The sequence below is a fragment of the Balearica regulorum genome, chromosome 16 (genome assembly GCF_011004875.1).
Source record: "Balearica regulorum gibbericeps isolate bBalReg1 chromosome 16, bBalReg1.pri, whole genome shotgun sequence".
In the NCBI taxonomy this organism is placed as follows: domain Eukaryota; kingdom Metazoa; phylum Chordata; class Aves; order Gruiformes; family Gruidae; genus Balearica; species Balearica regulorum.
Window position 1 is genome coordinate 13,094,000 of NC_046199.1, and position 121,896 is coordinate 13,215,895.

Sequence of the window (121,896 nt, forward strand, 5' to 3'; positions counted from 1 at the left end):
TGTATCTCTTCCTGTTCCATGATATGTTTCTTTCTTGGTAAGATGAGACCACAACTTTATTACATCAGGGTTAATCATCCAGGTCTAAAGACCCTCTTTGAGAATCTCAAAGAGGAAATGTTCATTTAGGGATGGAAGCTTTTTTGAAATGTTGTGCATTTTGTCATTTGTCACAAACAAAATATTATATCAAATAGATGTTTACAACTAATGCAGGTTGACACTGTAACACTTTTCCCCACTGAAAATTTGATTTTCAGATATGTAAAAGGTCTTATTTTCTTTAAATGTTTGGTTTATTTTTTTTTTTCTTTCCTGGTGGAAAACTATTACAAATGAAAATGCAATCAGATTTTGACTCACGCTTAAGTTTTTTAATTGTAGGTATTTTTTTCAAAGGAGAACAGTAATTTTCCAGAAGAGTCTGTAGAAAACCTTTGAACTGCATCAGTGGTTTGTCTGACATGGAGTTCAGACGGATACTTAGAATTTTAAATGGACTGTAGATGTAGCCTACCAAAACAGTATGCTGGCTATAGCTTTTTTCTCATTCTAAATGTTTTATGCATGATATATAATGGAGTTTACTGATTAAATGCATTTGTCAAATATAATAGGTCACTTGCCTTGTTTGTTTCTATGATTGCCTAGGTCATCTTAATTTAAAAATCCATGTATATCCTCAGAAAAGGAGGAGGGGAAGATGAAGTTAAAGGGACTGACAATTTATATAGCGCGCTCAGAAATTAAGTAAGTAGAAACCCTGGATAGATTGTTCATTAAACACTACTAACAGAGATATTTTTATCAACCTATTTAAGATCTTATATCTAATCAACTGTGAATTAATTGTCTCAAAGGCACTTGGTTGACAGTGACCATGTGTGAAATAGTTTCTGTGAGGAATTTAGTACAAACTATTTCCCTAAGTATTGTTGGCTGAAAAAAACTGTGCAAAAGTATAAAGGAAATGTACTTCTGGGAGAAAATTCTGGTTTCTGTTCCTACTCCAGACTATTTCACCCTTCTGTATATGTAGGGTCCCACATGGTGTAACTGTTCTATCCTCTTGAAGCTTAGAATCAGGGAATTGTTCCAGGTAGGTTATTTCCTTTCTGGCATAATTTGGTACTTTTTCTCTTTTTCATTTCTTAAGCTGAAGCAAAGTTATTGTGCCACTTACAGGAACAGGCTGAGTAAAATAAGCGTGTGCATGCTTTAAAGAGGTTCTAATGGGAATCTAGTAAAAATATAGAGGTAAAAGTAGTTTGGGTAACCACAGCCATCTCTAAGAACAGCCTAAATTACTTCACTATTTTTTAAAATGTCTCATTTCCTGTGCAGTGATTCTAGTGGAGGAAATGGAGCCCAAATATTTTGGTTCTGAGATTTTTTTTCTTCCTTTGGAAATTTTGTAACTCATATAACACGTGTACTTTTATTCCCATTGTTACACAACAAAAAGGGAATGGTTACTGATTTCCTGTTTTGTTACCAGTAGGTTTTTGTCCAGAACCATATACTATTAATTATGTATAGGGTTGGTAGAGATTCACTTTTCTTGTATGGAAGACTTAAATTCTTTTTCTTTCCCCAACCATTAGATTTCTAAGTCTTCTTTTAGCTAAAGTGCATAGTGAATATCCAAGTAATTAATCTTTAGCCTGTGCTGGGATAAACCTCCTTACTCTAGTGGTATTTAAGAGCTCTTTCTTGGTTGGTGGGGGTTTTTTTTGTTGTTGTTCCATGCACATCCCCCACCCGCCCCACTTAGTCTTACTTTTGCCTTTGCTTCAGATAATAGGGTCATTTTGTGTTAAGCAAAGGATGGTGCAATCTTAATATGATTCTGAATAAGTGCATGTGTGGTCAAGATGAGGTCAAGCATTTAATGGAAAGTACCACATGAGAATGAAGTAGACCCCAAGTAATACCACAGTCTAAATATACCAGTAGCGATCTATCTTCAGAATTACTGGTTGCTTATTTACCTGTACCTATATGAGAAATTCTTTGAGTGGGTAACCATGTGTTTCCAAAACTGCAAGGTACCACTAGTTAATAACGACCTTCCTGTTAGTTGTGTTTCTATTAATAACATATGACTAGACTGAGAAATTTAGATAGCGTTAATCAATAATGACTTATCTGTTTTAAAAATACAACTTTTGTATTTTAGAAAATGAAGGAATCCTAGAAGCTTGAGATTTTCCATCTTAGCTCTCAGTAAGACTTGATTCTAGGATAGCATGTGTAACTTAAGGTTTTTATACTAAACTATGCTACAGTTGATATCATCCCTATTGCACATGTAGAAGAATGTAAGAATTCACATAGAGGCAGTGTGCAAAATGTTCTTTTCCTGTACAACACTCAGATCTCTGACCCGTTCATACAGCTCCAAACGGCTTCTGTGGGAATTGCATGCTCGTATCTGAAGCTAAAACTAGGCTTTCTTTATCCGGCGTAATTAGCTCACGGAAATCGCCGATGTCCGTTTCCCGACTCTTTTTTTTAGCCCGTAAAACTGTACCGCCAGTTGTGCCGACGCGTTCCTGGCTCCGCGGCCGCGGTGGGGGCAGGCGGGGCCGCGCCAGTCCCGCGCCGCCAGGTGGCGGTGTTGGGCCGTGACTGGAGCCGCCTCCAATGCCGGGGGGTGATGAGCAACTTGGGCAGGCTGGGTGTCTTAAACAGAGTTTTCTTTAATAAGCAGAATTTTAGACTTTTTTTTTTTTTTGCCACTCCATTACTGACAGCTTTCCATCTTTTCTTGAGAGTCTGTTAAGTCACCCCAAATATTTTGATTTGGCAGCTCCAGAAGGGTTGCCTCACTGTTTGAGGTCATGTCACTTAAGAATTTAAAACAAGAATGTAGTTAGACAGTAATTTCTCTATATTAAAATAAATGTTAAAACCTCTTAAAAAGAAAATAATATCATAGAGCTAAGAACTACTGTGTGATAAGGTCTCAGGGAGAGACTGTATTGCTCTCTACAACTACATGAAAGGAGGTTGTAGCCAGGTGGGGGTCAGTCTCTTCTCCCAATTAACAAGTGATAGGACAAGAGGAAATGGCCTCAAGTTGCACCAGGGGAGGTTTAGATTGAATGTTAGGAAAAAATTCTTTATCTAAAAGGTTGTCAAGCATTGGAACAGGCTGCCCAGGGAAGTGGCAGAGTCACCATCCCTGGAGGTATTGACAAGACATGTAGATGTGGTGCTTAGGGACATGGTTTAGTGGTGGACTTGGCAGTGCTAGGTTAACAGTTGGAGTCAATGATATTAAAGGTCTCTTCCAACCTAAATGATTCTATGAGTCTTAGGTCTAACTTTTTTTATTGTGTTCTATATTTTCTATCAAAGTTGACTTCTGCCTTTGTGCACCTACATGGCAAGAAGTAGCTCTCTTTCAAGAGAGACACTGATAGCTTAGTACCAAGTTCTTCCCACAGCCACAGAGCAGTAGTTGAAGACTGCTTTGTTTCAGAGCACCGGAGGTAATTGCTTGGTGACAGGCAGAGCTTAACATGTTTGAACAGCCTGAAGGGATGAGCTGACTCAAAAGAACTGCAAAAATTACAAAACTCAATAAGCAAACAGGGCCTGGCCTCAAGCCTACATTTCAAAGAGACTGTGTGACCTATCAGCTAATGGTAGGATGCGGCATGGGAATTCCTATATTTTACAAAGAGACAGAATTAGGAAGGCACTTTCAGATCCAGTGAGGATACCCAGAGGGCACACATATATTGCAGAAAGTATATGTAATATGTCATGAAAAGGGGGGGGGGGGGGGGACACGGACACGACACACCAAACAACTGGCTACTTTCCTGGATGCCTGACAGTTAGGTATTCAGAAAGGTGGGCACTCCTCTAACGAATAATGTATTCTCTGTGTGCGTTAAAAGTACTAAGTACAAGTCATATGTTTGGTCAGTGCCTCTGTTGCATACATGCAGCGTCTGTCCAGACGGACACAATGCATGTGAGGGTGATGAAGAGCCATTCGCCACTAGCGGGTTTTATTTGCTGGGTGCCACAGAGGCTGCTACTCAGTACTCTATACCAGGCATCCAGACTTTGTGAAATGGCCACATTCAGTCATTGTAGAAATCCATCCAAGGGAGAAGAAGAATATTTCAGGAAGGAATTGGGCCTGAAGAAGAGTAGTCATTGAAATCAAGGGAGGAGGATTTAAAAATAAATATCAGAATGCTCTGAAAATGCATTTCCCAGAGCAACAAGCTTTGTAGGCCAACTTACACAAGCCCCTGCCCCCAGCTACTGTTTCTGCGAAGCATGCCAAATCTTCTCTAGGTAGATTTCTTACAGCTATAGATTGCCAAAGGTATAACACCAGGAATGTTCCCAGCACTGGCATAATTTAGATCATTTACTTTCAAAGAAAATACTTTATTCAGGTGTCAGAAAGCTCCGATCTGAGGGGAAGGAAAAACGTTCAGGCTAATAAGCTGTGAATATTTCATTAATGATGAAGCATTTTTTCTTATGAGTGGACTTTTTAAAGAAAAAAGTGAGGAAAAACTGGAATCTAAACCTGAACAAAGATAATGCAATTAACAGGCTTGGTAAAAAGAAGGCTGAATAAAGATCTTAAGCATGTAGAAAATCCCTTTTCCAGACCTGTCCCACCACAAAGAAAGAGAGTATTTCTCTAAAAGCCAGGTATGAGACCCAAGAATGGAGAAGCAACTCTTAGGACTTGGTTGGAATGATAGCTTTTTTTTTTTTTTAATTTTGTATCTGCTATCCTCACAAAAGATTGAAGCCAAGATTTAAAAAAAAAAAGTTGATTTCAGCTAAACACAACTAAAACCAACTAATTGCCCCCCTCCTCTCTACCACTAAATCCTACTGGAGAATTGTTTGGGCAAGGCACTTCATCCAATTTCATATTCTGAAAACCAAACAATTTTTTTGATTCTCCAATTTTTGGGTTGTGGTCCAGATGATAGAGAAAATTCTGATTACTATGTTTCTGATTAAGGTGAGGTGAATCTGTATCAAGGCTTTTCAGGATATTGATGAGCTAAATGAATTATGTACCACTGATTCTGACTTTTCAGTTTTAATCAAATTTCTCTGGTAAGTTCTTTCTCCTTGAATCAGTATGCCAAATATTAGCCTGCATTGTGTCCATCATTCATTACTATTCCCACAGCATGAAACAAACCTATTTTGTTTAAATGCAAATAAGTCATTATTTCATTACTGGATTTCATTCCATAACAAATTTTGCCTTAGGTTATGTGTAGACTTTGAAAGTGACTGTAATGTATTCCAAGCTTTTAATATTCCTGTCTAGTGTTTCTTTTTTATTATTATACTCTTTTTTGTTTGTCTGAAGTGGAAGAGATTATCTGTACTCTAACGTAAGCCTTCAGAATATCCCACTATACAAAGGTTATGGGACTGAGCTCTATTTTTTTTCCACAGGATAAATAACTTTTGAACAAAAGGCTTCACTAAATTCTTAGTCAGATTCTCTTACTTTCCTTGCACTGCTGTTAAGCTGAAAAGGATAATATTACCTTCAGTAGTCGGAGAGAAGGCAGGTTGAGGTTTAGCCAAAAATATCGGAATTAAGAAAATAAGATATCTGCAGTTAGCCAAGGAAATTATTTTCTTGTAGCAGTGGGAACAGCAGCTCTCACAGAGAAACTAGTCCCAAACCTTTGGCAAAATTAGGATTCTGAAAGCAGTTACAGGACAGTCTTCAACAGCAATGTGACTCAGGATCCCTGTAAGGATGGAAGGTCTGTTTAAATAGCAGCCTGATAAAAGGTCCTTTTGGTTTTGATCCCCCGATAAATTTAGTGATAAACTCCTTGAGTGTTTGTTTAGGTCTATCTGTAAAAATAACTTAGTTGGGATGGAGTCTACAGTACAGCATTCTTTTTTTTTCTTGTTCTATTATAATTTTCTGACCCTAATTTCCTGCTTTCTCATTTGTTTTGAATTGGACCGGTTCATGAGAAGAGCCTTCGCCATAAGGCATAAATACTGTGTGGGGGAGAATTCTTTGTAGATATGTTATGTGAATTGGAATAATAAACTATTATAAGGCTACTATGGATTTGAAAGCTGCTTTGGCCAATGGCAGCAAGTCTGAAACTTTTATTTCATTATTATTTATTTTTCAGTTAATCCCACTGTGCAATTTGAGATAACCTATTTGGTCTGTTGTTTGGAATTTTTTTCCTTTGACAAAAATGCAAAAACCTTCTTGTCCACCAAATGCATGCACATACAATAGACTTGTGTTACTGACATGTCTGTATTTTAATTGAAGCTCTGAATGAATGTTTTTAATAACACACCATAAGTGGTTTTTACAGACTATTTTATAAGTGTATTTAGAAATTACAACACAGATTATTCTCAGTCTTGAATCAGTGATGTGAAGTGCAGTATGTTCTTCACATGAAAGACCCAGTAGTACTGAATTCAGTTCAGCTATTCTCTGGCTGCATCCATGCAGGCTATTGCTGATATTGTTGGCTGCAGATGCTAATATTCTGTAAGATTTTATTCTGAGGGTTTGTATTTACTTTTGACATTTTTCCTTTTCTGATCAATTCAGAGTTTGACATTTCTAGCACAAGGGCATGTTCTTTCCAAACTTTAATTTTGTTTGTTAAACTTTCTGAAATCCTTTGCAACATTTAAAAAATTTTTCAATTTACAGCTTTTCTTAAGGTTATGACTAAATAACATAATTTAATCACCTTAAATTGTCTTTGGTGATTTGAATCTCTTGTAAACAAACAGGTAGTAATTGTGTTGGACAATATATGTCCATGTTTTTTGACACTCCTAGTTACATAAGTTGTGTTTGAGCAAACAGGTATTGTATACATTAGAAAAATAAGTCTAACTGCAGCTGTTCTTGTAACACAGCAGGTTTTTAAGGCTCCCTTCAAAAGTACTGCTGGGGAGCTTCTAGACACTGCCTTATTTATGATGTTAATGTTGTGGTAACATTGGCTTCACGGGAGGGATTTTTCAAAGTTTCTAGCTGCTTAATAGCACAAGGAATTTGTGCTCCCAAATCCCTTAGCTACTTTTGAAGATCACATTGCATGTATGAACATAACTGTAAGGATAGATATTTGCTAGGACCATCATTTGGATTAGATGGACCCTTTTAGTGCAGAAGGAAAAAATATAGAAAATCTCTTAAAAACTTTTACTAAGATGTGCAAATATAGGTGGGTATCTCCACAGGAAAAATCTTTGTGGATTTGGGTGAAGATCACATGTCAAAATACCTAAAAATAGTTACTATGCCGTGAATTTTCCAGAAGAGAATAATTTAGTTTTCATGTTCTGATCTGGGGCCCATTGTAAAATAAAAGGAACTTTGACTCTGCGGAGTATAATGCTTGGTGTGGTTTTTGAGATCCTTCTTTTCATTGAATAGTACAAGAAGTCTCAATGAAGTCTGTAAGTATTAGTCATTTAGTGCCTCTAGGGATACAGTAGTGAAAAACATCCTGGTAAAGTAAACTAAATAAAATAATAATTGTATCTTGAGTGATTAACAGAGTGTATGTTTGGATATAATCTTCTGGAGGGAATTTTCTAAAACATTGAGTGTCTGTTCCTGCAAAATTAGTCGTAGCCAGTAAAACACTTCAGTACCAAGTACTGGAAAATTATATTTTATTTTGCATTCATCCACACAAAGCTAGCTTTTCTCATGTGCTCATGCTTGTTAGCGATTCTCAGTAGACTAATCCAAAATCAGTTCATAAGTATGAAAGAGCAAGACCTTGCATTTTACATACTCTACAACATCAAGCATTGGAAAAATAACAAAACACTTCAACAGACTTGTTAGATTGTTACATAAATCAGTACTTTTTCATCATTGTACTAGATTACATCTAATCTTCTGTAAGTGTTCTTGCTTATTGCTTTTTTAATGAATGCATTTCTCAGCTCTGAGTTACAGCTAGTCTTATGGTTTTAGGAGGGGCAGGTATTGTTACCAACACAGATGGGTTTGGTTCATTTCCAAAGTAAAAATTATTAACTAAGTGTTGGCAGTTGCATCTACCACTTCATATATATTTAAATCTATTTTATGGTAACAGTTGTTTGTTCTAGATATAAGGGTGGGAAGTGCATCTGTATCCAGTAACCTAATCAACCTTTCAGAGTTCACAATGGCAATCAGCTCCTGGAAAAAACACTTTGATTAGAGCAAAGCTGCTGAGGAATTCTCCTGAGTCCTGTTAGAATGATGGCTTGGAATTATATAATGCCAGTACCTCTGACAAGTCTGTAAAACTCAGAATTTGTCTTACTGATTTGGTTATAGTGCTTCATAGATTTTCCATGAAACTGCTTTTTGTGGACCATATAGCAGATCATGCAGGGCAGTCTCTTGTCATGCTTTTGCACTGACAGCATGCTGATCACAAGGTGGAAGAGTGTTTAGAATTGTTGTTATACTTGAGAGACTTAGACTCGCCACTAGTTTGGCAGTTCAACTCTACCCCCTGACAAACACTGGTCAATAGTGTGACAATTCCTAAATACATTGCCTTACTGACCTTACTCGTGGTCGTCTTCAGGTCACCACATTTAAGCCTCCAGCCATCACCTTTCCCGGTATAGAGTTCCATACGTGCTCATTCCAATCTGAGGCCTTAGGCTCTAAACCTCTGTTGTTCATTGCAATGTCCTTCAACAGGTCAGGTCAACACCTGCAGTTCCATTCTCTGCAGCATTATAGTACACAACTTGCTTCTGAAAAGCAGTATGTTATTTAAAATGAAACACTTGAGAGAAAGCAAATTTTTAAAAGAGTAATCAGTCTGACGTATGTTCACATCCACCTATCTCAAGTCAGTGTTCTCCCTCTGTAAATTTAAAATACTGTGCTACGTCAGATGTTTTGAACAAAGTGAAATCCCTCTTTCAACTCTCCTGATTGGGAGTGAAATACTGAAAGACTCATCTTCTCTTTTATTGTTATCACCATGCCTTAAATATCTCAAATGTCTTAATTTCCTGAAAGATTCTTTTTTTAAGTATTTGGAAAAAAAAATATAATGTTGCTGTAATGTTCTCAGAAACTTCTTGTCGCTGAGGGGAGGGATGTATCTCTAAGGACTTCCTATGCCCTCAAATTTAATTTTATGCAGATATCAGGAAGATAGTTCTTTATTCAAGATCCTAATACACTTGTATGTTTATAAAAATAAAGAGAGAATGTAATAGCAAAAAATCAGTAGACTCCATGTCACTAATTTCTTTAAAGTTGTATGGGTTTTATCACTCTTTATTACAAATTTTGAATGCGTGTCTTCCAATCCATAGAAATCAGCAGATAATATGACCTGTTGATTTGTTCTAAAACAGTCTTGACCCATCTCATAAATATTTTCTGTTTACCTTCAAGCTTGTTCTGAATACTATTACTTCTGCTATCCATTTTTAAAAGCTTGCAATTTTTTAAGTGATTCTTTGCTTTATAATAAAGACATGTTACAGAACTGTTCTTAACTGCCCTTTGTTATGCCTTTGTGGTGGGTTGACCCTGGCTGAGGGCCAGGTGCCCACCAGAGCCGCTCTATCACTCCCCTCTTTCATTAGACAGGGGAGAAAAGGTAAAACTTACGGGTCGAGATAAGGACAGGGAGAGATCATTCTCTAATTATCATCACGAGCAAACCAGACCGAACTTAGAGAGGGAATTCATCTTATTTATTACTAAGCAAAACAGAGCAGAGGAATGAGAAATAAAACCAAAATCTTAAAACACCTCCCCCCACCCCTCCCATCTTCCCGGGCTCAACTTCACTCCCGGCTTCAACCTCCGCCCCCCCCAGCGGCACAGGGGGACGGGGAGTGGGGGTTACGGTCAGTTCATCACGCGGTGTTTCTGCTGCTTCTTCCTCCTCAGGGGGAGGACTCATCGTTCCCCCGCTCCAGCGTGTGGTCCCTCTCACGGGAGACAGTCCTTCACGGCCTTCTCCAACGTGAGTCTCCTCCACGGGGTGCAGACCTTCAGGAGCAAACTGCTCCAGCGTGGGTCCCCCACGGGGTCACAAGTCCTGTCAGCAAACCTGCTCTGGCGTGGGCTCCTCTCTCCACGGATCCACAGGTCCTGCCAGGAGCTTGCTCCAGCGCGGGCTTCCCACGGGGCCACAGCCTCCTTCAGGTGCCTCCACCTGCTCCGGCGTGGGGTCCTCCACGGGCTGCAGGTGGAATCGCTACACCCCCTCATCCTCCCTCCATGGGCTGCAGGGGGACAGCCTGCTTCACCATGGTCTTCACCACGGGCTGCAGGGGAATCTTGCTCCGGCGCCTGGAGCACCTCCTCCCCCTCCTTCTACACTGACCTTGGTGTCTGCAGATGTTCTTACATCTTCTCCCTCCTCTCTCTGGCTGCAAAAGCGCTCTCTAACTGTTTTTGTCTTTCTTAAATATGTTATCACAGAGGCGCTGATTGGCTTGGCCTTGGCCAGCGGTGGGTCCGTCTTGGAGCCGGCTGGCATTGGCTCTGTCAGACACAGGGGAAGCTTCTAGCAGCTTCTCACAGAAGCCACCCCTGTAGCCCCCCCGCTACCAAAACCTTGCCACGCAAAACCAACACAGCCTTTAAAAATTGACAAGAATGCTATTGTGAGTTAATGTATTTGATTCCTTCTAGTTAAAAAAAGGGAAAAAAAGTCCCTATGTGACATGAAAGACTGCAATGTTTGCAAGGTTCCATGTAGAATGCCAGGGAAAAACCTATGAAGTGCAGTTGCATGGAAAAACTGGAGACAATTTCTTTGAGGGGGAGTTCCCCTACGTGCAAAAAGATTCAGCTTTTGAACAGTAACTCCACACTTCTCTTATTTTTATTGGTATAAAATTAATTTCAAACTTTCAAAAAATTGGTTTTGCAGATGTAGTCTCAGATGAATGATCATGTGACTATGAAATACAGTGTAGAGATCACCAAATTAGTTTTAAATCCATCAGCTTGTTTTAGACACAGTAGCATGCAACAGCAGGGAAGCAAATTCACTGTTCCAAAAAGTAGTTTTACCTGTCTGTGTGTGTATGCAAGGTAAATTGGCTGATGTGGAGTTGCTGTGGCTAAACCACTTTCAGTACTTGAGCTAGTTAACTTCAATTTAATTTTAAGGTTAATTCATCCATCCCTTGGCTGAAGAGCAGACAGCATTTTAAGCAAAGAGTAAGTACAGAACTTAAAAGCAAAGATAAAATACTGAATCATTAAATGTCTACTTGCCAAGAGAATCTGACCCGCTGCTGGTTACTGACAGTGATCGTTACTACACATCAACCATCTGGGACTGGGGTCATCTCTGGACATCTCTGTGTGTGTTTGCTTATCTTGTTTCAGTTTCTGAAACAATTTATTTTATGACTATAAAATTACTTGTGATCCTTGGCTCTGCTGATAAATATGCTGTGGCAGATCCTTGCTGCACTCAAGCCCTCCATGGGTGCTTAGTAGATACTGTGATGTTCTCCTGTGAAATTTCTGTGGGCAGAACAAAGAGATGGCATGAGGCTTTCTTAAGTCCTTCCCTCAGTTCCAACTGTCTCTACTGTGGAATATTCTGTAGAGCTAGAGGTGATGAGATGGATGACTGACTCAGGTTCTGGTGCAGGTAATATATATTTAATTTTCAATAAAACTTAGCAACAGAGAAAGAGACTGCATGGTATAAGAGCCAACTGCCATCACTATAACTGGAATTCTTTTCTTTAAACAACTTGTGAAGTGTCTGTCACTTTAAGATCTTCATGTACCGTTTCCTTTTTTCCTCAAAAGGTACATGACGATGCTTCCAAAAATAAGCAACCTTCCAGTGGCTTTAGAGAAAAGAAAAAATCACAAATATCTCCTTCAGCAGATTACATTTATCAGCTTTTCAATCTCTTTTTCAAGATGAAAGCTGAAACAGTCTGACTTGAAACAAAGAAATAAACCCTATCTTTGTCTTTGAACTGTTTGCCAAGGATGTAATGGGCTTATGGGGTTTACCTGTGCAATGCTGAAGTTCACTGAGAACAGCAGATTTTAATGAGGCATACAAAAATATTTGAAATTTAGATATATTTTGGTATGGAGGGAGGGAAAGGATTTTTGTTTGAACAAACTTATTCTGAAATGCTTGTAAGTATTCACCTAATAATTCCATTAATATCCCAGATCTGTTTTCTATATATCTGTGTACCTTTATGTACTTCAACTGAGCCTTGTATTCTAGAAGTCCTTGCTTATATCTTGAAAATTAAAATAATTAGCCCCAAAATATTGATTTTAATTTCTTCAAAGAGGACATCTGTGCATTTTAACTTCTTGCTTCTGGGCAGCTTGAATCTGTCAACGTTCATTTTCCAAATCATAGGTTGGTGCATATGAATACATGAAGCTATTCCTGTTGATTTCAACAAGACTATTCATATAAAGAAAGTACGTGTGTGGATGTTTGTAGGATCAAAGCACTATGAAAAATAAAACAGGAAGGTCAGACAAATTGGGAGCACAAGTAGATCGTAAACGTTATGAGAAGCACTAAAGTTAACATTCTTACCAAGGAAGATTTCTAAGCAGTGTAAAATTCTGCTAGGTCTCATACTGAAGGAGAAATGTAGGGAAGTGTTTGAAGTGGATTACTAATATCACGACAGGCATTCATATAGCCAAGCTCCATAAAGTGAACTTACTTAAGAATTATGAAAAAAGATTTTCCTTGTCCCCCTCCCTTTTTCCTTCTCTTTTCCTACTCTATTCCAAAAGTAACATTTTAAACCACACAGTAGTACTTAACTTTTAAGAAAACATCTATACATACTACAGCAAACCACACGTCCATCATGGAGAAAGCCCTAAATACTTCTGAGTTCTGCTGTGCTTAAACAACCAGATGACCAAAGAGCATGCAGAATTAACATGATGCAGCCGGAAACCTATGTGTGCTCCACCAAAAAAGACCCTTTTAAGGGGAAAACATGGCATTTGGGATACTTGAAAGCCTCCACACATGGCATTTAAGATACTTGAAAGCTGCTGTCTCCTCTTCAGTGAGGTGCTGTTCTTTATTCTTGCAAATGTTCTGCAAACACATTGTTGTAATCCATAGCAGATACTGACCCGTTATTCAGGTGTTCCATTAGGCACCCTGTTTCTCCATTTTAGTCCCCTACAGTGACACTTGAGATGCCCTGCAGCTGATTTGAAGCAGAAGTATAGACAAAGGCTTTTTTAATCATGGCATTTTTAATTAGTACTTCACTTTACAATCAAATCTGCTTACAACAGGTAATTTTAGTACTGTATAGCTCATTGCTAAGCCATCTGACTTTCTTTTTATGGAAGACTATTGAGATTTCTCAACCATTCTAGTAGTGTAAATGTTCCTAGACTAAGCTGCTTTGTAATTAACAGACCTACTGTGATGAGCCAAAGTCTGAAATCCTTGCTCTATTTCTATTTATGAACTCTCAGGCTTCGTGCAAGAGGGAAGCACAACAATATGAATTCAGTTTCCTTAATACAGTTCAGAAATTTTGTGAATTAAAAACTGCTTGTAATCTCATGGGATGTGACAAGCATTTTTAACATATGGTGGCCACACTAGTTTTTCAGACCCAGAAGCAGCACAGCGCAGAATGGAGCTGTACCAAAAAAAGAGTATTTCTTTAAAGCATCATTGTTATTCTGTTGTCTTCATCCTCTGAAGACTCATTTGTCTTGCTCGCTTGCTTATTGGCGTCCAGGCTCATGAGAAGAGAGAAGCCTCAAAATAACATTCCACATGAATAACATTTCTTGTAATTTAAGACCATTCTAGTAACCAACACAGAAAACAATTACTGCCTTTCTTTTTGCAGTAGCTTAAACAATGCTGAGGACTGTTTCTGTGTGTGTCCTCCCACAGTTGTCTAGTCTTTACCCTAAACCAGCTTATCTCTGCCTGTGGACAGTTTGTGAAGTTATTGTGTAGACAGTATTTTTTTTTTAAACCAGGTATGCACATATTCATGTGCATGCAAGCAAAGCAGAGAGGAACAAACAGTATTAATTAAGCTTAAATTTATTAGAGACTAGTCTAACTTTTATTTGATTGAAAGTGGAGACTAGCATGGAAACATTGCACAACAAACCCAAGAAATTCTGCGTAAGGATTAGCTGATTCTTGTACTGGAAAATGTGGAAAAGCATGGGCAGAACACCTCCAAATTTTCACTTTGCTTTCACAAGCAGGTTTGCAAAGATGTTTGACCATCTTCATTGTTCTTCTGGGCTCTTTCTTTCCTTGATGAGTGTTCTTTTTAGACCAAGTACTGCAGAAGAGGAGGGATTACTTTATGCATCTTTCAAGCAATACTATTATCCAAACCTATCAACACTATTGTTGTTTTGGTACAAGTGTGATGTTGTCTATTCCAGGTTCATTTTGTGACCAGGTACAGTCCCAGACTCTCCTTTATAGTATGTCAATGTGCCCAAGTATTTTGTGCCTTATGAGGTGGTAGCAACACAACTGTAGAAATCCCTTCTACAGTGCTTTCATGTCCCTAGGGGAAAATCCACTCCCTTTTGGGGAAGTAGGATTTGTGGTAAAGTGAAGACTGATGGTTCGTTTTGACACATTTTGATCAAAGCAGTTAAAAAGTACTTTTTTGGTTTGATGGCATCTTGTTCCGCGTTAAATGAATTCATGCAATAAGCCCTAGGGCGTGCAGGATTTGGCCCTAGTGAGGATTTGAATGAACACTGGGTAAAGTCAGGAAAGATTCTGTTATTTTTCAATAAGTTTTGAATTAAGTCTCAGTGGAAACTTATATTCTAGGCATCCCTACACATCTGAATTTTACTGCTCCTTCACTTCTGTCAGTGCAGCTGGAGGTTATATGCATGCAGAAAGCTGCCAGAGGGCTGAGGAAGTGGTTAATCCCCTGTATTCCCCACTTGTGAGATCACATTTCAAGGCTTGAGTGGGATCTCAAGCTCAAGAAAGGTACTGATGAACTCCTACAGAGGGCCAGCTACTGCTTGGGGCCCTAAAGCACTTAGCATACAAGAAGAGCCTGAGGGAGCTGGGTTTGTTCAGCCTGGAGCTGAGGCTGTGGGGGGTGTCTTAGTGACCTCATGGGTGGTCATGCAGAAAACAGACTATGGTTCTTCTTGGAGGCACACAGACAATCAGCGACAGACACGGGTTACAGCAAAGAAAATTCTGACTAGATAGAAGGAGAAAATTCTTCCAAGTAAGGATGTTCAGTCATGGAAATAGAGCCTGGGAGAAGTTGTGGAAGATTGGACATTTTCAAAATTCTGCTGGACAGGGTTCTGAACAACCTGATCTGAACTTGAAATTTTCTCTAACTCTGAAGCTAGCCATGAAATTGGACCAGATGATCTTCAGAGGTTTCCTCTAAAATATGTATTATTTTATAATTATAATGTGAGCAATGCATGATAAAACATCTTTAGAAAGATTTTTCTTCTACCAGTCTGGTTCACTGTGTGATCCCACAAATGGCCACGTAAGCACAGCTGTAGGGGCAGTAAACTGTGACATGGATTACAAAAAAAAAAGGTCAGGATGGAAAGGGAGAATAGTAGTAGTCAAAGGAAGCTGCCTAGATAGGCTCCAATGCTGGGCACGTTGAAAGTGGGAGTGCATCACCAGGCACTCCTGGCATTTGTCCTTGACTTTTGCTTTATGCCACGAGCCCCACCACACCACTAACAGCTTGTGGATCACTTTCTTAATGGACACCATATGGGAACAAGAGATCAGACAAAGATCATCCTGTGCAGTACTAATTGCTTAAATCTGGATGGCATCTAGGCACTGAGAACTCTACATGTAAAGTCAAGAATGGTATGATAGATCAGAGCCATCTACAGAGGCCAAGTTGATCAGCATCAAAAGTCTATGTCCCAGCTGTGGTACAAAAAATCAAAATCTTAATCTTGGCTTCTGATGAATGTTTCCTTGTCATGGTTCTATCAATCACATCAGTACCTACGTCCTAATTAAAAGTGAGGTAATATGTAATCCTATAGCTCTGTATTTGAAAGACAGACAGAAAAAATACTGCAGTAATCACATTTGAGAAGGGAAGAAAGCACATATGGAATGCACATGTAGGTAAGTGTGTGGGGAGGCTTTATTGAGATTCTTGCAGAAATAAGGAAATAACTGAAAAAACTGTTGTAACTACTAAAAGCTAGCCATTCCTAATATGAATGCTAATTTTTTTTTTTAAAAAAGGTAATAAATCAAAGAGTGTCTGACCTCTAGGTCATTCTTGGGCTTTAATAAGCTAGGGTTCAATGCAGGACATATAGAGTCATCTTGTAAGTAATAACAGAACTCACTAAAAAGCCTACACTGTGACTCAATTATAATTTCTGAACTGTTATGCTCTAGATGTCTTTACTGGTATGCCCATGAACATAGTCTACGATTAGCTGATGCTGGGATGTGGTCTGCCTGTGCTTTTGTCCTTTATAGTAACAAATATTTACTTCTGGACAAAAGTCTGCTCTACTGCTGTACCTTATGGAGGAAAGCAGAATTTCTCCTAGTTTGTGCCCTTACTTGGGATGAATTAAAAAAAGTAGTCACATGATGTCAGATCCTCATAGAGATGAAATGCTAGTTGAAAGTTGTTGCAACTAAATGCAGTGAGGTGAAAGCCATCTTCAGAAGTCCATTACATGGCTATCTTTCCTCAGTGTAGGAGGGTATTCATTTTAACAGTTTGCAGAAATGCACGCTCAGAAACAGAGTTTTGATCATAAGCTTATTATCAAATAAATTCGTCATTAAAGAGGGTAGCAGTAGTCACTGCTACTTTTAAGAGAGGTTTTCAAAGGTACAAATGAAGTAAGTTACAGGATCCAAATACAATTTGGCTTTAGTAATTTTATTTCGGGTAGTCCATGCTGTGGACTATTTGGTCAGGCCCATCCCTCTGTGCATCCCTCTACACATCTCTCCTGCTAGACTGTCTTGTTTACTAGATAGTAAACACCAAATATTTTCTCAGAATGTGTGTGTGTTGGGGACAATCTGAATGCTCTTGTAAGCACAATTACATATCAAATGATGCACCCTTTTCCCCTTTCACACTTCCATGTTATTAACTAAGCCATCACTTTTTTTTTTTACCTAAAGCTGGAATAGAAATGCTTGCTTCTTTCACATTCCTAAAAAAACAAACAAACAAAAAAACCCCCAAAAAACCACAAAAAAACCCTTGCAAAAAATTACTACACAAAAAGAAATCTTCCATTCTCCTAGCTTCCTAGATAGAGAAAGAGGGGGAAACTGAAGAATTTGAGCTTTGGTAATCTATTTTTTGGGAAATGCACAATTTCCAGACATTCACAGGTTATGGGAGTGGGTTTTTTCCTGATTTGACTTGAATTCCCATTTTGGCTAGTAATTCCCAGGTCTAGACCAAACCTGAACTTCAAGTTTGGTACTCAATGTGTAAGGAGTGTACTTCATTTTAGAATTCTTCCAGAAAGGTCACTTCACTCCCACCAAATGAGAGATGCATTTGTTTTATCAAGAGTGTTTATAAACACAGGTCCTCCCCTCCATTTAAGGTTTCTCAGGAGATCAGTTTTAGTGATGTCTAAATCTTACTATGTTTAATTGAAAACACTTAGAAGGTTCTGTGTCTGGCCTTAGAAATTACATCATTGTTATTGAAGATGTAGGGAACTACTTATGGTACATATAGATTGGTATTTCCTCTATTTGGAAAGATTATTCCATGGAAATCACTAGTAAGGAAAAACTGCCTGAACAAGAGGAGTACAGGGTATTGATGACACTGACACAGCTATTCTCTTTGTCTCTTGCACCTTTGCAGTACCTTCCTTTCTTCTGTAGTCTCTAAAGTTATTTCTTGAATATATTTGCCCTCAGAACTTCTTACAGTGTGCAAAGTTGACATCACCAGGCTTTGACTAAAGGTTTTCATAAGCAAAGTGTACATGCATATTTTTCCACTTAATACTGGAGTTTTTCTCTATAAACATGTTTTTAGTCTGTTTTCTACTATTTATGCCAAGGTACCATGACTATGTTAGCAGCATTTATAATTGTTAATCATTTAAATCAATAACTACCTCTATCCCATTAGTGCATTGCTTTGATCACTGTGAATAAACAAATAGCTATTTTATTCCTGGTTTAACACAACATAGAATGCTGTATTTCAATTCAAAATCTGGACAAGGGTTATATGAAAACTAAGAACTTTCAATTTTCTTACCTAAGCAAACATTTAAATTTGACACACTCTTGTTATTCAAGTGTCACTTCATATATGAGCATTAGTGGGTTTTTTTAATAAGCGATACTCTTTTCTGCTTTATTTTTTGTTGCTTAAAAATTATTTTATGATTTGGAAATTGGTTTAAGTAAGACAGCAAGAATCAACAAAAACTGCTAAAAACAATGTCTGAACAGGAATATATACCAGTACAATTTCAGTAGGTAACACCAGTTCAAAAACTATCAATGTACATAGCTTTGAATTGCATAAACAACTCGGAATTGCTGCAGAGCCTGTGGCTGAGGAGAAAAATTAATTCTAGTCTCATGAAGCACACCGGTCCAGCCATTTGACCACTTCTCTCAGGTTTCTTAAGGTAGAAATGTGTAGCTCTTGCAGTTCATACTTACCCTTTTGTGACAGCAGCATGATGTAAGAATTATAGATAATCTGTTCAAGTTTAGTGCAATTTTGGGATTTCAGAGCCAAGCTCCAGTGACTAGAGATTATTCAGAATAAATGAAAAGTATTTAGGAAATCTGAAAAGGACTTAAAAACCTGACCTTAAATCTGAATTCCAAAATCCTTGATTATGTCAGGGATTACATTGCAGCTATGAAATTATATTAAAATTCATACCCCTCCACATTACAAAACTCTTGTGGTAACAAAGACTCCTGTTAAGTGGAATAGTATAATTAAGTCTTGGTTATTCTTCTCAACATCTTTTGCAATATTAATGTGAAATAGAGCTCTCTTTACTATTAAGTTTTCTTTCTAAAGTTTCTGTCCAAGACTGATTACTGTTTTGCTAATGTTCGCTCTTTCTTCTGAGGTCCTCTGTAATCCCAGTCCATGTGGAAGTGCTGAAGGTACAGTACCACACTATTGCATGTCTGAGAAACATTTGCAGGCATAATGTTCTGCTCTGCAAGCTAACAAAACTGTTCAGGACAGCAACTTCCCTTTTGTCCACTGCTTTTGCAGATGAGTAATTACATGCTATTGTTTATTCTTCTGAAAATGCACTTCTCAAGAGCAGCATTTTTCCCATGCTTTAGTAGTACTTGTGGAGTATGCGTTCTTCTAGCTGCATTCAAGAGAGGCTATATAAATACAGGAGTGTTTGCAAAGCAAACTTGAATTCTGCAAGATATTACATAGTCAAAAAATGGAAAGATGGATCTGATCCCTAGAAGACTGGGATAGCCTCACAGATTGAGGTGTGAACAGTTTTATGGGGGAAGGGTTTTACTTCCAGTTGGCGAATTTGGAAAAGGCACTGCCCATTTTACAGCCTCAGTTTGTTGTTGGTGAAACAGAAAATAAGATATTGACTTCTATAAATTGCTTTGAGAGCTGTGGATAAATTATAGCATGTAAGAATGGGCTAGTACTGTTCTCGTAGGCTGTATGGTAGAATCTCTGCAGTCCTCAAGGAAGCTGAGTAGGTTCACTTCTGGCAATGTTTCAAAAGTAAGCAGCCATTTCTGCTTTTGTCGGTGTATCTTTGTCTGCTAGAAAAGATACTTAACACTAAGTACTGGAGTGGTGCCATTGTTTCCAATGGATGTTATGATTAGTAACGAGTATTTTGAGGATAAAGGTGTGTTACAAAAATAATGAGTGAAGCCTTAAGGGTTGGATAGACTATACAACTCCAATTGAAAATAATCGCCCTTAACAGAAAAATAGAATATAATCATCATCTTTGTTCTGTTCTAGAGACTAATCTCAAATGGAACAAAAACTGTATCTTGACAAAAACATTTTAATTGCACATTGGTCATAAAGGTAATTTTAGTATTTAACATCCCCTTCGCACTCTTCAAATTTGCATGTAAAACTTCAAGAATTACTGCAAAAGTTGGATTTTCAAAACAATGTCACAAATTTTAAATTAACTTCCTTAGATTAAAAAGATGTAGATGTGGAAGGTAATGCAGCTAGTAACTTCGGCGTACCCAAACTTTGTGATATAAAATCAAGGCTTAAAAGTACTGAGAAGCTATTATTACCAGACAGCTACAGACCATGACACGCCTACCCTCAGGTATTATAGTCTTAAATCTAACTGAATTTTTATTATCTTCAGTGCCTTTTCTCTTTTTTTTTTTCTTTTTTTAATGCAAAAAAAACAACAATGTGTGAAATGGTATGTGTGAAAGTAACTCACACAAGCATTTGGATAGTTGTGCAGATACTCTTGGACTAACCACTAAATCAATTAAGTCCAGATAAGATCATTCATGACAGCAAATCATTCCCATATGAGGACGACTTCATGCATATGACAAATAAATCTCCATAATCAAAACTAGGACTGCCACTAGCCTGCAGTGGTGGTGTCAGAGGAGAGGCACAGTGGAGTAAAGAAATTAAACTATATTTATCTGAACTGTTCTTTCAAATGAAACGCTTTGGAACAGCAAAGACACCCTGCGACATTTCTGCTATTGCTGCCACATAGAGGAATTTTTGTTGTCAGTGAGGCATCTCTCATAGGAACTTCATTTAACTGTGCTGGGGGACATTGCCTGTCTTGTGATAGGGAAAATGCCAGAGTGCAGATTCTTCACCTGCGGGAAGGTGTAAAGTGAGAATGCCAAGACATAATGGTCAAACTTTGACAGTGACATGTCATATTTATGGGCAATTACAAGAGTGAAATCTCTAGGTAACTGCTGCTTCAATAGCGCTACAGAAAAAACATCTATCTTGGATTATTATTTTTTTGACAGTGTCTCTCAACCATAAATTTCTTCCTTTATGTTGATTGAGCTGCTATTTTCCATGAAATTGCAACTAAAATAAATTATTTTATTATGGTTTTGAGATGCACTTGTGATTTTTTTAGGAGGGGAAGGACTGTGTAAAAAGCTATTTAGTTAGATAATATTTTATATATACTGATATTTGGCACAATTCTTAAATTCAAGCATTTTAGCTTGCTTCCTATAGAAAGCAAACATTTGCCTTTCAGTTAAATGCTGTGAGTGAACCTTTCAGACTTTCTGCTGCTTACAACGACTTCTGACAGATGGCTGGATGAGTTAATAATCTTAGATATACTGAAATGCCTAGAAGTTCAATATAAGCAGGTCGTCGGGTCATGGAAAGTTCATTCACAAGTTTGTCCTTAATGACCCATCCACCAATGTTTGCAATCATTCAAGGCAGCCTGCCTATTTCTACCAAAACCCTCTGGAGAACCAGGGGCTTTTAGAGGAGAGAAAAAAGGACAGAGTTGTATAGAAATGTGAGGAACAAAAAATTGTCTACAATTAAATTTAAAAGTCTAATAAAAAAAAATGCAAATCCATAAAATATCAGAGTTCTTTTGATAAGTTTTTATAGAATTATTAGTGTTCATATTGCTGCAATACATAAACTTTGTGTGATGTCACTTAGTATTTCTTCCCCACCTTAATTATATTTAGATGTTAGAAAGAAATTCTTTACTGTTAGAGTGGTGAGGTACTGGAACAGGTTGCCCGGAGAGGTTGTGGAGGCCCCTGGATCCCTGGCAGTGTTCAAGGCCAGGTTGGATGAGGCTTTGGGCAACGTGGTCTAGTGGAGGGTGTCCCTGCCCGCAGCAGGAGGTTGGAACTAGATGATCTTTGAGGTCCCTTCCAACCCAAACCATTCTATGATTCTAAGTCATTTTTTAGTAATACTTAGCCTGTATTTGAACAAGGTCTCATCTCTCTTTGCCTGTATAGAAGTGGGCATGATACAGCAGTGGACAGTTAGGGGAATTGGTTTTGTCTGTATAGTTTAGAAAATAATGTTTTATATTTCAGAAACTGGAACAATAACTGGCTTGCAATACCATTCATATGATGCTGGTAACAGAAAACATGAATAAATAATATGAATAGTGTCTTATGGATCTACATCTACAACAGTTGATTATTTAAAAGTACATTTCAAGTGCTAACAATGTATCAAGGGAGGTTCCTCAGTAAGGTAATTGTTTAATCATGAGAGATTAAGCTAATATGCAAGCTGTATAAAATATGAAGCAGTGTGAGGACAATGGCAAAGTCTGAGATGGAAACAAGATTTTAAGAGGAACCTTTGGTGGATGCATGCAGATTAGTAAATATGCATGTTTGACAGAGAAATGAAGAACTTCCAGAGGAATTTTTCAAGAAAGTGATGTGATGTTTTGTACAGCATACAATGTTCCTATGGCTTTTATGTTGAAACGAAGCTTGATAAACATCTTAAGGCTGTTTTCCATAAATCAAATTTGCAAACAGTGGAATCTGCAGTAGGAGAAACAGATGAAGTACAAAAAGTAGTGTGAGAACTATTTTGTGTACAAACAGAACACCACTTGAAAAATAAAAGTTGACTAACTTAGGAACTTTCTGGATTGCTAATGTTCCGATTCGTACTATTAGACAACCCCCCTATAAAAATTCTATTAAAGAAACTGGCTTAAAACAAAAAGTGTCATACTTTATTCAGGCCAGATGAGAAAAAAAACGTGCTTATCAAAAATGTTGGCAGTTGTGCAAAAAAAAAAAAAAAAAAAAGTTGTTGAAAGATGGTATTGAACTGACTGTTGCTGCAGCAGAGACAACAGATCCTGTAGCTGTGCTGTGCCAAATTCTTTCTTTACCAGCATTTCTTGAAAATTAGGAAAGGGGAATTTGGAACTTATGTTTCTTCCAATAGACAGTGTTTTTGAAATTGATCTTTTTCACACAGTGAAGAAGACATAGTAGAAGTGGTTTGGAAACAGGCACTGCCTTTTGAAAAAAGAAAAAAATTAGTGATAGTGCTGCATAGGTGGAAATAGGGGCTTTGAGAATGATTTATGAAGACAATGCATGTGACTGGCAAAACATGTTTACTCAGTTTGCTCTGTGATATTTGGGAGAATGCATTTGCAACATCAATGAAATAAATAATTGTTGCAGTAAAACGTCCTCCTTTGCTTGGGTGGTATAGTTCTGTATGTCAAGGCAGGGAGCCCAGTGCCCACATTGTCATGTTCTCCAGTGAACGCATGGTGGAACAGCTTGCTCGATGCTACATTGCATGCTGCCCTTATGAATATGTGCAAGATCATACACAAAATTATACCTCAGGGACTGGATGCAGGCAACTAGGATGTGCATTTTAGTATTACTGGTACTAGTAACAGATGTTGCAATATTGAGACGTTTCTGAGCACATTGGCATGGTGAACACTATGTACATTAGCGTTTACTTTCTGGGACTGTTTTTCCCCAAGATTCTTGCATGGAATGTACATTGCCAATCAAATACTTCATGCCCCTTGCTTAGTTTTCTTTATGTTTCTACCTAATATTACAGTTCATCAATTAAGATAATGTTAATAACATGTCAACTTTCCTTTAAAAATATTTCTAACTCTTCTGGTTGAAAGCATGCAGGGGGACTGGAACTGATCAGCCAAAGCAATACCAACATTGTTTCAGGACAACCAATATAGACCTGAATGCACAGGCAGCCATAACCAAAGCAAACAGCTATTCAAACCTTCTATGTGCCTTAGTTATGCTCTGGATCACCACCAGAACCAAACAGTTTCATGTGTGCATGTTACTCTAGGTACAGTAGACTCTTTTTTTTTTTTTTTCTCTTTCTTTTTCTGGTAGGCAACAGGTGGCCAATTTCTTGAAAATATTCAAAAAGGTACAGTGACAGTTCCACCAAAAGGCATTGATCCTTCACGTGTTTTCTAAGATGACCAGAGCACTTAGAAGTAAAATTGTTATTTGGAGAGAGACATGGCTTAGGGCTGGGCTGTAGGGATCTTAACATGGATTTTGCCTTTGGTCTTGCGCTTGTGTTAGTGTATGTAATAAGAACCTAAGTAATTTCCCAAGATCCCATAATGAGACAGTAGCAGAATTAGAATTATGATTCAGGGGTTACTGAACTCTAATGCAGGAGGGCCATGAAGCTGATCAGAGGGCTGGAGCACCTCTGCTATGAGGACAGGCTGAGAGAGTTGGGATTGTTCAGCCTGGAGAAAAGGCAGCACCAGGGAGATCTAATTGCGGCTTACCAGTACCTGAAGGGGCCTGCAGGAAAGATGGGGAGGGACTGTTTATGAGGGAGTGTAGTGACAGGACAAGGGGGAATGGGTTTAAGCTGAAGGAGGGTCGATTTAGATGAGATGTTAGAAAGAAATTCTTTACTGTTAGAGTGGTGAGGCACTGGAACAGGTTGCCCAGAGAGGTTGTGGAGGCCCCTGGATCCCTGGCAGTGTTCAAGGCCAGGTTGGATGAGGCTTTGGGCAACATGGTCTAGTGGAGGGTGTCCCTGCCCATGGCAGGGGGGTTGGAACTAGATGATCTTTGAGGTCCCTTCCAACCCAAACCATTCTATGATTCTATGATTTCCACTCCTTAAACTTTCTTTTTTCTTCTGTGCACCTCCAAATAGAGAGTTAAATTACCTAATCTCTTTGGAACTCTGCTTAAAGAATGGTAATCAGAGACAAATCTCAGGATCTGGCACAGGTGTTTTGAATGTTTTAATTCATGATCTGATTTGTAGAAAGAAAGGTTTTACGTTTCACAATTCAAATGCTTAGGTTCAATCTGGTTCTTAATTGTGGTGTCAAAAACATTGGAAACGTGACCCTTAGCTGACCCATGACTATCCAAATTGACACCAGAAGGAGCTGTAAACTGACTTCATTGTGAAATTAATGGAATTCTCTTCTGTGATAGATACAGGGAAACAAAGTACAGGTTTAAAAAACATCTGGTTTTGGAACTGCATCTTAATGGTATCAGAATTGCATAAATATATGCATAGTTCCAGGAATCTTCTAAAAGACCTTCTGGGCTTTGATTTTTACATCTGCTTTATTCTGGTTATGTAGTTCACCTAATGCACTAGCCATTTGATATATTTTTTTATATTACTACAATAGTTTGCACACTTTTTTAATGAGAAAAGGCTCCAACCCTCTTCATATCTGTATTGAAAGTATTTGCATAGCTAACAGCCCACACTGGTAAGCGAAGGCAGCTCACCTCGTGAGCAATATAGATTGCCAGGCCTGGAATGCCAGGGAGAAACACAGTGAGACACTGAAGCATTTCCAAATTGCTTAGTCAATTCTTTGGGGGGATGAGGAGGGTAGTTATAAAAATAAGACAGCTAAATCAAAATGAACTATGAAAATTAAAATTATTTAACTGATTGCAATAGAACAAATTATTTCTGGACAAGTACAGCAAAATTACCATTTATGAAATGCATAAACACTCACTAACTTAAGGGAGAGCTGGTTCACACTCTAAGAAACAGCTTTAACAGAAATGATTACTTAATAAATGTGATTTGTTGTCTAATGGAATATCCATTATAACCAGTAAAATTGAAATTCTCATCTTCTCCGATTATTTCATTGTTTAACATCCTGACTCTTTTGTGTCTAAACGATCTTGTCCATATAGGATTTTAAAATATTCATAGGAAAAATGAAGTTTGAATGTCAAAGACTTCTAATCAACTTATTGTTAAGGGGCTAGAACTTTGGCTCTTGCAAGTCAATACAATTCTGTTTATGTTGATGGAGACATCTGCTGGAAGTTTGAGTCAAGGTATCCCATTTACTGATGACCAAATGACAGCACATAGTAGAGATCTTTAGATGCCTAAAGAAACATAGAGGTGCAGAGGGAGTTTTTAAATGGGCTTACATATCTACCTGATTTCTAAAAGTGGTACATACAGGACATAACCAGCAACCTGGTCTGCTATAAAATGGATAAGGGTCATAATGAAATAAAATGAGAGAACTAAGCTAGAAGACCTAGATATGGGGAGGGGTGTTCCATGTAGATACTGATGTGACTCTAGGCTAAAACCCAGTAAGGATTTATCCGTAAGGATTCAGTGAGGTGTTTCCCAGGGTGGAACAAGAGCTGAGACTTGAACTTCATCTCAAATTTCTGTTGAAGCTCAACTGTGCTACTATCACTCTACTACAGAGACACCTTCAGAGTGCAAATCAAGGCATACCTGACTTCCAAGGCACTTCTGACAATCTTGGAAGTCAAAATACTTTTTAAAATGTGTTTTTAAACAAATTTTGGCAAGATACTACTGCAAGGTAAACAAAAAGTTCAATATGCTTTGTTTAACTTGCTTAATGTATTTTAAGTGTCTCAATCCTGACATTTCTTTGTAGCATAAAGCTCTCCAGATCAGGTTTTAAGTATATCTTTTCCATTGTAAAACTCCAGTAGTGAAAACAGACATTGTTTCCAATCTCATCTGTTTATAATTTTGTTTGATTACTATTCCAACAGATTTCAAGCTGTGGATTTAAAGATTGAATGTTCATGTGGCTAGAATTTGTTCCTTTTCTAACAATAACTTTTAGCCACATTATTCAGTCTTATGTTAGCCTGAATTTTACTTTTATCAAGACACAATTTTGTCATCTTAACTTTGAACCAAATTGTCACGATTGTCCTCAGCACTCTTTCACATCAGAGTTATTTTTGCCTAGCTGTTCTGAAAACCAACTCCTAAAAGCAACATCTTGAGCATGTGTGAAAGATGCCAGATGCTGCCAATGGGAATATCTTTCAGACTTGAGTGCTAGGTATCTAAAAGTATGCAGGATAGATCTGGTAAGAACACATCCCAGAACTGTGGCCACCATTTCTCTTGGTCATTATAAAAGAAGTATTATAGTGAGTGTAACACATTCTTGTCTTGTAGCAAGAGAAATTCTTAAAAGCTCTTTTTGCTCAGCTGTGTTTTGTGAGAGAGAAAGGCTTAGATGACAAACTTGGGGATTTTAAAACTATCAAAAGCATTTCATTCAGTCCTTGCTGGCACATCATGCCAGCAGTTTCATGTTTTATTATGCAGAAAAAACAATTCTGTTCTGATGTACTTAATAAATAGTTGGAGGATCTAGTAAATACCATTTAGCACACTTTTTAAAGCAGATGAGGAATGATTTAAGTCATTACAGTTTAGCTAAGAGAAAATTACTTCTGCTTGTATGACAAAATAACGCCAAAATGTATCACCTTCTCCCACTTATGTATCTGGTAGACCTCAGTGGGTCACACAAAAAAAAATCCCTTAGGGTGAGGATAATTAAATGAATAAATCAAGGGTCTATTTTAATTTGTGTAGATTTCTTTTATAAAAAGTGAAACAACTTTCCTGGTGAAATCAACTAAAAATCAGTTTCTCTTCCTCCTATATGTCTTATTTTGTCATCCCTATATTGAGATAACAGGAGAAGAATCTACAGAAGAATTTGACTCCCAGGTTTTACAAGCATTTTATAATATATGGGAAGAATTAGAAGCAGAAGAATGGTATCCTCGAAAGCTAGCACAGCAAGCAAGGAGCCATTTATTGTAATGTAATTTTTATGCATAATTATTATCAAAGAATTTATTATGTTTTCATACTCAATTCTCAAACCCTTAGGAGAACTGTCAATTCTCTTGAAGAAGACAACACTTTGTATGACCTGGGCATATGCATTCGGGGGGGGAAAGATTCCAGTTGGTGGCTATAAATGAACATTAAGCATTCTTCATAACAATTGATTATTTTTTTCAAAAAAAAACCCCAAACTATACAGTGGCTTTTTAAAATTATGGGAAAATAGTATGTGAAGTGTTTTTATACAATAAATAATCTATTTTCTATAAATGTACAATATCATTTGTACAGCAAGTAAGAAACTGATACAAATGCAATAACTGAAAGATATATTTAATTTTATAACTACAATAATTTATTTATGAAATATATCCACATATATATAAAATATATCATATATATTTTGGCAAAGACCTCCCTTTCTTGTTTCAAACAAAGTCTATTACCACTGGTTTAAGCCTATATAACCATTTTTACTGTTGATTTCTTTTCATTTTTCTTTTGTTCTCCATCTTTCTTCTGATAAAATATAATTTAATGTCATCGAGTTATAGCTTAACCTATGTGTCCTGGGGAAAGTCTGTGTGAAGGTCAGTCAAAGAAAAAAAAATCTGTAATGTCACAAGTAAGGGATTTCCTCTCTCTTTAAATAATATAGAACAGGATTTGCAAAAGTTACTCTTTTTTTTTTTTTTTTCCTAGCTTACTCTTGCATTCTCCTATCAAAAATGTCCATAATTTCTGAAGAAATCATTTACCCTGAAAAATGTCCATGGTTGGATATAATCCTTATTGCTAAGTGTCCAAGTTATTCAGTGATGATGTTTCAATGAAGAGATAAAAATGTGATTTATAGTACTAGCAAAGACGAATGTATGTACTGTGGATGATAACGTGTGTTGGGGCTTAGAATAGCAAATGGTCTAGTACAGTAAGTTACTCTAATTGTGTGAAGTTTCATTTGAAGTTCCACAGTCCTACTCTTTTATCTTTAGGAAATTCTTTGGGCTGAATGATTGGAATTCTGTTCATCAACTACAGTGCATCCTTAAATAATCACTGTAAATGTATTTGAATGGACCTTTGAGGTGCAGGAGTAGTTTGTGCCTAAATTAGGTAATCTATTGAATACTCAATGTATACTCTTAACTTGCTATAGTTTATAATAATATTTATATTAGCCATTCATATTTATTCTGCATAGATACTGTCATTTAAACATCTGCCACAGTTACAATATGATGATTCAGGCTTGCATACATTAACAAGAGAAATACTTCTCTATCTGTTTATTCTTAATGAGAACTCATGTATAGGCAATCTTTCTCTAACTCATTACATTCTCCAATTACAGTTGCCTGCATAAAGCTGTGGATGGATTCTTCTGACATATAGCAAGCAGTAAGTGGAACAGTATGTTTCCATTGTACTTTTTAAAATCACATAGAAAAACGTTTCCTGAAACTTTGTTGCTGAAGCTTGGATCTGCCTTTGAATTTTTCTTCAATAGTGATGCATTCCCTGCCAGGTGACATGATAAAGATTATCCTTTACTGAGACTCTCACGTGGGGAGCATGGGAGAAAGCTTCTTCGTACAGGTTCACATGCCCTCAAAGCGGCATTGTTGAAATGAAAGTCTTGCATACTGCTGAATTCTCCACTGGCATCAGACTGAAGCATCAAGTTTGTCCATCTCAAGGGAGTGTTGTAGTTAAAGTTCTTGCTTCTGAGCTTCAGCAAAATAAATATTAAAGCTTTAAAATAACAAACAAAAACCAAACCAACCAAACTGCTTAGTTATTCAGGGCTAACTCCCTATTGCCTGATAAAACTATGGTTCATCTCCTTGATTATGTGTAAACAAAGTAAATGCTACCCAGTTGTCTAATTAGCACTGATCAAATAATCATAGCAATAAATTCAGCTTGGAGACTTCTAATGCAAGTGCTTCCCTTCATAGTAAAAAATAGTGGGCTTTTTAACTTTCCTAGTTCTAATGGCTGTTTCATTTTACCTAGAAATACAAGTATTTGCTTATCCTGACATCGTTTTGCATTTTGTATGTAGCAATAGTATTAAGGGTAGATTTGGAACTGGAACTTTATGAAACTGGCTACTAGGTCACAGTAACCTCTTTATATCTGACATCTAAAGTAGATATATTTTTCCCTCCAAATACTTTTTCCACAAAACTACTTCTGTTTCTTTACCTTGAAAATTCAAGTTTTACTGAAGCACTGCACTGGGACATATAGCTTAAGTTGTTGCAGTGCTAAATGAGCAAAAAGATGATAGACAGGAACAGCCCTTGCCCTGTTAAACAAAAAAAAAAAAAAAAAAAAAAAGATGGGGGACTGTTGCCAAAATATGTATTGGCTTATAGCCAAAGAATCCAACTTTTGAAGGAGCTGTATCAGTATGAGGAAGGTTGTAATAGTTCTGTGTATACTAAAGGTTATTTTAAAAAATAAATTTAAAACCCCAAACAAACAACTCATGGGTCAAATCCTGTCCTTATTTAGCAAGAAGTGACAATATTCAGTTGAAAGAACTTAGAGTTCTGCAAATGCAAAGAAAACTTATGGAAAACTAATATTTCTTTTCAACACTGAACATCTGTAGCATACCTGACCGTTCAGAATCCTCCAAACTCTCTGTGCTACTGAATGAAAGTGTTTTCTTCCCTGCATTCATCTTTCTCCTCTGTCTTTTTCATTGATCCATGATTTCTGGGGAAGAGAGATTTTTCTGTTTGTTACTGTGTTCTCATCAATTACATAAAATGACAATGTCATACTCTTCATTGGACTAGATAAAACATAAAACACTCTAAAATAGTGTAATATTAAGCATGCCCCTAACTAGACAGGAGATCTGCTGTTTCAAAAATATCACATCATAAAAAGAAACAGCAAAAAGAAAATTCAAGGCAGTACTGTACTGGGTCTGGCCTCTTTCCTTCACCTATAAACTCTCTTGAGTGTGACACATGAGTTTTCTCGCTTTTGTTCTTCCTGTTCAGTCCCCAGTCTCACTTAAGGGGGAAGTGAACAAATGGTTGTGTAAGTGCTTGGCTGCTGGCCAGGGTTAACCCACCACAACTGGAGATGAGAATATTATTTAAAATCAATATATTTGTTCATTGGTTTTGTTTGACACATGCAACTCAATTTATCGCCATGAAATAGTAAAATCATGTAGACAGTTTGCAATATGAAGAAAAGATACGCACCTTCTTCTGTTTTGCATTCTTCTGCAAAACTGCATACACTGTTTGTCATGAGCATCCCAACAAGAACACCGAAATGAAGACTGGAAAGTATTTTGAATCTGGCCTGTAGACCTTTTGCCTCTAAAACTGCCTCTGTAGTTAGACAGCCCGTATGGCACGGTCCTCCTGTTGTGAAAATTACAAACATTATATGTTTTAGGAGCCAATTAAAATTATATTCCATATCTTTTTTCCTAAAATGGAATAGATCTATTGATGCAAAGCAATAAATAGCAACACAAAAATCAAACCCTGTGCTTATGTAAGAAGTTCTCCCTGTAACAGGTCACAACATCTGCTCAATCAACTCAGGCTTTCACAAAGTTATAAAGTAGCAGACAATCATCTCAACTGCCAGAATTATTTGGCAACTATACTGGCTATCTAAAAAATTTTGATTACCTGATCAAACGCATCCCCAGGTTATTGCTTATTTTACTGCTTATTCCTTTATTGTGTTGGTTACCCCCCCACAAATGCACAAAATTTGCATTCAGTGCTGTGGCTGGTACAAAGTTACGAAGGAGCTGTGCTGACTTCCACCAGATGCATACCATCGTGATGTTGTTATCCTCACAATTCAGAGCCTGATTTGCCGTTAATTTTATTATTGAGAAATGGAGAAAACTATCAGCATGATTCGTTTACTGTATCATGTTTGGAACTTGACCCGTAGAGTTACAACTGTGAGAAACAGCTAGATAATCTTCCTCGTATGTATATACTAGTACTTTTCTACCAGAGATCATACTCTGTACTGCAGCACACCAACAAATACTAAGAGATAGTTCTCTTTATTTCCCTGCAGTCTGGCTTGTTTTGTTCTTTAATGGGTTATAGTCAATATTATTATCAGGAAAGAACATGCTTCATCACTGCCTGCTAACACCCCCAAAAAGCATTGGATGGTTTAGACTGATATCATAAATTATTCTCCTACAAGTTGTTAAAGACTCTCAATCGATAGCAGGTGTACACCACATGGAGCTTCTGGACACCCATAAAAGTTTCTGTGTACTTGAGGGATGGGCTAAGCAACCCACAAATCCTCAAACACTAAAAATCTGAAAAGAATCTCATGTTCAAAAGTGAGAAAGAGGAATGGAGACAAAAAAAGAAAACAAAGGCAGGGGAGAAGAAGTAAGAATAGATCTAGAGGGATTAGAGAACAAAGTCTGAATAATCAGTGTGGAACCACCAACTTCACATAGTTGTACTTCTTTCATTTGCTTTCATAAAAACATCGTTAGGCTATTAATTGGAAAACTGCAAATTTTCCATTTTCCCACACTCATGGTGGGATGAAAGGTTCAGAAATATTATTTTCTTAATCATTGCAATAATTTTTTATTTAACATGGTACAGTTGATGCAAATCACTTATTCAAACCTCTGCACTTACAGTGCATACGAGCTTCTAACAGTGCATCTCTCACAGCCTGAACCAGACCATACCTATCATATATAGATTTATCATAAAGTCATACAGAAAGATAGAAAATCACAAGCAGTATATCTGTGTGTCAGAGACTATGAGATGGTCTTTCTCCAGCTGATGCTGTTCTGCCTTGCTGATATGCAGAAACTGTTGCATACTTTCACTACTTACTTCATTCTATGTCCATGCCTAGACACTGGGAGAGACCAAGAATATGCACATTAGTCTTTTAAGACTTTAGGACTTGATTTTTGCCGCGCCCCCCCCCCCCCCCCCCCTTCTTCTCACAGTCATTTAAAAAGCATTTTGTTGTCTTCAGGATTAGGGGTGAGTCCCATTTTTATATTCGAAGAGTATTAATAATTCTATGTTGTTATCTGCTTTAGAATAATGTATGGTAAATGGCTAACATAGGTAACATCTGACATAAATAGTTGCTGCATGGTCATACTTTTTGATACATTTGTGTTTTTATGAAGTAAAGGCTGGTATTAAGAGACAGGAACAGGAGGAAGTTCCTGTCTTTTTAAGAGTGGTGAACCCTCTATGAAAACTGGTAAAATTCTGTTATTCAACTTCTTGCTCAGATTTAGGCTGAAATGAAAAGATGAATTTTAGTCAAATGTGAAACCCCTATTTCATGGCAAATAGCTTGCCAGGGTATAAGGAAGCTTTTTACAGCTTTTGCAGATGTCATCCCACGTTGTGCTAACAAGACATAAAATACTGTAGTATGTTATTCTCATTACTTAATGATTTCTTGTTAAAAAGTCCACTTTTCCAAAATACAGTACTGGTTTTTTTGTCTTACTCTAATTTTCTAAATCAGAATCTCTGTGGGACTGAGCTGTGGTTTGCCCTGTTTCAGAGGTTCTGCCTGAATAGCCAGAAAGGAAGAAGGGCACGTGTTTTATTCGTTAGTTGCTGCAATTTGCAAATTAATGGACCAACTAGAGTTGTCATCAACTTAAATTTTATCTTAATACATCAGTATGTGAACTACAGTGATTGAGGAACAGGCCTATTACCAGTCTGCTGTCTTACCTCAGAGACAGTAAATTTCAGCAAACAGGCAGGGGTGGAGAATATAGTGTAATTACAAGTGATAAGAACCATGAATCACAGCCCTAAGCAAAGGAGGATACTAATATTTTAGATACTGCTTCTGAACTTTCTAATGAAGGGCCTCGTGTTCTATGAAACTTATAATACTTACAAGAGTATGCTTCATAGCTTGGAAAATATATTCAAGACCACTTCATTCTCAGTGATCTAGAAATACATGCCAATGCAATGACATTTTTCAAGTGTATGAATTTTAACTAGAACGCCCAAGCAAAAATTTTTATGTAAGCTAATGTGCAGATTTGCCAATCAGAGATGGAATTAAAATAATTCTCCCAATATACGTGGTTTTGATTTCTAATCCAGCAATTCAAACCCCAAACAGATAAGCTTTAATAGCAACCCAGAGTCTTTCCAACAGTATTCAGCTAAAATATATAGATGTTTTCTTGCCTGTCAGTTATTCTGATGCAACTCATACACACACTAGCATTTGCTTAAATGTTGTGATTTATGGTTAGCATTCCAGCAGCTGAAAATGTTAGTATTTCAAGTTAGTTCATGCCTCTTCTCAGCACTTCAGAAGCGAGAGGAGATGCCGAAGAGATTCAGCTGAACAAGTATCAGAAGCATTTGCCTAGCAGCATGCTTAATCTTAGATCGTTACATGTGATTAACAAATGCTGCCTGTTTGGGGTTGGTTGGTTGGTTGTTTGTTTTTATGGTGCTGCAATGCTCAGGCTCAAAATGAGGTAAATAGAATCACGATTTCTACATGTTAAATGGGAATTATTGTCAATGTGTAATTGTCACCAAGCATTTGTGTTGCTAAAAAGTCTCTTTGCTTTCCATTTCAGGTGAGGCATCTGTTTCCTTTAGTCAAAGCTTGCTAACTTTAGTGTACACAGGGCAGTGTGTGCCTCCCCAGTAGAGAGAGGAACAGCTGAACTAGGCAGAGGCAGATTTGTTGGCTAGCCATCTGCTAGGCTTCTGGAGATCCTGAGCAACCAGTTCCCTTATGCTGTATTCCTTGCGGTTATGACCGGGTCCCTGGCCAAAGTTCTGGCTAAGAGCCATTTACAAACTTTTTGGAAATTTTAATGCAAAATCCACAGATTTATTTTTTTTTTAATTTTTAGCATTTACATTTCACAAGAAATTTTTAATTTCTGACTGTTAACTCAGTATGCATCATTTCTTCCTTTAGGAGAACAAAATTCTCCTGAAGCAATGAAATGGGTTTCCACATATTTAAGAGCTAACGCGTACTGTGTGTCCTTTATGCATTTCTTCTCTACAAGCAACCCTATTCAATTCTGGATCAGCCTTTCCAAGGTATTGCTTTGAGCCAGTATTTATGTGGCAACATATAAATCTGAGGTTTATGCGGAAGGGACCCTCTTTTGTAGAGTTGTTACCAGTATGATTACTGCAGCCAGGGAGTGGGTGCATAAAAGTCTGCATGTTCAGTTTTAAAGCACTTTCTAAATTATGGAAGGTCTGAGTTTAAGGAAATAGTTTCTTCTTCAGTATAAACTATTTGTTCTGTATGAAAAAAAAGCTAATGCAACTCTCCAGTACTTGGAATTATTCCATATGATGAAATTATGATTAGTCAGTGCAACAGGTCTGTTATCTGAACATAATTCCATGTATAATATAGAGCAGCACAAAACTAATCAAAGCAGTGTGTGCTCTTGTCACTTGAAACATACTTTTGATTTCTGCAATGGAAGGAACACACAGCAATCTTTAGGTCAGCCACTGTTTCTCCTAGAATTTTAAAAGAAGAAAAAAAAAAAAAAGCCTAGATCTGCAGATTGGATACTCAGATGCTGAAATAACTTAGATTATTTCTGTACTTTGTGTCCACAAAACAATTATAAAAGCTCTCCCCCTAGAAGTCAGCTAGCTCTTGAAGCAAGCTTTTACCATTAAATTAACAGATAGTCATTTGTTTGTTGAAAAAGACAAGTAGTACTGAGTAATAGTGAAACAGCCATTCTAAACCAGTGATATTAGTGAGAATTTCCCACAGAAAAAAACCTGCCCATTGAATGAATGGCTATTACCTTCAAGTCTAGTTGGGAAGTATGATTTGCTGAGGTCCTGCTGTCCCTCACTTATACTATAGTGATTGTTCAGAATTCAGGCAGACAAATCCAATTGGTTTATTTTAATTTTTATAACATGTGGCTGAGTTTCTCATGCTATGTTATAATTGACCTATGAGCAGCTATTATTTTCTACTTTCCCAGCCACTTAAACACAGTAGATACCTTCAGGGCACTTGAGAGTTTCAGCCAAAACAAAATCATGAGGGGGGTTGCAGCAATTATCTTAGATGCTGTGATTTCAGTATTCAGCAATATATTTTCTGGCATGCATCCAGGCCAGCAAGGCTCCCAGCAGTCTCCAGTGTTTTCAGACAATCTTAAAATGTATGAGAAGCCTGTAAGGACCACTGAGAACAAAGAACATGGAAGGGAAGCAAAATTTAACATCCTCCAAGTGAAACAAAATGTCTCCAGAATGAAAGATGCTTGGGGGAACTAACAGATATTTCTGTGTATACTTTCATATAAAGCTACTGCAGTAATACTGTGTAGCTCTGTAGATGAAGAGATCATTGGCTGCTCTGAAAGTTGGCTCCAACTCTTTCTGCAACAGACATATTTTTTTAGGAGTAGTTCACAATAGGTGTACCTCCCATATTATCCCTTCCTTCTCATTGTCATTTAAGAAGTAAAACACTTTCTTCAAAGTGCCTGACTTGTTGGTCATGTCATCCTAACCACATACGTCATTCACAGAAGCTGTACTTTTTCTGAGTAGCTTTTTGCAGTTGAAATTATTTTCAGAGGAGACAAACTTTTACCCTTTATAGACACACCTTTATTTCCCACATACTCAATTTAGTAGTAGTGTTCCTAGATACTGTTATCAAAAAAGATGTACTTCTACCATCTTGCTAGATCTGGTTTAACCTTCACTTTTTTTTGTAGTCTTATTCTTTAAGTAATACATGCTAGTTTGTGAAGACCCCAGTTTAGTTATAGTTAATTAGGTGTATAACTAGTGTGCAGTCCTCAGCTTATTAACTATCTGCTTCATCATCCAGTTTCACTGACCACATGAGCTCTTTGATTTCTCTCCTACTGGGACTTCAAGTTAAGTACTGTGAGAGAATCTGAAGGCTTTGTATCACTAGTCATCCTCCTCCAGTAGATGTCAAAAGGATGTTACATGTTTTCTGTTTCAAATATGATCAGAAAAATGTCTGAGTTGTTGAGTGAAAAGCTAGGGTATACTTCCTGAGGTAAGCAATATGAAGCAAGTGGGGTGTGGGGGGATACATTTCCATTAACACCCAAAATACCTAGAGAGGCTGGGTAGAGCTCACCCACCTTAATAAACTGAGCCCTTGTTTCACAGAAATAACGCTCTCAAAACAACACTGCTCATATCCTTCAGTACCTCATACCAATCCTAATCTGCTACCAGTTTTGTGGCAAGCTATGAAATTGTTAATTTACATAAATAAAACCCCATGCAGCATTTTCTGTCTGTCAGGCCCACACTCCCATAATTCCTTTTCCTTCCTCTGTCTGGCAGGGAGTATGATTAGTAAGTGGGCTGGTTCAAACGCAGATACACTGAGGTAAATCTCAAAAGGCAGAGCAGCTGGAAAGCATGGATGAAAGGAATCAACTGTCAAATGTTAGCTTTTTCGAGCTAAACTTCAGAGTACTTATTGCTAGCTTCTGAAGCCACCATACAAGTGCATGTGAAGAACACACGCTCCAATGCATGTTCCTACTACTCTCTACAGTGTGTGTAGGTCAAAATCCACTGCTGGTTTAAAAACAAATAAAACAAAAACCTGGGAGAAAATAAACACATGGTGTTAAAATTTAAGACTGATGAAAGTGACTGTGGTTTGACAGCACTCAGGACTGTTTATTCTTAAAATCAGACCAACATGAGCAGTAGTGAAATTTCAAGGCACTAGCTACTAGTGCCTCGTCCCTGACCCCATCTTCTGCAGGGCAAGCTCCTGCAGTGACATGGGATTTTAGTCTGCAGAGCCAAATCATTTCCAGTCTGAGAATACCATTCATGTTAAAACATGAATACTGTGAGTACTGTAAATAAGCTTTACAGGAAGACTAAGAGAATATATTCTACTTTTAGACTGTGGAGGGCATGCAAGCTGTGCATGTTTTGGACATTAAGACACTGAAAGTGTGAAGTCAGTACACAATTTAAATATGCAAGAAGAATAACTATGTTTGAATAGTAGGCCTAAAAATAAAATCAATTGTCCATGATAAAACATGACAATAACAGCAGAAGCCTGTTATTATGTTTAATAAATCTATTTGAAATACTCTCCATTTGATGTGAAGACTTGTGCAGCTTTTTAACATGAAAGATACTCCAGTTTTTAAGCTTAGAGATATTTACAATCTGTCACAAAAACATGTAACTAAAAAAAAAAGTTAAATTGATGGAGATAAGGGAGATTATTTTCTTTATACTTGGTATTTTTTCTACCAGTGAATATGACTATAGATTCCATAGCTTTAGTTATTTCAATTGTTACTAGCTTGTTAAGATTTTTCTTTGTATCCTTCAATGTTCAGGCTACGTTAGGACATACAGTGCATATACATAGTCTAATCTTGGTAGCATCCACACATGTAAGACACAGATTTCAGTGAATGTGGATAGTAGAGAATGCAAAACGCAGGGCAAACTTTATTCAGAAAAATAAGATCAACTCAACGGAAGATTCATCACTTCACTTTTGGCACTTAGTTCTGATGGTTAACCATACACACTGTTTAACCGACAGATCAGCTTCCTTATTTGAAGTGCCTGGCTTGCAGCCACTGTTTTATCATCATGCCTTTGGCTAGCAGGCATTTTCAGTCTCATCTATTAAGATGACAAAGATTATAAGCACATGCTTAATTGTTTTGCTGAACAAGAGATCTTTAGCTGTATACTTTTATTTCCAGTAATATATGGGACATCATTTATACATATCTAATGATGAAGATAATTCTCAAAAAATGGGGTAACTGTAATACTTTCTAATACCACTTAATATCCATAGAGATGAAAAGCATTTTAAATTCCATTCAACAAAATTCAACCATCAATGAGACGCAAGTAACAAAGAGACATTACAAAGTTGTTAGTCGGCAGTGCATACAATTGGAATAAGAGTATCCAACTGGTTGCCTTAAGTCTTCTCTTTTGTAACAGCATCCCAAGACATCACTTCCTCTCTATAGATGAGCAAAACTATGAGTGAAGTGATGATAGGGTACAAATTGTTTCCATTCTAAGCTGACTTTCTGATGGTAACCTAAGCCAGTAGGGAGCAAAGATCATTAATTGATGACTGTTAGAGAGCTGATGGTATGCGGAATTAGTTACTGTTGTCTGTTTAGCTTCTGACAAATCCTAGACCCCTAACAGACCCATTTGTCAGCACTTTCAAGAAAGACCAGAAAAAATTTAAAGTGTATGAAAAGTCTTTCTCATCCCAACAGGTAGTCACGGTAAGTCAGGAAAACAGATTTATACAGGGGAACTATCTGGAGCTAACCTAGTGCTAAATTTTGATGGCTATTTAGGAATGTCTGAGTTGCACGTGTTACAGAAACAAATTTCTTTATTAAAGTGTTTACACCGCATCCTTGTAGTGTTACTATGTAATCACAAGCTGTGAAACACTCACCATATCCTCTACTATTATATCGTACAGAGCAAAGCAACAGACTAGAAGTTAGTGCATGCCCTCATCCTTTGGCTGAGGAAATAGAATGCGTGTAAGTACAGAGGATCAGAGCTGCGAACACAAAGATGTTAGGTCAGATTCTTCCTTTCACTCTGTCTATCCAATTCTGCTGATTCAGAAATTCATGCACTTGGCAGACAGAACTTTAGATCATCATGTAAGCTGGTCTTTATGACATGGTCACAGAATTTCATTCAGTTACTCCTCTTTTAAGCATAATAGCAAACACTGAAATAAGACATGTCATCTAGAAAAAAAGCACTTTGGCTTTGATTTAGACATTTGAAGAAATGATTATTTTTGGGGCTTAGTTTGAGTGATGAAATAACTTTACCATTGCGGATCTATGCTAATTCTCCTTTGAAAGTGTCTGGATTATTGCCATAAATTCTTGATGTACTTTTCTTTCAAAATTGAAACCATGTGAGTATCTGATATTGTGTCATATAATTACAGAATGGTTTGGGTTGGAAGAGACCTCAAAGATCATCTAGTTCCAACCCGGCCCTGCTGCGGGCAGGGACACCCTCCACTAGACCACGTTGCCCGAAGCCCCATCCAACCTGGTCTTAAACACTTCCAGGGATCCAGGGGCCTCCACAACCTCTCTGGGTAACCTGTTCCAGTGCCTCACCACTCTAACAGTAAAGAATTTCTTTCTAACATCTCATCTAAATCAACCCTCCTTCAGCTTAAACCCATTCCCCCTTGTCCTGTCACTACACTCCCTCATAAACAGTCCCTCCCCATCTTTCCTGCAGGCCCCTTCAGGTACTGGTAAGCTGCAATTAGATCTCCCTGGAGCCGCCTTTTCTCCAGGCTGAACAACCCCAATTCTCTCAGCCTGTCCTCATAGCAGAGGTGCTCCAGCCCTCTGATCAGCTTCATGGCCCTCCTCCGGACTCGCTCCAACAGCTCCATGTCTCTCCTGTACTGGGGTCCCCAGAGCTGGACACAGTGCTCCAGGTGGGGTCTCACAAGAGCAGAGTAGAGGGGCAGGATCACCTCCCTCGACCTGCTGGTCACGCCTCTTTTGATGCAGCCCGGGACAGGGTTGGCTTTATGGGCTGCAAGTGCACACTGCCGGCTCATGTTGAGCTTCTCATCAATCAGTACCCCAAAGTCCTTCTCCTCGGGGCTGCTTTCAATCCATTCCTCACCCAGCCTATATTCGTGCTTGGGATCACGCTGACCCACGTGCAGGACCTTGCACTTGGCCTTGTTGAACTTCATGCGGTTTGCACGGGCCCACCTCTCCAGCCTGTCAGGGTCCCTCTGGATGGCATCCCTTCCCTCCAGCGTGTTGACCACACCACACAGCTTGGTGTCGTTGGCAAACTTGCTGAGGGTGCGCTATGAGGGCCCATGAGGGTGTCCTAATGATAGTATTACTTTCTTATAGTTGTCACCTTTTAATCTTTTACTAATCATTCTGAGCATCTCTAAAGCTTCACACAGCAATGTTTGTGTCATTAATTGAATGACATTTTGCTGTCGGATGCACAAGCTCAGTTCATATTGAAATATAGGACCCCTTTGAAGAAGTGCAGATCTAAAGTAAGTCTTGCCCGTATTTTGTTCTTTAAATTACAGAATTAAGCATCAAGTTGTGGCTGTATTACCTCAGTGGGTACTGTTTAAAAGAAAATTCATTCTTTCTTCTTTAAAATGCATCTGTAGCTATAGATCAAGATAAGCATAATTAATCACTTGACAAAAAAATACATTGCAAACTAATTCCTGAGTAATCAATCTTATCAGTAAGAACAATTTACCAGCTTTTAATTATCTTTGTTATGCAATCTTTGTCTACGCCACGTAATAGCACTATTCTTCTCTGACTTACCTGACTTTCTTTAGGTTGCCATCTTTTCCACTTAAGGCTCTCACTGTTCCCAGCATAAAAGATTCACCATGTCAAAATAACACTGGTGGCTTAGTGGTCTGGAGTAACAGTAGTGGTTCATGCACAAGTATAAAGCAATACTCAAACATGCATGCAGATTTAATTTCTCATTTAATTGGCAATAGCTGCAGAGAGTCAGAGGCTGCATATTCTGCAATTTTGTGCTTTTCTATAACTGTCACCCTGCCGATCTCAGTCATTTCTCAGCAAGGATAGGAATAGACCTTCTGTCATCGCTCTGCCTCCAACAGTTTCAATAAAAACTTTAACCATTTTTCCAGAAAAGAAAGAGAGACCATGACCAAAAATTGTTTTTTATTTTATATTACAGCAATGCTTAACAGCATCTTCTGTTGGGAAAAGCAGGGGCAAGTAGAGTTTGTCTTTGAAGTATGGAGGAGAAAGTAACCTGGAAACAGAAAATATTAAGGAATTTGTGACGGGAATAAGAAATGATAAAGTGAAAGACATAAGTCAGGGGAAATAAGAAAGAGAAAAAAATAGTAAAAAGCAATTGTACTGTTTGATGTAGGAAATAAAACAAAAAAAGATGTGATAAAGAAATAAACAGGAAAAATCAGCAGATGTCAGGGAAACTTCTCCAATTTTTAACACCATCTTTCTGGCCTACTATTGTGTGTATGGTTCTCAAAGTTGCATTTGAGCCAAATTTTTAGTAAATACAAAAACTTTCAACAACACGCATACAAGGGCAACATAAAAGCCCCGTTTACAAACAGCCAGTCTGTACAAATCCAGTGGTTACTTCCATTTAAAAGTAGTCATCTAACTTTCTCAAGATATTAAATTGTATAAGCAAGTCTGATTTTTCTCATTTGCATCCAGAAGTACCTTTTGACTTACTGAGATGCTGTTCCAGGTAGGGCACCAGGCCAGAATTAGTGCCTGTTAATTCAGATGTGTGACATGAAATCTTAATCCTGCTTCTGTTGCACTGAACATGGTCCAAAATGTCTAATATCTCCATACATGCTTATTTCAGTGACTAGTCCTGCCCTCATATACAGAAGCACTCCTAGGAAGAATCCTAGGATTTCTGAAAATCGAGACACTGCTCTTTTAGCTTAGAGGGAGATTTGTACATCTACCTCACCTGTAAACAGAGCTTTTCCTTTCAGTGCTCACCTTGCTGGCTCAGACCAGGCAAGTCTCAGGAAAAAGCAAGGCAGCCCGGTTCAGACACCTGGCTTGTCCAGCCAAAGTTCACCACTCTCTAGACACCGCAGCCAGCCAACCTCGAGAGGATGTCCTTTCTCCAATTTTAATGAGCATTTACAGATTCCAGAAAATTCAGTTCCTACTGGACTAATTCCCCTACTTCCCACCATTATCTGCTCACTGTTTGTCAACCCCAGAGGGCCCCCAGCATCCTGATTAACCCATTCCAACAGTGTTACTAGGTTATACAGGTTCATGACTTTGGCTCACAGTAGCTAAAATGTTTCATTCTATGTCAATATTTAATATTCAAATTGAATACTGAAATTGAATATATTCATTCTATAGCTTGCATAGAAATTCCCAGAAATCAAATGGCATAAAAATTATGTGTGTCGAATTGTCACAGGCTAACCTATACACTGGACAGTGGGGATAGACTTTACATATATGAGAGATTTGCTGTAACTTTATGTACAACTGACTTCAGTCAAGAAAGCAGACACTTAAAGCCCTAACTGTTTAATATTTGGATTATTATATGTACTTCATTGCTAATGCTATAGGTAACATGAAAATGTTATATATCTCTAGTCTCTATTCTTTGTTCTTTCTTTGGTGATGTTTGGACAAAACTTTCAGGTAGGAAAAAAATTTTCCACATCACTGAATTAATGCACACTAAATACTTTTCCCACTGGAATGAAAATTATAATTCCTGTAGACTTAAAACAGGATATCCTAAAAAAAAAAAAAAGAAGAAAAAAAAAGTGTGTGTTTAAAATTAGCAGAAGTCTATTTATTCAGTGTATAGAGGGAAAGGAATGTCATTCCCCCGTTTTCACTGGTAAGCTCTGACTTAAATATACTGAGTCATAAATATTTGGCTAAAATAATTCTAAGTAATGCTGGGGTGGATTAGTGCAGGTATGGAACTCAAAGAATTGAATGACTTGTGTGAATACATGATACAGGTTGGTTGAAGTTCAAAACACTCGTCATCAGATATGGCCTCTAGCCAGGACACACACGTGAATTTACAAATTAAGTGCCCTAAACCCCATTTGACTTAACCTATTTTACTGCTACTTTCTATTTTTCTATTCCTTTTGTTATTTTAATCTGATTAAAAGCTCTGCGATTCAAAGGCAGATCCGAGTTAGTACAAATGGTCCCAAGCTGTAGTCAGTGGAATACTTGATGGTGCATGTTCAAGTTCACAGTCATATAGTCCCAAGATCTTTAATTCTTGAAGTTCATCAAAAGACATCTGGTTTTAGAATCATCTGATCTCCTGACTATTTTTTAATGAACTGATTGCTGTGGTTGCTACAGGATTGAAACCTATTAGCCTACAACAATCTTTACAAATCCTTAAGACTGTTTTAATTACTCAGAGAGACAGGATGTATGTAGTGGTCTAGGAAAAGGAGGCCTCTAACCTTTAGGATGTAGGCAAAGTGTCCCTCTTCCTGCATGATTTCATTAAGAACTGTTAGTACCAGACCCTGCTTTTCTGCAGACATGCTCCACCCCCAATGATCTGTATGAAACTCAGAATTTCCAATTCATGGGAGAGGTTATGTTTTCAAAAATTGTTTCAAGTCACAATTGAAACAAAAACTTAAGTTTGCCATTCCCATAAAACGTAATCGTAAAGGATGTTCTTTTGTAACATCTTAAATCTGGAATATTGAGGTTTTCAAAGTTATTATTTTACTCTCAAAGTATTTTCCACATGAATTTTTATCAAAACCAGTACAGTTGCACTCACACAACTCTTCTTCCTTTCACAATGAGTGGTTTATTAGGAACAGATTTCCCCTACAAAGTAACTCCTTTTTTTCCCCGTGACTAATTTCACCCAGGCTGTGCCCAGCACACACATGCTGCGCACAGCAAGGTACACACGTACAGCCGTGCCCTGTGTGGGGAGTTCACCGCGCCGAGGCGAGCGGGGCTGCAGGATTTCCCCGGGGCTCCCGCTGGCTCATGGGCATCCCCGTGTCCCTCCCGCCGGGCCACCCAGCGAAGCCGGGCAGGTGTCAGGGCAGCGGGGGAGCGGCACGTCCCGCCACGGCGCCGGGCTCGCTCCGCTCCCCGGGGGCTCGGGAGGCCCCGCCAGCAGAGCCGCCCCCAGGTGCGCTCCGCTCCGGCCGTAGAGCCCGGGCTACCTGGGCAGCACGGCGACCTCCTCTCGTCCCTCCCTGACCCCAGCGGAGGACGGCTCCGCCTTCAGCGGGGCCCGCGGCGCCTCCGCCCGGGCTCCCCCTCGGGGGGGGGGGGGTCTTCCGGGGGGCCAGGCAGGGACCCCCTGCCCGTTACTGCCCAGCCGCCACACAGCCCCTTCCCCTCCCGGCGACCCGAGCCGGGCCGCTGCTCGCCCCCCCCCCCCCCCCCCCGCGCCGCGCCCGCAAGGGTCGAACCCTTCGCAGCCCGGCCCGCCATTTCGCGTCCCGCCGCCCGCCCGCACTCACTCGGGGGTGTTGATCCAGATGATGTCGAGGTGGCAGTAGTAGACGCACTCCTTGTCCTTGTAGGTGTAGCAAGTGCAGCGCCGGGCTCGGCGCCGCAGCGCCCCGCCGTCCACCTTGGCCCTGCCGCCGGCCGGCAGCGCCGCCGCTTCGCTCTCCTCTCGCTCCTTCTGCCCCAGCGCCGCCGAGCGCGGCTCGCCGCCGGCCGGCAGCGGCAGGGAGCGAGGCCGGGGCAGCGCGGACCCTGCACCGCGGGAAGGCAAGAGGCAGCGCTCAGCTCCCGCTGCGCCACCCCAGCGCCCCTGCCCCCGCGCACCCCCCGCCCGAGGAGCACCCCGCTCCCCAGCGCCTTACAGCCCCTTTTGTAACAGGACCCGAACCATCACTAGTCCCCGAGAACTTTCAGGGCTGTTAAAAGCACCGTTATATTTACTGCAGCGTGGTGGGGTGCACCCGTAGCCCCCACAGGTTTGGGGTGCATCGCTAGACAGTGTTCCTGTTTTAAACCTACGTACGGCCAAATGATGTCTTTGGCGTCTAGTTATTTACCACGCATCGGAGTGGGCTATTGCTTACAGCCTTTTGGAAGACGGGGGAAGAAAAAAAAACCACCCAAAGCCCCACCAAACTCAGCCTTTCTTTGTGTGCGTGCGTGGAGGTGGCAAAGAAAGAAAGAAATTCATGTTACCTGCAGTCGATGTAACTGTAAGTCCAAAGAGGAACAATAAACCCAGCTCCATTAAACCCAAATTGCACGCTAGTTAACTGCAGGCAAAGGTGAACTGCAGGGCCGACTGAACCCTTCCAGGAGGAATCACTTCAGGTTGGAGGCAGGGAATATCCTGGGGCTGGCGGCACACGCTGCTCCCCGGAGTTAGTTCCCACACGGAGGTGTGATTAGTAGATCTCCCGTGCAGTTATCTTCCCCCAGTGCAGACTTAGTCCTGAAGGGGAGAGTGTTGTCAAAAGAAGGGAAGATGCATCGCTTGGCTTTTCCCACACACACCTCCCACCCCCAAATCCGATGAGAAACCGGAGCTGCTGTTTTCCAGCTGCAGACGCCTCCCACCCGTGGACAGCTGCCTGCCTCCCCCGAGGCGCGGGGCGGGCACGGCCCACGCTCCCGCCCCCGGCCGCCCCCCCGCTTCCCACCCCGGCAGGTAAAAGGCAGGGATAAAGCAGCACATCCTCCCCAGGAACGGGAGGCGCAGCCCTCGTTGCTAATGCTGGTCTTAGTTCACCACTTGTAAATGATCTGATCCCGTTGTTCTGTGTGTAATTTCAGGAGGAGAGGACAGAGGATTGCTTGTGCGATAAAACTGCAAAGCTTCGGCTCAAATCTGGGCTACAGATTTGGGAATTGTTTGGGGCTTTTTTACTAGGGCTCTACCAGTTATTTTCCAGGTGAAATTAAGTCACCATTTTTCACTACTTCCTTTTCCCCCAGTTAATTATGAACACCTCTTTGTGGACAAACCTACCTAGAGTACAAAATTTAAGGTAAAAGGGGATTTTATATTGTGTGTAATACCTGACACTTGTACCTAGAAAAAAACTCCTGCATGTGGCCCCATTTGCTATCGTAATATCAGCTATTAAGTGATAATAGGTAAGGGTTTGGTGGCTAAGGGAATTGGCTGTATCTTTTCTTACAGTAGTATGTGTTATGGGAATATACATGTCTACTACTACACAGTAGTATCCTGTTATAGGAAACATATGTCATAGCACACGGAGAAAGGTTAGCAAGTTTAATTGTGGATATTTTAAATCAAAACGTTATGTTTTATTTAAGAATGTTTCAGTACAAACAGAAAGAGCTGCAGCCAAAATTGCTTTTATGTAACATGCTGATTTGATGTATTCACTAAAATCTGTTTTGTGAGTAGAAATCTAGTTGCAGGATCACTCGGGTTCTGTTATCCACAAGAGGAACACTGTTCTCTACCACATCACATTCTTCCCCAGCCCTGCCCCCAATTCCAACTTCTAGTGTGGACTATTCAGCAACAACACTTACTGAAAAATCTGATTAAGATGTCATGTTTTGTCAGTTTGTCAAACCTTGCCTTTGGTCAGTTTCTAAAGATTGAGAGTTTCATGGGAGAACTTCAGTTGACCATATTCCCAGCTGTTAACAAAAGCACGATGGTCACCAAAGACAGGCTAATAGCTAGAAAGTTCCTTTTTCTCAGGTTTTGCTCAGACCATGGCTCTCTGTGGAAACTTAAATTGCTTTTGTCTCGCACAATTTGTGCAAACGACAAGACTTTGCAATGTAGAATTGAAATGGCCGAAGCATTAATCATGCCTTGTCTCCAAAACCCAGTTAGAAAAGACAAGATTTCAGTAAATTTCTAAGGTTTGTACCCATTGCAGTGAGTGCAGTTCATGAGGACATAGCTACAAGTAGTTTGCTCAGGTGTTGACAACATTAAAGTACTGAAACAGAACTGTGAAAGTACCTTGTTGATTTTAGTTCTGCTAATTTTAAATAATTTCAACTGCAGTCACTGATGTTCTCATAACTAATACAGTGGGGGGAAAACAGATCCCATGTGAATTACTGAACTTAGCGTTACATTGAAGTTCACGCTCAGTCTAGGAAAGTACGTGCTTACTTACCTTTAAGGATGAGTAGCTGCAGTGACCTGAATGTTCATATAGTTTGCTTTGCTGGATTGTGGGTTTGTGTGTATTAAAGTTATGCTCTTCAAGCATCAGCAGAGTTACAGTTAGGCGTCACAGCTGTATAGCCACTGTGATGGTGAAAAATATCGTGACAAAACATCTCTGAGAAAAGAATGGGTTTGAAGTTATTGCCATTTCGTACATGAGTAGAGAAATGAATTGCTTCAAATCAGCAAGTTCTATATATTGTATTCTGATACTGTTGGATACAGGACTGATTTTGACAAATGCTTATGATTGCATTTTAACTTATCTGGAAAAGGAAAAAATAGAGATTTGTTGTGCAGTTACTGTTTAACAGAACTGTTCACTGCAGTGAGTAGTAAGTACTGGTTATATGTTGCTGATGTGATAAGTAACAATGATATGAATCTAAATTCTGATTTATTAATTTCATTCTCTTCATTGCAACATATTTTTTTGTTAATAATGATATAAAATTATCATAGTAACAAAAAGTTTAAAATGAGTAATATATAACTATCATATGTATGGGTTTGTTATGGCAAAAAAGATCATGTGTTGTGCTGTGAATCGATTTAACCACATTTTCTAGAAAATATTGTTCTATTTTTTAAATGATATTTTGAAGACCTCTTCTACATTGCTCTACTTTTTCTTCCATGTGCTGTTTAATCACAGAGAAGCCAGAGGAGGCCATATCAGCACTGATACTGAGTGCTGTGTAAACAAAAGAAGTAATAAAATATATTCTGAAATTAGCTATCAGGGTTCAGAAATTAAGAAGGGCAAGGTTTTGGTCAAATGACTTCATGTCAGCTTTAAAAGAAGATAAGACAGGAAGAAAGAGACTCTCATCAAAGGAATTAATACTTCTGGACATTGAGGCCTGATTCTCATTTACACTGATTATCAAGTTATTTGTGTCACATATTACCTAATGACCTGAGACCTTTTTATTTAATAAATATAGCAGTCAGAAAACAAGAATGCTGGTTAAGCAAATAGTGACAAATAAATTTTAAAAATTCAGGGTCAAAACGTCAGTGATACTAACATGTGATGCAAAATGGTTTTGTGATTCTATTTAAGGACTATATTTTCATTTGGTTAAAAAAAAAGAATAGCAGTTATTGAGGTACCTGGCATAGATTAGAAGCCAAGAGATCCAATTCATTATTTTACAGTTTTTCCTTTAAAATTGTTTTAACTTTGTAGGTTCCTTTTTCTATTTCAATTTCAAGATACTTTGGGGTGGATGGGCACTTTGCAAAAATCTTGAGAGCCCTGGACAAAATGTGTGGAGGTAATTCTTCTCTTTACACCTTTTATCTTCCCACCTCCACCATACTCCTTCCCGTCCTGGTGCAGGACAGCAGAGCAGTGCCGTTAAGAGCCAGCTATACTCTCTACACACAATGGGAATTCCCCTGTGCTAGGACACTTCCTCATTCCTAGGGCCACCCAAGCAGCTAAAGGAAGACAATCAGCAGATCTACCCTGTTGCAGGGTGTAAATACTGTATATTTGAGAACTTCTAATTGACTGAAGGGAGAATATATCTTAGCGATGAGGTCAAGGCTGAAGGAGTCCTGGAATGTGGAGCAGCTGAAACAGATATGTTAAGAAAAGTGAGCTCAGATTCCAGATTTTATATTTGAAAACCTTGGACTGCCATTTCAATTAGGAACATAATCGTGGTTTTGTTTAGTACTTCCCTGCCCCTTGTATCCCTGCTTTATAAATACACTCATGCGATTGTGAAGCAATCAGAGACCCCAGCAGTAATTCCACAGCATTTAACCTTCATCATACAGGTGACTACACAAAATAGTTATGAGTTATAAAGAAGTTCCAGATGTGTTTAAAGTTGGTTACTGAGAGAAACCACTTAAAAAGCTAACCTTCTAGGATATATTTACACTAGTAATAAAGCCTGTATCAAAAGGTACGGTAGGGTTTTGGCAGCAGTGGAGAATTTTTTGGCACTGATACCTATTCTTACAGCAGACAAGAAGGAAAGCCTGATCAATACAGACATGATACTAAATAAAGGTAAACAATCTATTTATTACATTTATAAATGATTCATATCTCTCTTTCCACTTTCTTGCTTCCTTCTTAATCACAATGTTCTTTGCTGTTATTGAAAGAAAAGATCACATTAAGCTATAAATACTGTGTATTTAATAGCACACTCACAAAGCTCTCACAAAGCAACTTCATAGATGGTAGCCGCTGTTTGAAAAAATGTGTTGAAATCAGTAGGTTCTCAAGAAAACCTTATCTTCTGATTATTATTTGTTACTTTTTGCTTGGGTTCTATAGCCAGAAAGCTGAAGTTAATCTTGTCTCCCCTCCTGTTACAGACAGCCCTGTTCAGAGCCCTTTGATGTCAGTGCAAAGAATCCCATTTTTAGTGGCCTTTGAACCAGATGTAGTAAAAGGGCAACTGAGCATTTTGTAGGGGTTGCAGTTGGGTAACTTGAAGGAGGAGAGTTCTGTTACCTATTTCTGTTTTCCCATTCTTTTTATTATTTTTAATATTTATATACAATTAAAAGTCACATAGATACTTGTTAAACAACGAAGAGAACAAAGGCCTCTGCTCTGACCATATTACAGTTTAGATAAAGCAAAGAAGGAACTGTATGGCTGTTTTTCAGCCTTTGTAGCAGTAGAGCAATAGCACACAAATTTAATGATTCCTGCTTGTTTTCAGCTATTGTGAAATTTAGGAAGGAGTTTGCACAAGATAACATATCCTGCTGTTGTAATGTACTGGAGACAGGGCTTAGATCTCTGGATAAGGAATGCTGCAAAAATCCTAAGTGTTATTATCACTACACACCACTCTCCCCAGGATCTGAACCTGACCTCACTTCCTGGATCCAAACAATCTCTGTCTTTGTGAAAATAACAGTATTTTACAGGAAAATATTTTCTATAATTATTCCACAAAACAGTTCTTTTCCTCGACATTTATTCAGATTTGGGCATGTTACTGAACAGAGATAATTCCATATCAAAATATGATCAATCTGAACACCTCTTGTGTTTGTAAGGAATGAACGGAGAGCTGCCAGCAAATTAGAAGCTAGAGGCGGAAGACTGAGGTGGCTGTCTTGCCAAAAGAACTTAGCACATTTAAAAATGAGTAAGGCAGAGAGGCAGACCACTTGGGAGGGACAGCTTGTTTCTGGAGGTGCAGTGGCAGGAGGAAGAAAACATGAGTACCAAAGCAAATCAGTTTGGGCGGAAGCCAGCCTGGAGCGTGATGAGGGGAGGGGTGTGCACATATAAGGATTTGGGTTCTGGCCTGGCTTTCCTTCCTCCGCAGCCTGGTAGGAAACCTGTGGTCAGTTGTTTGTAGTGTGAGTGACTAGGGAAGTCTGTAGTCCTGGAGGAGAGGGAGGTGCAAAGATAAGCTGGAGGAAGGTGGCTAGAGACTAGGTATGTCCTGAAAACTGTGGTTGGCCCTTAGGCTATTATACAAAAAGTGAAATCCATGTGCTTCTCTAATAGCACTTGCCTGAGAGCTCCCCTTCTTGGAGGACACTGAGCTGAAGCCTGCCTGGATGCCTTTGAAGAGGGCATTTTTTGCATTTGTTGGAAAGCCAAAGGAGCAAAAATCCTGAATCAACGGTCCTGTCTGGAGCAGAATGTGCAGGGAGGGATACACAGGACTACTGGAAAGGTGAGTGTCTGCCATTGCTATTGCCATTGCTGTACTCCTAGGAGATGAATGGAACAACAAAATGAAGTGCACTGAGGCACTGCAATGATGCTATTCTTTACAGCTCCTTTGTCCAGAGATATAGCAGTTTGGGGGGGATAAAAGCATAGAGCTTGTGTTGCAATTTGCATGGTTTGTAGCTCTTCTGGCTATGAAGGGAGCTTTACAACATCTGCTGGATTTTAATTAAGAGCATGGATTTTGCAGAAATGGTTGGCCTCTTTGTTGGTGACAATTCCTGTTTGCCTAGTTAAGCAGTTTTGGGGCCTTTTTCTTAGTGTGGCTTCATGATTCTGTGGGTGATTGTAGAAATTTAAAAAATGCTGTGTCAGACCACTGATATGCAGGAACATCTTTTTACAAACCTGTAGATGAGATGGGTGTCTTCTAACAGCCAGTCTTGTTATATGATAAGAGGAGTCTGGAACAAAGCTTAATAAAATGTGCAGTAGCAAAAAATGTGCACTTCAATAACAAAAACCTAATTTATTTGATATGATGTGCCGAGGTGGACAAGACTGTTCATGTACATGCAGCAGTCAGTATACCATGTGATAATAATTTATTCACCTACATGAAAACTAAACAGGTTGGTCAGAACTACCTCTATTCTGTGGCAAATCTCCTCTTCAAATTTGTACTTAACAACAATGGTAAGAGATTAATATTTCTGGTGCTGCCTTGTAGGATAGTATAAATAAAGGTTCTGCTGCAGTTACCAGCTACTAATGAAGTTAGTGTCTCCTTATTGCAACTTCTTGGTAAATCCAATTTTAAATACAAATACAGGTCTGACCATTTCTTTTTCTGGAGGATCCACAGCTGAGACTCATCAGTCTAGCAACAACCATGACACCATGTTTGAATATATAACCTTTCCTCTCCCCAAGTAACTTATCTCTCACTAAGAAAAGAGTTTCAGAGAGAAATAAACAAGTGTCTGCCTGTATGAACTAGTAAAGGGAAAATAAAATGAAAAATGAACCTGTATTATTTAAACAGTGTGACATGACAAACTGCAAGTGCTGCTCACACCTAGCCCTCTGAGAGCAGCTCTCTTTGTTGATAAGCTTTGATTGAACCTGAACCTTTAGTTACTGAACCTTGCCTTGTGAATATGTTACATTTTGCAATGGCACGATATTATAATCCTCCAGATTTTCTTCAGACCATTTGTTGAACAGACCAATGTCTGAACACAAAGACAAGGCGAAGCTGGGCATCAGTGCTGTGGGTGATCTGACTCTCCGTCCTCTGGGAGCCTTCAAGTTTGGTGCAGAGGCTGAGTATGTTAAATCGTTCTAGTACCTAGAAAGGCTGTGTGTACGAGGATCAGGGGGCTGCAGCATGAAATGTGAGGTAACAACTGCGGACCATCTGTGCAGGTTGTGTGCCCTTAGGGCTGGTGCAGGTTTAACTAAATGAGGTTAAGGAAGCTCATGCATTGCCAAAGTGTATGTGCTATGCTCTAACCCCTTCTGCAATCCATATAGAGTGCACAGCTGGTTTTGTGCATTCTAAGAAGCCATTTAGGTGTGTGTTTACATCCTATGGCAAAGAGATAGTTGCCATTCAGATCCCGATTACCAGGTTGTTTTCAGCTTGAGATGCTGTTGGTAAATAACAGATGGCACAGACTGACACCAAGGTAGTCATAGTTATGAAATTCATGTCTATGGCTATATTATGTTTAGTCTGATTTGTTGGAAGAACAAGAGTTGGCAGCATCCTTCTTGATGGTTCAAAAGGAACAGCTCTTTCTAGAAAAGGCAGAAGTCTGCAAAATAAACATACAGAGTTGCAAGACGAACATCAGCCTAACGTAACATGGGAATTCTGAATCTATTTAGTTGTTCCGATTGACGTGATTGTACTTAATCTGGAGCGTCTCGACCTCACATTCAGTTAGTAACATAAGGCTGGGAATAATAGCAATGCAGTACTTTAGACATGGCAGGAGTTTTGTGCATTTAAGTACATATACTGTCTTCTCTGTGGTTGAAACATCAGCATAGGAAGAGAGGTAGAGGAAGAGGAAGTGCACTGTACAACCTGCATGTAAGTTTTGAATGCAGCTCATGTAGCTTTTCCCTTTCTCACATTTTCCACAACTGCATTTTCCCCTACCGTATCAGGGTTGGTAAACCAAGTCCTAGTAAATCAGATTATAAGGAAAGAGTGGGTCCCAAAGGAATGTTCTTCCCTAGCTGCTAGGGAAGAATACTGGGGCATTAACCAAAATAGGACAGGGAAGGTAGCAGTGTTTTGTGGGAAAATAGGAAAGATAATGGGGGAAAACAATAGACAAAGGAAGGGGAAAATAAAAAGTCAATTAACTCACTTTTCACAGGAGTAACTTTATATAGAAAAGACAACAAAAGGACAAAGGAGGAGGAATAAACAAAAAGTAAAAAAAAAAAACAATAGGAGACTTAATGGGGGAAGTAGAGAAAAAGAAATAAAGAAACAGGGTAGAGGAAGAAAATGAGATGCTAATCTCTTTCCAGGGGTCAAGTATATCCCTCTAACAGTTAGTATGGCTAGGATTTTGCTTCTGCTTTTTGCCTCTGAGTGCTTCTTTAAAGCAAATAGCTAACCAGGCACCAGGCTGTTTAGATTAGTTGATTGTCATTTGAGCTTCCTAGGTATTTTGCTATTTCCCTGGTGAAAATTCTTCAGCTACAAATATTTTCAGGCCATGGTTGTGTTGTTAAGGGCATGGAGAAAAGAGACAATCTGAGATAATTTCTTAGTACATTCTTACTTTTCATATATTTTAGAAGATACATTGTGATAAGCATTGAAAAGGATCAAGGCAAACTAGAACAAAAGGCAAGTTCAAAAAGCTATTTTATTGACTGAAGGACTTGATGAGGGAGGGAATGAAGGACTGGAATTTGTACAACTCAGCTAACAGTCTGGCTGCATTCCTTTGTCAGTATTTTTATTGACTTTCACTTCCAAAGAAACAATGATGCTTCAAGCTGTTCTCTGAAGTCGATATACCTTGCTGAACTAATGAGACAGAATGCATCACAGCTGTTAGCAAGGGTTACATGTGTGTACATATGTTTGTACTAGAAGAACAAAAGAGTTGTGATCATACTTTTCTCACTCTGAAGTGCAATTGTTTTCATGCCTTTTGAGTTTTGAATAACAGTGCTTCACATGTTAGAAGGGCCATAATGAAATTTATTATCCCTGGCTCTGAAATAATTTATTGTTGTTTTGACATTTTTCTCTTTTACTTCTTTATCTTTTCTCAGACTAGGAATAGACAACTAGGAGTCTGCTTTTGATATTTGCAATTTTGCAAGTAAGATTGACCTAATGTCTATACCAGTTAAAGTTAGACTGGTAATGATATATAGCTGAAGAGGACACAGTACTCATATTCATTTTGTGACGAAACAGTCTAGGGGTAAGAATTCTATATGTCCATCATCATCATAATAGCATAATAACGATGGGCAGAAATTCACTGTCTTACAATAAGGCAGCTGCAAAAAGGATGATGAGGATTATTATAGGTTCCAGCTAAATAGCATAAAATATTAATTAATGACTGTCAGTTTTTCGCTGAATCATTTTTCACTGAATCTAATAGGTGTCTGATCGGATAGAGATTCATTCAGATAGCTTTATTTGCTTTTAGTTACTCGGTTTAAAGATGCATGAGTTATTAATAAATTGTAACTAGCTATTGCTTTAAAGTGTTTGCTTCAAATCGTTTATATTTGGGGTTCTGAAAATGCACCAGCACCTTAAAATTTGCAGAATATAATAAAAATGCTAAAAAGGATTGGCATTGAGAATAAGGAGATGTGAGCAAGTAAAAATAGTTATATTGCTAGAAACTGGCCACCCAGGAAGATTTGGCAGAGAAACTAAAGTATTAATAGCATTATTAATCAACTGAGTTTTACTGCCAGTAAAATAAGTAGAGAAAGCAAGATCAAGGAGGAGAAGTTATGAGACAGCAACACAAATAATGTAACAAATTTACAGTTGTCAGAGGTATTATGTTTGTGGTTCCTGTTACCAAATTGTGAGTGTACACAAGGACAGCAGCGATGCCATGTGTCCAGATATTGCAGTTTGCAGTGGGATAAAGGGCATAACAATATTTAAACTTAGTATGCTTCTCATATGTAGTAAACCCCCCACGATTATTTATTACAACAATCAGAAGCCAATTTTTGTGAGTTTGGGGGGGGAGGGGTTTGAATGCTGAGTTAATTGAATGCATTTCTTCTACTCTTACTCTTTGCAGAGTTCCAGTACCATGGCACTGTGCCATTGTTATTTCTTGTGTATTGTTCCAAAAATTAAAAGGTTTTTTTCCTGATGTTCTGGATGGATTTTTTTTCAGACAAACAGTTCCTGTAATTTCAGAATGTCTCAACTCATTGAGACTGTTATTCATGAAAAGTTTTGGTCACAGTTCAAATTGTTTCTAAAAAACAATTTTTTTCCAATCCGGCACCACTCAAGGCAATGGCACATCAGGCACTGGAAATCTCTATTGTACTTTTTGCATGTATGTACATCAATGCTTTGGTAGAAACGTGTTAAGCTTTGATTAAGGGGTATGTTTTATTTCTAATGCATAAAGAAAATTCTGCTCTAAGTCTGTGGTTTTCTATTAGGGTTCAGATTTAGTTGCCAGTTTTCAGCAAACGCTTTGCTTTTATTCACTATTTTATTTTGTTGCTCTTGCCTACCTGACACTCACCATGACTTCACAGCTAAATAACGATCAGAATAAATTTTTCAGTATACGCTCTTCAGAGTTAAAGAACAGACTGTAAGAGCATTCAGGTATAGAGGCCTCCCTGAAAATGACATGAAGCTGTTTTATTTCTTATTTTATTTTAATGTTTGATTTGTAGCGTCAACTTAAAGGGCCAAAACAGAAGAAGAAAGCGATTGCTAGATACACTGTGTGTGCATGAGAAGCTGTTCCTGCCTCCTCTATTCTCATTGTTCCTGGTCAAGACAGTAGGTTTGCACAGTTGGAAAACTGAAGGCAGTGGTAGGTCAGATGATTTAGAAAAGGTTGACTAAAAACCAAAAATACTGTGAAACACCTTTGCCTGACATCAGATGGAATAAATGACAGTAACATTTTTTTATACAGAACATGTTCAATATTAGCAGTCTCTCTTTATTACACAAGGCATGATGAAGCCAAGTGCAATTAAATCCAGAAACTGATCTATCCACTAGAAAATCTAGTCTTTCCAGGATATGCCCCAGGCTATTCTACGTTACGTGGTCTAGGAGAGGAGGGAGAAAAAAACTAAGACATTGGTGATTTCAGATCCTGCTATAGGTAGATTAGGGCTCCTATAGATGGGTTAAGAAAGGATGAAGATTCCAGGCAAAAGGCCCAAGTAAATATAATGTCTGAGACAGTAACTTCAACGCAGAAGAGTGTAATAAAAAAATCGTATCGGGGGGGGGGGGGGGGGGGGGGGAATTAAATAAACAGATGAGACCTATCAACAAAGTCACATCTAGCTAGAATTTTCTAGAAATATGAAAAGCAGAAAAGGAAGAATTTGTTTGGAAAAAAGAGAATAAAAACAGATCAGCAGAAAAATTGAAACTTAGTACATTAGCTGTCAGAGAACCATCATTCACTTTTTGATTCCTCAGAAGCAGAGGAAGACACAGTGCTTTCCTCTGTGGCTTCAACTTCTTTCCTCTTAGTAAAAATCTGTTGTTTAGTTTGAAAATTCACATCTGTTTTATACAAACGGCATGAGTATTTTAAACTTCAGCTATAAATGCTGCTAAGACATCATTTGCTGCTCACAGTATGGTTTATAATTGGGATCACGTACTCCCTTCTTGAATCAGGAACTGAAGCCAGGATTCCATATCTTGATAATTATCTCAGAAATCAGTGACCAACTGAGTCTCATCATCTGTGAGCTGGGCTCTACCAAGCATGACAGACTGCTGGGTGCTACCAGTTACTACATTAGCTCAGAAGGAAGAGTAATGTACTGGGAATCCAAAGGTACCAGCCTCTAGAGAGAGGGGAGGCTTTGGCATAAGTGTGTTTTGTTTTGTTTTGTTTTAACTTGTCTGTTTGTAAGTAATCTGTTTTCAAAATCTTCCTTACTTCCCTTTCCCCAAACTAAGTTAAACCCAAGCAAGCATCCTGTTTAAAAGTAAATAAATAAACAAAAAATCTAGCTATGTAATCAAAGCTCAAGTATGTTGCTTATGCAAGTGATCTGAATCAGATCAGCATGAAAAATCCAGAGTTCTGGTATTTTATCCTCTTAAGATCTAGGTTTTGGGTTTTAAAAGATCTTTGTTCTTTTTCTTTTTTTTTTCTTTTTTTCTTTTTTTCTTTTTTCTTTTTTTTTTTTTTTTTTGTGTGCTTTAGACACCTCTGAAAAACAGTTGCTTTACAGATATAGTGCCTCTTGAGGTTTATTTTTCTAACCTTACTCCAACACTGCAGTCTCCTCCTGTCTTTGGGGTATGTATCTAGCCATTTGCTTTTTTATCTTTTTTTTCTGTTTCTCAGGATTACTCATCATGTCTTGGGTCTATAAAGCATGACCATTCAGAAACTGAAGATACAGCAGTATAGGAAGCTGAACCAAACCTTTTAGGTTTAATTCCAACAGAAATTTTCCATTATGATTTAGGGAGTCACCATCTCTTTCTGGTAGTATCTTACAAGATGGGCAAGTGGTGTTCTTCAGGCCTATTTAGGTTATAAACCTTTTGAGGCAGATTCTCCTCGTCTTTTGTGTGACTACTGTCTTGGTGTTTGCATTTTGACTCTAAGTACAACTGAAATACAAAATATGTAATTCCCTCTAGTAAGCTCCAGCTTTGATTCATAACGGCCACTGAAGATAGGCTGATTATTCCCCTTCTTAAAGAACTGTATCTTAAGTAAGCCAGAAAGTTCAAAAAAGCTGTATCTTGCATAAGCTTTAGTATTCCGTTTCAGTGATATTTTGAAAGCTGAATGTTTTGTTTGAGATGGATGTTTGGAGTTAAAATTCAGTGGTCTTACAGAATAAAGGCTCTGTATTTGGGGCATTTGAAATTGGTTTTATTTTCCTCTTAATTTTTGTATGCTGGCTGTATTTACATTTTATGCCCAGATGGTTTTCTTTAACGTCTTAGTATAACTTACATGTAACGTCTTGCACCGGCGTTGTTTTCTTGATTTATGCCTCTGTGCTTGAATAGTTTCAAAACTTTGTTAGGCCACCTAATGGGGAAACTGCTTTTTTAACATTGTGCATGGCTGTTCTCTGTCAACAGAAAACTGGAAACTTGTGGTTTGTGTGTGAATTGTCAGACAGTATTATAGTCATGTCATGCTATTGCATTTTTTTTTTCCTTTAAAGAAACCTAAAACCTTTACTCCCAATTGAAAGAGAGTTCTTTTTTAGCACATTAGTATCTCTGGAATTAAGAAATAAATAATTTATATTTTTTGTAAGGGATCATATTCTTCCCATATAATAAAATGCCAGAGAAGATTCTAAGGCCTGCATGACTAAGGTAAAGATGAAACTTATGAGCTGATACATGTGACATGAACTATTCATGGAAGGAAAATCCAGTGGTAGGTAGAATGAGAAATGCTCATTGAGTAGATAAAAGGCCTGCAAATACTGCTGGCTGTAACCATTCTGTACACAGCATTATCTGAAAGAAAAGATTGTACATTAAAGAAATATTTATAGAAAATTTTAAAATTCTCTGCAAAGTGATGTGCATGTCAGGTGTCCTGCATTGTAGCAGATAATTTTGTTCTATGAGTAAAAGTACCTGGCAGCCTAAAAAAAAGAGTATATGTTAAAACCCATAACATGTTAAATTGAACTAGCAATTGAGGATATTCTCAAAACAAAATAACAGAGGCTTCCTTCTTTCTGCATCTGGGGAGGGCCTGAGGGCTTTTGAGATTACTTAAAAGATGAAGTATAATTGTGAATGAAATTATGCAGCTGGCACAAGGACTTGATTTCTTATCAATTTTGACTAGGCCAGTTATAAAGTGGTTTAGCTGCATTCACTAACAAGTATTTCTCTTCCACTGTTGAACAAAATGAGCTAGTAATATTCACAAACAATGGAATTTACATTTTCTCTTGAAATGTGCTGTTGACAGAGTTCTATTTCATCCCCGTTTAGAGGAAAGAAGAGTAGAAAAAGCATCTCATTTTTGTATAATACGTGTGTAATAGAAATTAAGCAAAGTACATAAAATTTCCTGTAAATATGCCTCCTAAACTGATGAAGCCTAAGTTAGATTGTTAAAGTGAAGATTTTAGCTAGCTACACCTTGCCAACACATTGACATCCTTTCAGGGAGGCAGGACTTGTGTGCAATCCCAAAGAGATGAGATCTATTAGAGTAATTATTGGTTATACAGAAAAGTACCGACTTCCTGTCTGAAAATCTTTCCATATACATTTCTTCGCATCTCATACCACTTTCAGATAGTGCTGACAGGAAAACATTATGCTAAATTCACTATGTTGGCAAAACATAATTAGAAAACTTGAAAACAGTAGTTTTCACTAAATCATGATTTGCAAGTAATGTTCAATTTTGTAAGCCCGCGTTCTACATTCAGACTCACTTTCATCTAAAACATACCAGAACATATCAACTCTACAAAAAACCTGATGCATTATCAGATCTGTAGCTTTGAGTGGAAGAACAAATCTGATTTTCATTAACTACAGTATTTATGTTTGCCAGGGTCATACAATCCTGCAGACCATCATTGGTAAAGTATAAATTTTTCTGAATTAATCTTATGACTTGATTGATTTAGTGGAAGAATTTAAATCCTTGTAGTCTGATAAAGGACTATGAGGATTTCATTGCTTTTAGGATTTCTTTATATTTCTGCTTTTTTTGCAGAATAGCTAGTGTTCTCCCCCTCAAAAAAAAAAATGCTTTCTTGTTTCTTTTGGAGTTGAGTGTGTTTAATGCAGACTTGTGGTCTGGTTTAAGTTGTGATATTCTATGAAGCCTTTGTCTCCCAAATTATGTTAATTCTCCTTGCATTGCATAATTTTGATTTCACAGAATCATAGAATGGTTTGGGTTGGAAGGCACCTCAAAGATCATCTAGTTCCAACCCGCCCCTGCTGCAGGCAGGGACACCCTCCACTAGACCACGTTGCCCAAAGCCCCATCCAACCTGGCCTTGAACACTGCCAGGGATCCAGGGGCCTCCACAACCTCTCTGGGCAACCTGTTCCAGTGCCTCACCACTCTAACAGTAAAGAATTTCTTTCTAACATCTCATCTAAATTGACCCTCCTTCAGCTTAAACCCATTCCCCCTTGTCCTGTCACTACACTCCCTCATAAACAGTCCCTCCCCATCTTTCCTGCAGGCCCCTTCAGGTACTGGTAAGCCGCAATTAGATCTCCCTGGTGCTGCCTTTTCTCCAGGCTGAACAATCCCAACTCTCTCAGCCTGTCCTCATAGCAGAGGTGCTCCAGCCCTCTGATCAGCTTCATGGCCCTCCTCCGGACTCGCTCCAACAGCTCGATGTCTCTCCTGTACTGGGGTCCTCAGAGCTGGACACAGTGCTCCAGGTGGGGTCTCACAAGAGCGGAGTAGAGGGGCAGGATCACCTCCCTCGACCTGCTGGTCACGCCTCTTTTGATGCAGCCCGGGACAGGGTTGGCTTTCTGGGCTGCAAGCGCACACTGCCGGCTCATGTTGAGCTTCTCATCAATCAGTACCCCAAAGTCCTTCTCCTCGGGGCTGCTTTCAATCCATTCCTCACCCAGCCTATATTCGTGCTTGGGATCACGCTGACCCACGTGCAGGACCTTGCACTTGGCCTTGTTGAACTTCATGCGGTTTGCACGGGCCCACCTCTCCAGCCTGTCAGGGTCCCTCTGGATGGCATCCCTTCCCTCCAGCGTGTTGACCACACCACACAGCTTGGTGTCGTTGGCAAACTTGCTGAGGGTGCACTCGTTCCCACTGTCCATGTCACCGACAAAGATGTTGAACAGTGCCGGTCCCAGTGCCAACCCCTGAGGAACACCGCTCGTCACCGTTCTCCACTTAGACATTCAGATGTTGACCACAACTCTTTGAGTGTGACCATCCAGCCAATTCCTTCTCCACTACGTGGTCCATCCATCGAATCCATGTCTCTCCAATTTAGAGACAAGGATGTCGTGCGGGACAGTATCAAATGCCTTGCACGAGTCCAGGTAGATGATGTCAGTTGCCCTTCCCTTATCCACCAACACTGTAACCCCATCACAGAAGGCCACCAAGTTTGTCAGGCACAATTTGCCCCTAGTGAAGTCGTGTTGGCTGTCACCAATCACCTCCTTGTTTTCCATGTGCCTGAGCATAGTCTCCAGGAGGGTCTGCTCCATAATCTTGCCAGGCACGGAGGTGAGACCGACCGGCCTGTAGTTCCCCGGGTCTTCCTTTTGACCCTTCTTAAAAATGGGGGTTATGTTTCCCCTTTTCCAGTCGGTGGGAACTTCACCGGACTGCCAGGACTTCTCAAATACGATGGTGAGTGGCCTGGCCACTTCATCTGCCAGTTCCCTCAAGACCCGCGGATGCAACTCATCAGGTCCCATGGACTTGTGCACCTTCAGGTTCCTTAGATATTCTCGAACCTGGTCTTCTCCTACAGTGGGTGGTTCTGCATTCTCCCAGTCCCTGCCTTCTGTGACCTGGGCAGTGTGGCTCAAGCATTTGCCAGTGAAGACTGAGGCAAACAAGTCGTTGAGTACCTCAGCCTTCTCCATATCCTGGGTAACCAGTTCACCCGTTTCATGCCGGGGGGGGACCCACATTTTCCCTCATCCTCCTTTTCTCACTAACATACCTATAGAAGCTTTTCTTGTTGTCCTTGACATCCCTGGCCAGGCTAATTTCTATCAGGGCTTTGGCTTTCCTAACCTGCTCCCTGGCTGCTCAGACAGTTTCTCTGTATTTCTCCCAGGCTACCTGCCCTTGCTTACACCTTCTGTAGGGTTCCTTTTTTTGTTTGACTTTGCCCAGGAGCTCCTTGTTCATCCATGGGGGCCTCTTGGTTTTGCTTGACTTCCTCTTTGTTGGGATGCATCACTCTTGAGCTTGGAGGAGGTGATGCTTGAATATTTCTCACTTGGTGGAGGAAGAGAAAGGGCCTGTGAATACATTTCAGTTCTGTAAGGCTTCTCTTAGGTGCTGCATGCAAATGGCTACTTGTATATACCACTCAGTTCTCCAGGAGACAGAGGAGTGTCTTATCTTGTGGGTCTGATATCGCTGTGGCACTCTCAGTCTCCTCCTGATGCTGCTCGTGCTGCCATTGAGAGAGAGGCTTCTCAGACCTACGCTTTCCCATGTGTCTGGGCAATGCTCTTCCTAATTCATGTTCATGACTTGCTTTTATTTGCTGCTGATCTTGCTCCCATGCCCATTTTTCAGGCTATTATCTCTGTTGGTTTCAGCACGTGCTCATTAGCTAATCCCCTGAGCCTCTGCCATCTTTCATAGCAAGGGAAAGCACCAGAGGTCTCTTTGATGCTCTCTGCCCTAAAAATGTAGCTCCTCAGCATTAACTCCCTAAACTACATCCATGGCTGAATAAGTTTTTCTATCTGAACTTTGCTCTGCAGCTACACCCAGTCTCCCTTCAGCATCTCATTTCCTGTCCTGAACTCCTCTACTCCAGAATGCCACTTTCTCTCTTTGGTTGCTTGAATAACAGAATTGTTGTCTGGCAGATAGCTATTGCTATCCTTCCTCCAGTATTTTCTCCACAGTGACCCACAGCCTAGCCATTTCCCCCTTCACCCATTTGAATTTGGAAATAAGGAACCAACAAATAAATTAAAACTCTACCTGACTGGGTCCCCTTGGTGCTTTTTCTTCAATTCTCTCATGTTAACTTGGCAAGAGAAGATTGACTAGATGATCTCCAGAGGTCGATTCCAGCCCTTTCCATTCTGTGATTCTGTGACTTGGTGAATTAGAGATTTTGTGAGTAGACTGGAAACATACTCAAGCCTGAAAGCTTGCACTGAAACCAGTCTTCAAGGATATGTTGGAAGTAGTCTGATGACATAGGTATTCATTAAATGTTTTGAAATTCCCTTTTTTATCACTTGTGGAAGTTCCAGGGCTTTCAACAGGGCTTATTGGCAGAGGTGAGGATCCCCATAAGTATGACTAGACTCTGAATCAGTTTACTTCAAGCCAACTTGATATATCTGTTCTGATATTCCATGTTTCTGAGTTAAGAGAGTTTGGACAGAGCCAGCTTAGTTCTTCCTGAACCCAAAAGCATGTAGGAATGTCAACCCAGCATGTAAATGGAGGAAAACAGTATGTAAATGGAGAAAAACAGTATGTAAATGGAGCCAAGGGAAGTGAGAACAATGGAGTGAAGTGGAAAGACATGCGGTAGTGAGAAATCAACATCTTCCTGAAAAGCTCTTCCAGAAGACACAGTACTTGCTGTGAACAGATTAGTTGAGAAAAACTTGCTAAGTTTTATGTATGTTTTTAGTAATAAATGCTTTGGCTGTCTCCAATGAAACTATTTTATTAAAATATCAAATTACAGATTTTTAGAGTAGTAGAATGCATATAGTGAGACAAACAAGGAGCAAGCTATAAACATGTTCTGCCACTGGTGTACATATATTAAAAGGCTTTTTTTTTTTTTTAAGAAAAAGTCAGACACTAGTTAAATAACTATTGTACACTAACTGCCTTTTTTTGGCTTTCTTTTCAGAAGATGTTTGAAACAAGGCATGTAGCTTGCTACTGTGTTATAATTTATGTAGATTATGGGAAATAACCAACAGATCCATTCATGGGTAATTTAAACATATTCTTTTTTTTCAACAAAATTATGTGACGCACTTAAAAAGAGGGAATTCAACATCCAAGTTAACTGCCTGTTGGAACGCTAGCCCTGAGTCTTCCCAGAAGAATGTAGAATGAATTTAACTTTTCAGGGGGCAAAGATATTTAAAGCAATACAAGCTGTGTAAAGAGCTTAGGGATAGTCAACTAAATAGTTTTCTGTTGACTCAAGCACTCCTTTTCTTATTGTCACGCAGCATGGGATAAAGGGTGGTGGAAATATGCATGTGAAGAAGCATGAAGAAATGGCTTGCTCTCTTTGTATATCTTAGTGGCTTTTTTAGATTTTGCCTTACTGCAACATAGTTACTGTTGCTACAGTCCAATCTGGAATCTTTCCATCAGAAATGCTATTTTGAGTACTGACTTCTAGATGTTTCATATCTCATTGTTCTGAAATTTGTCACATCTAGAGTTTGGGAGGCAAATTAAATCCCATTTAATTTTAGATGGATTCTTTGTTATGCTATATAAGAACAGATATGGGTTTGTTACTTTTTTGGCTTAAGATTTCTATTGATTTCTGAAGCCAGAAACATTGTAGAGCTGCAGAGTTGGATAGCACAGTCATCTGAGCGGCTCAAGTAACTTGGCATGGGATGTGTGCTTTCTGTGTAGACTAAGACTTGTATTTTTTTGAAATGTTTGGTATTAGTCTAACTTTGTTTCAGCTGAGCTAAATTAAAAGTACAATGAACACAGTGCTTCTGGAATTACTATTCATGCAGTACAGATGCTCATATATAGATAGCATCAAGCTAGCTTGCTACCCATTTTCTTTGTTCCACTTAAACAATAGCAGATCTACATCTTTCAGGTTTGTTTTCGTAAGAGAGTAAAGCATGTCTCTTACTCGGCATGTGAACCTCAGCCATATCCTGAAGAACTTCCTGGACACACAAAAAAGGTCATGATTTGGAATAGTCAGCATGGATTCACTGCCTTCTCCGATGAAATGAGTACAGCTGTGGATGAGAGCATTGCAGCAGATATTGTCTGCCTTAACTTTAGCAAGACTTTTGACATGGTGTCCCATGGCATCCTTGTGTCCAACTTGGGATGTTAGTGTAGACAGGTGAAATACTCAGTGGATGCAAAAAAATGGCTGGACTATTAGGCTCAGAGGGTACTGGTTAATAGTTGGTACTGTACCAGTGGAGTTCCTGAGACTCTGTTCTTGGACATATCTGTGTAACATCCTATTTAATATCTTTATTGATGACTCTGTCCAGTTTCAGGCTCCTCAATACAACGAAAATGGTAAACTTGAACAAATTTAGTGCAGGGCCACCAAGATGATTTGGAGGCTGGAGCACATGATCAGTGAGGTGAGGCTAAGACAATGTTCATCCTGGAGAAGAGATGATGTCTTTGGGTTTGAATGCCAGCATCCCAATAGCTCTGAGGCAGTTACAAACTAGATGGAACCTGACTCTTTACTGAGCTGCACGTTGGGAGAATGAGACACAATAGTCCTAAGTTGAAACAGGAGATTCCGACTGCATATAAAAGGGGGGGGTGGGAATCATCCTGAGGATAATTACACATTGGAACAAGTTTCTCAGAGAGATGCTTGAATCTCCATAAACAAAGCCCTTGGGTGTCTTCCAACCAATCTTCATCCACTAAGAAATATAGTGAGACAGTCACCTTTGCTTTATGAGTTTCATCACACTAGTGTAGATTTGACTTAGTCATTCTGTCTAAAAGCTGTTATCTCTACATGGAAATTTTATTTATAAGACTGGAGGAAGGAATCTTAAGGGGAAGATCTGGAAGTTGCAAGAGGAAGAATACAGTCAATGTAGTCGGACGTCTGAACTGTGACATACTGATTTTGGAGCTTTGGCAGATACTTTTAATTATGAACAATAGGTTTAAGTGATTGCTGCCAGGGCAGTTTTTACTATGAGGCTGAATTTCCAGTCATTAACCCTGAACACGATAGTAATATGAGTGTTTGCAAACATTTTTCAGCCTTCTGTATTTCTATCTGGATTCCCACTTGCAGAATTTTGATGCATTTTGGGCATAAGTGCATGTGCTCCAAATCTCTTTGCATAGTGGTTAGTAAATTAAAATATTAGCAAGGATCATTGTTGCTTCCAAAAGCAAAATACCTGCAAATATATGTATTTTCAGATCTACCTTAGAAACTCTCTCTTGATCGTATTATCCAGGAGGCAAAGATAAGTGGTAAGAATGCTCTCCTTCTGGTCCCTTTTTTTTTTTTTTCCCCCCCCCCAAGGGTATTGGTACTAAACCAAGAATGGTTTAATTTTTTGTTGGGGTTTTTTGTTGTTTTGGTTTGGGTTTATTTGAGTAGCTCTTCTTACACAGTGTGTTCTTGATGAATACAAAATGGAACGTCTAGTAGACTCAGCAATAAAGGCAATGCAATTACATTTTAGTAACTGATCCAGCTTTGATAAATTTTCATAGTGCATTAGTCACTACTGTGTGAATTAAGGTGGAGAGAAACAATGGATGTAGACATTGTGTCTGATTCTATGAATGACAGGGATTTCTAAAAGAACAACTTCTTGATCACATTCTCCAGTGACCTCCTGTGTGTAATTTGTACAGTGAGTCGCTGCGTTCTAGCTTCACTTTAAGTATCCCAGAGGAATTTAGTGGATGTAACTGCAGTGGAACATTCTCTGGCTGTATTTTCCTTCTTTTCAGTTTAAATCTTATTATATGACCTATTGTTTCCCTAAAATATTTTACCAATTCCTTTCCTTCCTAAAGGGAATTCTTCCTCTGAGCATTTCTAAGCAAATTCTTCATATCATATGTTTCAGTCAATCTTTTATCCTGGTTATATTGGTACATTGTCACTGAATTTAGGTGGACCACATTAGTGTAATTGAGACCAGAAGATTGGTTCCTTTAATCTTTCTGCATAAGTAATCTATTTCCCCAATCAGTTTTTTTTCCCTGCTTGGAATTTCTTCAAATTTGTCAACATCTGCAGGGTAAGGAGGTTCTCCCAGTTCTAATAGCACCTGAATTCCTTTTGAAGCACAGAACATGTTTCCGCAGGCATGTTATTAATTATGGATATTTCCCTAATTCCACTTCTCTGACTATTGTCCAACAGTTCACATCTGCCTATCCACATCTGGTACAAATAAAACCATTTTTTGTGTTTTTCATATCAAACATGTAATAATGACCATTTTGCCTTTGTTCTTATTTTTAAATCAAAGTTTATAAATCCTTTTAATATAATCTCTTAAGCTTTATAATATTGCACAGGATGAGGCAGCTTTTTTGTGCTTTACTTAGCTATATTTACTTTCTTGCTTCTGGACAACTAGTGATTTGAGGTCTGAGACCTTTGTATCATTTCCCTTTTAAATATTTGCTCCATTTAGAGCTAGCAGAACCCATAACTAGAATCAACAAAGTTATGCAAACCTTCTTCACAAGAGGTATGAGTTGGAATAAAAACCACTCAGGGGCTGCAGAGGCCATGATGATGTGTTCTATGCCTGTATTGCCTTCCATTTGAGGAGCTCAATGCAAATTATTCTCTGTAAGCAACAGGAACATTAAGAGGCATTGTAGAGTTAATGGTCAAATTACTTTTTAAGAGGTGTAATTTTCCCTGTTCCTCCTTCTAGCCAATACACATAAACATGTATGTGTACATAGCTATCTAAATTGCTAGTCATGCCAATCTTGTAATTGCATTTGTACATACATATTTTGAGATTTGAGTTAACTATTATTGCCCTGGCTTAGCTTCCCAGTAGAGTATTCCTCTTCTCAGACTGCGTTTTCTTAACACAGGTAGGAACAGCCCTGGCTCCCTTTCCCCTATTTAGTTGCTAACCTAGGTTGCTCCAAAAGCATGCTACGGAAATAAATTCTGTTCTTTTCTATTTACATTAACCATTTTGATGGAGAGGGGGAAGTTTCTGTAGAGGCTCCTTTTTACACAGGAGAGAGGACAACAGCAGCTCATCTGAATGACCCTGTCATATTCCCATCTGCTTATTTGAGACAACATGTTTTATTCAGGAATGTAAAATGAAGCAAGAAGGATGTTTTCAAGAAAAAATCTGGATATGATATGTGTAACAAAGAATGATAAATCATAGAAAGATTTTTAGATATAAACACTGACTATAGCTCTATCAGTGTAAAAAGAGTGGGGAGGGCTGTTGATGTGACCTCAGGTTTGCCCCATGAATACCTCTGTAATGTGTAAGGCTTTGCTTTGCAGAAGTTAAGTGTAATTCAGAAAGATACATGGAAGCGTGACTCCATGAAAGCTTAGCTGCCTACGTTTGTCTAGCGCGACTGACTTCATCAGCAGAACTACTGAACCTAAGTAGCATTCAAAGACATCTGGAAAGCAAGACCACAGTAGGTTATGAAACACAGCTCCCATGGCTTTCATCCAATTGCTCGTTTTGCTAATGGCATAAGAATCTTTGATAAGAATCAGTCTAATATATCTGAACTAGCTCACTCTGAAACACTTCTAATCATTGCTGGATTAAGTACATACTCCTAATATTATATCCAATGTTGTACTTAGAATTGCTTGCTTTGTCAATCAGTGAAACAAAAACATGCTATAAATGCATAGACACAAAACTTGTGATGCTTAAAAAACTGAACTATGGATTAATTAATTGACTGTATTAGAATCACCTTGTTTTGTTTTGTTTTTTAAACCCTAACAATCATTAGGTACTGATAATGAGACTTATACAGTGTGTTTTTTAAAGCCAGAATAGTCTATACACTCATGGGACAAGAATCCTTTTTGGCTACTTTGCAAAGCACCCACAAATATGTTCAAGTGAGTCCATCCCTTGTTTAGCTGGCTCTTGTAGTTCTTCTAAACTCAAGCATTACATAAATACAGAACATATTTAGGCAGTTGTCATGAGTAGTCAATAGGTACATTGACTTTAATTGTAAGAAAGAAAACCACTTTTTTATATTTAAGTACTGCTTAAACTTAAGAGAATGGCTTATAACCAAACTGTGGTAACATTACAGTTCCCTGGAAGACACAGCTTTCAAGTTATGTGCTTCTACGTGACATTTATCCAGTTCCACCAGGACACTTTAAATGGGCTGTTAATATCTCACGGTATTTTAAATTCTAAAAAAATAATACTGACCTTGTCATCCATGTGACTTTTGTGGAATGCTGATGGTAAATGAAAAATACAGGCCAGGAGTCTGAATCTGCAGCCATAATTCCACACAAATCCTTAAGGTAAAAATTGATGGTTTAACAAAGCTACTTAACTACATGAAAGTTATTACAATATAAGCACTCACGAATGGGAACAAATTTGGTTGTGTAAATAAAACAGGGAACATACAAAACCAGATATACATTGCAAGTAAGCGAGACCATCGTGTTTAGGTAGCACTCTCTGTGTGTGTCAGTAGTGCATATACAGCCACAGAAGTGCTAACTATTTTAGACATTGTCTTTTGGGGAAGCTATTGACAAACAAGAACTTATGATTAAAAAATAGGGCTGGAAAGAAAGTCTGTTCCAGCCCTAAGTACTATTATACCTATAAGAAGAAATACTTGCCTTAACTGTTACTGAAGTTCCAAGGTGATGCAGATAGTCTCCCTGGGTTATTTGTTATGTGCTTAGTTGCTCCTTAAGTAGGAAGTTTTCTTAATGTCAAGTTTATATGCTGCAAATAAAGCCTATCATTTCATATCCTCCCAGAATGGATATGGAAGACAGATGATTGTGATAGTCTTCCCACATTCTTCTTCTGAACTTTTTTGTACATTTTCCCATAGTTTTCTGATAGCTAGCCAGCTCTTTTTCTCTTTTCTCATAAATTATGTATTCAAGGCGTACCTTTATATTTGTTGGTGATCTCTGGACTTGCACCAGAGACATCCACCCTTGTGCATGAGTTGGGGTTTGCCAGGTAGATCAGTGAAGTATCAATAATTGATAAGGTCTAGTATGTAGAAGTTTGAAACAATAAGAACTAGTTTGTTCACACCTCAAGAGGGAAAATCTAAAACATCCACTTATTTACAGTCTATTTAAGTAGATGTTAAATATAGATCTTATCAGTGACCAGCATTCCTTATTAATTTGCTTCCTTCAATAGAAGGGGGAAAAAGTTGATGAGATACCTTCATGCAAAGGAATTTCAAATTTGCTTATAGCAAAGCAACAATCCGTCAGAACTGCCGCTGACTTTGCAGGATAAAGCAACAGATTTTTCTCTGTGCCTGGTGCCCTCATGTGGCTTTGATGTTCAGCTTCTTGCGAATTAATTAAATCCATCACTGCATGGCTGACACTTTTGCTGTGTAAAAGGCAGAGAATAATTTGCCTGTGTCACCTTGTATGGTGTCCTGTGAATACAGCATCTTCTGGAAAGCCAAAATGTGCTGTTTGCCATATGGCCAGTTGGAGTTGGGTATGCAAACTCCTTGAGCTCCCTAACTTAAACCAGGAACGTTTCTCACAGTCTTCACACATTGATGTTCATGAGTCAGACCTTATTCCTCCAAGGGTTGTTCTGGCTAAAACGATTCCTTGCTAGAGTCGCTACCTTCTTTATGATACTGTTAAAAATGCCACCATAGATCTACTGGGGCTTTTAAAGAATTACGATTCTTTTGATTTTCAACTCTAATGTTAGGTCAGATTTTTATACTGTATACTAAGCTAAAATATCAAGGATTACTTCTGTCAGGAAATAGAGATTAAAATGTACTTTCTCAGCTAACTTAAAATTGTCGCATTTTTCTTCCAGCTACAGCTGCAGTATGACAAAGAAATTTCTATATTTAATGCTGTAAAATATACACAGGATAAATGTTTCTTTACACAGCACTTCTGAGTCTGTCATTAGAACATTTCTAAATTACTGATCTAGAAATTCCACTTCAAAACACATCATTTAGCCACAAACATTATGCAAAAAACTTTGCATAGCATATTCATTCCATGTCCATAAAATATAATAATAAAACTCTTGCAAAAGCAAGAGGTGAATATCGTTGTTGTGGAGGCCGCTCGTGCGGTTTGGTGCGGTGGCTTTCTTGTACTGTGCTTTCTAAAGGTGCTTGACAAAGCTTTTCTTTACAGCTGGATCAGATTTAATAGCTGTGGAAATTTTCTATTGGCGTAAAAGACTATACATTTTTAAGAGACTTTGCAGAACTTTGAAACATTTGAAATTTTACTTCATCAAATTTTTGATGGAATGGCACAGAATTGAAAATTCTGATTAAAAATTGGGGAAAAACCCCACTTTCTTGTCATCCGTACTACTGTTCCCAAAGATATATAAGGACTTTGAAAAAAGAAAGGGGAAAAGATCTGAAGCTAAAGCAGGAGAAACCAGGCATATGCTGGTTTGTTAGTATGATTATCTCATAAACATATTCATGCAAGTACCTGTGTGACAGCAGCTGACCAGCCCGCAGTCAGGCTTGGCCAATGGTATTGCTGGGAACACTGTGACTCGTGTATCTCTGTAAGCATGGTGTTGCTTCTTCTCCTGCTTTACCTGCAGATTCAGAATCCAGCTGTAACTTTGAGTGATGCCAACAGAAGAAAGTTCCAAAACTTTGAATGGTTCAATGTTGTGGCAATATTGGTGGCATCTCTTCCCCCTCCCTCTCCCTTTTCTTTTCCTCTTTTTCTCCCAAATTGAAATTATATTAATGTACTTTGAATTCTCACTATTTAAATTCTTTGGACCTGGGATTCACCCAAATCCCTCTCCAGTTTGTCTCAGAGCACAAATACTGAACAGAGCAAGAAAGATTTCAAGACAGTTTTTCCTTTGATCTTTCTTGTCCTTGTAATACCAACCCTAGTGAAACTTGTCATATTAGTGATGTTATCAACATTTTTCTTGCTAGTCACCTCACTCAGAACTTTCCTGAGTGACATGTTAGTCCTTCTGTTAAGGTTTGAGGTAGACTAAGAAATTTAGCATAGTTGCTACTAAAAATGATTAAATGTTGATATGCTTGAACTATAATACTAGTACATGTACTCAGGTCTTCATGTTTCATTTTTATTAAGATAAAATAATTTAACAGTATAAAGAGAAAAATCGAATATAAAAACAATCTACAGCTTTATCATTCTTGTCAGCTGTATCATTCTCAACACAATGGTATTTTTTGTACTGTATATCAGTCAACAAAATACGCAATCTGCAGTGCCTCACAATCCGCCAGTGTTTGATGCCATTCCTTCTGCATGCTGTTAGCTGTTTCGGCAGCTTTTTTGCACACATACATTTATTTTTCTTGTGGAGTACAATAGATTTCTTTGTGAGTATGATCTATATAAGCTTACCTGTGTGTGATTAAAGTAAAAGCAATTCTAAATATCCCATGTAGGTTAATCCATAAAACCCTATGTATGATTCACAATATAAGAACAGTAGAAGTTTAAATACAGAATTTGACTATAATGTAAAAGTGGAATGTTTTTAATATTTATAAGTTTAGTCAAGCAAGTGAATACACTTGGTCAGATTAAAATATCTAATTATTTATTCACATAGAAAACAGTAAATTTAGGGTTCGTAACACAAAACTCTCTGTTAAAAAAAGAAAACCAGCTATGCCATATAGCTTCTTTACTCTCAATAAAATAGCATCGTTGCAGTTAAGATTACAATAAAAATGAAACATCCCAGATTACATCGGTTGGAGCACAATGTGATGAATATAATGAGAAAATCCTTGTCAGAAATTTTAACACAAGGAAATATTAATAGCTAACACCCATATTCTCCAAATAGAAATCAAGAATAGTTGAGTAGATCTTGGCATAGAAGGCACGAAACACAAAGCAAAGCATGCTTGTGTGATTTGTCACAAAGAAGCACGGACATTTGTGCAACACGGAAAAAGATCAGCATTTTCCCAGACTCTTCCAATATCACGGATCCCCTTAATGCCACTGTATCACTCCCAGTACAGGTGGCAGTGACTACAAGAAAAGAGGAGTATATCGAAGAGAATACATCCAGGAAATCTTAGCTCTTAAACTGAGGGAGCTGCTGCTATAGTCTTGTTAGTAGTAAATAAATACACTGCAGCCTTTTAATAATACACCCACTGGCAGCTAGGACTTGTGGGAAGTATAGAAGACTGGTAAGAATGTTAACAATGCTGGAAACCCTTATAAACACAGGTTTACCACTTGCATTTCAATGTGTGATGCCAGCTCCCTCTTTGCTTCAAATTAGCTTTTTTAAAAAAGTTTGAGTTTGTGAAGGAAAGGACTCTTCAGAAGAGAATGCTGCCTATTGCACAGAGGAATGGCTTTTCTGATTTTAAGGTGCTTCAGAACTACAGATCAAACATCCATGCTATTTCCTTCCGTAATGGGCCATCAGACAAGCATCTAGTAGCAGCCTGTTTGCTATATTTCTATAACAAGCCTATCTTCATCATCACTGCTAGTGTCTTCATACTCAACTCTGGTTTGCTTCCTCATCATCTCTAAACCTCTTTTTTTGTATGTCTTGGAAAGTGTTGCAGAGTAAGTCTGGAACTCGGGGGACCTGAGGGTCGCTGGGGGCTCTTTAAAGGTAGCAGTAGCTGCTTCACATGGCCTTCCGTAGCTGTTTGACTGCAGGTGGGTTCCATTCTTGTCTGCGGTTCTGTGAAGGTCAAGGATGTTTTGAGAAAAGTTTGCCCGCTCTGTGTATTCCGTACTGGATGATTTAGCCCTTGTGACCGACTCAGGAAGAGACTCGGCTTTTGATCCAAATAAACATGAATATCCAGGCTGGGAACTGGGAGTTGAGTTTTCTTTTGGAGATGAGTATGTGTTTTCTTCAGTTGGAGGTTTCTCCCTTCCTGAAGCCTGGATCACCGAGTCTGATGTACCAAGTCTTTGACTCTCTGACTCTACCTGTAGTATGTTTTCCTGGCTTGCTTCTATGTGTAAGGAAAGAGGACTGGTAGTCTCTGAGTTTGTGCTGTCAAGTTGGTCACCTGTGCCTGTAGTTGTAAAATCAGAAGGGTAAGACGAAAAAGAAGATGCTGTTGAGTCGCTCTGAACATTTGGCTGTGACTCCCCTGGAACCAATTGCTGAGGCCCACGTGGTTGTGTCACTAACCAGCAGATTTCCACATCACTGCTGCCTTGCTGCATGGCTGTATTAGCTGTGGATGAACAGGAATGAGCTGTCATAGATATTTCCAGAGGAGCTGTAATGTTCTGAAAAGAGATGTTTGTTCTTATGTGTTCCCTGATTTGCCCAGAAATGTCCTGTAGAAATTAGGGGGAAAAAGAAATTTACATTTAAAATTTTCAATCCAGAGCAATTCCATCCTTTATAAAATTGCAATGATCACTTAGTTGACTATATCAGTAGAAAACATTTACCTCTGCTATAACTCATATCAACTCAGTAATTAAACATAATGTCAACCTTTATTTATACAACTGTGATTATATTTGCAGTCTTATTTTTTTTCATTACTGCAGACCAAGTTACTCATCCCTCTTTTGATGAGAAAACTTTTTTTTTCCTCCCAGTGTGTGTGGGAGGTGTAGTAAAGGATGTATTTTTTTCTCAGGTGTTTTTTTTCTTGGCTAGGTGACAGATCATGCTAATAATTTACGGATGATAGGGTGCAGAGGTTTCAAGCTACATTCTTATGTACTGTCTAGGATGACATTCTTTTCATTAAGATATTTTAATATACATCTTGCAATGATGTTTGTGCAAAGTATGGGGAAAGGTTTGTGATGCGTCTGTTAAGAAATATCACAATTTCCAAGGTGATGAGATATATGTAGGAAATAAAATTATTTATTAAAAAACATTTTAAGGGTTAGGTTCCTAAATATGGTGTTGTTATGTGACATGAAGAACTAGTGCTAATGGTACGTAACAGCAGCCTGGCTCAGTAGCTTTTCTCTTCAAGCATAGCCAGCAGAAGTCCAGGGAAAAGTGTAAGAATGAGGCTGAGCACAGAACGCTCCCAGCAGCTGTGCTGACACTGCGTCCCACAGCACCGTTGGCAGCATGCGCAGACGTGCCCAAGGCCCCTGCTAGCCAATGCAGCCATCAGAAGCACTGAAACCACAGCACCACTGCCTTCCACAAAGGGCTAAAGAAATTCAGTTGCGACACTGGATACATGTTCTTCCCACCGCTATGTAGCCACTACTGCCCTCCCCACTTTCTAGTTTCAAGCTTACTGTCTCTGTCTCAGGATACTCTGTGCTATATCTCTGGCACCTCCCACATCATTGCTAATCAATCCTCTGACAGCAAGCACAAGAAATAACCTTTTCCATTGATGTAAGTTTAATTGTTCTTTTTAAAAAAGCTAATTCTAACATTAGCAAGTTTTCTTTATATTTTAACCCCCAAAATACCTTTAACACATTTTAAACAAAATCTGTGATACAAAGTAGTCTCAACTTGAACTTTAAGACAGCTGAATATAATTCAATTTTTAATTTTCAATATCTTTTTTCTTTTAATAAACAATCATATATGAATTAAGGTACAATACCTACTTTTTTATCCATTTTGTCTTTCTGTTTAACCTGGTTTAGATTTTCAGTATGGGAAAATATTTCTGAGTTATTCTTTCCTTCTTTTTTCCTTCTGCAAAGTGCCTTGTCTGAGGTGGAACAAGATGTGTCTTTCTGCTGGTGTGGGTAATTGTCTATTGAAAAGAAGTTGAAGAAACTTTTACTTTAATTTTTATTCTCCTGCATGCCAGAACTTACTAAATTTCTCATCATATCACAATACTAAAAACTTCTGTGTTTTTACTACTTTGTGTAAATTTTTATTCTAACCCTGATACATTTTCTCATTTACTGTATATGTGTTTGGTTTGGGTTTTTTTAATTGGCCATTATTGTCTCGCAAAGTAATAATAGCTTTTCATATCTGCTATGAATGAAGACAAGGTATTGTCGCTGCTTCCAAGTTGGTTGTGGCACAAACATAATTTGCATTAATACCACTAATTGAATGGGGGGTATGATTGAAACACAGAAAGCAAGTCAACACACCAAACTCATTTCACACTGCAAACATACAATCTTGTTTCAGAAACTGATAAAGATCCATCTTAAAACTCTTTAGGCTTCCAGTGGAAGGTTATTTTGAGTTATTTCTTTGTAAAATGCCCTCCTAATTGTCAAATTCACATATGTAAATATGTATGTGAAAATCATTGTCTGCTCAGTTCTGAAAATGTGTGAGATGTTGGTATCTTTACTCACAGAACATACTGAAGGACAAAAGTGCTTTTGCAGTTCCATATGAAACAGGTACATATCAGAGATGCTGCTAATGTTCATTCTCTTAAAAAATAAACATTCAACACATTAAAAAATATTCAAACTACTTACCTGGTACCTTTGATTGAGGAGAATGGCATTTCTTATACTTATTAATTTTACAGGGTTGTGATGAAAAGCCGTTTTTCAAAGCATCCAGTGTTCTATTTGGAAAACAGTGCCGCTTGCCTAGTCGGTTCATTTTCAACTGAGCATATCCATGTACGTGCCTCCCTCTGTACCTGCATTGCCAGTGGCATTGAAAGGGTAAACAAATATGTGCTATTGAAAAGCAGCCAGAGTAGAATAATACCACATCATCATGCAAATTTAAGTCTAACAGCGATTTACTGCTGTGAAGGACATGTTCGTTTAAGTTGACTCAAAAAAATCAGGATTTTAGGCAAGAGACCCACAATTATTTTATTAAATTTTTCCTCAGCAGAATCCAGTAAATCCTTGGTTTGCTAAGAGAAAAGGATTCAGGAATAACAGATCCTTTTCCCTATATTTGGAATTTTAAAACAGCATATTTCATAAAGACTTGAATCGCACAGGAATCACCTGAGACTGCATAGCTGTTGGCTTTTTTACTTTTCATTTCACTTCTCATGTGCTACACATTCATCATTACTAATGAACCACCTAAGTATTTCAGTTATTTAGAAAATTCATGCTGAATAATCCAACTCTGCTTTGTTTCCTACTCTAGCTAGACCTTTCAGTAACTCTTAATGATTGAAGTACAATGGAAGGTCCCATTCCTATATTGAGAGAATCAGTTGCTGTACACAGAGTAATAAGTAAATCTAAAAGGATGTGCTTATTCAGGTGTTTGGTGTATTCAAAAAATATATTACATTTCATGATTAATAGTTTGGCCAGTTAACTACTAGTATGTATGACCTGAGCTTTCAGGATCATTAATTTAGTCCCTGTATTTATCTGATATAGCCAAATAAAGAAATTCTGAGATCAGCAGGAAAAACAAAACAAAACAAAACAACACCCAAAAACCAAATGAGAAAAAAGTCCTAGAAGAATGTCACTAGACTGGATAACAGACCCGAGTCTTCTATTTTTGTTCTTATGAGCCTTCAAAATTGCAGTGCTGTTTGCCAAACTAGACACGGTGACACTAGACACTAATTTGTCCACAAGGGAGTCACTCTAATTTTGGTCACGAAGTAAAATATGCACACAATATGTGTTTCTTATTGAAGCAATTCATCAGACACTCTGCTACCCCACACTCTTGAAAGATTAGAGGCTAAATCTTCCACTGATAGGAACTCCCATTAAATACAGAGAAACTGTGCTGATTGATACAATGTGCCTTTGATAGTTTTGTACTCAAATTCTTCCTGATTTTTATTTAAAAGGAACGATCCTTTAAACTACAGATGGATTTGTTCGTTTGTGTTAGAACTTGATATTTATTCTTCTGCATTCTCTTGTGAATACAAGTTCAGGATATAGATCTGCTGAGGACAAAAGGGCCTCACACACTGCTTTTAGCTGTAACAGGGTTAAAAACGGAAGTATTTTGGTTCCCTTCAAACAAAAGTAAATGCTGACAATTTTGACAGATAAGAATCATTTCTAAACCATAGTGAGAGTCAACTGACCAGTCATTATCTTTCCTTGATATATGTCTGTTTTGCTTAGAAAAGTCTGTTCCTGATACTAAACAACATTTTGATATTTTTTATAGTTTACCTTTGTGGAACTGCTGCAATGTGGGAATAGCTCTTTCTGAGAGATTTACTTTTTCCCTCAATTTTGTCAAAGTTGAATTTTGGGGATGACTTTTTCTTTTCTGTGGACTTTTTACACCCATTTTAGCAAAATTATGTCTGTATCTAGGGAAGCTGAAAACCATATTCCTTACCATTTTGGGGTGACTTTAATCTTTTTCTGTTTGTGGCTCCTCTTGAGTTTATTTGTTAAGAGTTTTTCCTTTTTGCAAACTACTGTTTTCTTCTTTTGCTCTGAAATATTTTTGAAAGCACCACCAGGAGCTGCTGAGCTTAACTGTTGAGAATATTAGGAAAAAAAATGAAGTACATGAAAAATGTGAATGACATTAACTGAGAAATTGGAAATCTATACTCTTTCTAAATAGCACTGAATAGCATAGTAGTTCAATAGCACAGCTCTGAATTTTTCCTAGAATTTGTATGTTAGTTTTTTCTAATCATTTTGTCCATCTACTTTTATAGAATAAAATTAAAACAACTCACTGCTTTTGTGGATCTATATAGAATTAGTGTGTGTTTTTTCATATTCTTCTTCCTATATAAAAAGTATGCTTAGTCTTAGGGAGCTGTTCTAGGATCTGTACAGACTAGTCTATCTTCACTCACCTAAAGAAGAAAAGCTTTCAGGCCTTAAACACTTTGCAGGGTATTAATGCAATTTGGGTTTGTTGACATTTCAGTGTGTCTAAATGATGAGAGATCTAGTACACAGCCTGTCTTTGACTCCAAATATCTCCAAGTATAATAAAGTCTTGACATTAACGGTCTACTTAAGTCCTACTCTAATTCAAATATTAATTTAAAATGAAAACAGTGAAATACATGTGCTGTTACAGAAGAATATAAAATATACTCAGAAAGGGAAAAATCAAGAAATAGAAATACACTCTTCTCACTAGACTGCATTTCTACTGAAATTCCCAAGTGAAAGCAACTTAAATATTCACTCAAAAGTATGTATTTTTCATGCATCAAATGAATATATAACTTATCTTATAAAAACATAAATTGTAAATTCTGTATCAACAGAGGACTGTAAATGTCCATAAATATACTTTTGATAATTATTTTATTTTTCTAATGGGGGGCGGTGTCAGCCAATTACACCCTCTTGAGAAAGGAAATAGGATTATTAATATTACCTCCTGCATCTGTTGTCCTTTAGAAAAGGATGAAACCAATGTTTTTAAACTCTTGTTTGTTAAGCCATATGCCACAGTCTTGCTAATATTTTTCATTTTGAAAATCGAAATATCATATTTTGATAGTGTGCATTCATTGCTCAATTCCTTGTCACAGGTGTGGATGGAGGAGTAAGCAGAGTCTGCATTCCCCTTCTGCTCAGCAGGCAGAGGAAGGCTTCTAGTCAAACAACACCAAGTTAATCGAGGTTCAGCGTTTAGCGATGGGAAGGTGCTCTTCACGCTTGATACTGTTAAACTGCCAGAGTAGCAAGTCAGAGGATTGTGGGGTAGGGCTGGGAATTCTTTACAGTGAGTGGTGAGAGTGTGGCAATAAAAAGAGCCAAAAGAATGGCAAAAAAAAGTGGAGTTGTCTGCTGAGCTCAGAGCATGCTGTGTATCCTGCAGTGTTGGTGAAATGTCGTTAAGAATGCATGGACTTCCACCTCTGTCCCACCCCAGGACTGTTGGCTCTGCACCCTTGCTAGAAGCTGACGTCATTATCAGAGAGTCACTTCCTGAGCAAAGATGATGTAAAACCTTCCTATCTTCTTTGATATCAGCTGATATGAAAAAGCCACTTGTATACATAGAAGTAAAGCATATTTTCTTCTTTGGGGTCTGTGTAGAGGAAGTAGTTATGCTTATCCACTTCTCTTCTGTTTGCCTTTGATAATTTAATTTATTTTTGTTCTGTTTGTTTTTCCAAGCATCTCTTATAATATCCTGCTGCCTGAAGTTTTGATTATAAAAGGTGTTATCTGCTGTGGTTAAGATATTTGTTGTTTCTGAGTTGACTGGTGAACAAAATACTGGAGTTTTCCAGTTTGCGTGTACGTTCCATCGCAGCTCTCCTTTGCTGGCCTTTTGTCTCACTTCAAATTTTAAGGGGGACCAAAGCACATCGTTAGAATGAGAACTGAGTGAGCCACTGTTGGAAGAGCAGGGAGGGGTGGTTAAGATGTCTGTCACAGATGTGCAAGGTGTAATCTTCTGTTCTGATTTAAGCAAAAGCGACAAATCTGAGGCTCTCTTGTCTTGCGGCAATTTAAGGATATATTTTGGAGAAAAGGCATTTTGTGGTGGGACTGGAGTTGAATGACCAGACTGCAGATGATGAATTTTAGAAGATTCGTCAACAGCATTGTCATTGAAAAGTGGTACTTTTGCTCCTGTTTTCACAAGACATGTTTTGACATCTTTATCTGTTGCATTGTGCAAGGCAAAAGAAGTGCAATCACTTCCCCTTAATTCCGGCCCTAAAAATCCCACAATTGAAGCTTTTGAGATACCTGCTGAATGTGAAAGAAGGTTGCCATCACTATCATTGAGAGCTTTTGTGGGGAGTTTGATTGTTTTCATATACTCCACACTCTTTGTACCTCCAGTGGATTCATTAATTCCTGTGCTTAAGTTTTGCTCCTCTGCTTTACTGGAGAATTTCACTGGTCCTGTGGAAAGACACTGCATGCTAGTGCAACAGACTCTCTCTGCTTCACTTACTGCATTGTTTTCACTACTGGGACTAGGACAGGACTTTGAAATAATCTTTTGTGTCTGCTCCACTTCAAATTTCAGCTTTTTTCTTTCTGATGGTAAATTCTGGGATTTCCCTGCAGCTTCTCTGTTGTTGCAATGGACCCACGGGGGCGTCAGGGCATGCTGGCCAGTTTCCTTATTCCTGCCATGGTTTCCATAGTTTGAAGTGCTTTTAAAATCTGATTCAAATGGACTGGATTCTTTCCCAGGGCTTGGTTTGTCCCATTTGCTACTCTGTACTGGCAAGCAGTCATCGCTCCTTCTGTTAGTGTTCAGCTCACACTGAGTATTTTGAACTCTGAGCTCACAACTGCTTGGAGCTAGTAATGCACTGTTGGCACTTGAGTATTTATCTGTGTTACTGCTGCGGAGGTCTTGGGAAGTGTTGCCCATTTCAGTATGTGCACTAGCATTTACTGAATGTGATGTCTCCATTAGGCAGGTTACACTGTCTGCAGTTTCCTCGGAGGACACATTCTGTAGAATATGATTACCGTTAGTACAGGTTTCTGATTTACTGGTGTTTAAAGCTGTTGTCACGAGGGAGGACAGACTGTCACTTACAGAGCTCCTGCCATCTCTGTCCTCAGTAATTTCAGTACTGCTGGCTGATTCCTTTGAATCAGGAGTTAAACTTGTGATATTCCCCCTTTGTTTAATTTTCCTGGCATTTTGACTGCTTTTCATTTTTTGGTAGATTTTCTTAAATGTTTCATCTCCGTACATTTGCCATTTTTCTTGAGAGAACATCTTTAATTTCCTTTGACTGTGTTTCTTATTTTTAGCACTGATTACTTCTCCAGCCCCAAGCTTTTTACTCCCTTGCAACTCCTCTGACGGAGGAGGATGATCAACCACATTACTTAGTGGCAAATCATCCACTGCTGTTTGTCTGACTAGAGCTCGGGGATGGCTATTAGGAAAATCCACTGAATTTGCAGCAAGATTGTTGCTAGGCAGCAAACTAGCAGTGCCTGTATTTACAGACTGCTTGGTAAGAGAAAGTGGTTTTGAGCAACCTGCTTTGTCAGGTGCCATCCTTGTGCCCTCCACAAACGGCAAAGAGTTGCTTCGTGTAACAGGCACAGTATCTATCGTCGTGGAGAACTGGGTAGGGACTGAATGAAAAAACACTGCCTTGCATTTTTCTAGGGGTGCAAAGGTAGATTTTGCTGAACAGAGCGAAAGATTCTTTTTCCTATTTACATCACAAGTTCTGATGTCAAAATGGAAAGAGTCTTTGTATGTATAAGGCATTGGCAGATCGATGCTTCCCTGTTTAGAAAGGACAGTTTTTCTGGGCCTAACATTGTCTAACTGAGTATCATCCACCACACTTTTGTTATGAGAAATGAGTTTTGAAATGTGTTCTTCCAGCCTTTTTTTCTCTAGCATCAAGGCCGTAGCTTTCTCAGCTGCCTCTAGCTTTGCACTGCTTCCGGAGGCACACCTTAGGCTGCTGAAGGCAGTTTCATTTTCCAGTTCTGTGCTGTGCTCATAGAGACTGTGCAACGGGCTGGATGATGCCATCTGTTGTTCTGTACTATCAGAGCGTGACAGATACCCTGAGTCAGTGCTCTCGCACTTCTTTAGCTTGCAGTCAAATGGCTTGTAATCCCACTGCTTTTCTGAAGAGGTTGCTTGCTGCCTTTGCAACTGAATATGCTTAGTGGCAGTTGGAGTTCTTTGCTCCTGTATCTTCTTTCTCTGGCATTGACCATTTGGCAAAGCTCCTGGAGATGATAAACTTTGAGGTTCTCTTTCAGGAACCCCCTGACTAGCCTTTGAACTAAAGGACTGACTCGTCGTTTCGTGATTTTCTGAAGCAAATGACGAATTGCTTGTTGTTGGCAGTGAAAGGTCATTCATAAGTATCTTAGTGTCTGTTACAGCACTGGTCTCTGAACTCATTTGTTTCTTCTGCACCCCCTTGTCTTCACAGGTGCTACTAAATGCCTTGCTGCCCTGATGTGACGTGATGCTCTCTGTTGATTTCTCATTTTGCTCCAGTATGCCACTGTTATCAGAGTCTGAGGGCAGTCTGGTGTTGTTGACGTGTGTTTGAGTTCGTCTGTGTTTATACAAATTGCTTTGAGTTTTAAATGCAATACCGCAAGTGGTGCATGGAAAGGGCCTCTCTCCTGTGTGAGAGCGAATATGTTTCTCAAGGACACTTGGCTTCAAACAATCTCGTCCACAGTGTTTGCAGATATATTTCCCAGCTTTTTTGGATTTTCCTGGGCTTCCAATACATGCATTTACACAAGAATTTGGTGGTGATAAAACTGGTAAAGTGCTCAGTATGTTCAATGTTAGAGTTTGCCCAAGTTGTTTCTGAAAAACAGACCGAGGCTGATCCGTGCCTTCTGAAGGAACGAGTGGATTCAGGATTAGAGGTATGTTACTGCTGTCTAGATGTACACAGCTCCTGCCAGTCACTAACTGACTGTTGGGCTGAAAGCATCCTGCCTGGACAGGCTGGTACAGTGGTATGGTAAGGGCTTTTAGATACACAGGCTGAGACAGTGCTTGTTCCTGTTGAGGAATAGCACTGCCTTGGCTGAGATCTGAAGAACTTTGTGCAGACTGAAGGGAAGAGGTTGGAACTGGTCGATCTGCTGGAGCAACCATAAAACCAGGCTGCTTCTGTGCCTCCATTTCGAAGGTTATCTGCCATGTGCTCGTGTATCTGTAAAGGAGGGGAAACAAAACGAGTAGGAATCTTCAGATAGCAAAATAAAATATACACTTTCAACTGCTGGACTGGGAAAGTTAGCAATTAAGAATATCACAAATCTCATATACAGGCATTATACAGACAATAATTACTTCATTTTCCAATTAAATTGATTCATCTTTCATTTCTTAGCTAGGAATTAAAGTTCGGTACAGAACCCAAAATATTAGAAATAAATCAGATCTGCAAATGGAGGCTATCAGCACCCCAGAAATAATACAGTTTTAATTTTCTGGAACCATATTCCCATTGCATATTTGTACCGTGTTTTTTAATTTAAGAATTTACATTAATAAATGTTGATATGGAAACACAGAACAATTAAGGCTAGAAAGGACCTCAGGAGGTCTCTAGTCCAAACACCTGCTTAAAGCAGTGTTAGCACTGAGGTCAGTTGAGGTTGCTCAGAGTGTTATCCAGTCTGGTTTTGAAAACCTCCAAGGATAAAAACTGCACAGCTTCTTTGGGCAACCTGTTCCAAACACGGGATATTAAACACGGCTCCATATTATCTGGGTGAGCTAAGGCTAAACACATTGCACAAGTAATGCAAAATGAAAATATGTGAACAAAATGAATGATTCCTGTTTTACAAGGGAGATTTACATAAACCTGTACAAAGTAGAAAAGATAGTATCATAGGAAAATAGTGGGATAAATTAGAGCTGTCTTTTGTGCAGCCAAAATTAATTTTGTCTAATTAAAGGTATTAAAATTATTATGGTATACTGCTTAGTTTCATCAATACCAGATGAAAACATTTTGTAGACAAGTTTTTGGAAAAAGTGAACCTATTCTTATGAAATCCGTCCAAATATATTCAGGGTTGATGCTAGTCCAGACTACTTATTTTAACAAAAAATTGTCTTGTCTTTTTTCTTTCTTAGAAGCAAACAAGGGAACTATCAAAATAAGCTAGTTGAAAAATATTTTTGGAAGAGCTGATAGGGGCATCAGCATAACCTCTTGTAATTATATTTTGGGTAAAAATTAGATGGTGATCTGTGAATGTTTATTCAAATTCTTATTCAGCTATACTCACAGCTCTGCACCCATTGGCTGTTATGGATAATAAGCTGTTCTTGAGCAAACAGTCATAAAACCCCCATTTGAAGTAACATAATCAGTGGCTAAATGTGAAATCTGCAATGTGTTGCCTTGCTGCATAATCTGTAGTGGTGGTGTTTCTGTACCTTCCTTGAATCATTTTAATAGGTAATCATTACTAGGAAATAGTAAAGAAAATTACTCAAAACATTGTTTGAAATTTGGACTGGTTCCATATGACACAAATACTATGTTACCATTATTCAAAGCAAAATCTCTGTTGCATGTATTTACTGAGGATTTTGCAAATAACTCACGTAAAGGAGAAATGGTAAACTCAAAGTAATAGTTTTTGAGCATTCCTCAGTTACTATTAGAGCAGTCAATAAAGCCAGTAAGTTGATATCAAGTTGGATGAGATTCAAGAGAAGTTCTAACTTCACAACTGAAAATGATAGCGTCTCACTCATGTCACATGAAAAAATGCGAAAATAACTTTCTATTAATGATCAAATGGAACAAGTTAAGGTCAATGAGTTATGTGCTCAGTACTAAATGTAATTATTATCTTAATAAATAGAGTAGGAATTCAGGTAGTTCTCATATGAAATGTGTCCAGCATTGAAACTGAAATATAAAGCAACCCTCTTGGTTATCAGTCTTCTGCAAAGGAAAAGGTTTTGTATATTAGGATATTGCCTTTAATCCCACTGATTATTTCATCCCTACCGTGTAGCTCACAATGCAACTGTAAACACTTTTCTCCTTGAGCAATAGACAACTAATATTTCAAGAACGCGGTACCCATTACTCTGTGCTCCTCATTCTGCACCACTTCTGGAAGTTCTGTTGCTGGCTGGTGACTTACATTTCACAGCCAAGGCTTCTTCCATTTTCTCTCTGATCTGGTTTGCTGATTGCAAGAATTGGAAAAGTGGAGGAAGAAACAATGCAGTCCCTGGGATATGTTCTCTGCCTTTCCTACTGGTCACGAGCAAGGCCATTACCTTCTCTGCGTGCATTATGTGCGTCAACAAAACAGCTGATGAGCCACTGAAGTAACTGAGAAGCTTATTGCCAACTGCAGCAGGCTCAGAGTTAGACCACTTATGGGAAAGGTATCAGTGCCTGATGGGACTCTTTGTCCTCACCCAAAGATTTTAGTGTGATAAAAATCCCAGAAAATAACCTGTAAAATGAACTGATCTGTGCACAGCAATGTGTTAGATTTTGCCTTTTCTCCTTTCTCATGAATTTTGTAGATCAAACTCAGTTATCAAGCATGGACTTTTCTTGTCCACTTCAGAGATTTCTACATGGAACAATGACTTAAGTGGCTTTGTAATATAGGTATTTAATATATTGATAAAAGAATGTTAAAAGAATGTGGCTTGTTAAGGGAATTTAGTTATTATCCATATTCTGCAGTGTGGCTAACACTACAGGATAAAAATGGATTTCTCTAATTTGAAAGTGAAGTTGTAGACATTTGAAGTCCATTTAAGATGGTTCTTAAGCTATACAGTCACCTTTATTTATAGCAGTTTAAACACAGCACACAATAAAAACAGTGGCAAGTGGTACTCATAAACTAAGCACACAGTAGTTTATCCAACGATGTGAAAATAAAAAAAAGTTGAGGGGAAAAAAAATTATGGCGCAGAGACAAGACTCAAAGAAAAGTGATGTCTGAATACCATGTAGCTGGAACATGTAACAAGTACCACATCAGAGGAAATAAGTCATAGTATCTGTGGTCCCTGCCTTCCCCTGGAGAGAAGTTTGGAAATGTGGAATTTACATTTCTACTCCGATAACCCTGCTCCAGTGTCACAAACTATATTCTGTCTTTGAGTATCCTCATGCGCATGCATAGTTGATGGGCTCTTCAAGGCCAGCCTATAAGTTAGTAGGACTTGTGGTGGACAGATGTTTTTAATATGAATCCTGTAGTTCCACAGTACCAGACACTCTGTGTAATTTTGTTTATTCTGTTAAGGTTCTGGGCCTCAAAATACAGTGTAATTCTGAGAATCATTTGAGTGCTCTGTAATGTTCTACAAAGAAAATACTTAAATGATTACAGAAAATGTAAAGGAAAGTTTTAACTAATGCTAAACAATTAAACTAAATGGTGCTATACAATCTCATTACTTTTAAGAGTTTAATAATACATTTCTACCAGCTGTGGTAGTTTGCTACTTTTCACAGCAAACAAAAGATACTTTCTTCCTAAGTGAAACTTCCATGGCTTGTATTCTACTTCAGCGAATATGATCATATTTTTCACATCTGTCATTTATATACAAAAAAGCCACTATATTTCTTTGTACATTGACAAAAATAGCTTATCTCAAACTAATTCTACCCCAAGGCTAATTCTGGGTAGTCCTTGTCTAAAGTAGAAAAACTTCCTTTGTTGATTATCCCCCAGGCTCTGTTACTGAGCATCTACCTGATGATCTGAGCTCAATTTGTATCTTGTAGCATCAAACGACTAGTATAAAATCTTCATCCTAATTAGGTAAGGAAAAATTTCCAATAAACAAAACTAGAAGCAGGATTTGGCCTGTCCAAAATTTCCTAAATTAGTTTCTTAAGTTATCAAAACTGGTCAATAAAATTCCATTTAAATACAATTATTTTGTTCCTACTTTGAATTATACTTTCAGGTACACACCATAGGTAGGTCTGTGGAACACTGAAAACTCAAAAGGTGGGGTAGTTTCAGACAACAAATCAGCGTAGCAGAAACTGTCTTATTCTGTATATGAGTATAAAGTATTTACTAAGGGGGAGTGGTATAAAAAACTCATTTTAAATCCAGTGTGTTCCTCTTTTCTATATAATGTTTTCCTTAATTCCAAATATATTTTATAAAATTTGCTTCATTTTATCAGCACTGTTATAATAATCTTGGATTATACAACCAAAAGATTTTTGTCTTCTGCATGGCATATGTAAATGCATTGTCAGCTGCCCATCATTATTAATAAAATCATTACATAAACATATAACTACTTATTTCCTGCCCTTACATGTAATTTTTGACACACCATTGAGAGGACCATCATAGTCTTTAGGCAGATGCAGTGCTCAGTCCCCTGGCTTGGTCTGCAGATATAATCTGTAGACATGATAGAGTTAGTTTATTTTTGTAACCACACAGAAGCAGCATTTCAACACTCTAACCATACACAATATACTATATTACACCAGAAGTCTTTGCCTTTTTTAAAAGCTTTTGGTGATCCCTACCTTAAATATAATACCAGAGAGCATACAGAAGTGGAATCCTCTTTAGTCTGTAAATAATTTTAGCTTACGTACCTTTTATTGAGCCAGGCATTTCAGCAAAAGAAGTCTCATTTCTGTCAATACTTGATGCAAGCAGAAAGAAATGAGGACAAAGACTTGAAACAGATTAGAAGTAGGAAGTTGTTTTTTTTCTTTTTTTTTACATTGGTGTCACAGTAACAACCTTCAGAAAACAGGAAGAGATGAAACAGAAAAAAATGAAGTAGCATTTCGATCTCTCTGTATCCTTTATCATTATTCATATAGGAACCTATAAACAGAATCAGCTGTCTTTGAAACGTAGGCATTTAGTACACTTGTATCATTCAGTGAAATACACAGACACAATGGTAGATTTTTTATTTCTTTATACCCCTAAAGGTAATTTGCTTATAACTTTACAGTAAAAATCTTTCTTAAAATGTGTTGGAAAAGAAAAGAATGGTGGAGAGAAGACACTTGCTACCTATGAAATGCTAAACTCATCCAGTGTAGGTATTATCCACCACTTTCTTCTAATGGTGCCCTGCAGTAGGGTAGAAAGCAGTAACCGGGAAGGAAAATACTTCAAGGATGTTAAAAGTGTTCAAAAGGTCATGCTCAACAAACCTCCCTAAAATCTATGAAAAGGGTAGCCGACAGTCAAGAGAAGTGAAAAGATCATTGTAAGAGTTTAGATTTCATTTGTGGGTTGACTTCATAAAGAGTCCTCAGATACAGCAGTCAGCAGAGCCAAGGTGTCCTGTTAGGGACAGCTGCTCTTTACGCAAACACTTGTTTAAAACACGGACTGGAGTGGCTACTTCCTCCACCACTAGTAGACTAAGTAAATCCCAAACTGGAATATGCATTCCCTATAACGTTACAAAATCAGCATATCTGGCCTGTAAAAATTCCCTAGGAACACTGTATTTTGGAAGAAGTAGCTTTGAATGTGGTTATAAGTTAATGTGATGCACATCTGTCCAATTCAGATAGCTGCAGCCTGTATCTTGTAAACTGGATAGTTGTGAAACTGTAATATTATGATCATTTGTCCAATATCCACTTTATTGGAAACTCTTTCTTTTAGTAATTCAAATCATAGACTAATGATGGAGGTGTCAATGGATTTTCATTCTACACAGCTTTATTGATTCAGAGAGTTTTGCCTGTTGTTTTGTTTCTGGACCCTACGACTAATTTTGGAAGTGGAGAACTATTTCTGTCTTATCCTTCCTATCCTTCTTGCCTGTCATTTAGTTATTCAGGGGGCAAGAAAGGTCTTAAGAGGGCCTAGTATTGGTGCTTAAAATCCTTCTAGTTTCTATTGTACCCTGAAATGCTCCCAGTAATTGGTAATGGCACTGCACATACTTAAAATCAGTGAATCTAGAAAACTACTTGACATTGTGAATTGCTTTACAATGACTCATGCTTCTGATCTACAGACTCATTCTGTCCATATGGATAAAACCACATGCTGCAACTAGTTTCAGCTTTCTGGGAGATAGATTCATAAAGGAATGGATTCTCACATATAAGTGAGATCTTCTGGAGGATTATTGCATGCTACAGTCAACAAATGAACAAAGAAAAAAAGACACACATCTTAAAGTAGTAGCGTGAATCAAATCACACAAACAGATGATTATGGGCATTTTACGTAATCAGTCAAAATCAATTTCTATTCAGTTTTGTCACATCTCTGAAATCTGTTATATTTTATTCTACTTTGAGACTGACTATTATTATTTTAATTTAAGATGAACTTACTTAAAAGGGACACTTTTTTTAGAACAGTACTAATAATTCCAGCAGTATGCTGGAACTAGTTACAACTCTTAAACATATATAAGCTTTGAAAAGTCATTATTTAGAACACTCAGTAGCATATCAAATTCTAAATGCTAAAACTGCAAACTGCTTATCCTGAGAGGCTTACAGAAGCAATAATTAAAAACTTAAATACAGCAAGTTACAACTAAAGCAAGTGACTGCTTGGGTGTCTGCCACTACCACACAGGTTTCAGGGCTTAGCAGAATCTTTTGAAGCTTGATCTAAAATCTCTAAATCTTGAATAAGTGACTCTGGAATCAGACTGACTCCCCAGCATCCTATGATTCTTCCTATTTGTATGGATGAACATATTGCTGTAATGGCTAGAAGTAATTAGAACTGTACACTTAATACAGAGGACCAGTATTGCACTGCATTTGAAATTAAGTGATTTGAAATTAAGTGATTTTTGTTTTCTTTTTTTACCCAATCTATGTTGGGTTTCCCTTCCTAAACTGGAATCTCTATGCAAGATTACTTATATTCATGTAAGTTCAAAACATTATCCTGCTCAGAGAAACCAAATTAACTTCAGTTGGCCAAATATACAGCAAAATATCTATTTTAACTCTGTATAAAGATAAGCCTACTGTCAGGCACTACACAGTAGGGAGTATGTGGTGCTATATTGTGCTTCACTCTCAATTTGTGTCTTAATCAGGATTTGATGAGATAAACCCACATACATTGGTATGCATTGCTAGGTTCCAAGAATCTGTGGAAAGGGCTCTTTCCCAGATGTCTAAAACCCTGTATCCTTCAAAGACCCCTACAGGGTTTTAGTCAAAGGTGTGATCAAGTGCAAGAGAAGCTGTGGATGCCCCATCCCTGGCAGTGTTCAAGGCCAGGTTGGATGGGGCTTTGGGCAACCTGGGCTAGTGGAGGGTGTCCCTGCCCATGGCAGGGCAGTTGGAACTAGACGGGCTGTGAGGTCCCTTCCAACTCAAACCAGTGATGACTCTGTGATAAAGTAGCAATAAGCATGCTTCCTATACTAATAGGGAAACAGATTTCAAAGATCCTATCAATTACATGTTTTAAAGTACTTTACAAACTTAAATTAAAAGAAAGTATCTTATAGGACTGCTAACTGTTATTTTTCTCATGATGACAATCATGCTGAGAACAGCAGAAGATAGAGATACTAGAATTGCCTTTTCCAGTTGCTAGTCTACCACTGATGGCTAGCACAAGGTGCCAATGTTTATGAAGAACTCCCTTGATTGACTATACAAAACTTCTACTTAAATATTAGAATAAAAAAGCAATAGTGTACCATAGAGTCTGAAATAAATTTTGTGCAGGTACTTTAAAAGCTACTTGTTTGATGAAAAGAAAAGTTTATGACTGTACCCTAATTCTGGCACTTTCTAGACCTCAACTCAAACTAGCAAAACGGAACTTATACATTTCCTGATTAGCCCAGAAATGACTGTTGATCTTGTTTTACTTAAAAACTATTTCTGCCTTTGCTCTTTTCTCAGTTTGACTTCATACCTTGAAATGTCTCATAACAGAAGTACTGACTTCACCTTTTCACTTGCTCTTAAGGGATGTAGCTGATCTTACAAGACTGCAAGTTCCACCAGCAGCATGCAGACTGCTTTTGACCTTATTAACAAACTTGAGAGCGTCAGTCCCCTGCAGAATTAGGATGAAAATGTGTAATTCCCTAATCTTCTGAAACTCTCATAATCTTTCAATGATAACATTCCCTGCTCCAATTCTGACTTTGGGAATCTTGCTACTTTTTAAGAAGTCATTGTTCCTGAAGTTTTGCCCTGCTTCATATGTTATAAAAGTACAAAGCAACTAGAAATCACGCTGATCAAAGTTTGAAATTCTTGTACCATATCCTGAGGACAAATATTTTCGACACTGTGCTTCCACAATTGTGTAATATTGTGTAAAATAGTTTTATTGTTTTATTTTTGTAAACACTGTACCAGAATACAGTATTGAAACCTTTTAAGAAGAATGTGATCTGTAATACCTTTCCTTCATTCTAGAATAGCACCATTTTGATCATGATTAGATATACAATTTTCTATCTTTTTGATTCTCCTTTTCTTGAATATCCATAAATGAAAACATTCAATAAGAACATTGTTAGCTAAAATATATTTTAGTATGTCAGTAAATATTGTATTGGACCTTTTGATCTCTTCATGCAGTTTGTATCAGAGAATATTTCCTATTCTACTTCTTATGCTGGTACTTTTCTCAGCTTCAGTCATAAGAAATGCTTTCTAGTTTATTGTTGTCTTTATTTTAAATTTACACCACTTCTTTCTAAAAAGAAAGATATCTAACACATCCGTTGGTTTTGTAACACTGTTGGTGGCTTCACAATGAAAAAAATGGGATTGATAGTGCTTAAAAAAATCTAAAAACCTCAAAGGATTTCCATTCTTTTGTCCTTTCATCAAATTTGCTCCTGTGCATTTCTCTTGTTAGGAAAGAGTTAACAACCTCCAGCCAGCAGTCTGTAATCAACAGGTTGCTCTAACAGAAAAAATAATAACCCAAATCCATCTTTTAAAGTTTAGGAGGGTGGACTAAATGATGAAAAAATACTGATTAAAGCCCTCTTAAAAACAGAAGTGGGGCCAGTACTAAAATGCTTTGTGTTTTAGGAAAAAATCTTTCTCGTTGCTAAGTGAAAGAACCATCACATTAAAAAAAATATAACTTTAAAATTTTTGTCTTACCATCTAGAATTTAATTATATCTCTGTCTATATAAAATGATAACAAAACACTTGCTAACCTTTAGGTGGCCAATTCACAGGCAGGTGGAGAGGTTCAGGTCTCTCTGGAATAGCGCTGAAACAAAAGCAGCATCCTGTTTTCTTTTTTCGGTGTCTTTCTCTTCTCTTTTTTTTTTAAGCATTTGAGAATTGAAGGGTGGGTGGTGGGGTGTGTGCAAAGAGAGGAGGGGGTGAAGTCAGCCCACGCTTGGTGTAGGAAGAGTTTTAATGGCCGATGCTGGTAATATGGTTTGCCTGCTACAGTGTCTGCACTACTGCAGCTCTGTGTGTGGGCGTAAAGAAATGACACGACTGGGTTTCAAACCATTACACTGAAGATTTGCAAACAGTTAAAAAAAAAAAAAAAAACCAAAACACCACCCCATCAGGCACAAATGAAAAATTATTACTTTTTTCTTTTATCTTTTTCTAACGTTTGGGGGGGGGGGGGGGTTGTCTGGTTTTTTTGTTTGTTTGTTTTAACTTAACAGATGTAATCCAGTCAAGTTTCTTCCTCAGCCTCTAAATTAAAAAAGGTAAAATAAGTATTTAGGAAGGTTTTTTATTTTACATAGTGTGAACATTTTCTTATGCTTTTTGCTGCTATTTTTTAATTAACCTACAAGAGTTTGTATTCCAAAAGACATCCAGATTTCCACAGTAAAAGCCTTCAAAGAACGTCTATATTTCTGCCTTTGAACATGCTAAATAGATACCCAAATCTTGGTAGCACCGAGTAGCATGGTACGATAGACATAGCACCCACTCCACAACTGGCCAGGTAGGAAATCTTAGCCCATGACTATTCCCTTGAATATTCCACAAAACACAGCCAAGAAAAACAGGGACGTCCCGGCAGCCCATTTTTGTTCAGTAATCTAGCGATGTATCAGGCTTACTGATCCAAATTGGACAGAAAACAGGCTTGAATATTTGTTGTAACTACTGGATATAAAGGAGACCAAGAAGAGTGAGACAAAGGGGCTGTTCTCTATAATATCATGGGGAATGAGAGGAAAAGGCATTTAAGCTAAAATATAATTGCTGGGACAAGAGAAGGTGAATATAAATGGTTATGAATACACTGTTGTTAGGAGGGACAGGTGTAAGATATGTGAGAACATTTCTCAAACATATTTTTGACCACAAAGAGTGAAACGGAGACAAAACAGTTTTAGAAACTTCAGGGAGCCCTTATGACTTGGCTGCTCCATGATAGTAAGGGACTAGCACTTGTTATATGCATATCTTCATTTATGTATGAGAGAAGATATCCAGCTTAAAAATCATGTGCTTGGACACCAGGCATATGTATTCCCGAGTGGAATGGCTAGGTGTGTATTTTTTCAAATATTCAAATGAGCTCCAAATCAAACAGGATTTCTATTGCATTTGGTATTCTGATGACAATAAAAAGCAGGGCAACTGGACACCATGGCAAAGGGGGGTGGAAAGAGAGGAGACACTTCACGATGCCCATATCGCTATTTAGCACGTAGTATCACTGGCAGTTCTTCACCCCATCTCCTGGCCCAGTGTGACGCAAGCAGCTGAGAGCAACCAGTGCGGAGGATCCAAAGCTGAATGCCAAATCAGCAGAATTCAGCGTGTGAGTTAAAACAGCCAGACTGGACTTGAGGACTTCAGACTATTAATCCCAAATTTTAACAAAGAATCTGATAGAAGCAGTTAAACAATGAATCACACCACAGTGAATGAAAAATGATCTTCAGTTCTGTATCTATCTGGTAAAACTGTCAAAGGGATGTTACCACTAATACGCAGAAGTACAGGCTGACTTGGTATTAAGTGGAGTCTGGCTACTAGCCACAGTAGAAGCTTAAATTCTTCTTTCATGTATAAACTAACAGCTGAGGTCAGCTCCAGGAAAATTTTACCAGAGAAATGTCTGCAGCCTCAGCTGATATAGGAAAGTGCATATTTAGAGAGAAAAGAAATATGGCTCCCAGCAGGGTTACATTCATGCAGAGTGCAATTGTACAACATGATGTAGATTGCAAACTGAAATTGCTTAAATCAATTCAGTAAAACTGGTAATTTTCCTAGAATTGTAATTTTGTTGTGTGTATAGAAGTAAAAAAGACAGATTTTTACCTTTTTTATTACTTTGTCTTTCTCTAAATTATTCTTGGGTACTGTCTGCTCAATGAAGACACTTCTTGCTCAGTTAAACACTGTGCGTGATTAATAAGTAGTATCATTTGACTTTTTTACTATAATTCATATTTTTAAAAAAATACTAATTACAATTTTCTTGACCCAGTTTGAAAAGTGTAGTATCAAAATACATAGCTTGAAGCAGTAACTCTGAAAGGTACATGTTGCTCATTTTTGTCTCTGTATGTCATGGACAGCTATATATAATGACTCTGTAGTAGTCTTTCCAAGTCACTGCAGCATTCATCATTTCTGCCATGGTATTGGCCACTTTGCTGCAGATAAAGTAACATCTGGAATGTCTAAATACACCTAATCTTCTCTGAGGACTAATCCCCATAAAGAATCATAACATAATATTGCTATTGGTTATCACATATAGCCTTTTTTTTTTTTATAGATGTGAACTCTTAAATTTGAATGTACAGAAATCATGGTTGCCTACACGACTTTCATTTGATCAAAGGCACATTTCCACCATGGCACTTAACATGCTTTTCTTTCCTCAAAGATCACAGCTCTCTAAATTGACAGAATCTTTTAAAACAAGTATTAAAAGTCTGGAAAAATTTGAATATATAAAAGTATTCAAAGCAGGAGGAATGAAAGCATTCTAGTAAACTGGACAGCCAACTATTACCCTTATATCAATACTGCGTAACAACTACTAAGATTCATATGGCACGTTTGTCTATTTGTTAAGACAGCAAGAACCACCACCCTAAAGAGGAGCGTAACTCTCACATGTTGGTCAGACCATGCCGAGAAAAAAAGTCCAAAAGAACTTAAAGACAAAAATGTGCTTGAACAGCAAAAGGGAGAGACAGAGCTTCATTAGAAGCACACACAAGTCTACTTGCCAAAGAAAAGCCAGCACAAGGGAAAAAAACAAAACACAAGACAGAAGTAATGGATCCCATAGGGAAAAGACTCAAAGGCTGCTGAGAAAATGCTAAGGCAATCACAAAAATGAAAAGGTTCAGCTGGTTGTGCATACAACCTAAGTGTTTCACTGAGAATTGAATTCCTTCTTTAAAGTGCTTGGGTTATTTTCACACCCCAACAGCAGGGCTGTACATGTACACACTCACCCAAAGGGAAAAAAAAAGCTAGCCTCAAACCATCTTCCATTAAAATCCCACAGACCTCTTTTCCAAATTTAGATTCAATGTGGTTTAGGTAAGGCGCTAAATGCTGAGTCAGGGTTGATTTGGGGGTTTGTTTGGTTTGGGTTTTTAGTGTTAATTCAGCATAAGCAGATCTGGTCAAGGACAGATTTATGGATTAATTCACGAGGACAGTCTACAACCCAAGAAAAAGACATCTGAGAGAAAAAGCAGATGTGTGAGTCTAGCTTTGTTTCTAAAGTACCAGGTGACAGGGTGGTAATGAAGCAAGCTCCAATTACTCCTCCTCGCTCAAGTCATTCTTTTGCTGACAGTTTAAAGGTTAAAAAATGGAGGATGTTATGGTGCCTCTTCTAGATGTTTTGCAGGAGGAATAAGGGTCTTTCCAGGTCTTTTAGATTGCCGGAATAATGACCTATAGTATTTTTAGGCATATCACATCATAAATATGAGTAATTACAATTATGCACTTAAAAGCAACGTAGCTTTCAGAGGAACAGTTGCTTCAACTCAAAAAGTCAGCAAGGTTAGCTGTTTTTTACACATGCACAAACTACAGTATAGTCATACTAATTTTTCCATCTGTTTCTTATTTGTCATAGAAAAACAGATAACTTCAGAACTTCTGACAGTATTCAGAAATGTTCTAAAATCCACCAGCTACACTTACTTAAAGGTACTTTACAGAAAATGAGACTAGAATTTGACAGGGTCATTGATCATTTGAACCAACTTTCAGATCAATGTCAAAACCAGTAAAAGGAAGCGTCAATAACTAGGACTGTAGAAACACAGCATTCTCATCACCAGGACCCCAGACCCGTACCAGTCACGTAGGTAAACCCACATTCCACACCAGTCAGCCAACTCAACTATGTAGTTTTTTATTTTCCCCATAAGCTTTTATGTAATTGTGTTTTTTCTCAACATGTTGTCAAGGAAACCCTACATTCTTGTAACTTAGTATCCAGCTCTTTATTGCTATAGACACAAAACAATTTAGGATTTTGAACTGATTGATGTACTTTCCTTCCCCCTATGAAGGGATGCTCCTAATTCCCTAAGCTGGATAGGGTTGAAGGAAGACCTGTTTTTGAAGATTCAGTTCTTCCAAAATGGCTATGGGAAATTTGTCAATTAACTCTCCCACTTATTAATTTCATTAAATTATTTTCCATATCATTATTCTATTATGCTCTAGGCTATCCACTGGCAAATAACCCTGTAATCTCACTGGTGTCCTCGTATTTACCTCTATCACAATTCCTCTCTTTTTTTATTGTCTTTGAACAATGTTGAGTTCCTCTGACAAAAATATTTCTGGATTGTGTGAGAGCTGCCAGTTAAATTTCAAGTGATAGTGATTAAGTTAAAGTTGCACACTCCTTGTATCCTTTTCTGTGTCGTACTCTTACCTAATATTTATACAGTTTTTCACTAGGAAAAGAGGTACTATATATATATGTACACAGAATTTATGATGCACTCGAGGGAACAACTGCTCTTCAACACCTGGGTGTGAAATAGTAGTGTCCACCCTGCCCACGGTTAACTTTCTGTAGAGTGCACTAGTCACATCCACAATGCAAAGCACTAGGTCAGTCTCAGGGTTGGCACCTATGGTTTACATCTCAAGCCTGTTCAAGTTCTTTCAGCATGCTATATACAACACTTATCTGCTCCATGCATGCCACAAAAGCGTTCCAGCTCTTACCACAGTCTTTAGCATGCCCTTTTAATTCTTACCCTCATGAAGATGGTCAATGAAACATACAGAATACCACATGCTACTGGGTAACTTCAACGTAAAGATGGGAAGTGGTCATGTGAAAAAAGTACTTGTAGCTTCCTGACAGGGTGAAGTATATTATTGCACTGGACTTGTATTTCAGTTGTATGTCATGGTAAAAGGTATTTCTGTCATTCTCTCCTTTGGGTTTCATGGAGCTATGCTTTCATCTGTTGTCAAGGAAACACCAGGTTTTTCTCCCCCTTGCTCATTAATGTCTGCATTTTTGTTTCCATAGCTACAAAGGAACCTTAATGTTTTAAAATAACAGTAATTGGATTACCATGACTTTTTGTAATTTATTGACACCATTAATGGCTCCGATTTTCAAAAGCAGACACCAAAACTGCATCAGCAGTTTTTCAGCTATTAACATTTGTTATGTCCTTGTCCTGAAATACTGAGTACTTGCTAAGAAAAGTCTTCAGCATCCAAACACTCACCACACCCAGACTCAGTCTCTGGTACTCCAAAGTCATTGAGTTCTTAACAGGAATGGGCAATCTGTTGTTATATTTAAATGTGGGTTTCTATCCATGCTAATAAGTTATGTCCAAAACTGTGGAGATTTAGCCTGTTTGTTCTTCTGTTACAAGTTACTAAAGATTTCTTAAATAACTACGATTAAATGTGACAGTTAACTTTTAATTGGAAGTTTCCCTGACCATGCTTTGCTTCTAAAGTACCAGGTGATAGGGTGGTAATGAAGAGAGCTCCAATTACTCTGTACTGAACAAGCATCTGTTTGGCAAAGCTGAATTTCCAAACACCTGTCCCCGAATGCCTTCATCTTGGCACAAAATATGAGCTGAAATTAATGAAAATACTCTGTTTTTCAGTTGTATTAGATTTGATTTCTGATGGGCACCTGCAAAGAAGTGCAGAGGTTCTGTTGTGAATCTGCAAGGTGTTAACTCCTAACATATTACTAATCCTTTGTAAACTTGACCCCAAAAGAATGATCTGGGAGAATTTTTACAGCCAAGTATCTAGCACGCTCTGTATATAGGGACATGGAAAAAGCACAAAGAATTGAGAGCACCAGTGTTGCTAAGAACTGGTATTACTTAGCAGGGGCATAACTCATGTTTTCTGAAGACAAAAACTGAAACTCCAGGATGGTCTGATCTATGTGCCTGTCTGTGTCTGTATGCACGCTCATACCATGCTGAAATTGTTACCACACCATGTTCTAACACTCCTAATTTATTTGTTACAATTTACTTGTAACAAATTTGAGGTGTCTACAAAGCACCATAAATGCATATTCTACACCCTTACCCTTCCTTTCCGGGATCTTCAATTCCTCCTGTCCTCAGCCTCAGCACAGCTTGTCCAATGTCCCCAGTTGTGGGTGTCTGGCCAAGGAGCAGGCCACACAGAAAGCAACTGAATTCACCATAGGGACTTCCTACTAGTGGTGTCACCACTCTGGGTTTCTGCACTCTACCGAGTCCCAGTCAGTAGATATATACCAGTCCCATGGTCTAACTTGATTAAAATTAACCAACAGTTTAAAAACTTGTAAGACAAGGACAGACAGAATGACTAGATAGCACCTATTTCTTTAGAAAAACAAGATGAAGAGAGTCACCAACCTAAGAAGTTTACAATATAGGTATAAGAAAAAGGTGACAAGAAGGGGCTAGACACAGATAAGTATAAACAAGGAAGTGCTTTTAATCTAAAACATTAGTTCCTACTTTTCCTAATGGATTTCAGTGCATCCTTGAGGCTAAGACATTCTATTACCATAGAAACAGTATCCTGTGTCATTGTGGACCTTACTGTAGATGTGTGCTGTTATGGAAACAGTCATCTTAACAGCTGTCCTCATGTTATATATTTCAGTTATTGTGTTTGTAAAGATCCGTGACTGAACTATCCTTTCAGGATTCATTTTAATAAAAAACCAAGTCTCTGAAGTATTTAGCAATTTAATAAACACCTCAAGGCTGCTCCAAATTAAAAATACAGCATTAGAAGAAAATGTATATTAAACTTACAGTGCCCTTTCAATAATTGCCTACCTTTCCAAATCCCTAGCATTGGCAAAGGTTTAGGGAAAAAGATGGTACAGCAATCATTAGTAAAACTACTTCAGGAAAGCAAATTTTTAAGCCATGTGTTCTATGCCAGGACTCCTTTGCACACACATCCTATGTGCATGCATGCAAGGAAATGAAAAAACAAACTGTAAGACAGTTCAGTGAGAAAATGACTGAATTGGGTACTGTGAATTCTTAAATTTGAATCCAAGATGAACCATTCTTTTGTCTTGGAAAAAGACAGATCTAAGACAGATCCTGAAAATGATACATGTGAGTTGGAAGCACAACTCCCACTAATTTTTTCCTGGGAACTGAGTCCTTAGCTGATCCTAGAGCTTTGAGAAAATCTCAACATTTTCATATTTGCAACATCTGTGATACTACTACGTGCTTATTTCACTAGAGTTCTGTGGGCTTAAGTATTTCTTAATTTTCTTGAATAAAGCCATTGAACAATCTGTGACACAATAAGTTTTTATTTGAGTTAGTGGTCGTTCATCACTTAACTTGTCACTTGTAAATAATTTCCTGGCTAATTATATTGACTGTACTATTTAGTTACTACAATTTAAGCCTGTAAATGCACACTTTTTGTCTTTATCTTTTCTCTCTTTATCTTTTTATTTAATCAAAACGTACCAGGAAGGTTATATTCTACCTCTTTATTCCTACACAAAATACTAATTATTATGGCTTGCAATGGGAACATTTCCTAACACTGAAAATCTGAAAAGATACCAACTACAGGTACCATTCTAACATGTATAAAGAAAACATCCAAACACAAAGAATTAATTGGTAAAAAAGTACCTCCTCTGAACTTCATGGAAGGAGGAAAACAAAAACTACTCAGAAACATGTCAGTTTTGAAACCCAGCTAATTTCCACTCATAAGGCCAGTGATGCAATGATACCTCAGCAATATTCTTATCATCATTTAAATGGAGTAATGTTTTTGTTAGGTCCTTCTAATTTAGCCTTGAATTTGACTCCTTAGACACGTTTTCTTTCCTACACCAAACAAAAATGGTTTCCTTGAATTCGGCTTAAAGAACATTAAAAATTAGTCTATTAAATCTCCACCCCCAGAAAAGGTTTTCAAACTAGAACTCGCTCTGCTCTGGGCAAAGACGTGCATGTCTGCAGGCTGAGAGCGCAGTCACAGAAATGCGGAGCTGCCAGGGGAGGTGCAGCTTGTAGGCCAATGCAAAACTCACAGGAAAACTCTCAGTCAATGAGAAACTTGTTGGCGTTCCACTTTCAGGACATGTAATGGGCCAGTTAAGATGTCAACACAGAAAATGATATTTGTTTTCTTTCAAAATATTTACAGCCTCTCTAATATTAGTAAATAAATGTGGCAAACCCTGCAAAATGTTTAAGTAGATTTAAGTCAAGTGAAAAGGAATGTCAGTTATTTTCAGGACAAGCAATTGCTAGGTATGGTCATATTTTTCCCTTGGAAAATCAATACAGCAAAAATAAAGTATTGAAAAAATATCTTTTTAAAACATTTTCTTTAACTGTTTAGATTCTGCAAGCTTTGTTGTTTGGGATATGTGTCATAATTTATTTTGTTCTTATATTCACAACTGCCACAGGGAAGGGTTTGCTATCCAGATTGTTACCTCCGAAAGATTCCATCTCGGAGTGCTGGTATTCCCTGTTGGCTTAGTAAGTAGTCTCTATGAACTGTCAGAGCTCTCAGTACTTTCTCATATTATTTCTGAAAAGACAGAATAAATTGATGGGCTCAATTTAACTAACAAAACTGACAGGTATAATCCCATTTTGTTCATCTTCCAAAAGTTGTGAGTGTTTTAGTGAGGCTAACAGATGTTCTCCTTCTCTCCATTTATAGCCACGTTTTTCAGAAAACAGATTCTCTGGTATTTATTTTTTAGTATTGCAGTTTTTGGAATGCATGCCTGTGCTGACTAGGTTCTCTTAGGAGGCAACAAGAAAATATAGTAATTAAAAACTGGGTGACATACCATACTCAATATAGGCCTTAAAAAAAGCCTGCAAGTAGATGAGGAATTACTTTTTGAAGAAAGTCTTTTCTAAGCAAGCACAGAAGAGATTCAGCATCTGAGGTTTGCCTAAGTCCTAATTCTGCAGACATTTTTTTTCATGTTTTTGATCCTCACAATTATTTAAATAATCAGATGAATAATTATTGAACTAAAAAGACTATTCACTAGCATGTTTCGAAGGAAGGGTCTTTCTTACAGGTAGTTGTTTAAACTGTTGTTTAAATCCATGCAGATCCCTTGTATGGGTGTTCAGATGATTTTGAAAGTACTCCTATAATTTTAAGTATATCAGCAAGGATATACTGGGTTGTCTCCAAGTTCTGTGTTTAATGAAGCTTTGTGGATGTTTTTTATTAATATCATAGTTTTACTTACAACTCGCCACGCCTGCTGCCTTCATTGCTAATGTATCTGGCAGCATCAGTCCCTGTTTGAGTCCATATGCTCAGGGGAGTGTTCAGCTGTTCAGACAGTATTTGTTTTTTCTGTTCCTATGATACTCATACCACTGGACATTTGGCAGCCCCTTACTTAGAAGATACATAGTATACATATCTTGATTAAAAAGATTGTACAAGCCTGTTTGTTAAATGTGTTTAGCTTTGGATCAGGACAGTTCGCAGGGCTTCCAAGATTGTAAGTTTTCCTGCATATCCCTTTCATTTTCCTTAAGTGCTAGAATATCTCACAGTTAAGTATATAAAAAAACCATCCATAGCCTGTAGTAAGTGTCAGATAGTGGTTACAGTACAGTGCAGATTCAGGCTTTTTATCTAGCTGGACTCTGCCATTCAATTTTAATTACACCATCTCGTTGCCTTTGATTTTGATTTTTCCTAAATGGAAATGTATTATTTTAACAGTAATGATTTTATGGAATCTGTTTATTAGTTTAAAATGTTTATTAGAGAATACCATGAAAGAAAATACTTCTGTCCCAACTATACCTGAAGACTATTCTGTTACTTTATTTTACTTGCACTATGTTTCCATCTTAACTTCTCCTATTTGATTAATACTTTTTATTTGGTTTTCTTTTACAGTTTATCCCTTAAGTTGGATGAAATAAACTCATGAAAAATTCTCCAAAGACTACTTGGAAAAGATAGCCATTTCAGTGAAGCTACAAACAGGAAACTACCACTGGCCTGATAAGATATCAAAACTCTTAAACTGTTGGGGTGCCTCATCCCCAGAAGGAGAAGGGCCATTTTCTGGTGCAGTTTTTGACTTTCAGGCTAGCTGTTTCTCTGTGGATTGTTAGTTCCATCCAAACACCAGAATGTCTTCTCAGCTTGGAGTTGGGAATTCCTGCTGTCAAGCTCAGCTGAGAAGGTTCAGACTGAGCCTTCAGTTGCTGTTACTATCAAAGATCCAAGGACTGTAGTCCCAGAGATGTGGTCTTATGCTCTTGATTGCTGAAGCTGGATCCTCCCCCTCCCAAGAGGTGGCAACTACAATCTCAGTACTAAGGACAGCATAAAAAGACTTAAATGTTCTCTGTCCCACAAAACTTTGAACAAAAATGTTTTGATGGCTTGCCTTCATCACAGCTCTGTGGTCAGTCACTGGCAGATGTAAGCTAGAGGTGTCTCAAGATTGTTTGATTTATAACTGATCTGATAATTGTCTCTGTGATAGCTAAGAAGTCATCACTCATGACTAAGTAGCCACTTTCATGCAGTAGTTTGCATATGAAGGATTCTCAACTTTTATTTTCAGGCTGGGGTTTCTTTAAACCATGTCAAAAGGTAGCTGATTGGGTACAAGACCTCTGAAACAAAGAGCTGTATATAAATGTTGGATACAGGAGCAAGGTTTGAAGACCATGAATTCTGTCTGTGATTTAACATATGTTATGACCACTGCCTGTCACCACTGGGTCTTCAAGGTTTTTGCATTAGAAGTTGCATTCAACAAATGTTTGATAGCATGGTGTGTTTTTCTAAGAAATGTTGTTGTCCTTAGAATTAAACAAGGATCAGATGTAGGGGAGAAATATGATTATTTCCAAACGACACAAAATCATCAGCAATTTCAAAGTACTTTAAAATATGTGGGTTTGTCTTTAATTGTGCTGTTACTGTGCTTGCTCATGAGTTGTGGGTAATAACATGTGATTATCATCTGCCTACTTGATCACATGCCCATTTGTGATGCTTGCAAGAAAAAAACATTATCTGGCTGGTAACTGTCATATTATGCAGAGTTTAAGAGACTGTTTCCCAGACAACAGAATAGTGAGATTGCATCCATGAACTGTACACCGTCGTGTATCTGCACTTAAGTCAAACACCTGGTGGCAGCTGCTGCTCCCACTAATGACATGGACAAGATGGAACTGTTTCTATAGCCATAACCAAACTCCCTGAACAATGGAAGTCAAGGAAATTGTGAAATTAAAAAAAAAAAAAAAAAAAAAAAAAGTCAAAATTCATGGTTCTAATAAGTCATACAGCACATAACTTGTTAAAAAATTGGAGTCAGTTTTTAGATTGAAACCAAATCATTCCCTAGGCAAAAGCCATTTAAGGGCTGCGTACGACCTGTTTAAGACCTCTGCCACAAAACATAAGTGCACCTGTATAAATGGTATATTGCTTCACTATGGCAATTGGAGTATCTTAAAAGAATGCACCACAGACAGCAGGTGGAAGACCTCACCTAGGAGCAGCCCATGTGCTAATGATGAGGCAATGAGATGGCCACTGGGTGTGATTGTGTGTGTGTTTATTTTTACATCTTGTATGTTGTCAGGTGGGGGAGAAAGCCAATAAGAAAAAATTATTTGCATTCAAATGATATAAACAGTGTTAGAGCCTAGTTAGTGTAGACAGTGTGAGCAGTATGTTCCACAACTGCAGTAGATATATCACATGCTTGATAAGGCAGGGATTGGGCCAGTTTTGCATATGAAGCAACAGTACTCTGAAGGTGTGCAGCTCTAAGCCTCTTAGGACATTTTATGGCAGAAGAATAAAATAAAAGGGATCTGAAAATCAATGTTTGTTCCAGGGCTAGTGCCAGATCATTCTATTAAATGCACATTTTTAATATACCCTAACTTAAACTAAATGTTCTGAAGCAAAGATAATGTCTGGATGTTGGTGGGGTTTGGTGGGTTTTTTTTCAAGGTGTGGGCGTTATTTGGGGAAGGGAGAGACATTAAAGGCTAGGTAATAAAAACTCAATCTCTCCTTGACGTTCTTAGCTTCAATTAGCTAAAAATGAGTGTGCTTTAGCAGCGGTGTAGCAGTATCATCAATTAGCAGTTCCTATACAATGCTATTATTTCACAGTCAGACAGCCACAGGCTTCTGAATATCTTAGAGTGGAATACAGACACATCAGATGTGATCCAGCACATTCCATTGATAGTGAATGGTGTTTATTTTAGCTTAAGACTGTCCTTTGGTGCAGGAATCAGATACTTATGAAAAGAAAAAAAATGCCAATGTTTCTTTAAAAACAATTATCAAGCAATGCATTCAAGTTGACTGCTTCAGAAATATTGTTTTAAAAGTATCGCTTCGGTAGCACTGGCTTTTTCTTGACTTGATAGAGAAGATTCAGCTGCCTGTTCAAATGGAAAGGCAAAATGGTTTTGCCTGGGTTTTAGCAGTGGATGAGGTCAGCCTCATGCTATGCAAAATTGAATATGATTTTAGCTTTATGATTACAAAGAACAAAAAGATCATACAACAGAGAGAAAAGACCTGCATTTTTCAGCTATGATTACAAACCTAATCAATAAGATGCTCTGAATGCTTTTTAGCATGGATCATGTAAGACCATTGGCACTACTCCTTCACTGAAATAATTTCAACTTTCTGCCTCATTAGCTTTTCAAAAGGCTTTTTGAAGCACTGCTATGTATCAGTTATTCAAAAGTTCCGGCTTCCTAGTAGCTACATACTTACCATTTACACTTTTAAAGCTACATTTTTAAAACTTTTTGTTACAAATTACCCATCTGTTGATTTTTAGGAATTTGTATTTATCATAGCAGGTTCCTGGCACCTGAATTTGCATGAATAAATATTTGTGAGGTCATTAAATGTAATTTTTACCCCTTCTAGGTTTCTTGATGCAAACCTACTGGCATAGACAGGAAAGTCTTGTGATTTGTGTATACAACTCTTTGTGTAAACAGCAGAGCAAATGTGTTAGTGTGTAAAAACTGAGCAAAGGAAGTGCGTGTGACTGACTTCTAAACTTAGCCTTTTCTGTAGGGCAGGTACCAATCCAAAATGCAGCCAATCACTGCAGACGATAAAAAGCTGACAGAGATCTGCAGCCTCGTAAGGGAAGGATGTGCTGCTTTTCTGTTCATTCCCTGCCACCCTTACCCAGGGATTCATTGACTCTCAGCAAAACGTGACCAAACCACATTTGCTGTAATTGTCCAGTCTTGAAGTCATTTATGCAACCTGGTAAATAATGTTAATAAGTTAGAAGTTTGACTGCTTTACTGAGTAAGTGGAAACGCCAGTATGGACACCCCCTTCCCACAAACAAATCTCAGATGGCTTTCAAAAGATCATATGTTATTTACAGCTTAGAAATGATTTTGGGAGCCAGACTTTTAAATGTGTCTGAAAAGGAAATGAGCATAATTTTGAAACAGGAAATAGGTTTGCAATAGTATTGTTAAGAAACTACATCCTTTTTTTTTTTTTTTAAGGTCCCTGCATAATCATGCTAGAGAACAGCAGCTCTTTTTTGACTACAGCCTTTGTAGGACAGTTCTGCATGCATACATATATATGAAAGATTTAAGCAGTAGAAAAATAATATATATTAAGAAACTCCAGGAAGAACTCTTTTATGCAATCAGTGTTGGAAAACAAATTCTGAATCTGCATATAAATCTGTGGAAAAGAGTTAGTACCTTATTGGTTTTAGACATAACAAGGAAGAAAGTGTATCTCCACTTTTTTATGATACAGGAAATAGAATGTGGCAGCTGAAAATAAGTAATTCTCATTGTATACTCTGCCTTTTGTGTCATCTTTTTGCACCCAAAAGACAAGAAAAGCTGTCAGAGACAAACTTCTGTGTTGCAGTTTGCACTCACTGCATTTCATTTCTGCAGTAAGACATGTATGTAAGCAATAGTACATAGAATCAGATTGTATGAGTCTGGGTTTGATATTGCTGTGTGAGCAATTGACTTCTCTATCCTTTATTTCCATTCCATAGATTTACATTTGATTTAAATTCCTGGCATAAAAAAGTGGTTTGGAAACTTTCTGGCCAGGCAACCAGATGTTCTGAATCTTTAGAGTCTCACAGGATTCCTGCTGCCTGTATTTCACTTGTCCTTGTGACGAAGGCAAATGTTGAAGGTCAGCATACAAAGATGCTAGAAGGTTGTTATTTATATACATGTTACCTGAAAACGTCTAGGTTTTTTCTGTCCTTTTGGGAAGGCACTGGCAGAAGCAATGGATTTTTGGATATATGTGTTTATTATTCATTGTAGGTTACCTATGCCAGAGATCAGACTGCCAATTACAGTCCCTTTCATTTTTCCGCTAGCAGAAGATGAGTGTAGATCAGGAGTATGTTGGAGGGGTAGCACCTTCCTGTGGTGTAACATACTATGATGCATTTGTGCAGGGCTGCTTAGGCTGTACTTTCAGACATGATTTAAACTGGTCTAAGAACATGCTGTGGTCTAAAGGCCATACATTCCTGTCTCCTCCATTTTTCTGCTGCTGAAGTCTTGCATCTGAGCAGCCAGTGTATCACTAAGCTGGTCCAGCAGTAAGTCAGGGGGTTTTTGTAGGTTTACATTTTGGCCAAATTAACTAGGCTTAACTAGAGGACACAAAATGGACCTTTTTATTATCTTTATTTGGGGATGTTTCTTTAGGTTTATGTTGATTTTTTCATTAATAGTCTTGAAGTACTGAAAAAAGGGGGCTGAATGTATCTTTCTGATTTGTTTCTAGCGAGGAATTTCTGTCTAGATCACATTTTAACATGGAAGCAGGGGAACAATTTATTTCTGCAGAAAAATATGCTCTGGATTTAGAGATGCGCAGCCCTTTGAGAGTGGTTGCTGCTGGGACGCAGAATCAGAGTAGGGACCTTGTCCTCTTTCATATGGCAATGCTGTGGATACTTGGAGGTGAGCTTGTTGTGTGACTTCTAAGTACGAGTCCTTTCCCTCTGATGGACTACCAAGCAACAGGTCTTCACGTGGAGAACCTCATGGAAATCTAGCCCCCTCTTGTGGTTTTTCCACACAGAAGGCGTGAATGGAATAAAAATAGGTATACCTGCAACTTTTCTCAGAAAGTTGATATGGTTACTGCTATTTCGTCCCTTCTTAGAGGATGATAGATATTAGTCACAGGATAGAAAATAATAACCTGTAAAAGTTTGTATTTGCATTTCATATGCAACTTGACAGCCACTTTCACCAGAACATGGGGGATTAGGGAAAGGGATTTGTTGACTATTTCTATAATCCGATTTTTCTTCAAATTGAAGGAGGAAGAGCCCTAAAGAATTAAAAAAAAAAAAAAAAAGACTCTCCTGGTTGACTGATAAAGTCAATGATACAGGCATTTGGTTGTCTTACAGTGATCTGTGTTTTATTTTGTGTTGAACCAAATTCCGTGATACTAACAAATACAAAGTCAGTATTTTGATAGTGGATGAAGAACAAATGCACTGAACTTAGGAAACTGTTGAATATCTAGCTAAAACCAAGCTCTGATTCCAGCAGGCACTCTGTGGGGTACACAGCATTGGCTTAATCAGCCCTGACCACTTGGTCTTGCAACCTCACTGCCTCCTCTGCATTACTAGCATGGCCTTTCAGTCATTTTTTGGTTCCATTTATGGTTCACAGTGCAGAACACAGAAATTCAGCTGCATTGTTCCCTTATAGCCCTCATCCTGGCCATATGAACAGCTGTTCCAGTGCAACATGAGTATCAGCAGCTCAAGAATGGCAGTAACTGACCTCAGATGGCATCTGTTCCAGCCATCTTTAACAGCTTTGGGTGAAGTTGAGAAATCAGTTGCATAGAGTGTAGTTTGACAGTGCAGCTACCTTGATTCAGGCAGGTAGCTCAAGACAGTATAGAGCTCAGTGGTCTTAAATGCTGTTTGCTGCATTCCTGTCCCTTCCCTCTGCCCTGGGTCAAATGATGAGTGCAGACCTAAGCTGTGCCAAGGAATTTGGGACTACATCAGTTATGAAGAAAGTGAAAGGTTTTGGAATGGGAGACAAGCTTGCTGAAGCAGTGGGAAGCAGCTGTTAGGACCCAACATCAGCAGTGCAACTGCTAATGCCATGCAGAGGAGAAAAAACTGGTAAAGAATGCTGGTTATTTCGATAAAACCACATTTTCAGTATTGAGGAGGAAATACTTTTGTTCCATCTATGTTTGATGAAGAGAGAAAGAGATGCACTGAAGCATCTGAATGCTAATCCATGATACAGTTTGAGCTCTGTCCTGACCTAGTAAATGTATCATCATGTAAACTTATTTGCAACTAACACCATGTTTTCAGGATGTGATGCATTGTGTAGTGGTGGCATTTCCCAATTAGTGTCTCCTTTTGATGCTAATCAGAAATCTGGAAGGATCAAAATTACTTGAACAAAATTCATTTTAAAAATATGAGCAAAAACTAGAGGACTTGGTACTAACCTACACTGAGCTACTGCTGTGCTTTCTTTCTGAAAAGGGTATTTGCTTATTAGAAGTACAATTTGAGGTGACCTTTTGATAGACATGAATAATGACTTGCAAGGCATTAAAGAGCTGATTCTGGAAGCACTGAAAAGAGAGTTTTGCTATCCAACAAAACTCTTTTAAGAAGTACATACAGGAAAATACAGCCAAGCGCTAACAAACAGCCTCATACACTGAATTGGCAGCTGATGGTGAAAAAGTTTTTATAACTGGGATATTCATTAAGAATTGTATAATGAAAGTCATTGAAGAGGTATGTCTGGAAAAGAAAACATCGATAATTTAAGTTTTCTGCCAGTACAACTGCCAGACTGACAAAGGGAGTAGGAACTTGTTTTTCCAGTTCAAGAAAAGAACAAGACCTTTGGATGGTTTTCATTAATATTGCATGTGAATACCAATATTTCGTACACATGAAAACTTTTAATTTCAGATCAAGGAACTGGTGCAGTATTATTGTAGTGTTCGCTACATTTCGGAATATGATAGGAAAAAATACACCAAATACATTTTTCTTAAGTGTATGAAATAGTAAAGTCACCACAGTTGTAATTTGAAAATTGTGTTGTGATACATGAAGCAGCGTAAGCAACCAGAGCTCATCTCCTGACCAGTGCAAGGAAGTGCAGGAGTTAAATACAGAACTTTCCCCACTTACTCTTCACTGTATCAGTCATCTGCATCTTACTACTGTAACATTTCATTGTGGTGATCCATTATGAATGCCACTTCTGACTTGCATTCATTTCATTCAGCAGTGCAGCTTGAATCACTGCCATTGTCACCAAACCGTTTTCAGTTTAGAATTTAGTGACATTTTGTACTGCAGAGCGGTCTAGTTGATCTCTGGGATTAGGGCTTTGAACCAGAATGGTGTTTGCTTTTCCAAGTGTGACGACACAGTACCTGTATTTTTCTTCCAGAAAGCTAAACCCACAATTGTCTAAGCCTGAGTGGGTTTGACAGTCTGGGTTTTGGTAGCCATTATGGAGCGCATGAATGATGTGGACCCAATGCTGGAGATAAAGTGACTTTTGGGTTGTGACCTATTTCCTGATGCTTATGCTTCGCCGTCAAAGTGATGGATATTTTATGAGGGTGCTTAAAGGGGACAACTCACACCTTTCTGCTGGCAAACATGGGTCTGAAAATACAAAATCATAATGCCTTGTTCTACAAATAAATTCACTGGAACCTCAGAGCACTTTCATCCACAATTCCAAGAGCAATTTCAAGTCTTTCTTAACTTGAAAGACGTTGGTCTGCCAAAAACTACATGAAGCATATCATCACAAGGCCCATTTTAAGCCTCAGCTGCATTTAGCAGAGTCATAAGCAAACAGCCCCTGAAAGATACGTATGAACTATGTAATCTCACCGCGGTTTTCCACAGACTTTTATATTCTTTTGTAGATGTCCATTGTGGTCCTTAATGATCATCTTGGTAGTACCTGGGACTGGACAGACTTAACTGAAATAATGTTCTCTTTGATTTCAATTATTAGACAGATACTGTCAACATATAGGGAAACAGATACCAAATTTTTTGAATCTAAGCCTTTCCACAGATGCGAGGGTTTCTGGCGCTGCAGAAAGATGCTAGAAATTTCACTGTGTGAAGTGACCTGTTTCTGGGAAATTTGCCTCTCAACCTTTTCCAGTGAGGCCATTACTGTGCAGTTATGAGCACGCAACAGTTGCTCACTGGTCAAGAGTTGTGTCCGTGAAATGCTGTCCTGCTGTTTCCCTGTTCAAAAAAAGTACAATTTCTACACAACTCAAGACACTTTCAACATTGTTACCTTGAGAATTTTAGAAGAAAGTGCTTGATGATGTGCCACTAAATGCACGTGGGCTTGTTTGTTGCTATAACTGATTACTTACTGCTCTATTAATCCTGTATATCACTTCTGGTTTATTCCAAGGATGAGTAAGAGAAGCAGTTCAGGACAGTTAGTTTGAAACCCCTCCATTCTGGAACAGCCTGCCTGTTACAGAAGGCACTTCTTAACATGGTGTGGTGGGTTGACCCTGGCTGAGGGCCAGGTGCCCACCAGAGCCGCTCTATCACTCCCCTCTTTCATTAGACAGGGGAGAAAAGGTACAATGAAAAAAAAACTTACGGGTCGAGATAAGGACAGGGAGAGATCATTCTCTAATTATCATCACGAGCAAAACAGACCGAACTTAGAGAGGGAATTCATCTTATTTATTACTAAGCAAAACAGAGTAGAGGAATGAGAAATAAAACCAAATCTTAAAAACACCTCCCCCCACCCCTCCCATCTTCCTGGGCTCAACTTCACTCCCGGCTTCAACCTCTGGCCCCCCCAGCGGCACAGGGGGACGGGGAGTGGGGGTTACGGTCAGTTCATCACGCGGTGTTTCTGCCGCTTCTTCATCCTCAGGGGGAGGACTCATCGTTCCCCCGCTCCAGCGTGGGGTCCCTCTCACGGGAGACAGTCCTTCACGGCCTTCTCCAACGTGAGTCTCCTCCATGGGGTGCAGACCTTCAGGAGCAAACTGCTCCAGCGTGGGTCCCCCACGGGGTCACAAGTCCTGCCAGCAAACCTGCTCTGGCATGGGCTCCTCTCTCCACGGATCCACAGGTCCTGCCAGGAGCTTGCTCCAGTGCAGGCTTCCCACGGGGCCACAGCCTCCTTCAGGTGTCTCCACCTGCTCCGGCGTGGGGTCCTCCACGGGCTGCAGGTGGAATCGCTACACCCCCTCATCCTCCCTCCATGGGCTGCAGGGGGACAGCCTGCTTCACCATGGTCTTCACCACGGGCTGCAGGGGAATCTTGCTCCGGCGCCTGGAGCACCTCCTCCCCCTCCTTCTGCACTGACCTTGGTGTCTGCAGAGTTTCTTACATCTTCTCACTCCTCTCTCTGGCTGCAAAAACGCGCTCTCTGTTTTTTTCTCTTTCTTAAATATGTTATCACAGAGGCGCTGATTGGCTTGGCCTTGGCCAGCGGCGGGTCCGTCTTGGAGCCGGCTGGCATTGGCTCTATCAGACACAGGGGAAGCTTCTAGCAGCTTCTCACAGAAGCCACCCCTGTAGCCCCCCCGCTACCAAAACCTTGCCACGCAAAACCAACACACATGGAAAATAGTAAAGAGGCTGTTTTGTAACTGTTGGTTATAAAATAACTTCCAGGCAGTGTACTTACAAAACACGTTGGCTAAGGGCAGCAGTCAGCTGGCCTGGGTGGGGCGTTAGTATGACTGCTCAGGCATCAGTTAAATAACATTTATACGTGTCCTGTCTTTCAATCCAGCACGTGCCCCTGTTACACCAGTGAGACCCAGAGGATCTCTGCGCCCTCTGGTGACCGACAGCCGTGTAACGGTTTGCCCCGAAAGCAGTCAATGCCGTAACGGTGCAGTACGCGGTGCCCTCACTCAATCCTAACGTTGGCCCACTTTAGCCAAGGCAGTAGCAGAAGGGCTTCTGAAGGTCTGCGTTAGTGTGAATTGCGTATTAATTCCAACTTTAACTGATTAAGCCTTACAAAAGCTAACTACTTATATTCACGAAATGAGCGTCTTAGAACACACTTGCGTAACTTGAAACGTTTTCAAAAGTAACTAAACCTCAGTTCTTAGTTGATGGAAGCTACCTAGTTGCGCTCCTTATCCACACCTCAACTCACAGCGGGGGAAAAACTCAAGAAACGTGGCAGCTCTCGCCGTAACGTCACCCTTAGACGTCGCGGTCGGCGAGACACCAGTAACTCCGCCGGCAGCAGCCAACTCCCGCAGGGCAGCGGAAGCGGCGCCACCGCGCGCAGGCGCAGTGAGCGCGGCCAGGCCACCAGGCAGGCGCGTGACACCCGCCGCCGCTCGGACGCAGCGGCCGAGGGTCTCTACGTGACTGTCACGCGGTACGTGACCCCTGACGTCAACGCGGCGCCGCGCGGGGATTGGAAGCCAGCGTTCCGCGCCCTACTGCACTGCTGCGGCTCGCCCCGCGCTGCGCAGGCGCAGTGGCTGCCGGCGGTAGTGCCTGGCCCCGCGGCTGCCGGAGCGGCGGGGCGCGAGGACAGCGCGGCGGCGCCCCCGGCCCAGCCCAGCCCTACCCCGCCCAGCCCCGTTCCCGCCGCCGCCATGAAGATCTGGACCTCGGAGCACGTTTTCGAGTAAGTGTAGCGCGGGGGGCGGCCTGAGGGGAGAAGCAGGGCTGGCCTCGGGGAGGGCAGCCGCTCCTCCGGCGGGCCGAGGGGGCTTCTGCCGTCTGGGCCGTCTGCCCCCCCCCCCCGGGCCGGCTCGGGGCCGCAGCCCAGCTCTGGCCGCCGCGGCTCGTTCGCCTCCGTTGACCTTCCTCCTGCGCGTCCTTGCCGCGCCGGGGTCACTCGCCGTGGGGAGCGGCTCGCCGGGCGGCGGAGCGCGGCGGGCACAGCACCGAGCCGGCTGTAGGGCGTGTGTGCGGGTGACCGCCGGCGCCTGGGCGTTCTGAGGGGACGCAGCCGGTGGAAGCCACTTACAGACCAAACCAGGAGTCGTACGTACCGGTGTAGCGCGGATCCAGGTGCGGTGCCGGCCGTGTCGAGGGTTATCTTTGTGCTGTCCTCGCCTTCGAGGTGTAGGGCTGACCAAAGCATTGAGAGTCACTTCATGTTGTCGGGGCTCAAGTGCTCCAAAACACCTATGTTGAAAAATAATCCAAAGGAGATATTTGTTAGAGGAAAGAAACAGCTTAATAAATTACTCTAGTATTACTAAAACAAACAAAAAAAAGCATTATGTCACAGGGAAACTTTCTTATCAAATTACAAGCTGGACGGTAATTGAAGTCAGGAGTCCTGATTAATGAGGTGTATTGTCCGCTTAACTTGCAGGTAGCACTGTCTGATCCACGAAACAGATGTTTTCCTCTAGGGAAGGATATTTGTGGGGTTGAGAACTGGAAACTGCACTGCTTTAAAAATATAAATCAACGTATATGTTCAGTTTTAATAGAAATCCTTTTAAAAACCAAGTGTGTACAGCTTTGTGCCTGGATTCTGTTTTGGCAGTCACCCCTGGGAAACGGTAACAACGGCTGCCATGCAGAAGTACCCGAATCCCATGAACCCCAGCGTGGTGGGAGTCGATGTCCTGGACAGACACGTGGACCCCAGCGGGAAGCTGCACAGCCACAGACTCCTCAGTACGGAATGGGGAATTCCCTCCATTGTGAAATCTGTACGTACTGCGTTGCAGAGCTTGGAAAGGATGCCGGAGGGAGGGGAAGTTTGTGAACCAGGTGGTGTAATAGACATGTTTAATTTCATAACTTTTAATGGCTTAAAACTATAAGCATTTCTGCATCAGGAAGGCTCAATAGCAGTACACATAGTGACTTCCTGATAGCCAAAAATTGCCTAGATCTTAAATTCTTTCCATCTTAAAAATGTGATCTACCTCAACTGAATAGTTTTATTTTAAACTAAACCCTAATCCTGTTGTCCTAGTGTCTGTTCAGTACTATAAGAGTTACTTATGCATTTAAAGGCACTAAAAACATTGCAGTTGGTTAGCATAATTAATTTCATCTATGTTTGCTTGTCTTCTAGCTCATTGGCACATGCAGAACAAAGACATATGTTCAGGAGCACTCTGTTGTTGACCCAGTGAAAAAAACAATGGAGCTGAAATCCAGTAATGTAAGTACTCTAGATGTGTTTGTGTAACTGAAATAGATTACAGATTATAACAACTCCTTGTAAATTTGAAAAGGAAAATCATCTTGAAAATTACTTGAAAATTGCATTAGAACAATACAAGTTAAACCTTTAAGTAACATGTTTATAGCTGACTGGTTCTGTTTTTCAGAAAGGAGCTACTAGGTTTTTGGAACTTGTCAGGACCAAAGCATCTGAACATACTGATGAGCAGGATCGCAGTAGTTTTGGGGGGGGGGGGGTGTATTAAGAAAAAAATTTTAAAAGCCATTTGGTGTACACTGTCACTGTTTCCGAATCATGTAACATTTTTCTCTTTGTACTACTCCCATCTGTCTGATCCCACTGTTGAAATGTTTTTATAAATGTGTCAGTGTATATTGGTAAATGATCAAAAAAACTTAAGGAAAGAGAAATGTGGCTGCCCCCTCCCTGGAAGTATTCAAGGCCAGGTTGGATGGGGTTTTGGGCAACCTGGGCTAGTGGAGGGTGTCCCTGCCCATGGCAGGGGGGTGGAACTAGATGGGCTGTGAGGTCCCTCCAACCCAAACCAGTCTGGGATTCTATGAATTAGATCAGCAAATGCTGAACTTGGAGATTTCTCTATCTTGTTCTACAACTCTAATGCTTGCAGGAAACACGTACTGTTTAAATTAGATATAAGCATTAGTTTGCAATCTGCAGTTTTATTTACTGCATTCCTTTAATATTTTTATCAAGGGGTAATCTTGTTTTATATTCTGCAGATTTCATTTACAAACCTAGTGTCAGTAGATGAGAGGCTTGTCTATAAACCACACCCTCACGAATCAGACAAGTAAGTACCTCTTTGTCCTGAGATTGCCCTGAATCCAGAGTGCAGACTTTGGCTTTGACAATTCCCGTGGGTTCCCTTGAACAGAATGTGAGGTTTACATCACCTCTGTTATGGTATTAATTAAATGGGCTATCATTTTTTCTAGTGACATTGCTTCTGCAGAGCACTACTGGGAAACTCAGTGTCCTGCAATGATGGAGTCCAGTTCAGCTCAGCTTTTCAGGGAGTTGTCCTGTGTCCTCTCTGTAACTGAGCTTGTATCAGTTACCATGTCCTCCTTTCTGATCACTTCATCAGTCTGAGCACAGAGCCTGCACTAGAGGCATATATACCTGCCTTTAGTCTATAATTTTGGAAGTTTGGGTTTTGGTGTTGGGTGGAGTTTTTTTACGCAACTTTAGAGCTTACTGGGTCTGTACTGCTGGAACTAATGATAATTACGAAGGTTCTTTCTAGGGATTCTAACATAAGAAGTTTTTTTCTCTCACGACAGTCAGAAATGTTAAATCCCTGTTGTTGAAGGGGATGTCTTAATACTGTTTTCCCAGTTAACCTTCACTCCAGATCTGCTGTTTCCACTCTTAACTTGCTGCTGCTGCAGATGGAAATAGTTGAGTGCCACAAAGGGACTCTTGGACTTAGTGGGGACTCTTGGGGTTTATTTTCATGAGTAGAAGCATAAAGCAGTTAAGAACTGTGGAAGTGGGCTGTGTTTATGGAACAGAAAGTTCTGTGTTATACAGTGGAGCTGATGAGGGAATGTACTTGTTGGGGAGGAACGAGTTTCTTTCAGTAATGCAGTCTTTTTTAAACTACTCAGAATAATTCAGTTTCCTGCTCTCTATTTCAGAACCATTTTGACACAAGAAGCAATAATATCTGTAAAAGGCGTCAGTCTCAGCAGTTACCTAGAAGGGCTAATGGCAAACACAATTTCTTCCAATGCTAATAAAGTAAGTATGACCCTTTGTGTAAAATGTGTGACCACTGGCTAAATGACAAAGGGAATAAAAATCTCTATTTTACTCTTTGGCTTTGTTAACAGTCTTAGGAAGGGTTCGCATAGTTCTACTGCCTTTACTGTAAAGACTGAATGCTCTGCTTGCTGGACTTGCTTTTTTTTTTTTTTTCCCCTCTCCTTCTTGTGAATGTAGATAATAAAGTATTATTGGCAAAGCTTTCTGAATCTTCACTGGAAAAACATCTCCACTCACTTAACCGTCTGACACTGTCACTCTTTTGCTGCCCTCTTGATGCCATCTATTAGCTTTTGCTTCAGACAGATCTGAAGTAGTTATGTGGGAGTAATGACGTTCTGTTTTATTTGAGAGTGAATCCTCTGGGAATCCAAAGTTGTCTTGAGTTCAGCCTCAAGAATGATAAAACAATCTGGATAAGCCTTTTGTGGTTTGTAACGTGAGCGCTGCTGACATAAGGAATGTTCCTGCAGTACTGTGGTTATTGAAGTAAAAAATGTCAGAGGCACATATTTCTGTACCTTTTCTTTCTTTTTCAACTGTTGTGTCTTTAGTCGTTTTCAGTAAGACAGGGGTTAACCTATTTACTTACTTGCTACGATTTATACACTGATAAACTTTTCTTTAACTGTAGGGCCGTGAAGCGTTGGAATGGGTAATTAAGAGACTGAATGCTGAAATTGAAGAGTTCACAGCTTCAGCAAGAGGAACCATGAGGAATTCAATGGCGGCAGCAGCATTTGTAGAGAAATGATAGTAAATATACCTGTGTTACTAACGAGGTTTAACAATCTGAAGCTTCTCTCCAAACCTAAATACATGTATCCTTTGTTATTTAAAGGCATACCTGTATTAGACCTGCTTCAAATTTCATTTGGAGAAAAGCTGAATTCTTACTAATGAGGCTGATGCCTAGTTAATATATTGGTTCAGCTGGACCGAATTTCGGTTACAGATGAAGAAATAATTTTCAAGTATAGTTCCTGTATTTACATGAACACTAACTTATAATGTTGTCAGATATGAAATAGCCTCATTTAGCGATGAGGCTGCATATGGTGGAGGAGACTGGCATGTTAGATTAACTTCTGTGGAATTTTTATTTTTGTGTGACTTACGGACTACCTCTTTTGGGACCAAGCCCAAAATTAAGCAGAATGGTTTGTTCCAGTATTGTTCTGTTTGTTAATTTTTGATAGTTGTGTGATACAACTTGGTTTAATAGAAAGTTTATTACTTGATGCTTGAAATATACAAAAGAATGTACAAAATATTTTTTGATAAGCTTTTTAACTTGACTGGTTGACCTAACATGGTACTCATTGTTTTTCAGTCAATATAGGTAAAACACACAAAGTGTCTCTTATCTACTAAGACCTAAATTCTATTCCTAAATGTGACATTAATGAGCTGGGCGTGCAGTAACTTAAAATAAAATTTTATCTTAAACTTCTAGAACAAGTATCTCCATTTCTAAAAGCACATTAAATAAAGGGGTACAATAAGCATAGAGCCTTAAAATCTTGCGAGCTGCTAGGGCATCTAAGAATAGTAGGTGTTCACTTCAACATTTCAAAGAACCACTTAAAGGACTAAAAAACCTTTGTGAATTTGGCTAAAGAGATACTAAACCTAAAGGGCAGTAATAGTAAAGAATGTTAATGATACACTCATTAATTTGATCATGCTCCAGAAATAACCCATAACATCAACTGAACATTTTGTTGTCCTTTCATTTAAACATAGTGTTCTAAGTTCCAGAAGGTCCTTTACCTTTTGAACTAATTTGCTCACAATACAAGGCTCTTTAAATGAAAACCTTCAGAATAAAACATTTTCTACAGTTTGTGTTTTGTTTCTTGGTACTTGCTGTAGATTCTTGGTACTGTCACCAGTTATTAGCTGTGGGAACTTAAAGGTCAGACCTTGACATCCTTCCTTACATAGCATATGAGTCTGCTGGTAGTGCTGTTGACTGCAGCAGAGGCTCTCTGTCCCTGAGGCTCCTTCACTGTGAAGGAAAAATGTAAAGACACGGCTCCGAATTAGCTGATGCTTGTATTTTGGTGCCAGAGGCTCCTCCTGGAATTTTGATTCTAAGCTTACAAGTAATTTCAGGACTCTCTCTTTGCCTTTAAGAACTGTAATGTCCCTTGTTCCAGCACATTTTAGGTTGCATGCCATTTATGTTATATCAGAATTGCCTATTGAATAGTGTCTGCTATGTAGAGAACCAGCGCTTATTTTAGGTGGTGAACACATGGGAACACAATCTTCTGTAAGATTTGTGTAGGGGAGAAAAAACAGCTGTATATATATAACTTCTAAAATTTTAACTATTCTAAATATTTTTCTAAAAAAAATGGTTTGAGACTAGCTTAATAAATTGAAATCATTGGTTTGCCATTCTTTACAGGAAGTTATTACAACTGAAACAGCATTTCAGTTTTAAAAGTCTACATGAAACTTCTGCAAAACTGTACCATGATTTCTGATAAAAGTGCAAAGCTTGAAACTCATTTTAAGTGTTTGTTTAGCCATTAGCATCACTTGGCATTTTAAAGTCAATTTTTTTCTTTTCCTAATTTTTCTGCACTAAGGACTGTACAGTATGAACTCATGGTTTGCCCTTGCACTGAAAAAAAATACTTTTTGCAAGATTTCAGCAACTTCGTGAAAGATCATGATTTTCTTTGTTCTATTTTATTTATATGCCTGCATTCCCATTCTGTCAGGGAGTATGGCTTTCTGTATGTGGCACCTTTTAAATAAAATTTTATCTGAGTTCTGGCTAGTTCCTGAAATTTTCTGTTTGGGTTTTTTAACTGCTAGGTGAGTAACCTAAAATGAGGAGGAAGAAGGTGAAGAAATACTCTGGAGTTAGTAGCTTCTTTTATTGAAATGCATATCCTCAAATGCACATTTACAGCTGCTATGGTCTTCTTTGCTTCTTAATAACTGCTTTTCTGCAAATCTGATACATTAACGCGACCAAATTTCACAGTTTGCTAGATCCTGTGGACAGATTTTCAGTCTGCTTGGACCAAGATTTCTATTCTGTTACAATGTACCTGTTAAGGCATGTGTCTCTGCATGGGGACTCTAATGTTCACTATTGTAAGAACAGAAGGAAACAAAACGTTTGGGTCCATGCAGTCATGTAACAGTTTGCCTGTTTACCTACAATTCGGACAATAGGAGACTGCACCTCAAGAAGCTTTGCTGGATGAGGAGCATGGGACTGTGTGTGCAGCAATTACAAAGTACATGCTGTCCCATCACTGGAGAAGGAAGTAGATACCTGCCCTGTGCTTGGTACGCATGCATACTGAGGTGGTTTCTTCACTAGCCACTTCAGCAAGTGATGTGTTCCCTGAGCGCTGCAGGGCTGTGTCATGGCTGGTACTGCTCTGATGAATGTAGGGTGCTACAGATGAATGCACTAACGCTGCAGTGAGCACAACCTGAGGTAGTGCAGAGGAGCTGTGTGTTCCGGTGGTTAGAAGGAATGGAGGAGGTGGGTAAGGGAAAGGAGCTACAGCTGGAGGGACAAAACTAAAGGACCAGGAAGAAAGAAAAAAGGGAGAGGGCACAGAACAGGCAGAGGTGGAAGAATGTGATGTGAACAAATCTGGTATGGTCGCTGGTGGATCCCTAGCTGCTTCAGCTTGCGTAAATGGATTCATGTTTTACCTCATCTGCAGATTTAGGCTTTTAAATCAATAAAACTCAGCCATATAACTTTGCTGAGAAATAGAACAGAAGTGACTAAGCTTTAGATCTAAAGCTCAATGGCCTGGAGAATATTTTAAGATGGCCCTGTTAACTCCTTTGTTCTCACTGCTCACCTTCTGAAATTTTCAGTAGTAAATTATTAGATTTCCTTGCTGTTCCTTGCTTTAATTATTTTGGATGACTTTCTCATATTCCTGTGAGCCTGAAGTACTCCACCACAGCTACTAAGGATGTCTGCCAGGAGGATGGGCATGCTACAAGTCTCCAAAGCGTCCTTCTAAAACAAGTTGCATCCAGAAATGCTATTACAGTTAATTTAAAACCAGAAGTTTAAATTGCAATAGCTGGAAGTTTGAGGTCTTGGCAAGCTTAATGCCCTCTTCTGTTGAGACTGAACACTTGCATCATCTCCTGCTTCTAATGGAAACACAGTGCTCTTGAATTCTCAAATATTTGTATGGACATAGCCATATGCCTATGGCAATGAAGTACTTTTAAAAAGGCTTAACTTACCTGAGAAGTATTTCTTCTTGTGTCAGCACAAGAAAGGTGTCAGCACCTGTTCAGTCATATAGCAGTTAACTATAAATGTCAACCAGTTGTTTGTTTTGGAAAACCAGAAAAAACTTTAACCACCATTTCCTACAACATTGCTGATCTGTCTATTGTGGTCTGTATTTGCAGTTAAACTGTAGTCTAGTATAATTCCAATAAATGTCATATACGGTAAAACTAAGCACCCAGTGTCTAGTAACTGCAACCTTTCAAAGCCCCCTGGCATTGACAGGTAGTTGGTTCAAAGGAAAGATCAGCATCCTGTTGAGGTTCATGTTTACAGAAGAACTGAAGAATGCCGATAAAGAGCATGCGTGTGAAAGCACTGAGTCATTTCAGAATCCTTCTGTTCCTCAAGGTGAAGGTTGCTCTTTCACTTGCACAGGCCTTGTTCACTTCTTTCTCAAATAATTTGGTAGCTTTGCTTTATGCATTGCCATAAAATTGAATTATTCTAAAGGTGAGGTTGCATGTTAAAACTAAGCTGAACTAATTGCTTACCTTCAGAGAAAGGAAACAGTCCTGTGTCTGCCTGCCTTCTTGCTCCTGGCTGCACTGTCCTACTTCTTCCCTCGCACCCTTTGTTGAGCCATGTCAACTTGTTGAGCCAAAAAACCATGCATATGAGAAGTGATAGAATCTTT

General features: G+C 38.8%; 3 protein-coding genes and 1 long non-coding RNA gene across 8 annotated transcripts; 2 read left to right on the forward strand and 2 right to left on the reverse strand.

Annotated features, from left to right (window-relative positions):
- Positions 1–21,920: 21,920 nt before the first annotated feature.
- Positions 21,921–45,968, reverse strand: EDN3 (endothelin 3). Of its 3 annotated transcripts, none has more exons than XM_075768475.1 (5): positions 45,563–45,923; positions 44,878–45,118; positions 30,963–31,127; positions 30,358–30,459; positions 21,921–22,583 (listed from the first exon to the last, which is right to left on the reverse strand). In XM_075768475.1, the coding sequence occupies exons 1-4, from the start codon at positions 45,612–45,614 to the stop codon at positions 30,390–30,392; spliced, it is 528 nt and encodes a 175-aa protein (XP_075624590.1). In that variant the 5' UTR covers positions 45,615–45,923; the 3' UTR covers positions 21,921–22,583; positions 30,358–30,389. The 3 variants fall into 3 exon arrangements, with proteins under 3 accessions (XP_075624590.1, XP_075624588.1, XP_075624589.1); XM_075768473.1 differs by lacking the exon at positions 21,921–22,583 and adding an exon at positions 27,696–29,461 and having other exon boundaries at positions 45,563–45,968; XM_075768474.1 differs by lacking the exon at positions 21,921–22,583 and adding an exon at positions 29,326–29,456.
- A 5,083-nt stretch (positions 45,969–51,051) lies between these two features.
- Positions 51,052–104,244, forward strand: LOC142604104 (uncharacterized). Its single transcript, XR_012838018.1, has 3 exons — positions 51,052–51,223; positions 101,352–101,424; positions 102,830–104,244. It is a non-coding gene; the product is annotated as an uncharacterized LOC142604104 (long non-coding RNA).
- ZNF831 (zinc finger protein 831) lies at positions 72,249–93,001 on the reverse strand. Of its 3 annotated transcripts, none has more exons than XM_075768661.1 (7): positions 92,626–93,001; positions 87,779–87,867; positions 79,379–83,645; positions 78,368–78,510; positions 76,549–76,718; positions 75,700–75,851; positions 72,249–74,436 (listed from the first exon to the last, which is right to left on the reverse strand). In XM_075768661.1, exons 3-7 carry the CDS (start codon positions 83,612–83,614, stop codon positions 73,582–73,584), a joined length of 5,556 nt encoding a protein of 1,851 aa, XP_075624776.1. In that variant the 5' UTR covers positions 83,615–83,645; positions 87,779–87,867; positions 92,626–93,001; the 3' UTR covers positions 72,249–73,581. The 3 variants fall into 3 exon arrangements, with proteins under 3 accessions (XP_075624776.1, XP_075624775.1, XP_010310483.2); XM_075768660.1 differs by lacking the exon at positions 87,779–87,867 and adding an exon at positions 88,071–88,221; XM_010312181.2 differs by lacking the exon at positions 92,626–93,001 and having other exon boundaries at positions 87,779–88,025.
- Positions 104,245–113,386: 9,142 nt separating the features above from the next.
- On the forward strand, positions 113,387–119,766 carry PRELID3B (PRELI domain containing 3B). Its single transcript, XM_075768331.1, is given in 7 exon segments — positions 113,387–113,644; positions 114,521–114,689; positions 115,061–115,150; positions 115,915–115,985; positions 116,836–116,938; positions 117,597–117,663; positions 117,666–119,766. Coding segments are annotated over 7 exon segments (729 nt in total). The 5' UTR covers positions 113,387–113,612; the 3' UTR covers positions 117,863–119,766.
- The last annotated feature ends 2,130 nt before the right edge of the window (positions 119,767–121,896 follow it).

Bases quoted from the DNA above. Each gene is read 5' to 3' on its own strand.
- EDN3 (XM_075768475.1), bottom strand. From the start codon at position 45,614: ATGGAGCTGGGTTTATTGTTCCTCTTTGGACTTACAGTTACATCGACT. The intron at 45,119-45,562 runs GTAACATGAATT...CCCGCGGTGCAG, and splicing joins TACAGTTACATCGACTGCAG to GGTCCGCGCTGCCCCGGCCT. The intron at 31,128-44,877 runs GTGAGTGCGGGC...TTTTCACAACAG, and splicing joins ATCTGGATCAACACCCCCGA to GAGGACCGTGCCATACGGGC.
- ZNF831 (XM_075768661.1), bottom strand. From the start codon at position 83,614: ATGGAGGCACAGAAGCAGCCTGGTTTTATGGTTGCTCCAGCAGATCGA. The intron at 75,852-76,548 runs GTAAGTAGTTTG...TCTTTTCAATAG, and splicing joins TCCTCAATCAAAGGTACCAG to ACAATTACCCACACCAGCAG. The intron at 74,437-75,699 runs GTAGGTATTGTA...TAATTTCTACAG, and splicing joins AAGACAAAATGGATAAAAAA to GACATTTCTGGGCAAATCAG.